The sequence below is a fragment of the Juglans microcarpa x Juglans regia genome, chromosome 1S (assembly GCF_004785595.1).
Source record: "Juglans microcarpa x Juglans regia isolate MS1-56 chromosome 1S, Jm3101_v1.0, whole genome shotgun sequence".
Lineage (NCBI taxonomy): Eukaryota > Viridiplantae > Streptophyta > Magnoliopsida > Fagales > Juglandaceae > Juglans > Juglans microcarpa x Juglans regia.
The window spans coordinates 22,498,942-22,642,375 of NC_054595.1; the positions used below are offsets into that span (position 1 = coordinate 22,498,942).

The 143,434-nt window shown below is 34.7% G+C and overlaps 14 protein-coding genes, 1 long non-coding RNA gene and 1 other non-coding gene across 20 annotated transcripts; 11 read left to right on the forward strand and 5 right to left on the reverse strand.

Moving 5' to 3' along the window:
• Window positions 1-5,599: 5,599 nt before the first annotated feature.
• Window positions 5,600-7,098, forward strand: LOC121244583 (RING-H2 finger protein ATL16-like). The gene has a single exon (XM_041142722.1). It carries the CDS (start codon window positions 5,932-5,934, stop codon window positions 6,997-6,999), a length of 1,068 nt encoding a protein of 355 aa, XP_040998656.1. The 5' UTR covers window positions 5,600-5,931; the 3' UTR covers window positions 7,000-7,098.
• A 3,347-nt stretch (window positions 7,099-10,445) lies between these two features.
• LOC121247515 (electron transfer flavoprotein subunit beta, mitochondrial) lies at window positions 10,446-14,472 on the forward strand. Its single transcript, XM_041145855.1, has 5 exons — window positions 10,446-10,608; window positions 10,701-10,985; window positions 11,555-11,635; window positions 11,942-12,036; window positions 14,057-14,472. The coding sequence occupies exons 1-5, from the start codon at window positions 10,540-10,542 to the stop codon at window positions 14,280-14,282; spliced, it is 756 nt and encodes a 251-aa protein (XP_041001789.1). The 5' UTR covers window positions 10,446-10,539; the 3' UTR covers window positions 14,283-14,472.
• Window positions 14,473-16,377: 1,905 nt separating this feature from the next.
• On the forward strand, window positions 16,378-20,043 carry LOC121247092 (transcription factor bHLH104-like). 2 transcript variants are annotated; one of them, XM_041145427.1, is made up of 5 exons: window positions 16,382-16,608; window positions 16,903-16,974; window positions 17,695-17,772; window positions 18,856-19,018; window positions 19,564-20,043. In XM_041145427.1, exons 1-5 carry the CDS (start codon window positions 16,511-16,513, stop codon window positions 19,810-19,812), a joined length of 660 nt encoding a protein of 219 aa, XP_041001361.1. In that variant the 5' UTR covers window positions 16,382-16,510; the 3' UTR covers window positions 19,813-20,043. The 2 variants fall into 2 exon arrangements, with proteins under 2 accessions (XP_041001362.1, XP_041001361.1); XM_041145428.1 differs by lacking the exon at window positions 16,903-16,974 and having other exon boundaries at window positions 16,378-16,608.
• A 557-nt stretch (window positions 20,044-20,600) lies between these two features.
• On the reverse strand, window positions 20,601-22,647 carry LOC121247430 (WAT1-related protein At1g43650-like). The gene is made up of 7 exons (XM_041145780.1): window positions 22,439-22,647; window positions 22,194-22,256; window positions 21,898-22,014; window positions 21,561-21,792; window positions 21,269-21,427; window positions 21,030-21,181; window positions 20,601-20,781 (listed from the first exon to the last, which is right to left on the reverse strand). The coding sequence occupies exons 1-7, from the start codon at window positions 22,645-22,647 to the stop codon at window positions 20,601-20,603; spliced, it is 1,113 nt and encodes a 370-aa protein (XP_041001714.1).
• Window positions 22,648-23,912: 1,265 nt separating this feature from the next.
• LOC121247644 (1-aminocyclopropane-1-carboxylate oxidase homolog 1-like) lies at window positions 23,913-26,642 on the reverse strand. Of its 2 annotated transcripts, XR_005937270.1 has the most exons (4): window positions 26,038-26,642; window positions 25,399-25,720; window positions 24,440-24,758; window positions 23,913-24,086 (listed from the first exon to the last, which is right to left on the reverse strand). XR_005937270.1 is itself a non-coding variant. In XM_041146040.1 (3 exons), exons 1-3 carry the CDS (start codon window positions 26,583-26,585, stop codon window positions 24,507-24,509), a joined length of 1,122 nt encoding a protein of 373 aa, XP_041001974.1. In that variant the 5' UTR covers window positions 26,586-26,642; the 3' UTR covers window positions 24,439-24,506. The 2 variants fall into 2 exon arrangements, 1 of the variants encoding a protein (XP_041001974.1); XM_041146040.1 differs by lacking the exon at window positions 23,913-24,086 and having other exon boundaries at window positions 24,439-24,758.
• Window positions 26,643-27,136: 494 nt separating this feature from the next.
• Window positions 27,137-29,958, reverse strand: LOC121247667. The gene is made up of 5 exons (XM_041146069.1): window positions 29,709-29,958; window positions 27,954-28,068; window positions 27,746-27,835; window positions 27,556-27,654; window positions 27,137-27,449 (listed from the first exon to the last, which is right to left on the reverse strand). Exons 1-5 carry the CDS (start codon window positions 29,774-29,776, stop codon window positions 27,348-27,350), a joined length of 474 nt encoding a protein of 157 aa, XP_041002003.1. The 5' UTR covers window positions 29,777-29,958; the 3' UTR covers window positions 27,137-27,347.
• A 5,327-nt stretch (window positions 29,959-35,285) lies between these two features.
• Window positions 35,286-38,205, forward strand: LOC121247432. Its single transcript, XM_041145781.1, has 5 exons — window positions 35,286-35,445; window positions 37,508-37,622; window positions 37,716-37,805; window positions 37,914-38,012; window positions 38,104-38,205. Exons 1-5 carry the CDS (start codon window positions 35,378-35,380, stop codon window positions 38,203-38,205), a joined length of 474 nt encoding a protein of 157 aa, XP_041001715.1. The 5' UTR covers window positions 35,286-35,377.
• Window positions 38,206-44,239: 6,034 nt separating this feature from the next.
• LOC121245853 (actin-related protein 9) lies at window positions 44,240-59,458 on the forward strand. Of its 3 annotated transcripts, none has more exons than XR_005937014.1 (21): window positions 44,240-44,346; window positions 44,435-44,507; window positions 44,672-44,781; window positions 44,872-44,931; window positions 45,023-45,088; window positions 46,288-46,390; window positions 47,554-47,762; window positions 48,400-48,520; window positions 52,101-52,165; window positions 52,915-53,004; window positions 53,212-53,262; window positions 54,616-54,747; window positions 54,845-54,934; window positions 55,030-55,100; window positions 55,188-55,387; window positions 55,460-55,503; window positions 55,593-55,642; window positions 56,599-56,644; window positions 57,102-57,152; window positions 58,764-58,964; window positions 59,270-59,458. XR_005937014.1 is itself a non-coding variant. In XM_041143742.1 (21 exons), exons 1-20 carry the CDS (start codon window positions 44,344-44,346, stop codon window positions 58,905-58,907), a joined length of 1,779 nt encoding a protein of 592 aa, XP_040999676.1. In that variant the 5' UTR covers window positions 44,240-44,343; the 3' UTR covers window positions 58,908-58,954; window positions 59,270-59,458. The 3 variants fall into 3 exon arrangements, 1 of the variants encoding a protein (XP_040999676.1); XM_041143742.1 differs by having other exon boundaries at window positions 58,764-58,954; XR_005937015.1 differs by lacking the exon at window positions 59,270-59,458 and having other exon boundaries at window positions 55,597-55,642; window positions 58,764-58,808.
• A 285-nt stretch (window positions 59,459-59,743) lies between these two features.
• LOC121247917 lies at window positions 59,744-59,871 on the forward strand. The gene has a single exon (XR_005937319.1). It is a non-coding gene; the product is annotated as a U11 spliceosomal RNA (small nuclear RNA).
• A 101-nt stretch (window positions 59,872-59,972) lies between these two features.
• LOC121245882 (enoyl-CoA delta isomerase 2, peroxisomal-like) lies at window positions 59,973-60,997 on the reverse strand. Its single transcript, XM_041143789.1, has one exon. The coding sequence runs from the start codon at window positions 60,848-60,850 to the stop codon at window positions 60,137-60,139; it is 714 nt and encodes a 237-aa protein (XP_040999723.1). The 5' UTR covers window positions 60,851-60,997; the 3' UTR covers window positions 59,973-60,136.
• A 5,929-nt stretch (window positions 60,998-66,926) lies between these two features.
• On the forward strand, window positions 66,927-76,289 carry LOC121245837 (DNA repair protein RAD5B). The gene is made up of 19 exons (XM_041143717.1): window positions 66,927-67,182; window positions 67,288-68,260; window positions 68,438-68,571; window positions 68,817-68,952; window positions 69,080-69,133; window positions 69,418-69,567; window positions 69,677-69,828; window positions 69,922-70,006; window positions 70,175-70,396; window positions 70,634-70,774; window positions 70,933-71,085; window positions 71,342-71,409; window positions 71,544-71,666; window positions 71,754-71,853; window positions 71,998-72,110; window positions 72,223-72,799; window positions 72,894-72,965; window positions 73,054-73,152; window positions 75,923-76,289. The coding sequence occupies exons 1-19, from the start codon at window positions 67,052-67,054 to the stop codon at window positions 76,043-76,045; spliced, it is 3,606 nt and encodes a 1,201-aa protein (XP_040999651.1). The 5' UTR covers window positions 66,927-67,051; the 3' UTR covers window positions 76,046-76,289.
• Window positions 76,290-77,681: 1,392 nt separating this feature from the next.
• Window positions 77,682-78,292, forward strand: LOC121245897 (uncharacterized protein At4g14450, chloroplastic-like). Its single transcript, XM_041143806.1, has one exon. The coding sequence runs from the start codon at window positions 77,755-77,757 to the stop codon at window positions 78,070-78,072; it is 318 nt and encodes a 105-aa protein (XP_040999740.1). The 5' UTR covers window positions 77,682-77,754; the 3' UTR covers window positions 78,073-78,292.
• An 11,146-nt stretch (window positions 78,293-89,438) lies between these two features.
• LOC121245855 (protein PSK SIMULATOR 1-like) lies at window positions 89,439-91,883 on the forward strand. The gene has a single exon (XM_041143744.1). The coding sequence runs from the start codon at window positions 89,866-89,868 to the stop codon at window positions 91,612-91,614; it is 1,749 nt and encodes a 582-aa protein (XP_040999678.1). The 5' UTR covers window positions 89,439-89,865; the 3' UTR covers window positions 91,615-91,883.
• Window positions 91,884-116,642: 24,759 nt separating this feature from the next.
• Window positions 116,643-118,246, forward strand: LOC121245875 (AT-hook motif nuclear-localized protein 20-like). Its single transcript, XM_041143782.1, has one exon. The coding sequence runs from the start codon at window positions 117,207-117,209 to the stop codon at window positions 118,059-118,061; it is 855 nt and encodes a 284-aa protein (XP_040999716.1). The 5' UTR covers window positions 116,643-117,206; the 3' UTR covers window positions 118,062-118,246.
• Window positions 118,247-126,522: 8,276 nt separating this feature from the next.
• On the forward strand, window positions 126,523-128,896 carry LOC121245900. Its single transcript, XR_005937017.1, has 3 exons — window positions 126,523-126,989; window positions 128,401-128,461; window positions 128,544-128,896. It is a non-coding gene; the product is annotated as an uncharacterized LOC121245900 (long non-coding RNA).
• A 6,684-nt stretch (window positions 128,897-135,580) lies between these two features.
• Window positions 135,581-141,547, reverse strand: LOC121245849 (ethylene receptor 2-like). The gene is given in 4 exon segments (XM_041143737.1): window positions 135,581-136,407; window positions 138,616-139,499; window positions 139,502-140,498; window positions 140,850-141,547. Coding segments are annotated over 3 exon segments (2,292 nt in total). The 5' UTR covers window positions 140,367-140,498; window positions 140,850-141,547; the 3' UTR covers window positions 135,581-135,864.
• Between the last annotated feature and the right edge of the window lie 1,887 nt (window positions 141,548-143,434).

Here is a 143,434-nt window from a genome sequence, read left to right on the forward strand (position 1 = left end):
TTCGTATCGATCCAATGATTTCAATTGGGGTGGCCTTTCATACGGGGGTGCAAGTATTTGACCCTAACTTCCAGTAGTCTTATATGACACATTTAAAAAGATAAAAAATAAAGATTCACATCAGCTAGTGTGTAGTGTAAGACTGCTTTCGTAGGCTTTATGTGACGGTTTCGTTTGGATTGAGAGATGAGATGAAATGAGTTGAGATGGTTTGTGAATAGTAGTAGGGGTGAAAACCGACACCTTCGGTGCAGTTTTTGGGCAACCGACGAGAGGAAATATGGAAGAGCAACCGACCATAACCGGTAGATGGAGAGGAGAAAACTGGTCATATTGACTCTGGCGGTTCTCTGGCAGTTCACGGTTGGTTTCTAGGTTTGAGCTAACGGCGATGGTGGTCTGAGAGATTTGAGAGAGTTGCAAAGGAGAGAGAGAGAGGATGAGAGAGACTGAAAATCGGTTGGGGAAGAAGAACAGAGGTTGAAGACGATATAATATCGAAACGACGCCGTTTGATTTAAAATAATCGACATCGTTCCACTTTTTTTTTATATGTTAAGGCTAAAAAATACCAAAAGCTGTCATTTCAGTTGTGTTTAAAACACAACTACAAGCATAAACAATGTCGTTCCACTTAAACTTAAGTGGAACAGCATCGTTTCATATATAAGACTGAAACATAATATACCATTTGCCGGTTTGGCGATATGATAGTGGTTCAAATCGGGATCGAATCGATCAACTTCGGTTTGAGCAAATAACCACCGCACCCTGGCTGGTTCCTGACATAGCCAGTCAGTTCGCATTGATGGTGGCCGATTTCGTCGGTTTCTATTTAGTTTTAAATAATAGTGAGATTTACAAATTGAAATTTATGAATAGTAGTTAAATGAGAAGCAAATTGACAAAGACCTAACATATATTAATTACTGCAACCTGCCCAATTAAACAATTCCATCATTTCCGGTGTTTGTATATATTTATTTCTCGTGTGTTCCATGGCCCTCATAATGGCATTGGCATGTACATTAACATCTGTACCCAAATTAATAATGCGTATTAAAAAGAAGTTGCAGTACGCCAACCAAATCCAGTACACCACTAAAGACACCAAATCTTTGCATATTTAAGATGGTAACATTCTGCAAATAAATAAACAAAAAGGGAGGGAGGTGTGGGCTCTCAGCTTTTGGATCCTTTAAAACGTTCGTTTCGGGGGTAATGTGATGTGAACGAAAACCTCAAAGCCCAGAGGTGTAGAGAAATCGAGAGAAAATAAAGGCAGGGGAGGAAGTGTCTGTGACAGAGCACTCAACGCTTGACTGCAGAGGAATGTCTAAATGAATAATTTTCTTATTAGTTACTATATTTATCGTACACATTTCATATTTTATGAAAAAATAAAAATAAATAAAAAGTTTTCAAGTATAGAATGTGAGAATGAATAGTGACTGATATATAGCAAAATCCAAAATAATATATATATTTGTCAATTTTTTGTGTCTAAAATGTTTTTTGGAAAACAAAAAAAAAAAAAAAAATCCAGGGGAGCGTCTGGTGCTGTTTTTTCTTACCTAAATGGTTTGTCTTTCTGCAAAATTGTCAACACACAAGTGTGGTTAGTGTCGGCTCCGCTTTTGTTGTGGTTTTCTTGTTGGATTGTGCTGACTTTTTCTGTGACTCATTTCATTGCAGCCCTTTGCTTTGTCCAAAATGTTTCTCTTTTTAAAAAAAAAATTGATATAACTTGATTTAATAAATTTAAAAATTAATTTTTTATAAAATATATTTATAAATCACTTTAATTTAAAAAATTTGTAAATTAATTTTATAAATATAAAACCCTCCCAACAATTTCTCCATACATACGTACATGTGTTGTGTTCTCAATCAGTTGGAGGAGTTAAAGAAATTCAAAAGTGGGTTTACATGTGATGTGGGCGTGTCACTTTTTTTGCTTTTTTTTTCGATTGATCATTAGTTGAGGGATCAATGAGTTGTCAAAAGTCCAAGTTCTTTTGACTCGATATATGTTTTTCAAAAATCTAACACTGTATCCTACTTTATTCACTATTCTGTTTAACTTTATCTGTCTTTTCATCACAAGCATAGCCATTAAGGTGGGCAATTTGCCATGATCTTAAAGACAAACTACTTTTGTTGGTTTTTGAAAAATAAAAATTTACTCTACTAGCCTGTCCAAAGGTATTTTTGTTTTTTTAAGAAAAAAAAATTAAAATTTACATTTTAAATGTCAAAATTTTCTATATTTTTATCATTCGTATCCTGAATTATTAAAACTGATAGTTGACACCTTAAAATATAAAATTAAGAAAATTTTGATACATTATATTGTTGATTAATATCTTACTGTTAAGATCGATCTCGTTTTATTTTTATAAATTATAACATTTTTATCGATCATTAAGGTTTGATTTTAAAGGAATGTATAAATTACCAAATTTGGATATTTTGAGGTGTCAATAATTCATGGCGTACACAATGTAACATCCCGTATTTTAGTGTATTTTTACTGAAGGAATTATTTTTATGTAATTAAAATAATTTCTCTTATTTTAAATTGGTTGGATTTTTAGTGAGTTTATTTCTACGATTTTTATTTGGTGAAAATTATTTTTATGTGCTTTCTTAATATTTATTTATTGTTATGCATTTAAATTGCTTTTAATATTTAAATTAATTACCGTGGGATTTAATTATTTCAATTTGACTTTACCATTACGTTTAAATTATTTTATTTAACTTGAGGTTTTGAAATCGTTTCCGTTGGATCATTTTTGTGACCCAAGTTATGAGGATTGGACCTCATTTCTTTTCCCTCTATTTTTCTTTTCCTTTTCTTTTTCTTTTCTTCTTTTCTTTTCTTTCTTTTCTTTTTCTTCTTCCTTATTTTTTTTCTTCCCGTGCGCACGTTTCTCTCTCCTTTTCTCTCTCCCCGCGTCCGTTTCTCCCCCACCAGCTGCGCCGCCGTCCGTCGGCGGTGGTCGACACCGCCCAGCCCATTAGACTCCCCAGCCGCCGGCGACCTCACCCCACCAATATCACCGCCGTTCGTGCCGCCGTTAGCCTCCACGAAGCCCACGAAACCCACGAAGCCGCGGCACACTTTCCGCCATTGCGCCGCCGTCGCACCGCCATTGGCCACCATCTTCCTACCACTTCATCCCCGGCCTCTTGGCAACCCATTGGACCCAACCCCAGCTCCGATCCGTCACCGATGAAGCCCCACCAAGTCCATCTCCGATTTGCACATTTTTGGCCTAAAACCACCCCTTGCGCCGCCACCCACGGCAAACCACCACCACCACTAGCTTCACCGACCTCCCGAGGCCCTACCCTATCAATCTTGGGTCTTCGTTTGTCCTCGTTGAAAAGTTGGTATTTGTGACCCACGGCCACAGTGTATTTTACACTGTGGTGTTGCTCAAACGTCGCCTTTTTCAACTTCGTGATCCTCGGAAAATTATTATATTGCACTGTAAGTATTTCTCCAAAGAACTTTCGTAATTTAAATGTATTTTTGCACTAACCCATTTCACTGTATTTTTGGCATGCCGGACTGAGTCCGAGGAGTTCGGGGGTCGGATGGATTTGTGATTGGAGTTGTTTGGTTGGATTTGATTGGATTGGTAATTGTTGGTTTGGACATTGTGTTGGTACATGTACATTTCATTATTTCATGCATGATCATGTTTGTAAAAGAAAACTGGGTTTTCGTGTATTGCATTCATGTTCATGTGATTTGAAAAGCTATGATTTTATGTGATAATATTTTTGGTGCGTGTGTATCACGACCCCAAGCCGAGATGGGGTATTAACTCGGTAGGGCTCCTCTGGTTACTCGGGAGCGGAATATACTGAGTAACGTCCCCTGGATTGTCGCCGGGCGACAATGGGATCGGACGAGATGGTCTCGTGCCGACTCCGTGGTCCTTCTGCTGGCGGGGACTAGAGGATGTCTGGCCACGTACGCGCTGGGCGCGGAACTGGACATCGCTCGTTGCGTAGTGTGGGTGCTTGGCCATGTACGCGCTGAGCGCGGAACTGAGCACCGCTGCGAAGCCAGGACGTGCGGATGGTCCATAGGGGAGACCATGGTGCATATGGAAATAATGCATGGTGCATTTGGAATTAATGCACTATTTTCTGGGAAAATAGTGCGAGTTGATTTTTGGGTAAATCATTTTCTGGGAAAATGTTTTACGGATAATTTGGACCAAAATGGGATTTTGGTGTGTGTTGAAAATTTATCATTTTCGGGGAAAATGATGTTTTGTGGAAAAATGCATGTTTTCATGTGCATGCATGTTAGTTGCATTTAATGCATTTTATATTACGTTGTTGTTTGGGTTATACTTACCTGCGAGACCATTTTGTGGTATCACAGATTTTGATGCTGATGAGGAGGAGGAGGGCGAGCCTGAGGAGACGGCTCCGCCTGAGGAGTGATCTGGGATCACTCGTTTGTATATCTAAAACTATTGTAAATTATTTTATGGATGACTGTATAACTGCTATTTAAATCTTTACTGATGTTTGATTGTAAATAAATTCTGGTACTTAGTTGACTATCCGCTGCGTTATTTTATTTGAACACTGTTGCATGTACACACACTGGCACTTCGTTGGAATGTGTGACCGTGTTGTCACCATCCTGGCGTCTCGATCCCTCCGTATTTATATAAGGAGGATTGGGGGCGCCACACACAATGCAAAAATCATAATGTCATAAGTGCAAATTAGGGTAATTTTTCTCCTTTTAGTTCTCAACAAAACAACATCATGAACCAATGTGCTACTTTAGGGTCTCCATAACAATGTTTTGAATATCGTACCGGACACCGTATCGATCAAGATACTGAAACGAAATATTTCTATACCGGTATCGTTTCAGGATAGCGTTTCGGGATAGTCGATCTATAAATAAATTATATATATAAATATATATAAAAATTATATTCTAAAATAATAATCTATATATAAATAAATTATATACAAATACATATATATATAAATTATAAATAGTCTAGTCTGAATTGAGGGTTAAAAAATAAGCTTGTAGTTTGAAAAAACAAAAAAAAAAAAAACACAGGCCGAAATATCGGCCGGTACCGGCCGAAATTTAAGCCAGTACAGGCCGAAATTTAGGCCGATATGACCGGTACCGGCCAGTATTTTAGCCGGTACGAAACAGTTATAGTACCTGTACCGGCAGGACGGCCGAAATGAAAAATTTTAGCCGTACCGGTCAGTACGGTACGAAATTTAAAACTTTAGTCTATAATGGTAAAAAGAGCATTTTTATATTATTACGAAAGATCCATCATAATCGACCACCATGTTGATATACATACATGTAAAGAACATATATGATAAGAGAAATCATGACCCCTATTATTTGTCCCGCATTTTTTTGGAATCGGGGTAGAAGATATTCATGATCACACGATATTCAATGCTATATGTTGTTATTATCAATGGAAAATGATTTATATAAATTTATTATAAAATAGATTTAACGTAAAATCCGTCGGTTTGAGATTTACTTTTACGTAATCAATAACGCTTCTCTTTAAAACGCTCAGCAAAATCCACCTTTGTTTATTTACTTCTACTTCTTTCTCTCTCCATGCTTTTCTCTCTCCATGCTACTGCTTCTGCATCAATGTCTCTTTTCTGCACAATTATTGTTCTTTCATTAACTGAAAGTGGGCTTTCTCACTTGTTGAGCTCTTCAATTGATCACCCATTTCTACTACATCTTCCCGAACGTACAACTTCTTCATTTACGTCAACTTTATTACCATGTTTCTCTTCTCTAAATAATTATTTGCCTCTTCGCCTCTTCTTTTTTAATATATCTAACATCCAAGCCAACAAATTTCCTTGCACTTCTTCTCTCTCTTTGTCATGGATCTTGTAATTAGCAAACGCTACCTGGTCCGTAGCTCCCAAGCTCTTTCTCCAATTACAAGTGCTACTCCCGGAAGCTCAATCTTTCGGTCCCCCATGCATTCTTCCGACGCCAGTTTCCCCATTATTGCTATTGCCGTTATAGGAATCATGGCCACGGCTTTCTTGCTTGTTAGCTACTACATATTTGTTATCAAATGCTGCCTCAGTTGGCATCGTATCGACATTCTAAGACGTTTTTCGCTGTCGAGACGCCGCGAGCAGCCTTCGACGGTCTACTCTCCGGGGATGGACACTCGAGGACTTGACGAGTCTGTGATCCGATCAATCCCAATCCTGCAGTTCAAGAAAGAAAGCAAAAGCAGGGGCTTTAGAGAGAGAAGCTTTTGTGAGTGTGCAGTTTGCTTGAATGAGTTTCAAGAGGATGAGAAGCTTAGAATAATACCCAACTGTAGCCATTTGTTTCATATCGATTGCATCGACGTCTGGCTTCAAAGCAATGCCAATTGCCCACTTTGCAGAACAAGTATTTCGGTCATGTCTCGGTTCCAAACCGATCTAGCTCTTGCTCCAAGCTCCACCCCTGAAGACCCAACTCCCTGTACAGATAATCCCTTTGGTGATGATGAAGACTTCCTGGTAATTGAATTGGGTAACGATTATTCTCCTCATCGAACATTGCTTGAAACGAAACAAAGACTGAACTCAAGTGAATTATCGACGAGTTGCATTAGTCCTACGCCGAGGAAGTTAGAGTACTGGAGAATTATGCAGAAGAAGGAACGGAAGTTTAATAAGGTTACAAGCATGGGGGATGAATGCATTGATACTAGAAGCAAAGATGAACAGTTTGCAATTCAACCCATCAGGAGGTCTTTCTCAATGGATTCGTCCAGTGATCGGCAGCTCTATTTAGCAATTCAAGAGGCTTTGCCACAAAACATGCAAGTCAGTGAGGTCAGTCCCATTGAAGGCTCCAGTAGCAGAATACGAAGATCCATTTTCTCTTTTGGGCATGGCAGTAGATCCAGAAGTTCCATTCTTCCCGTTTATTCAGAACCATAGAACTTCCTTTTGTTTTTTTTCCTTTCTTTCTTGGGGGAGACGTAGGAAATTGTTAAATAGGAACATTCAGTTGAAATTTGAAAGAATACCCTTGCTTAATTAATCACGTTCCCGAAGGCCTGCCTGGGGCTAGGGCGTGCTCTAATGTGTTCCAAATAGCTTACAGATGGATTATGAGCATAATTGCTGAAATCACCATTCTTTTTTTGTGTTCTTCAATTTATTTTCACACCTGGATACAATTTAGTCAGGTGTTTAGAGAAATTAACAAAGTGGCAGCACAAGAATAACGATGTTAGAGCCTTAGGCGGGTGGAAAATTGAATGGGAGAGACCTGCGAATGCCATTGAGTAACTAGCCAAAAGCATCCAAGGTTAGAAAAAGAAGTGCAGAGAGCAAGAGGTCCCCTCCCATTGATTGGGAAGAAGGCATACGAGGAGTCCTTTTCCATTGAAATAATCATACATCTACCAACTTCCTGTGCCAATAATGTTGTTGGTTGAGGGAGGAACAGTTTCGTCATAAATGGTTGGTAATGGTTCTTATTCCATAATCCATGACAACATATAATAATAATAATAATAATCTATTTGTCTCGAATAATGTTATAACAAATAGGAGAGAGTTCTGTTTTAGAAGAGATCATGCAAAGATCTTTTTAGGCCATGATTTACTTTTTCTAATCCTTTTATTTGGTCAAGTTTCATCTGCTCGATCCCCGAGGTTGAATTTTAGTCCATGAATTGAATGTAAAGTCTATTTATAGTGCATGAAGGTGGACAAGTTTCGTCACCCCCCTAGGCAAATGAAGCCTAGGATGGACCAAGATGCAGACATGTACACCCACCAAATACATGTCGCATGAGCAAAGATATCCAACGACATGTTATATTTAGATTAAACCTCTACCTATCAAGCACCATAGACTACAAAAATATAATCTTTTATCCAGATTTAATAGTAAGATTTGACGATTAAGATTATGTTATCTTATCTTATATTCTTATTGTCTCAACTGTCTAACTTGGACAGTTATTTATTAAAGAAAAATATTTTAATCATAAAAAGATCTACAAAATTAAACTTACAAATTGACATGATTTGATATTACGTTAGATCATGAAATTATTTTTATTGTAAAATAAATGTAATGTATCATATGAAACCTTTTCAGTTTGTAGGTTAACCTTTATATATATATATATATATATATATATATATATATATATTTGTACATCACTTCTCTTTATCAAATTGAGGGTAGTTGACCGTATAATATATTAACTTTAGATGTGGGAAAAATATTATATCATGTTTAGCTAACTTTGTACTTATTGATTTTAATCATTACGTTTACCAAAATATTGATTAACAAAATCATTTGCCCTTTTGAATTGTTAGGCCAACCCAAACTATGGAGAGCAGTCGAAGAGGTCAACCAACCTATGAGGCAGCCCATCCGGGATGAAATAGCCACGGCCCACGAGGCCTAACCCATTTGGCCCAAAGAAACTGAAGTTTTCAAGAAAGCGAGCATTGGGAGCAATTCTAAATTTCTAATCTAGCATGGGGATTGCTCTTCCATGAACTCCGATAACTTATTTCAGTATATTTCTGAAGTACTCCAACGGAAGATTGATTGATTTATTTATTTATGGAAGAGAACAAGGCCCCAATTTTACTAATAAAATCTCTTATGACATAGAAAAACTTTGATAACAAACCAGTATCTAGATTATACAAAAACCTAGCTACAACCCAAAATAAAGATTCGTTAGAAAAAATAAAACATGTATATAGACAATGTATATTCATCCCTATCAGTTACACCGTAGCATAGGCAAACCAACTCTCTCAATTCGACTGATTTGGTTATACAAAACCAAACTATATCATCTCATCTCATATAATCATTACAATTTTTTTAAATTTCTACATAAAATATAATAAACAATTCAACTTTTTCAAATTTTGTAATAAAAATTATATTAAAAAATTATATTATAATAATATTTTATTTAACTTTCAACGAAGCATTCAATCTTAAACTACTTAACTAAACAAGATCTCTGTCCCAATAATATCTCTAGTGGCTGAGCAGATCTCTCTTGTACTTCCTTTTGCACCCTATTCAGCTAATATGTCTGCATCTTGGTTTACTCTCTGAAATTGTACTTACTGTAAGAACCATATCTTTTGATAGGCACAAGACTCTCTCAATCCTCCCTTTACTTTGTTAAGACGGCTATGTCCATTCCACCAATTTACAAGAATTTGTTAATCGATCTCAACCTCAACTCTACTTAAACTCCACCTTATGCAAACTTTAAGACCATCTAGTAGAGCACGTACCTCATCCATTGTGTCTGTTCCCCATCCATAGCAGGCTGAAAAGCCTACAATCAAACCTCTTGAGTTTTTTATTACCCCTCCCCCACCACAAATACGTGGGTTGCCCAAACTACACCCATCTACATTCAGCTTGACGAAATCTAATACTAGGGGAGTCCATCACAGAACCAAAATTTTTGATATTTTCATACTTGAGAAGGTGACGCCTAGTTGGTGCATAATGGCAAGATCAGGATTACTAACTTTCTTAGAAGGAGATAATTTCGCCATCTATTCAATAAGTAAAGTTTAATATTATAGGAATCGTGTTCGTCGGCTCCTTTTTATCTTCCATGCGAGCAATGGAAGATTTATTAGATAATATGTTAGTAGAGATGAGGAAGTATTATCATGCTATCATATTATGAGATATGAGTAATGTTTAATACAATCATGAGTTGTGTAAATTTCGTATATTCTTTTTTAAAAAAAAATAGAATCTAATATTAAAAAATAAGTTTTTTATGACATAATTACTAAATATTAATAATATATCATCATTTAAAAAATAATAGAAGAAATATTGAGGTTTGGTTTGGATAGAGAGATGATTTCATCTCATCTCATATCATCTCAATACCACAAATACAAACACTTTATAATTTCAAATCTTCAACTTTTTTATCTAATCATTATCTAATTATTACTACTTTTTCAAACTTGCAAACAAAACAAAAAAAAAATAATTCAAATTTTTCAAAACTCAAAATAAAAATAATATTAAAAAATAATTTTATAATAATATTTTAATTTTATATTATTTTTATTCAATTTTTTTTCTACTTTATTTCAAGATTTCATTAAACATTTTAATTCAAACTATTTTTAATACATCTCATCTCAATTCAAATATTTTACTATTATTTATAAATTATTTTAAATTATTTTATCTCATCTCAATTCCCTATAAAAACCGAGCTTGAATTTCAAGAGGATAAAGATCATATATTTCCTAATTATTATCCTTGGATTGTGATGCGTGGCATGAATAGTTCCGTGTTTGGATGGTTAATTGGACACTGGAATAACAGATTTATCTTGATTGCATTATTCCGAGTTGGCGAGTTCTAGCATTTTTCAATTGCAATAGCTAGCGGTCTGGGTGTCCTTGGAGCTTCTCCAATACAACAGAACACAATCCCCCTCGAAATGAAGATAATGGTGGCCGTGAAGCGAGTCGTCGACTACGCCGTGAAAATCCGAGTCAAACCCGACAAAGTAAGCTGCGCTGAGAAAACATGGGTTTTTTGTCTTTCTTTTTAGCTGCGTGATCTGTAGAGTTCTAATCCGAAAAATATTGCATTTTGCAGACTGGCGTGGAGACCCATAACGTGAAGATGTCGATGAACCCCTTCTGCGAGATTGCGCTGGAGGAGGCTCTGCGAATCAAGGAGTCGGGCCTGGCCTCGGAGGTCGTGGCGGTCAGCATGGGCCCAGCGCAGTGCGTAGACACTCTCAGAACTGGGCTCGCCATGGGAGCTGATCGGGGCATTCATGTGGAGGACACAGGGGCTCTGTACCCGCTCTCTGTTGCCAAGCTTTTGAAGGCGCTTGTGGAGGTTGAAAATCCCGGTCTTCTCATTCTTGGCAAGCAGGTTTGTCTATTTTTGTTTTGGGTAAATGACTTTTTTTTTTTTTTCGAAATTATGAGGTTCTGCAAGTAATTGTTGTAGTATGGTATTGGTTTTTATTAGTGTTGCCAAAGAGGCTTTTTTATTAGTATATAAGAAATGGGTTTTTGATTTTGCTACAAGGTATGGATTTATAAGTTGTAAGGGACAGAATATTGTAGCTTAGGTCATTGAGGTTGTTTTTGGGGGATAAACAAGGTTTGGGGATTATATTCTTGTGCTGTTCTTTCTATTATTTTTTCGAGTTCTTTTGGCCGTTCAATCTCTATAACGAATAGAATGTCGTTTTGTATGGAAATTGAATTTAAATGATGGAATTTGTGATTGATGTCAAATATTGAGTTTCACGCTGAATTATAAATCAAATGAGAGGATTTTGGGATAGATATTGAAGCATTTTAACCATGCTGTTGAATTTGTCGAGTTTTGATATCAGTGAAGGCCCTTATTATCTCCTTAACTTTATTAGTTTCTTGGATGATTCTGGATATCATGTGGAAGAGTAACTCTGTCCTTTACAATTTCCTGTGAAGGCCATAGATGATGATTGCAATCAAACAGGGCAAATGGTGGCTGGGCTTCTTGGTTGGCCACAGGGGACCTTTGCTTCCAAGGTTAGTCATACTCTCTGGACGTTTTAGGTCAAGAATGGTTGATTATTTAATCTAGGGAAAGTATGTGCTTACTACACTAGAATAAACAAATTGTGGACTTATTATTTTGTTGTTTTCTCTCTTTGTTAACTGAACTATGTAGGAAAACAACATTGTTTTCGCACTGCTGTCTGAAAGTTCTTTATATGGCCTAATTTCCATGCCAATGATTTTTCTTATTTTTTTATTGTTCTTGCTGTGTCCCTTTTATTTTGTTTTTTTATTTTGAAATTTTATCTTACTTAAATTACTGCTGCTATCTAGTAGGTTGTACTGGACAAGGAGAACCAAGTAGCAACAGTGGATAGAGAAGTGGATGGCGGCCTTGAGACCTTGTCTTTAAATTTACCAGCTGTAATCACGTGAGTATGAGACCCTATAAGAATTTTCCGATCAAACTTGTAGCTTTCTCCTCACAACAGTGTGATTACTTCTACTTTGATTTGACATGATGCAGGTTTATAATATTTTTATGTCTATTTTTAAATTGAATATGCTAGGTAATATACAGTCTCTTTGTTGGCACTTTTTCTCCAGCTGGTTTGTAATAGAATTATAGTTTGTTCATCTCTCTGCACTTCCTCTTATACATGCCGTTCCTTTGCATACTTTTCTTTACCTTGTGGAATAAAAAAACTAAGATTTTTTAGTATTTCGACTTTTGAATTTTTTTCATTATTATTATTTGTTGTGGAGGGCATTACTATTTTAATCCTACTTTTTTTTTATGTTTTCAAGAATTCAACCCCCCCCCCCCCCCCCAAAAACATATACAACAACCTATCTATTGGTCCTTGTAGTGAGTGACTTACATTTTGCCTTGATGTACATTGTTGCTTCATCATCGTTCATATTTTCATGATGGCATTCTTTTCCAAGTAAAAAATCTTCATTAAAAAGTGTAAATGGCATATCCAAGTACACAGGGTATCACAGTGGTTGGTGTCATGATCATGTCATTCTCAATTCTCATGATTGTCATTATGACCATAATCATTAAAGCATGTGGGTGTATGTGCGTGTGTGAGTGCGTGTGCGAGTGCACTTAAATCATCACTTGTGTGTATGCATCTCCTATAGCTTTTTGTATTTGTTTTGGGATGAATATTCAATGTATCCATGTGATAAGATGGAAATGTTTCCATGTTGCATTGTTAGCCTCCCATTTTGCCAATAGTGAAACACAGAATAAGGTGACTTGGAGGTTTTGGTTATTACAAAATTTGGATTTTCATAACCAGGTGAAAAACTTAAATTTAAAGATGAGATATGGATGGAGGTTTCTTGTGTGCATATGAAATGTCTATATCTTTACTGTTTTTTAAACTGTAGTTGATGTCTACTAAATATAGGAAATGTGTTTACTATTGCCTGGAGTACCATTCTGCTAAACTGATCCCTTAGCAGTACGGATTGATACGGATTGATACAGACTGTCGAATTTGTTGTTTGCAATTTGCACTCTGGAGCTATCACCTCATGTTCTGATCCAGAAACTACTCATAAATATTTTTTAGAAAGAGGACGATATTCTGTAAATCTTATTCATATTACATTACTTGTGGCAGAGAAATACCATGATGACAGGTTAAAAGACCTTGGTGGTTACAGATAATCCAAAAACCATGGAATAAACAGTAAAACCATAACTTTCTATGTAACTGTACGGAATAAGGATAGTTATGCATATCGTAGCACTTGTATCCCCTGTTTATCAAGTCTCTGTAAGCCTTTAACCTCTTTCGGAAGATATGTGATCTCCATGCACACCCTATTAATCCATGTGCCCCTCGCTTCACTAGCGAGTCTGCAATTTGTTTTGTCTCTCTTTATGCATGATCTATGGAGACTTCCAATTCTTGCTTCAAGTATCTAATATGTTCCCCTGTCTCGTTAACTGTCCAAGGAATCTCCCCCTCATTTTTCCACCACCTTACAGCCGCCATAGATCAACTGCTAATCAGTTACCAGTCTCCTTAAACCATACTGTTAATGTTCTTTAAAAAGAAAATATTAGACCTTTTTTTCCTACTCCAAACGAGAACACACCTATAGTTGTAAGAGAAGTACTAGGTTTAGAAAGAGAATTAGAAAAAGGAAATTACAAATTGGTAAGGCTTGATGTGATATGTCATATCTATTTTACAATTGAAAGAAAAAAGTTTTACAATGTGGCATAGCATTTCAAGGTACACCAGTTTGTAAAATAGCTTTTTGTTATTCTTTTTGTGGACCATGCATTTCCCAAGTTATAAATTTTGCAAAAATGAAATGTTCAAAGCCAGCCTTTCATTTCAAACTTATGAGTGAGAGTGTGTGCATGCTCGTGCTCTGACCAGCTTTCCGGTGAGGTTGCTCATTTTATTTGTTCTTCTCATGCAGCACTGATTTGAGGTTGAATCAGCCGAGGTATGCAACACTTCCCAACATAATGAAAGCAAAGTCAAAGGTCATAAAGAAGCTGACTCCACAGGAACTAAAGGTGGAAATCAGATCGGATTTAGAGGTTGTTCAGGTCACCGAGCCTCCCAAAAGAAAAGCAGGGGTTATCGTTTCTTCCGTGGACGAGCTTATTGACAAGCTCAAGAATGAAGCTCATGTCATTTGATTATTTTATACCTTCTTAATCAAACTTCAACAACCATTTACTGATCTGTTGCTCCTATTCTTTTTGTTTTTTCCCTTTTTACTCTGGAGCTTGAGCAGTTGCTTCTGGCCACTGATATTGTAAGGTCAAAAATACGGAAATGAAACTGTAAAAGGAATCTGAATGCCAGTTAAAAAAAAGTTTTTCTTCTTCTTCTTCTTTCTTCTTCTTTTTAATATAATTGAAGTCCCTTTTTTTCATGTTCCTATTGAATGGAGATTTTCTTTACGTATCAGAATATATTGGATGGTCTAATTTAAGAGAGAGAACATATTATGTGTGTTCTATAGTATTTAATGCTGCCAATGTAGAATTTTAGGACAATGTGGACCTCGTTGAACATTTAGTACCCGTTTGGATAGATTAAAATATCTTAATATATTTGTGAATAGTAGTGAAATGGTTTGAGTTAATATGTTTTATTAGATTTAGGGAAAATGTAGAAAAACTGAATAAAAATATTATAATGTAAAAAAATTATTTGAATATTATTTTTTAATATTATTTTTATTTTGAAATTTGAAAAAGTAGTGTTGTTTTTTATGTTTTGTTTAGAAGTTTAGAAAAATAATAATGATTAGGTAATATGATTAGATGAACAAGTTGAAGATTTTAAATTGAAAAGTGTTTTGTGTTTGAGTGATGTTTAAGAATGAAATTGAGATTACATGAGAATAGTTGTGTTGCCAAACAGACTCTTGATGTTAATTTATCTCTCTATACATTAAGTCATCCAATTTTATCAAGTTATTGTGTGAATTTCATTTTTTTTTCTAATTATTTGACTGAATTGGATAGTCCAACTTTATTATATGAGTACCATAACATTTATTGATGCTGTTAATGGAAGATTTTTGGCAATGTACACTCCATATAATAAACATAGATCATCCAATTTGAGGATAAGTTTGACAGCCCCAAAAAAGGTGATACAAGTTGCCTTGACCAATTTAGAATCTTAGATGAGTATCGAGCATCACAATCTCTAAGAGAAGGGCAACAGAATGTTGAAGGTATGGACAGAAGAGAAATCAGATGGAGTCCACCGATAGAAGAGTTCACAAAAGTTAGACTCAACTTAAAATTAGACTGAATTAAATTGATTTTAATACAATCTAACAACCAAACAAATCCTTATAGAGAAGGAAATAGTGCGACTCATACATTGGCAAAGATGGCTCTACAAGTAGAAGGGGAGCATTGTCGGACTGAAGAAGTACAAAAAATCTCTTGTATTGAAAGATATTATTTGTACTAATTAATTTTGTTGATAATGAATGAGAAAAGGCGTGTCTTGGATTCAAACAAAAAATAGTGAGAATCTCTGCATTTATTTGACCAAATTCGATGGTCTAATTCTAGAGAAATAAAAAAGTAAACACTAATAAATATTCGCATATGATATATACTCTTCGAAAATCTAATATGAGTATTGATGTCAAAAAAAAAAAAAATCCCATATGAGTAGCAATAGAAATTCTTTAAGATTTCGTTTGTTTTCATAATTATTATCATCTCATTTCATTTAATTATTATAATTTTATTAAATTCTTATGCAAAATAAAATAAATAATTCAAATTTTTTAAATCACATAACAAAAATAATATTAAAAATATATATTATAATAATATTTTATTCAAATTTTAACTTTTATCTCAATTTATCTTATTTCATCTGTAAAATCAAATAAGGCTAAAACACATGATATATGGGCCGAAAAAAAAATATTACACTTCATCATAGTTTAAGTTTGTGTGATCTCTAAATAAAAAATTTGGATTCAAAACTCCGTCTTCTTTGTTAAAAATAAAAATAAAAAATCTCTCTTTCTGTTTTTTTTTATTATTATTATTTAAATTTTGTAATCTCTATTTAAAATGATTCACGTTTTACGTGATTTTTTATGTTATTTAAAACGTGACAAAATATTAGTTGAATGAGCTTTTTTTCCAAACCTAAAAATAAAAGTACGTATGGTAAGAGAGCAACGTGAGGCGGCATATAACCCCGGCTCCGACTGATTCCATCCACGTGGTGTCACTTTATTGGGCCACCTTTTATTTCGTTCCTTCCCCTCACCCACACTCTCCCTTTCTTCCATTCTCTGCGTAGAATTTTCCGATTCTCAATTCTCCAATACTTTCTCCATCAAATTCTAAACCCTAAAATTTCCCAAACTCCAAATGAAATGGATGCGTCGTTAGGGGACGGCAGCTCCTGGGATTTTCTTGATTATAGCTTCATTGACGACAACCCTTCCCCCGAATTCTGTTTGCCCAATCACGGGTAATCCAATTATCTCTCTCCTCCCTCGCGACTTTCTTTTCTTTATCTTTGAATTCGCTTTGATTTTTAGCCTCTTATCATTTTTGCTTCGGATTTAAATTATATAGTCGTAGAAATCCTGATTTATTTACGCCCCCCGAACAAAGAGATCTGAGAATATTCACCTCAAAATTTACAGTCTGTTATCGTATATGGTTGTAGCTACGAAATCCTGATTTATTTACGCCCCCCGAACAAAGAGATCTGAGAATATTCACCTCAAAATTTACAGTCTGTTATCGTATATGGTTGTAGTGCTAGCGTGGACATTGATTTATCGTCCGGGCCACAGAGAGACTGCCCGGAAAGAGGGTGTTCACGGAAGAGGTATTGCTGAGATGGTTTTATATATCAGTTCTTGTTTTATTGCCTTCTGAAAATTTTGACTTGGCAATTTTACCAGCTCCAGTTTACTTTTTGTTTTTTGTTCTTGCTCTTAGGGTGAATTTTAAGGCATAATCGTGTACAAATTAAATTGTCCTGTACTGTTCGTTGTCTTTTCTTCTACAATTATCTATACACTTCCCGCATTGTCAGTAATTCCCAGTTGATAAAACATAGCTCCGTGTTTATTATGTTCGTTAACCTCAATAGAGTTTTTATTCATGCTTTTATTCTTTTCACCTACTTTAATTTGTTAGGCTCATTAGCTGTTAATTTCGTTGGAACCAAATACTTCAGATACTTAATGCTTACATTCTGATCCAGTGGAATCTCTAGTTGTAGCTTTTTCATTTTTCTATTCCGCTTGTTTCTATCCATTTTCTGATGAATTTGCTAAATCACGGTGTTGCATTTGGGAAATTGCCTCTGAACTCTAGTTCTGCCACCTGAATCCCAGTTTCCCACAATGTGTCGTCACCAAAAAAGAAAAGGGTCTGATAGGGTATGGTTGGTTGATGATATCCCATATCCATGTAAATCTTGCATAACAGATTAGTCATCCATTTGCGATGCATAGTAGGTGAACTTTTTTATTTCTCTGTGAGGTAGTGATACTTGATCTCCTGTTATCACTTGCTCTTACATGGTACTAATTACTTTCAGGGCGCGCAATGATTCATGCAGCAGGCCAGTATCTAAAGCTTGTCGTGAGAGACTGCGAAGGGAAAAATTGAATTACAGGCATCAGTTTTTTCTTTTGTTTCTTGCAAAAAAGAATTTCATAATTCTCTGTTTGATTTGGGAACTATTAAAATTTTAGACTAAAGTACCTTTTACATTAGAAGTTGATATTTTCTATCAGAATCCATTTCCTTGCATAATTCATCCGAAAATCTCTTTTTACACCCCAAACTACCACTACAGCAATATGACTACCAAACTACCAAAGTTTTTATTTGGTCCCAATTTGATGTAAATTGCATACCTCCCTCGTTAAAATTAGGGGTGATAAACGGTCCGGTCGGACCGACGGACCATACCGAGACTCGGTCCACGTTTTAGAGGACCGAAAAATTTTGGTCCGGTCCACAGTCCAGAGTTTTTCCAGACCAGACCGGACCGAATGAAAAAATATATATATTTTATATATATTATTTATATAATAATTGTACAATTAACAATATAAAATTTTAAATATGTTATTAACACTTGTTAATATTCTATGAATTAACTAATATATAATATCATTTAGTTAATTATATAGTAATTATATAAATTAATAATGTAATTTTCATCTAATTTATTATCATTGACCATATAAAATATTTTTTTATTGAGTTTGTTACATAATCCACATTAATAAGTTACTTGGTTTAATTTAGTATTTTAAATAATTTTTTTTTATTAATTGATTTAAAAAAAGAAAAAAAAAAAGACCGGACCGAATGGACCAACCGGACCGGACCAGATCGATAGCTACCGGTCCAGTCCGGTCCCTATGGGTGTTCGGTCCGGTCCGGTCCGGAAAAATGATGGACAGAAAATGTTCGGTCCATCGACAAACCGGACCGGACTGACCGATTTGCACCCCTAGTTAAAATAGACAAAAACTAGGGGAAATGATACAATTTTAATTGTTGAATCTTAAAGGATAGGGTTAATAGCAAAAGGAGTGGTAATTTAAGAGAGTACATTATAATTCTGACCAAGAACAACAATCATCTGACTGTTCTGTTACTGTCATTCTTTTATTATCTCTCTCTCTCTCTCTCTCTCTCTCTAAGGAGATAATGAAAGGCCAGCTCTTGTTTATGACTCGTGCAGATTTATAGACTTGAGTTCTGTTTTGGATCCTGAGAGAACGGTCAAAATGGACAAGCATGCCATACTTGATGATGCAATCAGAATTTTGAACCAACTCAGATCTGAATCTCAAGAACTTAAAGCAACAAATGAAAAACTACTGGAAGAAATAAAAAATTTGAAGGTTAGTTGTGTCCATGCAATTATAGTTTTCCAGAAAATTTATGTTTTTGTCTCTTGTATGCATCCCATGTACTTGGGCTTTGCCTATTCTTTACTATCAATAAACGTTTTGCTTACCTATCAAAAATAAAATATATATTGATGAGCTCTGACACCTACTTGCATCTGAATGTGAGAAGAAGTGGTCAGTTGGCAGATGCTTTGCGTCTATGAAATGGAATGTTCACAACTGTTTGCCATGAATATACTCCATATACTCCAGGACTAGGAGCCATCGTTTCTTTTGCGAGAAGATAAACAGAACTTAGAAGGGAGAGATGGATGTTTGAAGGAAAAATATGGAATAAAAAGCATTTGGTCCCTGCTTTTGGAATATGTTGAAATGAATTATGTTTATTTTTTGCATTTTAAGTTAATTGAGTCATGTGAGGATATGTTTTAGCTTTTCTTCTGCATGTAGTTGATTAAGGTAGTGAAGTCTGTATGAAATTGCAATGTTGGATAGCTCAGTACTGGCATTTTTACGTTACTTTCCTCTGCAAACAGGCAGAGAAGAATGAACTACGTGAAGAGAAGCTTACGCTGAAAGCAGACAAGGAAAGGATGGAGCAGCAATTGAAAGCTATGGCTATTCCGCCTGCTGGGTTTATGCCAGGCCATCCAGCTGCATATCATTCTGGGCCAAACAAGATGGCGGTTTGGCCCAGCTATGGTTTAGTTCCAATGTGGCAATACTTGCCTCCAGCTGCCCGTGATACATCTCATGATCATGAGCTCAGGCCACCTGCTGCGTAGTTATTTAACATCGGTGTTAGATGCATTCTTTTACTGTCGTTCAACATTTTTGTTACCCGTTGACATGTATATAGCTGCTGTTTCAGTAGGCCTCCTGATTTTTAAATTCAGCTATTAACAATTACATGCAGCATTGGCGAGATGAGTGGGTTGGTGGCTTTCTCTTCTAAAATGTAACCGTTTTAGGCAACTGTCTGTGATTTTAAGTGCACACCAAGTAATTCTGTCCCAGAAAATCTTCAGTAGTATATTGCAAGCTTTCTATTTTTTCTTGCTAAATATGGAGATGTTTGAAGGTCTCTGAACCTCGTCAAAGAGATGCGAAGTTAGCTACCAAGAAAATATGAACTGTGGTGCCCTATAATACAAAAAGACTGAATTACATTAAGGTTTCAATTGGTGAACTTATCACTTATTTTTTAAGAACTGCCTTTTGGATTCGGAAGTTGATATTGTTGAGCTTACAATGGAGAATTTCAATATAATTTTGTTTGCGCTCGATAGATTAACCTCAATCTCCGTACTTTGAGATCCGGATATTATTGAATGTTAAATTCTTTGATCTGTGTAATGTAAATGTAGATGAACTCTATATCATACTTGCTTAATTTGCTGAATAGACTCACATGTAACGGGATTATTTCCTCAAACCTGCCTGTAATCTCTGAAGCAAAATTTGATGCAAATCAATCACCTTGATTGTTTCTCTCAATTTCGCCCATTTTTTCTTTTCCTATCGGTATTTCATCAAGATGACACCTCTCTCTACGCTTGTCTGAGGATGATCTTTAAGGTTCGCATTGTGATGCTTCCTTACGAGCTGAAGTAATTATCAGTGTTTTGTTTTCCTTTTGCTCGTTGGAAGTCGAATAAGTTTGCTCTTGGGAATCCCTGTGAACTTCTTGGTCACCATCTTTTCCCCACAGCAGCATATATAGGCCAATGATGGCGATAAATGCCCCTAGAATGCTGAACAAAACACGTGAAGAATAAGTTTAGATTATAAATCTCTCTCTCTCTCTCTCTCTCTCTCTCTCTCTCTCTCTCTCTCTCTCTCTCTCTCTCTCTCTCTCTCCCTTCTTCGTGTTCTCTCCTTTATTTTATGTACTTTTTTGCCAACTGTAGCAGCTAGACATCACTCAAAACCATGTGCAATTTCTGAAAACTGAAGCTATTATGGTGCTCGAGTGCTTGTAGATAGAACGATGGAAAATTACCATCCCATGTAGAGTCTTTCCCCGAGGACAAGGTATCCTACAATTGCTACTAATATTGTTGATAGGGGATTAAACATGGTCACAAAAACTGGTCCTCTTTCTTCCATGCACCATAGTTGAACGAAAATAATCAAGCCAGAGACCACCACTCCCTGCCATGTAAACTCCATGATCAAAATCTTTTCAATATTTCAAAACTTTGAATTTCTATGTAAGCAGACTACTGATCAGAAGCTTACACCATATATGATCGACCATAAATCAATGTTGAATCCTACGGTCCAAGCAGCTCGTTTATGTTCTATGATGACTGTGAAGACGGCTGATTGTGCTCCTCCGAAAAAGCTCATCCATGCAGTCAGTGACAATTGGGCAGGATATCTTTTTAATGTAAATGCCTACAATTTTCAGAAGATTATCCACAAATATCTTTTTCTATAATCTCTCTTGCTGGATGTCTAGAAAAAGGTAGAAAGTCTTCAAGAAAAGAGTAGTCCAATAAACTATAGTTCTTGAGTTGGGGGTAAAAACCTGCATAATGTACCATATAGACCATGTTAAGCAGCTCGCAAGAGTCAGAAGAGAACCCTTTAACCAGTTCTCGCGGGTGGCAGTGTTCCCTTGAATATGAATTGGAGGACGCCATACATTTCTCATTACAGGCCCCTTGTATAGTGTCATGGTCATAGCACCAGCTAAGGAGATCAAGGTACCGAGAACTTTTGCCATCCCTCGAGGATTTCGTAGATCAAGAACTTCCAAACTGCATGAAAATAATTCTAGATCTTAATCCACATGATGGAAATTGAGATGCATATATCTCTTGAAAAGAAAACAGGGATTCTGTCAATCAATCAGCATTTTTTACCCGAGTACAACGGCTATTACAAATGTTAGGGAAGCTATGGTATTGACCATCGATGCAAGGAATGTTGGGGAGGTGTACGACAAGCTTGCAAAGTACATGTTCAGAGTCAAACCCTCCCTGCAATAATTGAATTTTTTTTAGTCTGCCTTAACACATTTTAGAAATAATAGTAAAATCTCACTATTTCATTTGAAAATGATGATTCTACGCGGTAGAATGCCACAAGAATTCTGAAGGTTCTTGGTGCTTAATTTATTACCATGTAAATTAGAAACGTGAGCCTCTTTATTCCTTACCCAAGGAGAGAAAGGAAAAAAATTTCCAGTAGAAGAGCGAATGTCAGCTTTGGCCTCACTTTTCTGCAAGAGATGATTAAATATGATCAGTACCGGCTACAATATGGCATGGTTGAAAACCTTTGGAATGAAGAACGATTCATGATTTATAATTCTTCAGCATTAATAGAGCCAACGTAGTGTTTTTATACATGTAATCCGTTAGTGATTATGTCTATTATTTAAACTAGAAGAAATGAACGAACCTCTCAAGAAAATAGGCAAAAGGGAACATCGCAGTAGCAGCAACAATCTGTCTGTAAGTAATATAGACATGGGGATTCATTCCATGATTGAAGGAAGCTAGTGTGATAAAGTACAAAATAGTATAGCCCATCTGAGCCATAACCATGAGGAGGTGTGGCTTGAATTTCCTGCAAATGCTCCCAAGGGAACAGCCACTTGCTGGTGCCATATGGCTCCTTGTACTTTCTCCCTCTCGTGATTTTTCACAAGCTGAACAAGCACATAAGGCACATGCATATATATAGAAAGAAGGAATATTAAAGAAGTGGGGCTTGAATTGCATACTCTCTGATTGTTCTTAGTATCATGTTCTCCATTAAACCCCTTTCGATATATTGACAATTCCGTGACTTAACTTTCAGGGTCGATAAGAAAATTAGCTAGGCAGTCTTTACTGGCTTGGATCGCCCAGATTGCCGGGGTGCCAAATATTTTATGAGGCCAGAGGATATTCTTGTTTTCTAAGGGCATTTTTTGTTGTAATAATCGAAGTTGAGCTTCAGTACTGTTGTTAGTGATCAGAGAAGATGTATGCATATGCCCCTTCCCCGTCACAGCTCCCATATCCAAAAACAAAATAAGAAACAAGAAACGTACAAAAAATAAATTACAAAAGTGTGGTTCACTACCAATGGAACTGACTGGGATAGGCCTATGAATACTTAAAAAATAAAAAACAACTCAAAGAACAAAATAAAATAGTGTTATCAACAATGTGACTTTTGTGGAAAAATGTCAAAATGAAGTCTCTTCATTTGATTTGACAAAAACCAGACAATCATCGACTCCCTAAAGTCAACGTCCCTACATATAATAACGCAGAACTGTTTCTCATCACTTCTTGAAGCTCACTTACATCGAGGGGAACTAAATTTCATGATCATTTGCAAAAATGCATGGTTGTTCCTTACTTGCAAAGCTTGATTATTATGGATGGGTCTATTCCATACGAATTATAGAATCAAGTATTAATACCAATGGTATGGTGTTGTTTTGTGATGCATGCATGCAGTTTTCTAGACTTTTGAGCACTGTTTTGGATCCTGGGAGATCTGCCAGAACTGACAAGCATGCCATAATTGGAATATCGAAACAAATGAAAAACTGCTGGAAGAAATACGATGTTTGGAGGTTAGCCATATAATATGAAACATTAAACTTTATTATAATGGGTATTGCTTTTGACAGCTTGTGACTTGTGCTTTGCGTATGTATATACGTTTTTTGTTTTTACTTCATCCAAAGAACTCTTCTGGTTTGATATTACATACCATAGGTTTGTTGCTCTTGTTTATAACTTTTTGTGTGTTTGTTTAGTGAGGAATTGCTTTGTTCATTGATGTATTTTGATCGGGCTTATCAAATTATGATCTCTATAGAAACCGATTGTTTCAGTGATATTTTTTTATGAAAAATTACATAGTGGCTATCACATACTTGTTCATATATATATATATATATATAATACACATTTCATTCAGCAGACATATCTAGTTTGATCATGAATTTCTGATGAATTACTTAAATGGTTCTAACGTGCTTTGCATCATGGTGTGGGGTAAAAAGAGATCAGTTAAGAGACTCGAATTCTATTTGTGATGTTTATTCAGAGTACTGCACTGCCGTCATGATTTGGTGTGAGATTTCAACTTATACCCTTCACGGGAAGATCCATCCGCCTATTCTCAACCAATTTGAGTCCAGTAAAATAGACATCATTGCTCTTTAAGGTTTTTACACAGCCTTCATTACCATATGTTCGATAAGTTTCAGAAAAGTGACGCATTGTTTAGCTCAAAAGCAAGAAAGAGTAGTAATACGAGACAAATAAATGATAGTTGTAGTCGTAAATACACAGGCGCCATACAATTATTTTGTAAAAAACAAATATATATGAAATCCATATATAAAAAAATTAATTTTGTAATAATAGATCTTATTTTTTTTTAAAATAACAGCACGATACTTACGCACTTCTCAATTATATATAATTATATATTGCATTACTCGTCTGTTATATATCTGAGTTCAAAGCCTGAAATGCGTCAGCGCAGAAGTCCCATCAAGGCCCTTTCCCCTGTAATATGCAGAGTAGTCTCTCACTGTAGTTTCCCTATACTTTGGAGGAGTGTCTTCTGATAATAACTCCTTGATGGGTCCATAAATTCTTGTGGTTGGCCGAAGACCTGTGAAAAAAAAACTTGCCACTGACACTCTCGGACCTACCCGGTTCGCCAATACTCTGTGTTCAACGCTTTTGAACCTATCGTTTGTTATAAGCTGGAAAAACCAAAGGGAAAGTTGTAAATTAGCTACAGAAGATATGGGTCTTAGCATCAAAAAGAAATTTCGCTGCACCAAAACCAAGTAAAGAGAAGTATCCAGCGTTGTATCATTAAATACTTTGCATCACGTATTTCATTCGTTTCTACACTTGGTATCTTGTTTAACATTTGGTTCTGGATAGAAGATCCTTCCATGGTACATGCAAGTTTCGAATGCTTGTTCTTATCAATGTTGTATCTGATTGAGAAATAGAAGTTATTCTCATATTGGAGATCTTCTAGGTCCAGCTGAGAACTGTTTTGGTATTACCTCTGACCTTGAGGTCATTCGGAAGCGCCAACACCATGAATTAGAGCAGCATGTCTTCAACAAATTTTTGCTATATAATTATACAATGCATTGCACTTCCATACAACAATGTATTAGAGATGTAGGAGCATAATCCAAAGATCCCAGGAAAGACAAAAAACGGAGCAGTTTTTTAGGACAGTTGGGACCAATTTACATGTCAGTAAGATTACAGTACTACACTTTTAAGTATGTAATATAGTTACCTAAGTTAACGAAAATAAGGTGCCACAAGTATCTCCAACAACTGTATCCGAGAAAACACAAGAATAGTGTGAGGACTTACCTGTAGAAGATCTCCAATGTTGATCACAAGAGCCCCTGGCATGGGGGGGACGTCAATCCACTTGTCCTGATGAAAAATTTGGAAGCCACCAATATGGTCTTGTAGAAGCACACTGAGGAAGTCATTATCAGAGTGCTTGCTTGCGCCCAATGTTAACTCTGGTTGTGGGCAAGCCGGATAGCAATGGCACAGAAGTGCAAGCCCCTCAGTACAATCAATATCATTTAGGTGGTTTGGGTTAAGCCCAAGAGCCTCCGATAATAGCTCAAACAGTAAAATCCCCAACTTCATCACTTGCCTCGAGTACTCTTCCAGTATGTCTCTACACGTATGATTCAAGCATATGGTGATCAGTGCTTAAGTTAATAGTTTGAAGTTTGTTTTTCTGAGATTGAAAACAAAACTTACGTGGTTTCCATGATTGTTGAAAAGGGAAATATGCCGATTAGGTGTTACAGCTCTAAGCAAACTTTAAGGTTGTTTTTAAACTGAGTTATGCTAGTAGACGGTAACACCACTTAGTGTGTAACTCAAAACGATTATAAAAAGATTCAAAACACAAATACTTTTTTATGCTAGCTAATCTGACAAATTTTCATGTTAGTGATGTATTTGATGAATCAAATTTTCATATCATACCTGCAAGCGGCTGGAAGATCTTCTGACTTGGGTGGATTAGGAGCCATTTGACAAAGAAAAGTATCCCTCCAATTGGTGGCCGGGGCACTATACAGATCAAAGTTGGTGTTGTACACAACCGGTCTCATGGGGTCACGGGTATAAAATTCTTTCTTAATCTCTGTATCTTGTTCATAAAACCTACGCACACCTGCCTCCATCTCCTCCAGAACACTCACAGGAATCCCATGATTCACCACCTGAAAGAAACCCCATGTCTCTGATGCAGCTCCAACTCTTTCAACAATCTCCTTACGTTTTGCGACATCGTTGTCGATGACGCCTTGGAGGTCTATGACAGGAATAGTCCTGACCTGGGTGTCATCAGATACTGAGGCCTTTTCAAAGCTTTCCGGTGGGTGATGGAATATACGAGGAATCTCAGTAACCCCAGCATCCACTAGTCCTTTTACACCGGCTTTCGTGTTATCAAAAGCCTTCAACTCGCTTGCTCTGTCATACCCCGGCTTCTGCGTGGCTGCAACTTCATCTCTGCTAGTGATAACCATAGTTTCCTCCTTCTGCCACTAATTGCCAGGCAGAGTTCTGCACTTTGAACTATATAAAAGATAAACTCTAGAGTCAGTCGGCTACAAACAGCCAGCCACCGCAGACAAGCGAACAAACAAACAGCCAGCCACCAGGTTTTTATCTGGAGTTATGCATTATACATTAATTTAATTCATTATTGATTATTTTAATTTAAAATAAATAATTGTTGCACAAGAAAATTACAAATACGACCCATACCAATAATGGTCAAACGTCAACCTTCACGCTTCAGTCCAAATTGTTCTTTCAAACATACCGAATATTAGGGTTGGATCATACCAAAAAACTGATATGGACGAGTTGGATTTATTTTGACAGGATTGTTGTGTTTTTCTCTAAAAACCATGTTGGAGACGAATCAAGATTTGTTTACGTTTGTTGTATTAGGCGGAGTCAAGGATTCGAAAGTAAAAGTCGGAGCTTCCAATTTGAGCGAACATCATATCAGACCAAGATTAATCAACCACCCAAGTTCTGAGACACAAAATCCATTGATTGTAAATCTTTCTAAACCAAAATTGAATTGTCCATAAATAGGCTCCGTAGGAAACACCACCCACTCAAAACAAAGCTGATTTTTTTAAACACAAATCTGTTACCTTCAACTTGAAAAGGGAGGGACTAATAATACAAGCATTACAAAAGTAGTTCCTGAAAATATTCAGGCATGGTTGGAACGATCAACCAACTGAACCCTCTTCATATACCAAATGTTCCATTCACACTGTTTTGGTTTTGGGAGCCTTTCTCCTCATCTGTCTCCTTGGCATTGAGTTCTTCATGCCTATGAAGAATAGCAATGCTCCCAACAAAGCCAAATTCTGCAAAACAGAACGAGAGGGAAAGATTATTTTACAACTCACCACCCCCCCTCCATTCCCAGGCATGTCCTGGTGACAAACCAGATCTAATGGCAGTGATTCTAACCTGTGTAAACTTCAGAAAAAGTTGAGTGTACTCTTTCCTCTCAACATCGTAGTTATAGAAGTCATACAGTATTGGAGTAGCAATTGCTTGATGAAGAAGCTGTGCAGGACAAGAACAGAAGCTTAATACTTTTCCAATTTTCGTGGATTTGAATGTAGAAAGCAAGGAAGGCAATCCAAATATTACAAACCAAAAGATAAGCTCCAAGAGAGCTGCCAAAGATGAATAGAAGACCCCCAATGCCCTTTAATGCTATCGCACCAACCACTAAATGTTTAATCTGCCAATGACAACTCCAACAGTCACAACATGTGCAAACAAATGACAAAGCAGATGGATATTATTTGTTTGCTATCTCAATAAAAAGTTGATAAAGCAAAAATGAATGCAATTCTCACTTGAACTTCCGGCAGTTGCAACCCAGTCTCAGATGACACATGGTTCGACAGAACCTTGAATTTTGGTCCCAGATATTTTGCTGCTGGTCCACCGTCAACACCAAAATCGCTGAACCTGAAAGTGGAAACAACAAGTTGATTCAATGCCAAGTCCAACCATTCTATACCAAGCATTGATATATATATATATATATATATATATTGCAATTATATCAAAAAAAAATATCTTCTTACTAATCAAAAAAATATATATTGCAAGATGGAACAAGATGTACACCTTGGACACCAATTAACAATTTATAGCTAACTACCACTGCTATTTAGTCAAGTGATTAAATCCAATATGTCATTTCCTAGAATTCCCATCAACACAATATGTAGTAGACTGTAATTTAAAAGGAGGAGATTCAAAAGTTTCTTTTTACGTTTGATTGAAAGAGGAATTCACTGCACATCCTGTTCTTAGTGGACCAAGCACGAGCATTAAACAAGCTCTCCGTTTTCGGCAACTCCATCTTAAAATAAGGCTAATCACAAAGAAGCACTAGCAAATGCTGATTCAATCTCAAGTATCTTCTTGGAAAAACAAAATCAGATATCTACTTGTACAACTTTCAAAGGCAGCTTCAATCACACCACAAAAACTTGTGACACGAAACTCCCATTCGGCCCATCCAAAACCCCACCATTTCTATTGGAAAATTAATACATGATCAAGTGATCCAGAATGTTAAATACATCCAAATGGAATTGCTCTCTATAATGTCACATCTAGGATAGTGTATCTTTCCTTCAAACTCTTTATACACGAAAAGAGTTATTTCAGACTATAAAGCACAACAAATCAAATAAATAGCATACTTAACAAACAAAAGCACAGCAGCAGAAAGGCATATTGCACAACTGAAGAACAGGTTACCCTGATAGAGAGAAAATAATAGCTTTCACGACCATTTATGTGGTAAGTGGGAAAATATTTATAAAACTCCTCCCTCCCCCCTTCCCTAGTCCAGGCCTTTCAGGCAAACATTTAAAATCCTACCAAGCATGACCTTACAAGATCTTTGACAATTAATCTTAACAAAACATAGATCAATAATACAAACAGGTGCTTCTAAAAAAAAATAATACAAACAGGCTTCTTAGGATGAATTACAACCCAATCCTAATTAATCAAAAGTTTCAGAACCATAGATATTTCTCTAATATAACATTACTAGAACCGACACAAATTTCTCGATGAAACGGAATTTATACTCGTTCCTTTCTAAAGTTTTTCTTTAAAAAAAAAAAAACCCCTACGGTATAATGTGCGATTCTTAATGCATCGAAGTCTAGATTGATTTTCAAATCAGATCCAATTGCTCCAAAGCTCAAAGCAGCACAAGCAAGCATACATTAAAACCAGTAGCAAAAACCCTAGATTTTTCAACAGAATAACACCGGTGCAACAAGGAGTGTCCCAAACAACTTCGTTTTGTTCCTGAGAAAAACAGAGGAAGAAAGACGAAAACCCAAAGAAACACTTCTAGTATATATCCCACAGAAAATGCGTCTTTTTTTTTTTCAATTTCCCAGAAGCCGCTTCAGAGTCGGTTTCCCGACTGAAAACACCGGGAAACACAAGGATCCAAATTTTTAAAAAAATTCCGCCTCTTTCATTTCCCACGCTCTCAGAAGTGAAACATAGCATATCAAAGCTCCAAAACAGGAAAAGCAAAATTAGAGGAAGAAAAAGTAGATCTGAACACTTACTCTTGATAAGCAGAGAGAATGAACAGGGAGGCAAAGAGAACTCTCCCGACGAACGAAACGAAGGCCATGTCTATACGAAAAAGTAAGATAACAGAGACTGCAACACCGCTCGGTTTGTAAATCTCGAGTCACGGGAGAGATAATAGGAGAAGAACAAGGAACGGCGTCGTAATGAACACGGAGAAAAGAGGGGGGTCGCCTGCTCACTTTTTGCCGGCTGAATTGGGTCTGAAAATTTCGGCTATGCCGCTCTGCTGAGTTAAAAAATATAAATAAACTTGGGTGCCTAAAAAAGTCATGCTCTAGTTGGTTTACTCGCGGGTATGTGTAAATAAAGCAGACTCGCTTTACTTAGGTTGCAAGTGGTGGAATACGAAGGTTCCAAGAGTGAACAGCCAATGGATGGAATGTTAGTCCTAATAGAACATTAGTAGTGGTTTATGTATTTTCATATATAAAATCACATCTTTTAAAAATTAATTTTACATATGAAAAATTTGTCTTATATTAGATTATGCATCTTAAAATTAAATAATAATAAAATATTTATTATTTTATAATTTTTTTTCTTATAAATCTAGTTTGTGCATCTAGATGGTCTATTGTTAATGTGGATGGTCCAATAAATTCAAGGCAAATTACATTACCTGAAGGCAAAAAAACTCAATAGACCATCCAACTCAAATAAATTCAATTCTAAGTCCAATAAATTTCATACAAATTCACAACTTAATATAATGTAATTCCATACAAATTCAACTGTCCAAATAAATTACATATAAATTCAACTGCTCCAAAATAAATTCTATACACATTCAACTTCCAACTAAAATAAATTCCATACACATTTATCCTTAAACCTCATGTATCAAAATCAACTTAATAGAAAATTCACAAAGTTGATTTTAATACAACTTGAACTACTTCAAGTTGGACTTAGCAGCTCCATGTGTCAACCTACAGCTCCACAGCAGCAACTTCACAGCAGCCCAACTCCACAGCTCTATGTCTTCCCCTCTCCAAAGTAGCTCCACAAAAAAAGATATAATTTGGTGCAACCAGCAATACAAAAATTACCCAAAAGATGTCACCACAATCGAAACAATTAGAAAATACCATCGTACAAACACACAACTATGTACGAGATATAGCCTTATTAATTTGTTTCCCAATGATCTTCATTTGAAGATTATGGAAATATTCTTGTTACAAACCATTCATGGAATTAATATCCAAGTTTATCATTTTCATATCAATTTTTCTCATTTTAAGAGCTACCAAGTCAGATTTATCTCTTTCAGTCTTAATTTCCAACTCAAGTTTTCTCTTCTTAAGAAGTAGTAACTCAGATCTTTCATTCTCATACTTCAATTGTGATTCTCTTCTCTCCATCATAGAAGTCCTCCTATCATCTTTCATTTGATTTAAGGCCTCATTAATTACTATATTTTGTCTTTCGTTATATTTTATTTCTTTTTCTCTTGCTTTTTCAACCTTCTTGTCCATAGGTCTCTCACAATCGACTGACACATTTTCCATGTCTTCCACTAAAGGTATTGAGGTTGGAGTAACACCTGTACTTGTCCCATTTTTTTTTTCTTTTTACGAGGTCCATGTGTGTTTGCCATTTCGATTAGTGCCTCAATAAATTCCAACAATGATCCATGTTAAAGTTATGTTTTTGATTCTCTTTGTACAAGATTTTTGCTTTATCAATTTACAAAATAGTGGAACAAGATACAACTAAAAACATTGCAAATACATAATAAGTAGAACCACAAAACATAGGAAAAAATATTATATCTTATCTTGCTCGGTCGCACCGCTTGGATGCATTCCTTCAACTTGGGCTAAGCTACCACAGAATTTATTGATCCATTTTTGAATTATTGACCACCGATTGGTCAAGGAGGGTATAGACTGTTCTTGATAATTAGGTTTTTTAAATGTGTGATAGTAGTCATAAATTCTACTCCATATTTGTGTAGATGATTGATCAGTCCCCCGTATGCAGTCCATACTAATGTTAAGCCAAGCTGAAACGAGGAGAGTATCTTCCTATATAGTAAATGACACACCTCGCTGGGATTTTTGTTTTATTTTTTCTCGTTAGGGTTGTGTCGCTTGGACATCAACACTTGCACTGCCCATAGGGGTTGTTAATATCACCTTCAGCACTTTCCAACAGTGTGGTGAATAAGGGATTCTCATTAATTAAACAGTTCACCCTTCAACAAAATATTGAATGATAAAATGTTACTAAAACTGCATCAATAGAAACGTATGTATGCAACATAGAAGAACCAAAATAAATGGAAAAAACAGGGAACATACATATTACTAAAACTGCTGACTTAATGATTTAATACATATACACTCCAAATCAAGAAAAATGGCAGAGAACATATTAACTGTTTTAATGGTTTTTATTTGGAACATAGGCACTTAATGTTTACGACCTCTACACTTATGACAACCTCATTTTCAAGTTAATCCATGGATACCAAGAAAGAAAGGGTTGTACTGCTAAAGATCATTTAAAATATTATGAATAATTTAACTATTTTACAACCCATTTTATAACTAATTAATGTGATAGTTCATTTTAGTATTGCCTACATTCATAAGTTGTTTACACTTTCAAGTTTCAATATAAGACTAAAAGGAACAATCTAACTTTCGGGACATTCAGACTTATGCCTCCCCAAGCAGATACTTTAAGTTACCATCTTAGAACAATTAACATGAAGAGGATGGGGATTGAGATGGGTCTTTGTTTCACTCTTGTGTGGTTAGAAATGGGGAACAAGTTCCCTAAAAGTGAGCTGTCTGGTTCAAAACTTCAAATACTAACAGTCATAGCATGGAATAGTTTTGCAAGTCTATTTGCAAGAGTTGGACCGAGACATTTTTGTTAGATTTGGTATGAAAGAGCACTAAATATGGAAAATGAGCTTATTTTGGTGTGTTTCACATAGAACATTTGCATGAATCAATTGTTCAATTTCAAGTCAAAGATAACTCAGCAGCAGGGCAACCAAGTAGCAAGAAGCAAATCCCAAATTTGTGGAGACAACATATACAACACTTGCACTATTTTTCACGAGAAATAACAAGCATGTACAAAGGCATCTACAATCTAAAAAACCCAAGAACATCAATATATTGCTCTATGTATCCCTATTCTCGGTTCAATATCAGGGAAAATCACACAAAAAAATCATAAAAAAAAACTCTAATCAGGAGAAATCACGCATCTCATATGAGGTGAAATCACACATAGCGACTTGCACAAAATACCTTCTCTAGGGTTTCCAAGTAGTCGCACGAAATCGAGTACTAGGCGAGAGAAGAGATCGTCGTTGATGAAGGAAAAGTCCCGTCGTGCACTTGAGTTTTGCTTTGGGCAATGGTGTAGCAGAGCAGAGAGAAGAAAGAGGAAGGAGGAAGATTTTCGAGGGAAATGAGTTTATTGAAGAGAAGAGAAGAGAGAGAGCAACATATAGCAAGAGAGAGGAAGAAGTGAGACTTTTAGAGATAAATCCAGTTTCTCGAAGAGAAGAGAGCAGAGAGAAAAATGAGGAAGACGGGTTCGTGGAGGGAAATGGATTTGTCGAAGAGAAGAGAGCAAGAGAGACGATGGAGGGAGACTCTTCGCGCAAGAGAGATGAGTCGTTTTGATAGAGAGAGAAAAAAAAAATTATTTTTAATGTTTGAAGACTAAAACAGTGGATAAAAATGAAGATAGATAAACTAATGTAGATAATTTTAAAGATATATTCTTTAAATTTAAAGATAAAGATGAAGAAATTATTATCGGTGCTCTAATAGTTGGGCAGGTGGCAATATGGAGAAGCGACAATGGAGTGTGTTACGTTTTAATGGCGTGTTGTTGAAACCTCTTCTCCAACCATTTTTACCATCGTTTTTATGCCAATATTTACGGCGCACATGACATATACTTTTTTGAGCACAACAATAAATACGAGTTTCATATTAAAATATAATTTTTTAATAATTAATTCTATTTTTTTAAAAGGATTTGTACTGTATATTCTTCTAAATATGACCTATCAAATTTATTTTAAAATAGAATAAGCTAAGTTATATATTTTCACAAGTTAAATTATTATTTTTTTCTTTACCTTTTTCCTATCCAGACGATACATATATATTAAAGTAATGTTGTATGTAGTTATGAAGCATACAAATATCATGTAGTCATTTTAAAAAATACTAATTCACTATTAAAAAATATTTTTTATTATAAGTTCATATTTATTTTTTTTAAAAATAATTTTGTGGTACTTACGTACTCACAATTATAAATATTATTTTCCTATATATTATATACGTTATGAATATATGATCTAGATCAGAAGCCAGAAATGCAGAGCAAAATGCTCAAGATCTGATCACCAAGCATCCGAGGCAGCTGCACGTGGAGATAACGACTCTCTTAAACCTAGAACAACAGAAAATTAGAAGCACGAAGCTCGGAAGCTGGAATGCCACGCAACAATAGTTGTTCCTTATAATAAACTAGGACAGGTTGACATGGATGTAGTTATCGAGAAGTCTTTTATGTCTGAGAAAATTATTTTATTTTATTTAATTTTATTATTATAAATTTTTTAAATTTGTATATAAAATATAATAAATAATTTAATTTTTTTAAAATATTAAAATAATAATATTATTAAAAAATAATATTTTATTTCAGCTCACCATTTAAACCTCGCCCCATTCGACGGTCCAACCACATTCAAATGTTGTAATTGTTGGTTAAAGTGGGCGGCCCGTGGCTATTGGATGAATTTATTGACGAGCATAACAAGACGCCACTTAATAATGTCAAAAATTATATTTTTAATAATATAATAATTTGATTTACAAAATAAATTTTAAATTTTATAATACAATCTTATAATTTAAGTAATATAAATAATCTATTTTATACACCAACTTACAAATAGATTAATTCTAATAAATTATAAAATGCATGCCGTGGGAGACAATATTTTTCCATCGAGGTTAGTTGAAAATATATTTATTCAAAAACTAATAATTCGATATAAAAAATTTTATACATCATATTACATCTCATTTTATTTCTATTAAGTATGATAGAGCATATTTATCATAATTAAATTATTATTTTTATATAATATTAATAAATATATTATATACTATTTAATATGATCAAAATAAAATAAGAATGTGATGTATAATATTATTCTTAAAAAATAATTTTATTATTTCATTCTTAAGATTTTTTACTTTTTTAAAAAACACTGGATAAGACTTACACGCATTTTACAATTATAAATATTATTTTTTCCTGCTAAATCATTTTTCTGCTGAATCATGATATCGTCATTGAAAGAACGTGTATTGAGGAGGAGGACAAGGACACCCTCGAACTAACGTGGCATAATCTTATTGGATGCTTACGATGGGCTAACCAGGAACTGGTGGAGTGATGGAGTCGGCCTCTGACCGGGACCGGAATGCTATAAATTGGGTGTTGGTAGCTCCCAACCATTCCACTCCTCCGTTTGCTTTTAGCCTTTTTTTTTTTAGCAGCGAACACCCAGCGACTTCATTATCTGCTGGGTCTTTCTGTCCAGAAAACCCAGAAGCTAAAAAGAAAAGAAAGAAAAAAGTTAATGGGGTTCGTCTCTTTCTTGGGACGAGTGCTTTTCGCCTCGCTTTTCATTCTCGCCGCCTGGAAAATGTACGCGCGCTCTCTCTGCCTCATTTTCTCTATATTACCCTAAGATCTGCCAAATCAGGATTTGTTTATTGTTTATGATCTGCCTGCTTTACATTTCTTTTATGTGCGTGCATATTCTGTGCACATTATGAGCCGTTTAGGGCTTTAGTCACAAGCTAACTGCCTCCAAAACTTTACTACGATAGCGCTGTTTTTGAAATTGGAGTTCAGGGGAGTTCCGTGTTTTGAGAAGTCAGGGAGTTTCGGCAATAGAAAGTAGCGATGGATATGGAATGATGTAAATTTGGCTAAAGTTGTGACTTTAGTTTCTTAGTTTTGCTTTCGCTCTCTTCAACTTGGAAATCGAAGGGCAGGTTGGCTTATTACATAATTGTCATAAAGAGATTATAAGGCATTGGTTCCACCAATGGGTAGTTGCTGCGCTTTTTGTTAATCGAATTTAGATGTGGTTAATGGAAGAGAAATGCTTGTCCTACAAAGACTAAAATTATAAAGACTTATATGAATTGATGTTGCATGTGAGATTATAGAATTCTCTTTATTGTAAAGTAGTCTTGATGTATCACATCAAATCATATCAATGCATAATTTTTGTTTTTGTAGACCTGAAGTTTCTCTTCATGGAAAATTTCTTGCCGTCCTATGGTCACTGATTTTTTTCCCTCTTGAAAAACTCATTTTTGAGACTTCTATCTAAATTATAAAGATTTTGTTGTGTTCCGGGTTGCCTTATAAAACGTGGTTCAAAATCAAACATTTGGCAAAATTGGAGACAGAGCTCTATTTTGTACAGTGGAGACCAATGCAAAAGCATGGTATTAAGGCGGCCGTGAGTTGTGTCTTAATAAATTTGGAGAGCCGTATAAATGAATATACTAGAAAGTTATTAGCTTTTCTAAAATGTAAGAGGTCTTTAATGTTATTACCATAGTAATAAATAGGTGCTTAGTTTGTCTGTCTTCTTCTGTCTGTTTTTGCTTGTGGTATATATTCATGTATTACAGTGAACACTTTGACAAACTTAGATTATCTTGAAAGGTATGGTCCATGGAGTCTGTTTTTTCTTAGATGTGCTGCCTGCATGATGTCATCTGGGCTCCTGCAGACTCATAGGAAAATTTTGTTCTATCCTTTTTGGTTTGTATCTAGGTTTTAATTTATCTCCTTTTGTGTGCGTTGAAAAAAATTATAATTCAATTGACATATTTGTAAGAATAAAAAATGGAATTAAAAAGGCAACAAAAAGAAAAGCTTAGAAAACTGCTCACTTAGTTGTTAGACATCCTTTCCTCATTGCTATGGTTAATTCTACTGGCTCTGCAAAGTTACTTGGTATGGGTTTTTCTATTGTGAGAACTCTCTTTGCTTTTCCTCTTATGAGAATGAAGCCTTTGTTTTTGGGTGGGGTGAGGTTTGTGACATAATTTGCTTCATAGAATGAGAACTTAACTTGATGAAGTTTATCTCTAGAAACCAAGTTTTACACTAGGACTTGCTAATTTAATCTTTTCTATCATATCTATATTTAAAAAATCATGTTTTTTTTAATGAAGAAATAAAGAAGCCATCGCAATTGCCGGAAATAGTAGGCCCGGTAGTTTAAAAAAAGCTAATCCTTGGATAGACAATTTTCTCTCTATATTTTCAACTTGCATCAATGAAAAACATGGTTGTTAACTTGTTTTACTGATAAAAAAACAGGGCTGTTTTTAGACAATATGATATAGAGAGGATGGCATGAGCATGGTCATGCAGTGGTAAAGCAGTTTCTAACATTGTTCTGGGACTAAACAGATTTATCCTATACTAGTAATAGCTGAGCACCTTCTGCTGATTAGCAAGGTTTGAGTACTTGCTTTTGAAATTACATGGATTTGAAGTAACTGTTGGCAATATGGGGTTGTCATTTAACAAGTTTTGGTGCCATTTGTTGGACAAAATGCGTAAATAAGTCCTGATGATCGCTTATATTATTATTATTTACAAGAGGAAATTGGTTGTTTCTACTATGAAGCTGTTATACTGGGGTATGTCAAACACCTTTATATTAATTGGTACTTAGGTATAATGAATTTGGTACCGATGGTGGACCCGCTGCAAAGGAGTTGGCTATGAAATTTGCTGTCCTCCAGAAAAATCTATCCTCCAAATTGGGAGTCAGGGTGCCTGATGTTGATGTAAGAGCCTTTCGGTGTACTCACTCTCTCTGGATCAATTGTTTTTAGTCATCTAACTTGTGTTTTGTTTCTTTTTTATGAACTTCTAAACAGGTTAGACATTTAGTTGCAATCAATATTTTTATGAAAGTGATTGGGGGCGTTATGTTTGTATTTTACAGCTCCTATGCAGCTTTTCTCATGGTTAGAATTTCCTTTAATTTTGGGTTTATATTCTATACACTTACCACTGACTTTTGCGTTGCAATTTTTGCTGATTTTGCCATATGTTCTGTATTTTTTTGGCCGTAGCTCTTCAATTTGGCGCTCACCACTCCAATACTGTGTGATTTCTACAATTATACCCCTGACGAGCCTAATCATCATATACTTTTATATGAATTTTTGCAGGTTTGTTCACATTATTTGGTGTTCTTTTCTTCATCATCTATCTGTTTGCCACATAAGAATTATGATTAATCAGTTTGCAAACTTTTGGCAGAGCATGGCACTTTGTGGTGCATTGCTTTTCTTCTTGGGGATGAAGAACTCAATTCTGAAGAGGCAACGGAAGAAGAAGGCTCCCAAGACAAAGACAGTTTAGATATATTAAAGAAGTGACAGTTGCAAGATGGATTCTTTTTAGGCGTTGAATCTCAGGGTGTGAAGCTGATGCTGTGCAGCACCCAACAAATGTGGATGTTAAATCAACCTATTTAGCTGTTACTCATTGTTGTAAAAAATGTGGATGGTAATCAAGCTATTTTGCGATTACTAGTTGTAAAAAAATGTTTCACCTTTTCAATAATATATGGTTTGATTTTTCTTTTTAAGGGATAGAGTGTTTCCTCCTTTTTTCTAAGCAAGCATTCCATAGATTAACCAAGTGATTACAAGATACTAGATTCAATGGGGTAGAAGTCTCTAACAATCATCTCAAAACAAACAAATGTAACACAAGAGAAATAAAAAAGAGGGATCTTGAGCCAAAAATTTGGCTCCCACCCATTTCCCACTAAAGGGAAGCCGCTTGAAACAGTTTTTACATAGTCTGATAAACAAATAATAAAACTTCAACTAAAAGTCGCAATGAAATGTTGTGTGCTACATTTTGTTTGTCTAGACTGGTCGAATGAGACTTTCACGACCACTTTATCTTGACTTTGGTTAGAGAAAGCGAGAACATAGAGAAGTAGCAACCAGAATATGAGTCGATACACCAGCATACGACCGTCACTGGTTATGGAGGAGCGTGTGGTTCACGCACCACTCTTGGAAAGAATGTAATAATCAGATCTAAGAGATCTGAAGTCGCTGATCCCAGTGGTGCCGCACATGATGGTGGCAGACTCCCCTTAGCGTGGCGGCACGTGAGTTTCACACGCGGCGTGAACCACGCATGAGCCGTATGCGCCATTCTTTTGATCAGTTTTCTTCCACCTTTCGACAGATCAACAACTAGAGAGTCTGTTGGTGGGGTTGTGTAACTCCCCGTCCCCGAGGGTCCGGAGAGTTAACTCATGTCACTTAAAAACCATTTTTCCATCCACATAATACACACTCTAATTTTTCTTTATCATACAAAATATTTATTAATTCACATCAAATACTCCAGTATAATTATTCTAAGACAATACAAAGTCTCAATATAAACATCAACCACCCAACAAAACACATCATCAGAGCACAACAAGCTTATTGAATAAAAATCTTCAATACTCATATAAACATTCTATGCTTAATCTATCATTCTTAACTCCTCTCACGCATGCTCCATATTCTTGATCCTCAACTGGAACATTCAAATCATCTTAAAAAAATATTGTGGAGATAAGGGGTGAGTTATCAACAACTCAGTAAGCAAAGAACATATACTAGCATGTAAACATGAGCCTTTTCAGAAAGTTCGGTATGCATAAACAAAACATTTATTCTTTTTTTTATGCAGATCTCAAAAGTGTGTTATCAGAAATTTGGCCGACTTTTATACTCAAAAATCAACTGTTCATATTTAAAGACACTTTTCATATTCAGAGACCATTTTCATATAAAAAAAAAAAACTAACTATTCATATTCAAATATCCGTTTCATAATCAAAGACCCTTTTTATATTAAAAAAAACATTTTCATATTAAAAAACTATTTTCATATTCAAAATCTATTTTTATATTCAAAAACTATTTTCATATTCAAAAATGTTTTTCATATTCAAAAATGCATTGACATAACATAACTGAGCATCTTCATCTTATCATATCATATTGTATCCTATCATGCCATATCATATATCATATTTAACCCCCGTGGTAGGGTTATATTATCCCCGGTGGTCAAACCAGGTAGTATCATATTGTGAAACTTTTCATTTTTCAATCTCGGAGTCTCGAGTGTGCACACAGGAAATAACACATAAAATACCACTTTATTTCTAAAGTGGGTGCACTCATATCATATCATGTCATGTTGGTACTAACCATATTACGTGAACCAATATCATATCAGAACCATATTCAGAATCAGAATCAAAACAGATAAGTATGCTAAAGGTTTTCATATCCATATCATATCAAACAACGTGCTGAACATATTCATATAATTTTCAAATGATCAATAACAGTTCCAAAATATTTCATATCATATGTATAAAAATCTCAATTTTCATATTCGCTCTTTTGCACATTTCAGAAACATGTCAAATATTGCTCATGTTTACACTTTTCATGTCAAAAACATTTATTTAATCTTTCATACATATTTCATGAGTGAATGCAAAACATATACTGAGGTTGTTTTTCACCTTTTCTTTTTAAAATAACATGCACAATTTTACAAACCAACCTCAGTTCATTTCTTTTTATATAAATCTAGCATAGGAACCCCGCTTACCTGGGTTTATTAGCTTATTCAGAAAATTCTCCACAATAGTAATGAACAATTGTCAATCGTCACCTATAAAAAAATTCATGTAACTTAAATAAATCTCCAGTGAACAGATAAATCTCATATTACACCTGAAGTACCTATTTTAATTCCAAAAAAAAAAACTTAAAATTCTCTCAACTCTAAATATCATCCCTTTCTAAATTCATCAATATCCACCATAACCAACGTCAAATTCCAAAACACTAATATTTAAACCCGAAACAGTCAACAAATCCCAGCATAAACCAATCATACAAACAACTCCATCAACCAATCCAACCTACCCCTTACTCCTCAGACTCAATCCGGTATAACCAAACCAGTTCACATAAAAATGAATTACCAAAATATATATATATATATTTAAATCACGAATGTTCTTTGAGAAAATACTTACGGTGCTATAATATAATTTTCGAAAGGTCACGGAGGTGCTAGAAGTGGCGACACAGCAACGGAATAGTGCAAAATGCACTAGGCCGTGGGTCTCAAAAATCCACTTTTAAACTGGGACAAACGAAGACGTTAGATTACTAAGGAATGACTTAGAGGTGTCGGTGAAGCTAGTGGTGGTGGTCGTTGGCCGTGAGTAGTGGCGCACGGTGGAGATGGGCCAACTTGAGTAAAATAGGTCGTGGGAGAGTGAGGGAAGGTGGAGCCACTGTTGGGGGTGGGGAGGCTAGGGGAGACTCACCGGGGAGAGGGGAAGCTAATGGTGGTGGTGCGGTGGCCAGGCGACGGCGGCAGAAACAGGAGAAAACCGTAGGGCTTGGTGACCTTCGTGGGAGCAAACGACGGCAAGTTAGGAGCCGAGCTTGGTGGGATATGATGGTCGGCGGGAGGGGAAGCTGTGGTGGTGGTGGCGCTGTTGGGCGGCGCAAAAGTTACACAATCCGAATGGGTTCTGCACGGCCAAGAGAGAGAAAGTGGGAGTGTAGGGGGTGGTGGCTGGGGTCGGTGTGGACACCGGAGGGTGGGGAAGGTCGTGGGTTGGGCGGTGTTGTTGGAAGGTGGCGCACGGCGGAGGGTTGGGGGAAAGAGAGGCACGAAGAGAAAGGAGAGGGAGGGAGGGAGGTCGCACAGGCTGGAAGAGAAGCAGGGAAAAAAGAAGAAGGAAGAAAGGGAAAGAAAAATAAAAAGAGGAGAAAAATAAAAATAAAAAAAAAGTAAGGAAAAGAAACGAGGTCCAATCCTCACATCTTTGGTCACAAAAATAATCCAACGAAAAAGATTTCAAAACAACAAGCTAAATAAAATAATTTAAACGCAATGAATAGCTTAAATAAAATAATAATAAAATCCAACAATAAATTAATTTAAAATAAAGATAATTTTATATAATGAATAATAATTAATAACAATAATACACATTGAATTTAAATTTCACAGTTAAAAGTCATAAAATAATACTACGTAAATAATCTAAAATTTAAAACAATAAAGTCCATAATCATAAGAAATGTAATAATTATTTAATGAAAAATACACGTAAATACGGGGTATCACAGTGTGTGACGGTCGTATGAGGCCGGTAGACAACAGATCAGCGCATCTTGGTGCTATGGACGAAAAACTACAAAAAAATCATGGGGGGAAAGAGAGCTATGGATAGTTTTGGCGTTGACTGAACAGAATGAAGGAAAGGGGAGCAGAGGGGTGGGGAATTCTGCAGCATATATATTTCTTTGTTCTCCTTGACTTTATTTTTGAACTGGAAATTTGGGATTTTGGCAAGTTGTTTGGGAAGTTTTGGTTGAATCTTATCGTGGTTATCTATGGATGATCAAGTGTTCCAAGATGATTAGGGCTCTAAACAAGTCCTTAATCTCCATTAATCATTGAAACCTGGAACAAAAAAGAGTTGTGTTTCGAGATGATTATGGATAAAGAAAATACTTTAGTCACAGAGAGATTATAGATAATCAATTTCACAAAATGACGTAACTTGATGTATTTTTTAGATTGTAAAGTTAATTTTATTATAAAATAGATATAACGGATCAAATGAAACCATGTTACTTTACAATATTACTTTTATAATTTTTTTTAAATATAGTTATATAAAATATTGTACTAATATCTCATTCTTTTCGCATATTTTTAAAGGGGCCGTTTCTTAAAAAACAAAAAAGTGCAGATGTGACATTACAACGTTACGCGTAGTTATATATGTACATCTAGTTAGGTTTGGATTTAGAAACACTTTTAATTTATTTAATATTATCATGATAATTTTTACAAATTTTCACATAAAATATAATAAATAATTCAACTTTTTCAAATTTTAAAACAATAATAATATTAAAAATAATATTCTAATAATATTTTATTTAACTTTTAACTTTCATCTTAACTCATCTTATCTCAACTCATTATCCAAACCTAACCTAAATCCTCTCATTTTTATACCGAATTTTGCTATATATCAGACACTATTCACCCTCACATTTAACAGTTTTTTTTTATAGGGTGTGGGCCCTGGGGTATGGATAGTGAATAGTAACTTATGAGAAGAATTATTCAAATGTAAATAATTTTGCTACACATCAACCACTAAGACTGTTCATTCAAGTTTCGGCTTGGGCATATCAATGCCAAGTAAAACGTCAGTCTCCAAATTTCTTCTTGAAGCTTTAGGCATGGCAAGTAGAACATCTTGAATGCCATCTTGCACAGATGCAGTTCCAAATCAATGTGTTAAAGAATAAATTTTGAGAGCAATCACTGTGCAGCTGCATCCGACGCACACTTGACGTGTCTAAAATGGTGCGTTTCGTTAAGTGATTGATTGGTGTATACGATCCATTTGACATTTTGAATTCATTTCTTTTTTAGAAAGAGAGAGGGATGAGATAGATCTGATGAGAGAGAGAGGAAGAGAGAGGGGAATGTCTGGTGCGTTTTGCAAAAAAAAAACCAAAGTATCAGAAGCAATCACATAGTGTGTGTAATGTGTTTGCACAGCTATAGTGGTTGTTATGTAGCAATACTCTATATTAAAATATAGGATATTCCTCTGGAAAAGGCCCAAAAGGGTGTCTTTTGTTTTGGGCGTCTTTTGTGCTAGTGGCATCCTGATTCTTGAATCTGTTAAATATGCTGAATGGAAGATGCAGTTGCAAGCAATGAGATCTAACTGCGCGCTTCGACAGTGTCACGATACCTGTCGAAGCTGTTCTGTCCAATCGAAAAGTTCTCAGTCTTGACAAAGATTTTAAGTTTTAACTGATTCTCTTTGAAATTCAATGGACTCATACCTTTGGCGACAATGCATGTCTTCCTCCGACAACTGTAGCATGCCTCTCATGACATTAAGGCCGAGGCTGCTCTTAAACTGTTTTTCAACATCCAAATTAATAAAAAAATAAACAAAAGAGGCACCAGATTGTAAACTCAAGTTTCAGATTTAAAATTCGGTATGATTGGATTTATCTGAATTCCGGTTTGAATTTGTTCGAACCAGAACTCAAAACTGGAATCTGATTTTTTGGATTCAGATCGGACCGGAAAAAACTGACCAGATAAACAGTCCTATCAACCACTCGAAATAGTTGGAAAGCGAAAATAATCTGATACAGTTTGGATTCACAATCCACCTAAACTCGTATTATTACTGTTTATTACTATATATTAATTTTAATTTATAAATTTAATTATTATTTATAACTTATCTTATTAGTATTCATATTCATTTCAACTCTTCTTGAAATAAATGTGGCAGAAAAAAGAAAAGCCTGAAACGGAATAAAAGGAGCAGAAGCTGAAGCTACGTACGGCCAGTGGCAAATTTCAAGTCTGAGCAACTCTTTGCTTCTGACAATGGTAATAGGAACCACAACGAACGCTCTCATCTTTTCTTCCAACACTGATTCAACTAACTTGACTCTGATACGAGTTCTTATTTTCGCAGGATTACCTGAAAACCGTGGTCCCTTCACAACTCGTCGCCGAGCGAGGCTCCAATCTAGTCATCATCAACCCAGGTAACCTAACCCTAATTCTACCCTCACCCTCACCCTCTCTCATGCTCTCTCGGCCCCTTTTACGTTTACAATTTAGCACAAGAAATTCCATTACAACTCAAAAACCTTGCGGAGCCAATCTCTCTATTCGACGCCCTCACTGTTCTGGCTCATTTGATTGCCAGGTTCTGCAAATATCAGAATAGGCCTCGCTTCGCAGGACACTCCGGTCAATATTCCTCACTGCATTGCTCGGTATACCAACCAAGTCCCCAAGAGAACTGTTCAAGATCAGGTTTGTAGTTATATCTTCTGTTTGTAAGTTTTAATTTCATATTTTTCATTGATTATTGGAATTGGATTAAAATATTTTGGACCTTCTCAGATGCTCAATTCCCAGATTACTACTGCTCAGCACATGGAGCGGGAGAAGGCGTACGATATAGTGAGTCCATGAGCATTATCGCATATTAGAGAGTAAATTTTAATTTTTCAATATTAATCATGTTTTTATTTTCTTTCCATTTTTTTAAAAGATTGCGTCGCTGTTGAAGATACCTTTTCTGGATGAAGAGGTTGCCCACAACTCTTTCCCTCGTAAGGTATGCATGACGATAGGTAGAAAATGATTCTTATATGAAGTTATCAAAAGTAGCCACTGGTATTAGAATAACACAAGTTGATTCTTGTATTGTTTGTCGTGGTATTTGGTATTTCCTATAAGAGCTGTGGTTGTTTTTTATATCTCATCAAGGCTAGTTTGAAGAACATGATTTTTCTTTTGTTTTTGAAATCAATAAACCAGAACTCTCTCTAAAAGAAACAAGAAAATAGAATTGCTGCCAAACAACCCTTGGTCCACTTTCATTAATTTTTTGTAGCCTCCCAAGGGAGGCTCAAGCGACATCTTCCTACTCCAAAAGGATTAGTCAATGAGATAATTGGAGACACATTATAATCATTATAAAGAGCAAGAAATTCTCTCTCCCAAGCAATGTGAATCTCATACACCACCTACACTCATCATTCAGTTTAGGGTATCACAATCGCCCCCCTTTAATTCCTGACGTTGACGTCAGGCCATTCTATCATAAGTGGTACGGCTCAAGTCCTACACTTCTGGTTGGGATGGACTATGATACCATTTGTAATGTTTCGATGGAGGCCCAAGCTACATCTAGGCCCTACTCCAAAAGGACTAGGCAATGTTACAAATTGGAGCCCGATTTGAATAGTTATAAAAAGCAAAAACTTCTCCCTCCCAATTAATTTGGGATCTCATCCACCATCTACACTCATCATCCAATATGGTGTTTTGCATGTTTCAAACAAATTCAAGTACCAAACTATCCCAAGTCAATTTTCATTCATTTTATTTTAAATTCTAAATACTTAACTACAATAAGGAAAGAACAAAAATTTCAACATCTCAATTATAATATCTTGAAAGGAAAACATACTTAAAGTGATGAATTTGAAAATATCTTATGCTGTACCCATTGCCCAAAAGGTGTCAACTGTACATGGAAATTTATAATATGTCAGTTATGCCTTGCTTAAGAAGGAGATACATTGATCTACTGGCCTCTTGCCGCCTGACATAGTTCCTACATTAAGAAGTGATACAGGCACTTGTTGGTCCTTTGTTTTGGTGTAAAAAAGTACTAGAATTATTTATGGTTAAATTCTTTATATATGAATAAGTTTTCAATTTGTGGAGAATTATATGGGCCATATACAGGAGTCTGCTTATTGGTCTGTAAGTGCTAAGAATAATGAAATCAACTAATCTGTTATGCAGATGGGACGTGTTGATGGATATAATCCACAGAGTAGCAGGAAGGAAACAGCATTTTCTTGGACCGATTTATATGAGAAGGAACCAGCTTCATCTTTGCCATTAGGTACATGGAGATTTGGAACATACGTAATCAGAAAAAGTTTTCCAAATTCAAGTCCATTGAATTTTGCATCCTAACAAATTTATAAAGAATCAAAATCTCAATTGGCATTCCTGTAGCAAACTAAAAGCACTAATTGAAATATCATCTCCAATATTATGTAAGCTACGGTGCATACAAGGATTTTTTCTAATGTTTGGAAATTTGCACTTGGAGTCTTAGAGCTATGTCGTGTACATAGTATATATATTAACATCCACCTGGTTTTTTTTTCACGTTTTTTAATTGACCAATTGCAGTCATAAGTCTTTTTGTGTATTGCTTGGCGTTCTTTGGTTCTGATCCATCTTGACATGAGTGATTGCTGCATGCTTAAATTGGGAGGAACAGAATTGAACCACATCAGTTGCCCACAATTTGTGAATATTTTGCTCATAGGTCAGCCGTAGAATGTTTCACCCCATTATTCAATGTAACATGGGTGGTTCAGGGTGAGGGTCTATAATCATAAGTTATACAGACTTGCCTGATAAGTCCATACAACCTGCTCTAATTTGGACTGTAATGTCAATATATATAAGTCCACTCACAAGTGAACACATGTGAAACCTCATCTAGCAAGATTCTCATTATTTTTTATGCATTGCAGGTTTTATAGGTCATAATTTCCTGTTTTATCGCTGTTTTGTTTTGACTTGGTCAATATTTCCTTTGCTTGTTTTAGGGTAACTCTTCAGAAATTGGGCTGAAAAACCTTCTTCTTTTTTTTTTTTTTTTTTTTTTTTTGGGGGGGGGGGGGGGGGGGGGTGCGCTGAGAGGGTCTAGCTTTGTGCTAGTTTTCGATAAAGTCCAAGTGGTTAGACACCGTGAGATAAAATCTTGACGAGTTGTATGTCTTTTTGTCAAAATAGCCATGGTGGTTTTAAGGATTCCACAATCCTGTCAGTATAGTCTAACTTTATTTGAAACATGAGGCTTTGATGATATGTTAGTAAGATAGCCTTATTCTTAGCATTTTCGTTTATTTTACCTACTCTGCTTGCAAGGTTGTTGATTAATCATAATTAGTTGGATAGCATGACATTTAACGTGATGTGCTCCAACTAAATGTTGTATCAGCTTAGTCTCAGTGTTCATTTCATTATGTATGCAAATTGGTTATGCAGTAAGTTCAACAAATGAAGGTACGGCTAATGAGTCTTTGGACCAGCATGAAGGCGCTAATTCTATGGAGCTTATTTCAAGCAAACCTAAATTGAGACAGTTCATATGTGGTGAGGAAGCGCTTAAAATATCCCCCACAGAGCCATATTGCTTACGACGTCCTATTCGGAGAGGTCATTTGAATATTTCACTACACTATCCCATGCAGCAGGTACATGAAACATTTTTTTTTCTCTCTCATGCATAAGAAAAAGATTCCCAGTAATCATATATGTCAAATGCAGTTGTTGCTGGGGCAAACTTACATTTTCCACCTAGATTCTAATGCCTCATAAGCTGTCCCAATTTCATAGCACATTAGACCTGCAGATGCAATTTACACAATCCATACCGTGCTATAGCTTTATTCCAGATCACAAAACTTAGTGACCCGAATAGTTAATTCTTGTACCCCCTTATTATTGTTGCTGTTGTTGTCGTTCTTCTTCTTTAAACAAAACATTAGATAATTGGAACCTTTGTTCATGATGGGACAAATTAGGATAATGGTCACAGATAGCAAAAGATGAAGGGATTGAAATGGATGGATAGGAAACCAGTTTCTGCACACTAGTTTTCAATAAAGGAACTTGTTAGCTACATAAGCTTCCCCTAATCTTACCTTGTTCCGGGGTAAGTGATGTGCTGCGTGCATGTTCTGTACTGTGTACAATTATGATTTGTGATCCAGTTAACCCTAGTCACCATTTTTTGGTGTTATCACATCTGTTTTGATCCTGTAAAATAAATTGCTTTTTACTATTTTGGGAATTACTGTTCCTCTTAATTACCCCATTCTTGTTTTTCAGGTAATTGAGGATCTGCATGCTATTTGGGACTGGATATTGATGGAGAAATTGCATATCCCTCACATTGAACGAAACATGTACTCTGCTATTCTTGTTGTGCCAGAAACATTTGATAACCATGGTATTTATGCCGTAAATAGTTCTTTGTAGATTATGAGATCATTACATTGAGAAATCTCTTTCTAATTTGGCTTTTGTTGTCTTCTTGTATGTTGCAACTTGTCTGTGGCTTAATACTTATGATAAACATTAATAGTGGTCACTTCTCTCTGTAACCTGTACAGTTTTTAGAAGTGTGTTCCTACATTTTTTTTCTGCCAGCATATGCTTATTTGTGATAGGAATTTCTCAACAACTACCCGAATGGTTTATTGCTTATAGGCTTCTGAAAGTAGTGTAACATCAGCTGAAGAATGCTTTGAATTTGATCGGGTTTTTTGTGTTCAATGAAAAGGATGGTCAGATCTTTTTTTTTATATAAGTAAATGATTGTATTAATAATAATAGGCTTAGCCCAAGTACACATGAAGGTATACATGAGTTATCGCCTATCTAGGAAGAAGAAAAAGAAACAAGGAAGTCATGAAGGCCAAGGACATTAAACTCTACAGCTATAGCCCATAAAAAAGCTGCTTTAGGAGGCATCCTGTTTCGTCAAATCCTCTTCCAAGGGAATTGATTGTCTTGGAATAATGTGAGAGACTTACAGAAAGAGCGAACCGAGAATATGCCTTTACCTGTGGGTATCCTATCAACTCCTTGAAAGCTCGGTCTCATGGAGTATAGAAGACGAAAAAAATCCTCAAAGCTACCAATTTCCCAATCTTGGGCAGCCGTACTAAAGTTCACATCCACTGGACTTGATCATCACCTTAACATCAGCCACTAAAGATTCTTTTTCACAAGCAATCTTGAAAACTAAAGGGGATGAGTCTTTAAGGACGTTGTCACCACACCATAGGTTGCTCTAGAATTTAATTCTAGAACCATCTCCCAATATAAGTCTAGTATGACGGGTAAACCCCCCCCCCCCCCCCACCCTTGTTGAATATGCTTCCAAACTCCCACTCCACAAGCCCCACTCACCTCTCTAGTGCTTCAACCCCCATACACACCTCCATATTTAAGGTCAATCACCGACTTCCATAGAGTTTCCGGTTCCATGGTGTATCTCCACAATCATTTCCCAAGTAAATTCCTATTAAAGATCCGCAGATTTCTAATTCTCAACCCACCAGAAAAAATAGGAGAGCATACCTTATCCCACTTGACCAAGTGGAATTTGAATTCATCCCCCATACCACTCCAAAGAAAATCGCGGCGCAATTTCTCAATCCGAGTCGCGCCGCACTTGCAAGAATTGGGAAGAGTGATAAGAAATACATTGGTAAATTAGATAGTGTTTTTTATTAAGGTGATTCGATCACCTTTCGACAAGTACAATCTCTTCCAACCAGCTAGTCTACGTTCAATCTTTTCAATCACTATATCCCAAATTGATTTAGCCCGTGATACTGCCCCCAACGGAAGACCAAGGTAATTCATGGGAAGAAAGGAAACTTTACATCCAAGAATGTTAGCCAATTGTCAGATGTTGCAAACATTGCCAACTAGCACCGACTTTGATTTGTCTAAGCTCACTTTCAAACCATATGTCGCTTCAAAACAAAGTAAGAGAGCCCTCAATGCCTACATCTGGTTTTGTTCTGCCTCTCAAAAAATTAGTATATCATTTGCAAACAATAAGTGAGAAATGTTAAGAGTACCCCTATCAGGGTCACCAACCAAAATACTAGTCACAAAACCACAATTAACCAAGGCCGAGATCATTCTGCTAAACGCCTCCATAACTATGACAAATAAAAGTGGAGACAAATGATCCCCTTGTCTTAGGCCTCGCGAGCTGTTAAAGAAGCCAACTGGACTTCCATTTACTAACATTGAAAACTTCACCTTTGAGATGTACCATTTGATCCACGAACACCATCTCTCTCTAAGTCCACACCTCCCAAGCAACTAAATTAAGAACCCCCAATTCATATGGTCATAAGCTTTTTCCATATCTAATTTACATAAGATCCCCTTATTGCTAGGTTTTAATCTACTATATAGGCATTCATTAGCAATGAGAACTAAGTTTAGAATTTGCCTACCCCTTACAAAAGCGTTTTGGGGTTTCGAAATGATCTTTCCCAACACCTCCCCTAAACGATTTGCAAACACTTTGGATATGATCTTATACACCCCATTTATGAGGCTAATGGGTCGATGATCTTTCACTTCCGTTGCCCCAAGCTTCTTAGGGATAAGTGCAATAAAAGTGGCATTCAGGCTTTTTTCAAAATTTCCAACCGAAAAATATTCCTGAACCACCTTCATTAAATCATCATTCACCACATCTCAACATGTTTGGAAAAATCCCATAGAGAAATCATCAGGACCAGGTGCTTTATCATTAACCATTTTCCTCACCACACCATGAACCTCTGCCTCCTCAAGGGGTCTCTCCAACCACGAAACACTCTGTGGATCTATAGACTCAAAAGCTAGTCCATTGAGCTTTGGCCACCATCCCACATGTTCAGTAAGTATTCGAAAAAATCAGCAACATGCTCTCGAATCACAGGAGTCTTTGGATTAGCCACGCCGTCTATAGTCAGCATTTCAATGGTATTAGTTCTCCTATCAAAGGATGGTCAGATCTTAAAAGTCCATGTGTTTAGCCAGTCTGCTTGCAAGGACACTATTGACACAAGGACAATTTGGAATCTTGTATGTCTTTGGGTTGAGTTGATCATTTTTCTTAGTTTTAACTCAGTTGTCCTCTCTAATTCATACTTTACAACTTGCTTGCCAGATCTAGAACTAAGACACCCATAGCTCATGCTTCCGAAAAAGGTTGGTTCTGCATTCAGAAAGTGAGTCAATGAAAACTCATTACCGACCAGAAATGAGGTGTTTATACGGGATGCTCTTTGTACTAGAGCACTTAATATTCTCAAAGTTTAAGAAATTATGGGTCCTTAAACATTTTGACTTGCTTTTTATAAAAATAAAAAAACTAACTTGAGGACTGTTAAGCCTCTAAGCTTGAATTTTAAGAATCTTGAAAAGTACGTCTTGTTATGGTCGTCAGCATGCAATAGACTTAGCTTTCATCATATGATGTCATAATGAGGTCATTCTTTTTGTCGGCTGTATCAATTTCAATGATGCAAGCTACTTTATTGGGTTTAGGTCTGTTGAAGTTGCACCATAAATTTGAGTTTCAAACTGGTTGCAGCAATCCCCCACTTCTATTTGCCTGTCCACCAATGTAATGGATGTTTTTAAGCTGTGTTATGGCTGTTGCAACCTAGCTAACAACTTTTGGTGGGTTGTACATTCTGTATAAGTGAAAGGCAGCTGACAACCTTAGTTGTTTCTGGATGAAGCGTATTGGATATTTCTATCTAGCATGTGAGGTTCATCTCACTGCTTGGCGTGCGAAGAATAGTGTGTGAACTCTTGTAAAAACTGCTTTTCTAGTCATCACTTAAAATAAAGCTATCTTAATCATGCGCATCTCCAATTTTTTCTCCATCTGGATTGTAACAATGCAATCTTTGATTACTTCTCCATATTTGCTTATTGCTTCTTGAAGAGAAAACTGAAATGTGGGGAACTAATTTAATTTTGTGTATGCTCTTTATTATAAGCAGAAATTAAAGAAATGTTATCCATAGTGTTGCGAGACTTGCGTTTTAGCTCTGCAGTGGTACACCAGGTGAGACTTTCTGTTAATTATTAAAAGTTTCTGTTGAATTTATTTAACCATTCATACTGGCATTAAACTATGCCCTATACAAACCAGGTTTATATACTAGATATCTATCTATTTAGTTTGTTGTGATCTTCTTATCTGCTTATCAAAAAATAGTCCGTAGTGATCTTGCAGACTGATATTTTATCCTATGGACAAAGTTCGAGCTTGATTTATCTTGAACATCAAACATTTTGCTAGAGTGCGCGAATATTATATGAATTCAATTTCTATGTAGAAATAACCTGCGGAAGACGGATTTGGCGTGATAGATATACTGAAAGTTTTTTTTGTTTTTTTCTGTTTTTTGGTGTCCAATTTCCATCCACGTTACTTCTTTTTTTTTTTTATACGTACCATGTTACTTCTATGAGCATGTAACCACTTTTTCCTTTTTTTTCAAGATACATAATATCTTTTAATGTATGGAAAGCTTGCCTCAGTTAATGATTCAATATGCTCCTAAACAAAATGATATAACAATATAATATAACCCAGACAATTAGTATTAGAAACATGCACCATCACGAGTTTTTTTTCCAGTAGCCAATCTATGCTCCATTATTCCTGGTTGATTATGCCATCATTTGCATTATGCTTTACAAGTTCTATTTATTCATAAGTGTTGATGATTTTCTTGAAATTTGCATTCCCATGTGTACGCTAGAAATTTCCTCTTGTAGATGGTTATTTATTCCAATAATTTGATACAGGAAGGTCTAGCAGCTGTTTTTGGCAATGGGTTATCAACAGCTTGTGTTGTAAATATGGGTGCTCAGGTGACAACAGTGATTTGCATTGAGGTAACTACAGTACATTTATACTTCGTTTTTCTTTTTGCTGGATGTCCAGGTCTTTCTTCTTCACTTTTGAAATCAAATATTTGAAAAAAAAAAATGACATTAATTTCTTTCCTGCTTCTTGCTGGGTCTTAGTAGTAGCATGGTGAAGTATCTGTTTTTGGAAAGTAAGGCTTTCCTGCCCTTTGATAATCAACTTTTGGTGTTTAGGATGGAGTGGGGCTACCTACTACAGAGAAGACGTTACCTTTTGGTGGAGAGGTCCGATTCATCTTTAAACTTATTACTTCTGAATGAGCTATACCTATACGTGGAAAATGTCTGTGTTTATTAATTTTTTCATAAGGTGATACCATTGGGAGTAGATTTTTCACCCAGCCAAGTATACGAGGAAACTGTTTGTGCTGACTAGTCATTTCTTTAAAAAAGCAAACATCACATCTTTGCATTTAATGTATGGGAAATTGTTTCATTGTTGATTGGCAACCTTTCTTACTGGTTTGTTGTCCTCCCAGTACCTTGAATTTGAATCATTCTTGATGCTGCATTTCTTTGTTTTTGTGTGGGTGACAATCAGCATATCAACTTTCTTCTATTTCTTTTTGTCAAGGTGCAAGACATGATTTTTGGGATAAAGATGCTTTCACTCTTCAACTAACATATTTTATAAATTCAAAGCCTGAACTAATGAAACTGTCACATTGCACCCTTCAACTTCTACCAATTGTCAAATAAATAGACTATCATTAAGATCTTGTCAGCATCCAACTATCAAGATTGTTTCAAATTGTCCATTGTTTGTATTCTTAACTGGTAGACTTGGAAAAAGAGGTATTATTTGACAGTCGGTGGTAGTTTACGGATGCAATATGTCAGTTTTGATAGTTTGGGTTGCAAAGTGTATAATGCCAATTTTTTTTTAACCCCTTACATTTTTCAATTTCTTTTTGTCGACTCACTTTTTCTGATAGATTTCTTGTTCTTGAAGTGCATTTAACTTGAATCAAATTATGCCTTGTTGCTGCATTAATTTGTTCTTCACACGTGACCTAATCATCCTTGTTATCATTCTTTCTTATTCCCTTCTGTTTGTCACACTTCTCGGTTCTTTAATCATCTGTCTGCTTTTTCTTATATTTTTTATTGCTCCCACCTTTCCTAATCCACAGAGTTGAAAAAATCCATTTTATATTTTTCTTTGACCTTCTTTTTCTTCTGATGGTTCTGGCATACATACTTCTGCTGCAGTTTTTTTGTATTTGTTCTATGATAGCCCAGTCTGTTCCATATTACACAGGTGATCCATAGTTGTCCTTGATAATTTAGTCACATCAGGATAACCCCTCGGGGTTAGCTCAAGTGGTAAAGGCCTTGGTCTTGGAGGTATGCTCCCTCCAGGTCTAAGGTTCGAAACCCACTGCATGCAAACAATCTCTAGGGGCCATCGGGCTAGGGGATTTTCCCCTTGAATTACCTGAGGTGTACTTGCGGAAAACTCCTTGCCGAGGGTCTGTGCACCCCCAGGATTAGTCGAGACGTTGTTCCCAAACACCCTGTGCCAATAAATAAAAAATAAAAAAATTTAGTCACATCAGGATGTGTTAACATTTTCAGGATATCGCAAGATGCCTCCTCTGGACTCAGAGGCATCATCAGACATGGCCACAAATTCGTACTGACATTTTGACAAAGCCTATAGATCTGTTGATGCTAAACCGACTGAAAGAGACATATTGTGAAATTAAAGTGAGTTATTTTTTCTCTTTATTTTGATTATACTTTTCAAAAGTGTTCTTGCTTCTCTGATTGTCCTCTTTTCAAAGTATTTCTTTCTTGTGCATAGGAAGGGGAACTTGATGCCGCTGCTATAGTTCATTCCTATGAAGATGGCATGCCAGCTGGGTCTCACAAGACAAGGCTAACTGCCCTTAATGTTCGTCTCTTATTACAAAATCTTTTTTCGCTAATTCTGTCCTTTTGAATGTACCTTGTTTGGCTGAACAATATCGCTCATAGTTACTTTAATAGGTTCCTCCTATGGGTCTGTTCTACCCAATGCTTTTGGTTCCAGATGTGTATCCTCCACCACCACGTTCTTGGTTAGTAATGTATAGCAGTACTATAGGCTTGCACATGAAGAAACCAGTAGTAACTTCTGCTACTGTTTATGTTCTTTACTTCACTAGGTTTCATGACTATGAGGATATGCTGGAAGATACATGGCACATGGAATTTCCCAGAAGATCTGACATATCAGATGGTTTATATCCTAGCATGAATATTGGATTACCAATGTGGGATAGCTACCCAATTTTTGCGGCTAGACCAAAGAAAGAAGAGAAGGTTGGCCTGGCAGAGGCTATCACAAGCAGCATTCTTTCAACAGGTAGTTTGGTCACATTTATCCTACTACATCCTGTAAGTGATGCTGATTAAATATACGGTGTTCATTTCACAGGGCGTATAGACCTCCAGAGAAAGTTGTTTTGTAGCATACAATTGGTGAGTTTTGGTAGCCTGATGGACTGTGTGAGATTATATTTCTGAATAACAATTGAGGCAGGAAGAAATAACATTGTTTTGTGCTTTAGATAGGTGGAGTGGCGTTGACGGGTGGCCTTATTCCTGCAGTGGAGGAGAGGTTTGTTCAGATTTTGCTTTTAGAAATAAATCGTGATTGTTTTAGTACTAATAGTGGGTACAAGATTTCCTTTCCATCGACCAACAAAGGAAACAAAAAAAAAAATTCCTTTTTTTAACTCTACAGAAATCTTAGTCCTGACAAAAACCCATCAGAAAAGAGTATGGATATTCATTCCACTGCAAATATACAAGGTTGGGAGGCTACACCTCTTAGGTTAGGCAGTCCACCACTGTTAATTTATAGGTCTTCAATTATAAATAACGCTTTAAGAGGCTGATCCTTGTAGGAGTACTCTAGAATCTTATTGTTAGAGAAACTAGGTGCTCTCTCTGTTACAGAATTTGTGAAGGATGCATTCACTTCCAAGGCATTTTTCATCACTTAGCCCTGGTTAAGTCATGTTTTTTCAGTTGATTCATTATATTAGTTAAATTTTGGAGGTCTTCACCTATAAAGAAGGTTTCAACTGGCTGATTTTGTTTGGGTTGTTGTGCTACAATCTGTTCCTTTTAGGGTAACTATATAAGGCAGATGTTACAATTTGCTGGCTGCTTTTGCCGTTTAAAGGCACATGATCATCATTTCCTTGTGCTTTTAAGTTGATTCACTACATTAGGTTACTGATACCAAATGTTCTATTGCCTTTTGTGCCACATTCACTCTGTTGTCCTGTTTACCAAGCTTTTAAAAGTATTGATAGTTTCTAGTTTTATCTTATACCTTATTTGATAAACCACTCTGAATTTCTTACTTGTGTAATCGCTTTTAAAAACACCAGGGGGACTATTTCTGTCCAATGTAGAAGGATAATAAACATGAAGTCAGGCATTGATGTCACGAGCTGCTAATCAAAATTAAATGCTTTTGAAATGTATTGGACTGACTTAGTTTCTATGGGAGATTCCAACACCTCTGTAATGCTTCCACATCTTATTTGCCCTTTCTTGTTGCAGAGTTTTGCATGCAATTCCTTCAAATGAGGCAATTGATACTGTCGAGGTTAGCTTGAACATACTATTTCCTTGTTTATATGACATATAATCTACTTGCATAGCATTATATTCTGGACCTTGGAAATTGTTTTCTTCATTCATAAATGAGCTCCTTATTGCCATGTATAAGTGCTTGTGTTAATGCTAAGACAAGATTTTATCCATATCCACATTTCACAGCAAATGGTTATACCTTTGATGGTTGTACCTTTGATTAATTTTTCTGGAGGAAAAGAAGAGATCGATTTTATGTGAAAAAAAACCTGTAAGGGTCATAAAAGTGATAAGAGTAATATTTTCATTTGAATCTACAACTGCATACAGGGATATAGTCCTTGGTTTTATGGGCATCAATTTTTTTACCTTCTGAGATTCCTCTTGTACCTTCTATATCATCTTTTGTTTAACTTTCGTTCAAGTGATTATGGATGATAGATTTTCTGACCTTAACGTATCTTAAACAGGTTCTGCAATCAAGAACGGATCCGAATTTTGTGTCATGGAAAGGTGGAGTAGTAAGTCAAGCACTCAAAACCGTTCTCCTTTATTTTGTATTCCATTTTACCTGTAGTTGGTCCTTTTAAAGATAATTCTGATTAACTTGTGTGTTTGTTTTCTTCATATGTTGGCTGCCTATCGTTGTTGTCATTGTTGGTTGATGACAATTTGATTATCTGAATTGCTTCTGGTGTGCTTTGGTAGAGTACATGCCACCATAGAATATGAGGAGAGTTTCCCTAAGAATTTGACTTCGATAAGAAATGAGATAAATGTTTTTAACTGCCAGAGGGGGAAGACATTGTACATCTTAGAAACTTCAGTAAATGTTAAGGGAAAATACGTATCTCAAACTAATGAAGTTGGTGAAGTGGGCTTGGAGGGTATGCATATTTGTGTCGTCTACCCTCTCGTTCCCCTAATTACATAGATGAAAAAAATAATGAAAGTTAATAGTTATGTGCAGGTCCTCTCATTAAAAAGAAAGAAAATGTGCAGGTGAAAGGGTTGCGTTGTTCACATATTTGCATTGATGATGAAAAAGATACGGATTAAGTGGATTTTCATTTTTTTTCCTCCCTTTTTTGTTCAATTCTAAGATAAATGCAATATAATTTGAACAATGTAGCTAGGGATCAAATGGAACCCAACTTGGCATACCTTAAAAAGAAAAAGCAAATTGCAGAAAGAAGTCTGCAAATTCTCTCATCACCGTGAAATATGTAACTATTCATATACACTGATAAAAAAAGATTTCATATTTATCAGTAGTGGGGTTTAGATGAGAAAATGTATAAAAAAAACATCATATTCAAGCCATCAAGTTGATCAAGGGAAGCAGTAAATGGTACAAAAGTCATGACCATAAACAGTTGCAAATGCTCATCGAGTCATCTGTTCACGAAGACTCTTCACTTCTTTTATTCAAGATTGAATTCCGAAACAGACAACTGCTACTAAACAAGCTGAGTGTCGCATTTAGAGGCCATACTCAACCCATCCAATCCCTTGAACTTGCTATCTAACAAATAAAATAGACCATTCCAGACCTTTTGCTCATGTCACTACCAGCTACAGATCAAATATAACCGGTTGAATAAAGAAGAAAAGATCGATGGAATGATGAGCAAGGCTTTGCCTTAGAGACCAAGAAATGCAACCGAGAAGCCTTATTAGGCAAAAGTTCTTTGAAAATACCTCTTCTGCTTTTGGTGCTTACTTTTGCTATGACCTCAACTGCTCTTTTCTACATGCATACTTTGCTGCATACTTAGAAGGAAGACCATGAGCAGAAAAGTATATCGTTGCACGGGTCTACTTATTAGTGGTCTATTGTAATTGCTTATATTTTTTGTGATTGTGCTAGTGGATGATTATATATCTAGTTTCACCTTATAATGTTTTAATCTGTAAAGGTCAAATAGTGAACTTTTTAAAAGGGGAGTTAATTATTAAGGATTTAATTTGACGTGAATGGTTTGATGTGAAATCGTGAAGAGATTCTGGTCAAACACCCTGCTTTGCAACTGGTAACCTATATGGGGGGAGATTGCATCTGCACTATTTGACATAGGAGTCTAATGACTCAGACTTTAAGAACTCACTTATGTGCCACATCTCCATAACAGATTCTTGGAATTCTTGATTTTGGCCGGGATGCTTGGATACATCGAGAAGACTGGATTCGCAATGGGATTCACATTGGAAGTGGCAGAAAATACAAGGACTCTTATTTTCTTCAAGCACAAGCAATGTGTTACATAAACTCCTAAAAGTTCGCAGGCCCTCCCGCACTCTTGATGTTTGTTCAAGCTGGCAGGTGCTTTTCTTTAAGAAAGAAAGTTTAACTAATAGTTTTTGAAATTTCTCAATTTCATACAATTTTAAACTTTAAACGGTTACACTTTTTGAGCAAGTTTTAGAGACCTAGCATTTATGATCAGAATAACGCGTGGTTGTCCTTTTATCTTAATATCATCTGTAATTGAATCTTAGAAATTGATCTAGAGCTGTTCATAAATTCACCAAACTTCGTGTCAAAGGCTGTTCTATAAGTGCATCATGCGTAACATAATCAGCAACAAATGTGTACATTTCAAGGCATTATTTACCGGTTTTATTTTTGGACTTGCAGCTTCGACTGGCGTACTACACCAGGGTTTGAACTGGCTTGTTGGACAGCTTTTCCATATCAGTTTTTTTTTCACAAGTCAAATTATTTTTGCCTTGCATTCAAGAATTCGAAATATGCTCTGTAAGAACCAAATCTCTTATCATAACTCACAAATATTCCTAGTTAATATATGTGTAAGTCTTTTCTCCACTTGCTTGCATGATAAATGTTATAATATTTTGGCTTTCGGCTACCAGATCTCGTCTCTGTTTGGAAAATAGGCTTGTGTATGCTTTATGGATTGTTGTGCGCAGGGTTTCTGAGCGTAAGCGGTTGCCAGCACGAGTTTTGGCAGAGAGTCTCGCCAAGGTCCTCGTGTTCAAAAGTAGCTGATGCGATGTTTGGTACCCTGCCTACATCCCACATCGAAAAGAGACCTAAGCGAGATGAGAAAGGGTCTCATATAAATATGGGTCGTGATGCTCGAGGGAAATTTAAAAGGGTCGGTTGGCTAATTATGCCACGCTCGCCCTTGACTGGTGAGTGCTGTATGGCTATCAAGACATATGGCCGACATAATTTGTGGAACCTTACAGGGTTGGCTCGTTTTGGCCGACCCTCCTATCCCCTAGTTCCAAAACCTTCACACAAATTTGAATAAAAGGAAAACGTAGCACGTCAAAGCAACCCTAAAAAGAAAAATATGCGTTTTCCGACAATGAGATTGATTCGAAGTTCTAACTTTGTTTGGTGGGTGATTTTATGCATCACTTATAATCCAAAACCCAACCCCAACTTTGAAAATCCCCAAAACACACAGATTATTAATCCCGAGACATTTCTTATTTGATAACACGGGCAGACAGAACGGCCATGACATTAATCTCTCTAAAGCTTAGAAGAGGCTATTACGGTTTTGGGAGCCAATCCCAGCACCCCACACACCTCGGGATACAGGCTCTTCCTTATCTCGGCGTACACCTCACCGTTCCACTTCCTCTGCCCCAACTGTTCTCCCAGGTGCACCGCCGCCTCTCCCACGCTCTCGTGCGCCGCGTCCACGATCCCCATCCTCACCGCCTCCTCCCCCTTTATCTTCATCCCCCTGAGTAAGATGTCCCGCCTGGCCGAAACCGAGCCGATCTTTGACCTCATCATGGCCGTGAAGTAATCGGGGAAGGTCAGCCCGAGGTCGACCTCGCTCATGTACAGCACGCCTCTGTCGTGCCGCATGAGGACGTAGTCGTGGCTGAGCGCGAAGAGGAATCCGGCGGCGGCAGCGTGGCCGTTTATGGCGGCTATGGTGGGCATAGGGAGCGAGAGGAGCGCGGAGGCAACCGGTCTGAAGGACTCAACCATGTGGTGGAGCCGCTCGCGGGCGCCGGAGGAGGATCCGGCGGCTTGGGCCCAGGATAGGTCGAACCCATTGGAGAAGAACTTGCCGTGGGCGGTGGTGATCAGAGCGGAGCCGCGGACGGCTTGGGATTTGACTTGGGAGAGAACCAAGATGAGGGAGTCGATGACTGTCGGGCTGAAGCGGTGCTCGCCGTCGCCGGTGAGGGTTAGGAAGAAGAGGTCGCCACGCTTTTCTAAGGTGCACATGGTTGTGGATGGGTGGCTGTTGATAATGATAGGCGGGGCTTGGTACGGGTCTTTCTCCCTGTGCGTGTCCTTATAAGATAGGTGCGGTGTGAAGTGAAAGAGTAACAGATCACGGATCAAAATGCGAGGCCAAGGTGGAACACATGTTTTAGGAGATTTTTGGATTCTTAGAAGTTTTGTGAATAATAGATTAAAAGTTATATTATTTATTATAATTTATATAAAATTTTAAAAAAATTATAAGATTTAGAAAAGTTGAATTATTTATTATATTTTATGTAAAAATTTAAGAAAATAATAATGATAAAATAAGATGAATTAATGTGAATTTTGAATACAAATAATGCACTATTAACCATACATTAGCCTGCTCATCTCTATTGGTTCTATAAATAATTTTGTATCAACTCGTCATTTATTTATTTTCTTGAGTAAACGTTGAGGCCATTAATTTCTCATCAGCTAATCAACAAATGCCACGTAACATCCGAAAAGAATTGAAATGGATCTGCATACACCTGAAAACGTTTGGGCGAAAAGTCACGGAATGAAAGATTTTCTTTCTTATATATCAGATAGAGCATTTAATGCAGTGTGGATCTGATTAAATATTGAAATAAATGTTTCGTCAACCGATCTTATAAAAAAAATTGGCCCGTTTCGATACACTGAAATTTGTAAAATTCGATTTATTGTAAATTGTATCTAACCAGTGGCAGAACTAGGATTTAGTGATAGTATATATTTTTTTCTTGTGATTATATAAAAAGGTAATAATCATACGTCATATAATTATATATAAAAAATCTATGTCTATAAATTATCTTATAAGTAATAAGATAATTTTTTTTTTTGAAATACAAAAAGTTTCCTATTTTGCTAGAGATCTTTACATAAAGAAAATAAACTGAAATATGAACTTAGTATTTTCCCTCCAAATTAAGCTCGATAATGATTTTTCATGGGCCCAGTATCATATTTGAAGTAAAATTCTTGACAATTTATCCATTATCATATTTGCATAATACGAGCTTAAATTTCACTACATTGGATTATGTATCTTCAAATATTTGCATAATTATGAACAGTAACTATACAAATTTGGAGATCTATGATCAATCATTTTACTAATTATTTCTCTCTCCTCCCACTCTCTCTCGACATTTCATCCCGAACGTATCCATTTCTTCTCCACACGAATTATTCTTCTCCATTCCTTTCTCGACTCGAACAATCCCATTGGAATCAAACCCGTGCACCTCTCTCTCACAACAAAATCAAGGGTTCTGGACTCATCAGTTGCTTGGTTTTCTTTTTCTGTTGGCTCTCTCTTTTTCAGATATGATTTTCTCCCTCTGTTTCCCCCGTTCATTCCAATCAAGAAAGCCCTAACTCTTATGCTTCCATCCACCATTTGATTCCCTAACTCTTGTAAAGATCCTATAGTCACAGGCTATATATAACCCCAAACGTCTTTTAAATCTAAATCTTTTGTTGTTGCAAACACTGCTCATTGAGTTGAGAGAAGAAACAGGAGATGAGAGGTACGTTTCATTTGTTTGTTTGAAATTTTGTTTTAGTTTCAATTTACGTTCTAATTTGGTGCTCTTTCATATTTTTCTAAACTTCTGGGTTGTCTCCTTATCGTTCTCTTTTGAATTCCTTAAGAGTTAGGGTTTTGAATCAAGAAGGCACGTGTTTGATTTTTGGTCGTATGATCTCATAATATTACTGATTTGAATGTCTTTTGGATCGTTCTTTTGTGATGTAGTTGATTATTCTTAAATGACCTACCATGGTTTCTGTAAGGGTCATGCTACAGCCCCCGCTGGGGTGTAGTATTATTTTACATGTGTTTTTTAAAGTTATTTTTATATAGATTTTTTAATATTTTAAAAAAATAAAATAGATTTAGAATATCATTAAGAAAACACTTTCTTAATCAGAAAGTAAAAAAAAAAACCCATAAAAATAAAATAAATTTTTTATTTTACTTCGTTATTAAGAAAATATTTGTTAATAATATTATGATTTTTTATTTTTTTAAAATATTAAAAATTATTAAAAAAATTTATATAAAAAAAAAACTTAATAAAACACATCAAAATACACTGTTAGTCTCCAGCAGGAGATATAGCATTTTTCTTTCTATAAAACTTGGTGAACCAGGTTGCTTGCGGCTAAGTATCCTTCATCCATGAGAAAGTTTTGTATGCATTGTTTTGTGCACTTTTTGATTTTTTTTATTTTTTTTTTAATTTTTATTGTGGTGACATATTTTGGGTATTGTTGTACTGCTAGTTGCTATGAAATCTATATCATTTTTTGTACCTCTATATGGAACCGTATTTTATTGGTGGTTGATGGTGGATGGGTACCAATCAATTGGATGAATTTTGTTATTGGTGAAATTTGGTTTTTCTTACTGCTTGCTGGTGGTGGAGCTACTGGAGGAGTTGTTGGTGGTTGCTAGTTTTTCTTGTTGCTTGTTGGTGATGGAGTCGCTGAAGGAGTTATTGGTGGTTGCTGGTTTTTCTTGCTGCTTGTTGGTGATGGAGCCGCCGGAGGACCTAATGCTAATGCTGGTGATGGGGCCGCTGGAGGACTTGTTGGTGGTTGCTGGATATTGCTGTTGCTTTACTCCTTGGTGGCCTCATCTTTAAGTCAAAGGTCCTTAATTGCTGCTTTAGTGTATTCTAAACTGTTTTCATTCTATATTGTTGCTGGAAATTTGTATTGTAATGGTCTTAAATAAATTTGTATTGTAATGAATTTGTATCAAAATCAACTTTTTGGAACTTGTATCAAGTTGATTTTGATACAAAGAATTTGTATTAAGTTGACATTACAAACTGGCTTTGAGTACATAATTATGAAGTTGATATTAGTCACGTGTAAGTTTTGAGTACGAGTTAATATGTGTTGTTTATGAGCCCATGTGATTCATTTTTTGTGTATATAAATTTGATGTATTTTATTATATATAGAATTGCTAAATGTACTAATACATGTACTGGGTGCTAATACATGTACAGGTTATGAGTACAGGTTAATACATGTATTGGATGCTAATTGCATGTGTTAAAATAGTTCATGTTAACCTAGTACATGTTAATTGCAAACTCTATAAAAAAAAGGCACAAAATTAATAATAATAAAATAATAATATTTTACTTCAAATATTTATAAGCCAATGTGAGAGTTTTGCTTGAATAGCAGAGTGGATCTTTAAAATATGTGATTTTACATATGCATATGCATAAACCAATGTGAGTGCTCTTAAGAGTTAATACTAAACAAATTAACCTATGCTTACTCGATAGTAGCAGTGGAAACATAAAGAGTTAATATTAGATGAATTAACCTATCAATCAACTAATAAGTTTTTTATTAACCTGAAATTGCTAGTTCTCTACATAACTCAAATAGTCTGATCTTACCTAAAAACTTAAAAGTGACTTCTTGACCGTGGGTAATGAGAAAATATAATATATCTTTCTAGTTTTAGACTTTTATATTAAATAATTTATTTGTTCATACTATTTTGAAATTGCCAGTATCTAGTGAATGGAAAAGTTGTACATGATTGATTGTGAACAACTGCAATTTAGGTGATGATTTTGAGAACTTTTCATATTTTTACAAGTTTTAAATTTGTTTTTATAACATTTTTGTGTAGATTTAACATTTTTATAATCTTTCATGTTTCTCATCATCCTCTCATCATTTTATAATGTGTTATTAGATGATTATAAATTATTTATTATATTTTACTTGTGAATCTATCATCTAATGTCATATCATGAAATGATGAGGGGATAATAAAAAATAGATGATGAATATATGTTTTCCTTCTCTAAATACTTTTGAGTTTGAAATTTGAATTGTGCTTTCAACTTGTGCTAAATTACTAATCTGTTTGGTTATTACTAAATATGTTTTTGTTTTTGTTTAATTTTTTTGAGAAAATCAGCCGGTCACTTCTAACAATATTTTAAGAGAATTGATACAAATATAAAAGGATTATATAAAAATAAATCTATAAATTGACGTGCCTTTATAAGATACGTTAAATTTATTTTATAATAAAAATAACTCTATAATCTAACGCATCATATCAAGTTACGTCAATTTATAAATTTATTTTTATATAATATTTTGATGGTTAAAGTATTTCTTGTATTTCTAATAGAGAAACACTACTCTTACATAAATTTTCTATCGATTTTTTCTACCGAATTTTGTTTTTTAAAAATTGTTACTTAATAATTAAGAAAATATTTTATAATAATTTTATAATTTTAATTATTTTTAAAAAAAATTTTTAAAATGATTAAAAATGTGTGAAAGTAAAATAAGAGAAAAATGAAAAAATGATTTAGACTATTTGGTACCGAAGTTTCGGTGGGCATAACAGCGCTCTTTCTAATATATCAAGAGCATTTCTATTAAATTAATTCTTCTTCCAATTATCTATATTTTCTCTCATACTCATATTTATTGTAGTTTTAAATAATAGTTTTAAAAATAATTTAAATAACTACAAAAATATAAAAAAATATATTTTAAATTTTTTATTTAAAATATTCACTAGAGTAATAGTTCAAAACATAAAAAAAATATTAATTTATATTTGTAAATGAAAGCGAGAGAAAAAAATAATAAAGAAAGAATAAAAAAATATTATTTTAATAGAATAGGAAATGGATAGGGAATGAGATGTAGAAGATTTTTGAAAGATGAGTAAAATTTAAGAAAAAATTTTAGAAAATGTACTTTTTAGCTAAATTATAAGGAATTTTATAGGGATTCCAATGTGAATGCTCTAATAGCCCAACTCTTTTTTCATCATTTTGCTTTCTTAGAACATCTAAATTTATTGAGTATTTAATTATTAGAGAGTAAAATATGTTTACAATAGATTAACTAAATTCTAAATAATTTGAATTTAGCTACAATGACTTTAAATTTTTTTTCTAAATTTAAAAGTTACTGTACATATATCAAATACATATTATCAATTATTTATCTCTTCATTTATTTCTATCACATATTTTATCATAATTGATATATTAATTTGAGTTAGTGATATATTAATTTAATTAGAATATAATTATTAATTAATATATAATAGGTAGAATAGTAAAATATGATAAAATTAAAAAAAAAATAATTAAAAAAATTAAATATTTTTGAAATTAGTAGTTACTCATTACTATATAATGAATAAATAGATAATATAATGTGGAGATTTGATATGAATAATCAAAACTAAATTCATTTTATATTATTTTATTGTAATATAATAAAAAAATAACTATTTTAATGTAGAGATTTATGTAAATAAAATAGTTAAAAGTTAAATTTTTTCTATATTTATAAAAAATGTTCTTTAACTTTGACTAACCTATTGAAGATTCTGTAAAGCTTTTCACCACCTTAGATAACTCTGAAGGCGACACCATTCTTCCGATTTCTTAGAATACTTATATTCAAATAGTGAAACTATTATCTTTTTATTACAGATTATCATTAAGATTTTACTATTTTTTCAAAAAATATAAAATATTTTTTTAAAAGAATCTAATCATCTAATACTTATACCTATACGTTGCTATATATCTTTACAAAATAAAAATATTAATTTAAAACAAATGATATTTATAATCATACAGTGTATAAAAATCACACAATTTTTTTAAAAAAAATGAGTAAATAAGAAATTAAAAAAAATTAATTTTTTAATAATAAACTTTACTTTTTATCAAAATGCTGTATGTAACATTATTTTTAATTTAATTTCTTTTGTGTATCAATGTTGGCAATATACCAAGATAGGCTAAAAAGTGATGCTCCTTTCCAAAAAACCGAAACGACAGTAGTTTAAACTTTCCGTGCAACCTCTGCTCCCCTCTTAAAACGCCACTTGGCCAAAGTCATACATTTATTTACCTCTCTTTTCTTTTTTTACCCCCGCACTTGCGCGCCAACATCGTGAAGATGGAATTTTAACTCCGTAAAAACCTTTCGCGCCAACTTTTTTATTTATATTCCAAAATCCCTCCGCTTCTCTTTCCCGTTCACAATCACTTCCCTCTGTTTCCTCTCTCTCTCTCTCTCTCTGAGCACAAATTCTGCATTTTCTCTTTCACTATTTCGCCTTTTCACAAACCTTACTCTCCATTTCTCGTCTTCTAAATCATGGCGGCTCAACCCGTGGATGACACCGATGGTGCCCTCCAAAATCCCGTCTTCTTCCCCCAGCCCCTCACCGTGATACGCACCGTTACCAGTACAGGCGCTCGGATCTCCACCCAGATCAAGGCGGAGGACTCTGAGGATCCCGAAGAAGTGAAACCGAGATCGCTTCCGGGTCCCGACCCGGAGAGCAAAGTGAAGGAGCGACCTGGTGACGGGATCTCCAAGACCTCGGAGAAAATGACTTTTGACAAGTTCCTTAAGGCGACGAATACGAAGGTGATATCCGAGGAGTGTCTGAGAACCCAGATGAAGGAAGAGCAACCTAGAGAGCTAGGAGTAGTAAGAGTCAAGGAGGAACCCGGTATGGATTTTCTGAGTACGGGTTTTGAAAATAAACCCGAGGTGTCTAATAGTACTCTTGCATTGGTTCCGTTAGAAAGGGTCAAAGGCAAGTCCTTCCAAGAGTGGCTCTGGCTTAGGTACAACACTCGCGTTAAGTCTAGTGGTGAGTATTCCATTTCCCAAGAGAAAGAAGCGGGTCCTAAAGATCTAGAGAATGATCAATCACTAAATGAGTCTAGTCCTAAAGTAGAAGTGAAGGAGGAACCTTATCTGGGTTCTGAGGATGAGGTAGATAAGGTACAAGTGAAAGAAGGATCACCAAATGAGTCTAGGCCTAAAGGTGAAGTCAAAGAGGTACCTGATTTGAGGGCTGAGAATGAGATACACGTTAAGGAAGGATTACCAAATGATTCCAGGACTAAAGTTGAATTGACAGAAGAACCTGATTTGGGGCCTGATAATAAGGTACACGTAAAAGAAGAATTACCTATTGAATCGACGCCTGAAGTTAAAGTGATAAAGGAATCTGATTTGTGGTATGAGAACAGGGTATATGTGAAAGGACCGGTTGGGGCTGAGAACAAGGTATCTGCGAAAGAACCAATTGGTTCTAACTTTTGTTCGAAACCTCAGAAGGTGAAAACGGAAATAGTTGAGGAAAGGGTCGTTTCTGGTTTGGTGGAGGATGGTGATTTTCCGGAGGATCCAGAATGGTTTCTGGTGGGAAGGACAATAGTCACCGCACTTTCGACCTCAAAAGGAAGGAAATTGGTTGACAATGAGGTTGTCCATTTTGCTTTTTCTTCCACAAATTGGAGACATAATGCACAGTGGATTGTTCGTTTCTCAACTAAACGGTCTGGAGAGGTATACTTCATGGACATTTACATCATGTATAGTTCATAACTTGCAGTTTCCTTATGCTGTACAAACCTTCCATTTTCCTCTCCTTGGAAATATTAGATGTGATTTTTTTTATTTGCTTGGAGCTAGATGTTTATTTACGTTGCATGAACCGTTCTTTTTTTCCCAACTTTTGTTTAGATTGGTCGGCTTCCGATGGAGTGGGGAAAATGTGTTGTTCCGCTTGTAAATTCCTCTAAGGTTAAAGTTCTTGGACGATGCGTAGCTGCACCATCAAACCTTTCCATTATGCAAGAAATCATGCTATGTGTAAGGTAAGGCTTTAAAATTTGTGCTGTCCGCTTGTTTTCTCATGTCACAAACCAAAATTTAAAGTTTAATCTAGTAGCAGGATCTTATAGTGGTGAAACAAATTGTTGGTATTTTTAAATTGATTGTATTTATCAGTCTAAGTTGGTTTTGTTTGAATTTTTATTTCATTGTAATTTTTATTTTATTATTGTATATTTCCTAACACAAATATAGTCTCAACGAATTTGACCGATTACATGCCTGGCAGCTTTTACATTCACCATTCAATTTTCACGAAGGACGACGCGTCTTCATGGAGGCTAGATGCTCCCTATAACATTGACTCTACGCTTCATCCTCTTCTCAGTCTGTTTAAATTGTTGAAAATTAAACCATATCAGAAGGTATGCTCTAAATCTTTGCCTTTCCTGTTTATTTTACTATTCTCGGTAAGTGAACACACCTTGTGGTGACTGATATTTCTCTTAGTACTTTTTAAGTTTCAATCTTGCTTTTTTGGTGTGTCATCAGGCTGAATTTACCCCCGAAGAACTTCATTCTCGGAAACGTGTGCTAAATCTAGATGTATGTATGATGCCTCATCCCTTTTTTTTTTTTTAATGCTGTTTGTTTGGTTATTTGACCCGACAAGCATTAGCATTTGGATTTTTATTTTACTTTTCATGGGTCAGCCACTTTATGCTATTGGACACCCCCGCCCCCCGCGGATGCCAATGAAAATGACCTTTGTTATTTGCACCCAGAGGACCAATAGCAGAAGGCAAAGTGGCATACCAGAGGCTAATATGTAAAGTCTCAGGAGTGTAGCACAGGTCACAAAAAATAATACTTGCTGTTAATCTGAACAGGATGATTCAGAAGAAGCTGCATCAATGTTGCCCATTGTGAAGCGAAGAAAGGGTTGTCAGCAGTATCCAGAACAAAGCAAAGATGAACAAGCTCTCTCAGAGTCATCTCTGAACAAACTTGTGGGGGCAGAAGAAATGTATAACTTGGAGGTGGAGCAATTTGACCGGTTATCTGTTACATTCACTATTTGGTGCAAATTATGATGATATGAAAAGTCACCAAGTGGTTTCTTTTTTTATTCCTCCTGTAATTCTTTAGGAGATGGAACCCCCATATACACTCATGTGTGATCTTAGGCCGTACCAGAAACAAGCTCTCTACTGGATGTTAGAATTAGAGAAGGGAATACATGCTGAGAAAGCAGCGAAAACACTTCATCCATGCTGGGCAGCATATCAAATAAGTGATGAGTATGTAGTTTTGTGTCTGTACACACATATGCTCATGTGCGGTTAGATCAAATATCTATAAAGTAATTACTTCAGCTAACATGCTATTTGCAGGCGGGCTTCCTCAATATATGTGAACACTTTCTCAGGGGAATCAACTACAAAATTTCCAACTGCAACACAGATGGCAAGAGGAGGAGTGAGTTCTACCCCTTAATTTACACTTTCACGTGGATTGCTTTCTTATATTGAATTAACCAACCATTTCTTTCTTTGTGCGTGTTAGATGTTGTGGGTTGGATGGTAAGGTTGTTATATATCTATGGTCCATGAGGTTTATTTCTAACCAATAATGTATTATCTTCAGATATTGGCAGATGCCATGGGGCTTGGGAAGACTGTGATGACAATCGCTCTAATACTTGCAAGGCCAGGTAGGGGATGCCACGTTAACCACGAGTGTAGCACTGCAACCGCTGATGGTACTGAAATTACAAAGAGTAATAAAGATAGCCATATCAAAGCCTCTTCTAAAGCAAATGGTGGAACTCTCATTGTTTGTCCCATGGCATTGCTGGGACAATGGAAGGTGAGTATCCTTTCTCATATGTTAATAAGTAAAAGATAATCGGTGATGTTATGAAACCCAAGTAATAACCTTTTGATTTATGTTATGGGTCGATCAATGATGCCATTAGGCTACAGAGAACAGAAAATGCTAATGGTTCTTTCGTTACTGATTAGTGAGAGAAAAGTAACTGAGAAATGTTACCACAATTTTATCTACTTGACTAGAGTGTCTTATTAATTCTGTTAAAAATCCCAGGATGAGCTTGAAACCCATTCAAAGCCTGAAAGTATATCCATTTTCGTTCACTATGGTGGGAGCAGAGCCAGTCCAAAGGTGATCGCAGAACACAATGTGGTCTTGACAACATACGGAGTATTAACTGCAGCTTATAAAAATGTAAGGAAATACTATAAATACTATATCTTCAGATGGACAATTGCTTCATTTTCCCAACTAAAAAATTCATTTACTGGAATTCTTGAAACACTGATAGTCATTTAGGTTTCCACTTTTAACTGTTGTCTTTTAAAGGAAACTTTGTAACGCTGTTACAGGATTCAGAGAACAGCATCTTTCACAGGGTCAGTTGGTATAGGGTGGTTCTAGATGAAGCTCACACCATAAAATCCTGGAAGACTCAAGGTGCTCAGGCCGCCTTTTCATTGTCCTCACACTGCCGGTGGTGTCTAACAGGAACCCCTATTCAGGTTTTCATTGTTTATATACCTTGTTTGCGAGATAATATCATAATTGCACGGGCAAATAGTCCCTGAAATATATGGTACCGAAGTATATAGTACCTTTTTCTTTAGTTCTACTCATTGCATGCATTTTTAGCCGTCTTTAAACCAATACCCTTCATCTAAATGATTAATCTGTTGGCTTTAAAAGTCAGGAAAAGGAAATACTCTAGCACATCATATTCGTAACTTTTTGAAATCTTCTTTTTATCACTTGCCGCAGAATAACTTGGAAGATCTCTACAGCCTCTTATGCTTCTTACACGTCGAACCATGGTGCAATTGGGCTTGGTAGGATAAAACTTGTTCAACACTAGCTTTCTAGGCATCACTCTTCTGTTACTGCCTGGGAATACAAACTTACAGAATTTAAGCTTTGCTAGAATTCATAATTAGCAGGTTATTAATTCTAATCCATAATGTAGGTGGAACAAATTGATTCAAAAGCCCTATGAGAATGGTGATCCAAGAGGGATGAAACTGATCAAAGCTATTTTGAGGCCATTGATGTTGAGAAGAACAAAGGAGTCGAAGGATAAAGAAGGAAGGTGATCATGCTTGCTTTCGTTTTTGACCCTATTAATAGTCAGTTTGTGCAACTGTCAGCATCGTAACTTTTGGTGCTTTTGTTTTAGGCCCATACTCGTTCTCCCTCCAACGGACATTCAGATCATTGAATGTGAACAGTCAGAAGCTGAACATGACTTTTATGATGCACTTTTTAAGAGATCTAAAGTGAGAATTATCTTAGTTACTTAATTATCATTAACTTCATTATTTTGCACTCAAGCACTTGGAATTGCTTTTAGTGGATTCGTAGCCTGTTAAGCAGGCATGTCTTTATCAAATGAAGAAGCTTACATTCATTTACGAAAACAGGTCCAATTTGACCAGTTTGTTGCTCAAGGCAAGGTTCTTCACAACTATGCAAATATCCTTGAGCTACTGCTTCGATTGAGGCAGTGTTGCAACCATCCATTTCTTGTTATGAGGTGTGAAAATGATCACAAAGGCCATGAGCTAATCTGTTGTAATGGATTTCATCTTACCACATTTTTTCTTTCTATTTTTGTCTATAATAATTCTTGATTTGAACATATGCAGTCGAGCTGATTCACAAAAGTATACAGACCTGAGCAAGCTTGCAAGAAGGTTCCTTGAAACTAATTCTAACTCTACCACTACAAAGCAGACTGTGCCAACCCATGCATATGTTGAGGAGGTTGTTGAAGGCATTCGGAGGGGTGAAAACACAGAATGCCCCATATGCTTGGAGTATGCAGATGACCCTGTGCTCACTCCATGTGCACATAAAATGTGCAGGGAGTGTCTCCTCTCAAGCTGGCGGACTCCAACATCTGGGCTATGCCCAATTTGTCGACAATTGCTAAAAAAGATTGATCTCATAGCATGTCCGTCAGAAAACCAGTTCTGGGTTGATGTTGAGAAGAACTGGAAGGAGTCTTCAAAGGTTTCAGGACTCTTGGAGTGCCTGGAACGTATTAAGCGGACAGGTTCTGGTGAAAAGAGCATTGTTTTTAGCCAATGGACTTCATTTTTTGATTTGCTGGAGATCCCATTAAAGAGGAGGGGAATTGGGTTCTTGAGATTTGATGGAAAGCTGGTTCAGAAGCAGAGGGAGTGGGTCCTGAAGGAGTTTAGTGAGACCAAAGAGAAGATGGTAAAGCACTTTTTTCTCCACCAGAATTCTTCCACTCTGCTACCTTAACATTTCTTTCCATTTGCTTGTTAATAAAAATTGTTTGACATTTCAGGTATTGCTAATGTCTTTGAGAGCTGGCGGTGTAGGCTTGAATTTAACCGCAGCCTCCAATGTCTTCTTAATGGTACATTTTTCACCCCTTTTCTTCTCGTAGTTACTTTTTTCCCCATGTATGCTTGCTCCCTTCCCTCTCACACGCATTCAATATATAGGATCCATGGTGGAATCCTGCCGTTGAAGAGCAAGCAATAATGCGGATTCATCGTATAGGACAAAAGCGAACAGTTTGTGTTAGAAGATTTATTGTGAAGGTAAATATATAACTCTTCGTTTTTTTTAACCCTTCAAGATGACAAGAATTGAGCCAAGCTTTCATGGTGAGAGGTCAAAAAAAAAAAAAAAAAAAACCCTTCTGTAGTTGATGGCGCCTTGAGGATCCCTAGTGCAACAAAGTTCACTCTTCTATTGCACAGTAATACACCAAATTAAGGTAGGCCTTAAGTATAGCCTAGGCTGTCTAAGCCCTTAAGGTATTGGCTTGGTTAGGCCGAGGATGTCAAGGGAGGTCAGCCTGTTAGGGATTCCGGTCTTGTTCTTAACACTAAGGTCTATTAGTTTGCCTTGGTGAAGATGACGACTGAGTGACCTTGCCAACTTGTTTGGCCTTCCACAAAATGGTGGTGTTTTAGTGATGAAATGATGATGTATTTGAGTAGGCTAAGTGTTTAGGCTAAGACAATTCAATGTGGGTGACTAGACTTGTTCTTGAGTGAAGTGTCGAGATGATGGAGGCTAGAGTTGAATGGATGAAATGAGGTTAGGGTTTGGGTTGGAAGCAACTAGGGTTGTTGTGAATTATGAAGAAGATTGGCTTAGGATTATGGGTGTGTGATGCAATGGGAATGGCCTAAGGGTTGCCCTTGATGTTTGGGTCACTTGGATGGTGTTTTGGTTAGGTATGGTGTAGTGTAGCTAGGGTTTTGTGGGGTGGCTAAGATGGATTTCGAGATTAGCAAGAGATGGCTTAGGGTTTGAGCTTAGGATGATGCTAGGGTTTGGTTGGTTTAGGAATGGATAAGGTAAGTTGGAAAGATGGAAGGAATCTTTGAGTGATGAGGAAATTTTGAATTTGAATTTGAATTGGATGAAGTCAAGTCTTCTAAAAGGAAGGAATCACCTTAGGGAGCCTTGAGAGATTTTAAGGATTGGATGAGTGATTGGAGGGATACAGTGATTCTAGGGAAGTTTCTAGAATTATGGGATTGGATTGGATTTTGAATTTGAATTGGAATTTGAATTTGAATTTTGAATATAGTAAGAGTTGTATAGGGCTAGGGTTTGATGGATGGCTGACTTTGGTGTGGTTGGATTTGGGTCAACTAGGATTCCTAAATTATAGGAACACAAGTTTGGCAAGTGGAATGGGCGGCTAGGTCACTTTCAATATGGTAAGTAGTTGTCGAAATTGAGTGGGACTTGGCAAGGGTTATGTGTTTCGGCTAGGGCAAGTTTGATGGAGGGAACAATTTATGGAAGGTTTGACAAATGTATGGAAAGGATGACAAACACTAAGGTGGTCGAAATTTGTATTTGGTTTGGATTGAATGGATGTAATGGAATGGATGACACCAATGAACAATGGATGAACACTATGAATGAATGGACTTAACAAAGAATATGAAGACTCTTTTTATGATTTAAGGATATTTTGATATGCAAGAAAATATATGAACAAGATGAAGAACATATATGGATAATGATAGATAATGGATGAACAAGATAATACTTCAACTATTGATTTAAGGATTGCACAATAATTGAAATAAACCTCATATATTGATAAACACAATTTGGATTCACTAATTGTACCAAGTTGCAAGAACAAGATAGATGGAATGAACCACACTTATTTACGAATTGCAAGGTGTAATTCTCTCTTTGGGATTCACGAATTGTACCCAAAAAGTTCAAGTGCTCTAGCACCGAAATATGATCTCAAGAACAAAAAGTCTATCCATTAGGGAATTTGCCAAAAGATGTGAATGCAAAGACTAAGGGTCTTATTTATAAGGATAACAAGTTGGAAACTCCCAATAGGTCTCTTAAAAAATAAATAATTAAATAAAAATTAATAATAAAAATTAACATAGTTAGCATGGGCCAAGTTGACCCATGGCATGCATGAGCTCATGGGTGGGTTAGGCTGGCTGACAGGGCCTTAGGTTGGTCTAGGCGCTGGGGTGCTGGGTGTTGGGGCGTTGGGGGTGCTAGGGCGCGCGCACGGGCGAGGCGTGCGTGCGGGGTATAGGTGAGTCGTGCGCGCTCGGGTGTTGGGGCGTTGCGCGCGGGTGAGACGTGAACGCACGGGGCGCGCTAGGCGTGCTGGGCGCGCTGTGTGCACTGGGCTGAATGGGCTGGTTTGATCACCAACCTCCTTGGGCACTCTGGGCATGTCAAGGCAGGCTCCATGGCATACTCATGGGCCTGTTCCTGCACGCGCTAGGCGTGCTGGGCGCTGGGCTGAATGGGCTGGTTTGATCACCAACCTTCTTGGGCACTCTGGGCATGTCAAGGCAGGCTCCATGACATGCCCATGGGCCTGTTTTGGGACTGTCCAACCTTATCTTGACTTGGCTAGTAACTTGACTATGGTCACAAGATATAGGTTCCTATCACAGCCACCGACATTGCCAAGGAGCACACCGATGTGAAGATTTTCTTGGGTTAATTAATGCACAACCATTGTACAAACTTTTTAAACAACACTTGATAGACCGTAGTAGTTCATAGGCCAAAAGCAAAAACATAAAAAAGTAGGGGTAGTAGGTCTAGTTCGATCTCGATAACATAAAATTAGGCCATGCCGACTTGTTTACAACTTAACCTAACCTAACCTAACCTAACAAAACTCATTCATTAGCTTAATGGAACAGTTGTATATTTTAGTAGAAGAGAATGGGGTTACTTTTATTACTCTACTTTTGTCATGTCAAGAAGTGGTTGCAGAAAAGCTGCGTGACGTACACTATTCATGTTTCAATTTTTAAAGGTTTTGGTATTAGTTACTGTGTGTGTGTGTAGGACACGGTGGAGGAACGAATGCAGCAAGTCCAGGCACGCAAGCAGCGCATGATTGCTGGGGCCCTGACCGACCAGGAGGTTCGAACGGCCAGGCTTGAGGAGCTCAAAATGCTTTTCCGATGAACGTTAACAATTTTTATTTTGAGGGCCTTGTATATATATATATATGTATAGTCCAGAAATGCCCAATTTTGGAAAGTTCATTTACCTTCGTATCGCAATGTGATTGACATTTATAGGCCCACAGTATGATATTTAAATGACGCTTATTACATCCTCGGCCAGTCCAAAAGGGTCACAGCGGGTACAAAATTCTTAGCTAGCACGACAATATGTAGACATAGCAGATAAACGTGTCGACAGCTATTATCTTCGTCATCAAGGTTTAGGATTGACCACGTTGTTGGATACATGTGGGCTGCTCCACCTGATCCAGACCGTGTTAACTTCGTAGGTTTGTTCAATAATCGGATTCGGCAATACAAAGCTGGTTACTTGCAACGTCGGTTAGATCTTCGAGGGAAAGCGAAGGGGGTTTGTGTCAAAGCGCCTCGCCAACAAGTTTTGGTGGGGTCCGTTAAAGGAACCGCACCCAACTCTTTTGTTGACCTTATTATATTCTATTTGCTATTCTATTTTATTTATATCTCCATTATGTTGTAGGGTTTAATTTATTAGTGATATTAATAGATTTGAAGAAAAAGATTAAAATAATATAATTAATATTAGTTATATTAATATAGTATAGGTAGTGTTTATTTTATATAAAATATTATATCAATTTTATGTTATAAAATTAATAGATTTAAATAATAAGATTAAAGTTTTATATTATATTAACTAAAAATTTAGCATGTAATATATATATATATATATAATGTAATATACAAAATTTAAAATATATATATATATATATATATATATACTGATTTGATTCAATTCAAATTGATTTTTAAAATGTGAAAATCAAATACTAAATCAGAGGATCAGTTTCAATTCTATCCATACTAGATTGGACCCGTTACGAATTAAATCGAATCTATCCAATTTGTTTTGGCTCAACTAGTTTTCTCAATTTTTCAGAGGGTGTAGCACGAGAGATGTCATCGTCATGGTGCTCGGTTTGGATAAAAAAGACTTAAAATTTATTTTAACTCATCTTATTTTAAATTTTTTTATGAAATATAATAAATAATTCAAATTTTTTAAATTTTAAAACAATAATAATATTAAAAAATATTATTTTAATAATATTTATTTAACTTTTAATTTTTATCTCAACTCATCTCATCTCAATTCATTATTCAAATTTCATATAAATGATTTTTTTTTCATCATTTGTTTTCATACATTTTTTTTTATATTTTTAAATATTATATTTTTAAAATTCACAATATCTTTGAAAAGTATTTTCTTAATTATTAAATAAAAAAAAGAAATCGGCGACCATGCTTGAGGCATTTTATCGGTGGCTTCAGCATTATTGAATTTTTATACACCCAGCCACTTCGACATGAATGAATAATAATATACATGATCCTTAAATGTATAAATATTATACAATTATTTTAAAAATGAGTAAGATTTACTGTTAAAAATATGACCGAAAAGTGAGAAATATCGGCCGGAAAGCGGAGCCCTGGCCCAAGCTACCACACATCAAATATAATAATATATTAATCCATTTTGACTCTTTATGGACCCCACAAACACAACGTGTGTGTAGTGCTTCTCCTATATATACATCCCCGCAGACATCCACCTCTCTTCCACAAGCGAAATCTGCAAAACCACATAGACAAGAGGAAATTGATTACTCACCTCGAACATCCATGACCGACTCACTTAGAAGTAAATCCTGCATCCAGGGGAACCGGCAGCAGACCAGCCGGCTACAACGGCGCGCCCCGGCGTCCTTGCAAATAAGCGCTCCCTCTTCCAATTGGAACGTGGCCATTCCGCTCCTGTCCCCGCTTGACGCTTCGCCCTCGTCTTCGAAGTTGGTGACCGATCGGACGGTGGCTTTGAATTCCAGGGAGGAGCAGAGGCAGCAGGTCGCGGAGCCGGAGAAGGTGGTGCTCAAGAAGTGGCAGCACCCGCCCTTCAGCTACGATCCTGCTCCGAGGGTCCGACCCTTTGTGCCCGTATAACTGGAATATGGACTCTCTTTCGTCCGAAAAAGATGCTCAATAGGAAAATTAAGATTGTATGATTGACAAATAGTATTTACATCTTACGTACGGTATGTGCTGTGAAAGCCTCTTTTTTGTTTTTTTTTTTGGATCAACATGACATGTGCTTGTACAATACTATACTAAATAGAATTAATGCAATTTAGCTCGCCAGTTTATATGATACAAAATCTAGTTACAGTTACAAAACCCTTAATACGTGCTCATGTCGCCATGACGTTTGACGAGTTCAGTTCCAATTAAAACTGATTTTGCTGTAGTCCAAATATATCCCAAATCATTCAATGTATTTGAATTATAATCTTTTTTTCTTTCTAAGTGAAAGAAAATGATCAAAGATGTTGCAAATTTGTCGAATTTAACTAAATTGCATGTTGTTAAAGGAAAAGAAAAACTATGTTGTAGATTTATGATTCTATTATTGATCGTAACGAAATTCTCAATATTACGTTCTATAATTTGATTTAGAAGATAAATTTTAAATTTTATAAATTAAATCTTACTATTTAAGTAATATAGATAGTGTCTTCTACATACCGAATTGAAAATAGAATAATTCATACCATAAAGATTTACACCGGTTGCTCTTTTGGTTTTAAATATAAGTTGGTGCTTGTATTCTTTATAGTAAGTTGTGCATGAACCGACTATTACTTAAAAAAAATGATTTGTATAATTTTATAGTGTAAAATCTTATTTTTTAATGTGTACCCTTTTTTTCAAAAGAAATAGTGAAGTTTACATATTTTAAAATTATAAATAATATTAGATACAGTCGTAGAGTGCATGAGTACTACATAATCCTTTTAAAAAGAGTAGAGTTTATTATTAAAAAATTAATTTTTTTATGTAAATTTTATATTTACTCACTTTTTTCAAAAGAATCATATAACGACACACCTCGATTACATATATCATTTTTCATCTATCATCCCTCCTTGTATCAATGAGTGACTGTGGGTCCAAAAAATAAAATTTGAATGGCCTTACTCAGATGAACTGAAAAGCTAATTGAAAAGGACAAGAATCCATCGTGTTATGCAAAAAAACTAGTTCTATATTGTGGATGGATGGATACTCTCTAATGAACCAATCTATTGGAACAAGTTAAAAAGAACCAAGTTTAATTTCTTCTCTCCATCTTGAAAAGTAGAAAAAAATAATAGTAAGTGTTCCAAGTTTATACAGCCAGCCAATTTGGTACGAGATCGAGCTATGTCAGCCCATTAAAAACGAATAATAAAAGAAATAAATAAACATACTTCAATCAAGAGCTGGCAATCAATGGAACACACATGATATAGGAATTCATAGGTAGTTCAGAATCTTAAAGAAAGTTGGTCGGAACCAATCTTCAAGATCATGTGTAGATCCTATTTCAATTTACACCGTTGGTGTGACAAAACGACGTAAGTTGTTCGGTACTGATTCATGCTGACAAAATAATATAAATCCATAAAATTAAAAAAAATAATAATAATAATAGGGAGGCAATCAAAATGATATGATTCTGAAGGATATTGAATCAACGGACAGGGAACAAATTCTATATCTCACCATTCATGAATGGTCTTAAAGTGATCTTAACATAATAATAATAATATTCCTGAAACCCGACAATATGGTCAAATATTCTTCATGGAGTACTGTGTTTCTTCTTTAAGTCGGAGAGGCCAAAATTGAGTGAACAAAAGGTACAAATATAGAATATGCATACATAGTGCATATAATCGCTGTCACGTTGTTCTTCTTTTTGACCAACTTTTGTACGTGTGATTGGTGAGGAATCACAGGCGAAGAATATTAGGTTAGCAATCTTTATCATCTCCAACCAATGATGTCACTCGTGAGTAGATCAGAAGGTCTGCCAGCACAGATGGATATAAAATTGCTGTGATTTTTGTTAGGAATAATTTTATATTTATTTTAAGTATATTTATAAGAAATAGATAATTTTCTTTTATAGAACTCATTTTATAAAATGAGTTAGGTTTATGAATTTCTTTAATTTTAAATTTTATTCTCTTATTTTTCTTCATTTATTTTTCAAAACCAGTGCGAGTGAGCATGCATGGGAGCTCGATCGCTGGATTTGCAAATTGAATTTGATGAGTCATTCATCTTTAGAAACTAAGCAAAGAAAAGATAATTTTCGCATTGGTGTTCAACCCAAATGAAAAACATCGACCGACGAGTCAACGTTCTTCTTGTTTCCTTTAATTGATTTAATTGAAGTGCTTAAAACCGGGCCTATCTCAATTTATTTTGTTAATGGACAAATTGGGCCTTGCCCAATCTTTCCAACAAGAAAGAGACCGAACTCATGACTACACAGAAGGACGAAGTTCCTCAATGAAAATGTTACATCCTTAGATCAGAACAATCATTTTGGTCCATTCTTAGTTTGTTTTAATTTAATATATTGTTAATTGAGATCGTATTTTTTCTTTCTTGACAGCTTGGGATATTCTATTGTTAATTGTCCCTACCTAGCATTACTCTAATCCTATCAGGCTGATTGTAAACTATTTAATTTGTTTGTTTTAATACAATCTTATATTTTAAAAGATGGAAAATGAAATAAATAAATAAATAATCCATAAAAAAAATTTAAATAAAGGAAAGATAATATTTCTTGGAAATTAGAGCTTAAACTCTACATGGCAATAGTATTATAGTATCCTTTGAGTTGAGGGATATCCCACGAAATTATTATTTTTTTTTTGTCTGGGTTAAATAATAAAGTTGCGAGAAGAATCATAAAGAAATAATTGGTATAAATCTTAAATAGATAAAGTTCTTGTAAAAAAAAGATCCCGTCTTAAAAAAAGTATAAAAAAAAATTATTTTTTATTAATATGACTATTTTTTTACAAAATATTTATATAAAACTTGTCTATATAAAATTTATTAATAACATTACTCATACATTTGAATCATTCAGAGATATTGACAAGTGAAGACTGAAGAGAGGAGTGTGGGTATCATCGCCCGTATTTAAAAATGTGGGCCTCAGGAAAGCATGTCTCTCGTGGGCCCACAAAGCCATTTAAAATTTATGGGGGAGTTTTAATCCAAATTTAATCAAGATATTGGTTGCCGCACTATGTTGAAATCTTATGGTGTTGAGAAAAACATCAAATAAACAATATTTAATAGATGAAATATGCAATTGCCCAAACGAATAAGCATCCTCTCCATTCAAATCAAATGAATAGTATCTATTTAATATAAAATATGAGATATTTTAATCTTTCACTTACCAAACACGATGTGTAATGATCGAAATACCCATCATTTATCAATTTCGAGTAAAATGAAGGTAATTTTATTCCATAGTAGACCACTACAAAGAGTTTCGTGTGTGTATTAGAAAACATCAATAAAAAGATTTTATTATAGAAAAATTATATTTACAAATCGGTGCGCGAAGATACATCATCCACGCCATTAACATAATATAATAAAAATTTATAATTAAATTCTCTTACAAATATATCATTAGAATAAATCAGTTGATAAGTAGCATTGTCTTTTATTATATCAAGAGAATAGGGTGGTCAAATGAGCGTCAAAAAGGCTAAAGGCATTGAGACAAAAAGATAGACCCACCGGCAGCGGCACCACCTCCACGAGAGTGACATCCCTCCCATTCAGGGTTAGTATATAGAATGTGCAGCAACAAAGTGATTTGTGGGGGCAAAAGTGCAAACTTCAACAGCCCAATTCCCATATTCTTATCAACCATTTTAAGTCGCTCCAAACACTAACTAACATGCCATCGCCCACATGCCTTTGGAGTCGTAAGCATCAACCACTCCTTCCTAATAGTTTACACTTTACATCCGCATCCATCCACACCGTTCAATCCTTTTCTTTGCACTAGAATGAGTTTAGGGGTCCCCCATGATTTGTCACATCTTGTAGATGCCAAGTGTCGTTTACTACACCAATTGCTAAATCACAAGTGTCGTTTCCAATTACACAAATCAAATGCAATCTTACCCTTTTTTTTTTCCCTTAATGATAATATCTTGGAATAGGATGATTACATTTTTACCTTCCTAGTTACTCAAAACCAACTTTCTAATTGTTCTTTATTTTTTGGTTAAATTACATCACAAAGTTATGAGTATACTTTATCCCAATGATTTTAACTTTTTTTTTTTTTGGTTAAGTATGTAACCACCGAATCATCAAAGTTGTCCCTTGATAGTCTCATTGGAAAAACAAATCATAACATGTATCATACGTTAAGATTTAACTATTAAGATTATGTCGCATAATCTATTTTAAATAGAAAAATTATATTTACAAGTTAGTGCAGATGACACACAATTCACATTTCTGACATGGAAAGATTTGAATTATATATATATAAAAAATGAAGTCTTAAATCTTACAAGTCAAGAACAATGACTTTTAAATATTAGATTTTAACAATTGCATATAATATTTCAAAATAGAATACAAAATAAGAAGTTAGATTACAAAAGATGTGATGGATAGGAAAATACTATTTCCACACAACCGAAATCTTTTACGGAATTGCATTTTATTTATTTTTTTAAATTTTATTTTACTTAATGATTAAAAAAGTGTTTTTAAATGAATTTGTGATTTTTTTGTATTTTTTAAAAATGTTTCAAGTGTTTAAAAAAATGATTGAAAAAAAGCCAAAAAAAAAAAAAAAAATTGCCTTTCGGTGAGAATCTTCTGTGGGTGTAGCAGTTTCCGTGATGGATAAGGGTTGTAATTTTCCTAAATATTGTGAGAACAGAAAAATTGGGACTCTTTACGCAGACAAACCTGACTTGGAAATGGTATCGACAAGCTGTCCTTGAAAGCCAGCTTGCATATGGTGGATTCAGAATGTCTTTGACATTCTCTATTAGCCACATGCTAAGATCCGAGTGGCTTTAGCAGCTGTTGATACACGTTACTCTGTCTTCTTGCAAATGGGATGGAGGTGCCTCCCACATTATTTTATCGTTAAGAGGACTCAAAAGCAACTTTGAAGAAGGCATTCAAGGACTTCTTCTGCCCACTTCATGCGAGAAGGTTTCATCGAAGTTCCTAATTATCTTTCATGTTTGACAATTGATATGCTATCAGGTAATATAAAAAATACTGTTCTTCACGCTAAATTTGGTTATCTTTTTCAGTACGAAGCTATTTCAAATGTGACATGTTAAATAGTCATTCTTACATTTTTTATTTATTTTAATTTTTGGCTCCAAACTACAAATGGTACTCAACACAGTGGACTTACCTCACAGTCAAATCCCAGAAACTTGAGCAAAATTGGGAGATGAATTGATTCATATAAGTCTTTATTTTTGTCATCATTTGCTTGCTCTTTTGTAAGTCGAATCCCCATCATGTGGGTGGTCTTTGCCCTCAAGTAAGCTCTGTCTCAATAAAAACAAGCTACCAACTCCCACTCAGTTAACTTTTGACAATTTCCCTTCCTTGTCTGATCTCATCCATAAACATCCTTTTCTGGACATCCTAAATTCACTACACTAATCCAAATTAAGTCTTATATAGGAAGCAAGAGATTTAAAAGGGACTTTAGATATGGGCATTTTATATATTATCTCTGTCTATACCCATATCACCTTAATTGGTTCTTTTCTTACCCTTTTTCTTTACGTGTGGGGAAAAGTTAAAAAAAAAAAAAAAAGAAAAAAAAGAAAAGAAAAGGAACCATCATGAATTGGTAGTAGTAGAAGTTCAACTTCCAACAAAAGCATGACTATTGCATTATAAGCCAAAAAGCATTATCAAACTGGAAGAGGAGCGGGTAACACCTAAAGCAAATTTACTGAGACTATTATTGCAAAATTGTATCTGAATTATCACAAATAATGTCCTAAACCACTGGCAAATTAGACCCACAACAACTTTCCTCTCGATCCTCTTGTATCTCATAGGACTCGGATTGAACTGGATAGATGATATCCAGATATGCAGGATCGGCACACACCACAATATTCAACTTGACCCGAATGAAGAATGAAAATTAAATCAAGTTGCTTCCCCACTGCCAAATATGTTCACTTGATAGAGAAACTCTGAGCTTCAAAAGCAGTTTGCCCGAGAGAGTAAATACTATTGTTTGTCATAAATCTTACTGAAGAATTTTATACATCAGCTACTATTCACTTTCACAATCCACATCTATACCAAGTGAAACCCAAACTAAAGTTTGATATCTTTCCTTTAGGATGGGTCTAAATCCAAGCATGACTGTAAATGTGCTTCCCATCATCTGGGTATGTGAAGGTATATGCTTCTTGATTCCTTAGCTCAGAAAGATGTAATTTAAGTTACGTTTGGTTACAAGACTCAGTTGAACTTAATTTAATTTTAAAGTGAGTCTAACATTCAAACACTCAACTCTCAAATTATTAAACTCATCTAAACTCAAAACCTTCTTATACGTAGAATTTATAAACATTTTCAACTTAACACATCTTTATACGTGGAACCCACAACTTTTTTCAATTTTCCATAAAAGTAATAAACTTATCTTAATATCTAAATATACTTTAAACTTAATTTAGATGGACCTCACATAACTTTATCCAATATTCAACTCATTACTATTTATAAAGAATTGAATTCCGCTCAACTGACAAGTTCCTGTCACCTTAGGAGTGGGGGTCGGCTGTAGAATTTTGAGCCAACAACAACCAATAACTGAGTCACTGATCTTATAAAATCATTCATTCATTCTGATGGAAAAAAAACAATAACGGGTCTCTCTCAAATTTGTCCCATCCAATATGAAAACCCAGAAAATTATATCCAACAGAATCATTTATGTTTGAATTCAGTAACAATTTAACTCATTTTTAAACAAATCACTTGACTCTCCCCCCTTTTCTTATAACTGGACAAAGAAGGAAAAAAAGTTGATGGAACCGTCCCATTGTTTTTTCAAAAAAATAAAATCTGTCAAACATATGAATTTATTTTATTTCTTCTTAAATATGGATATAAATTGGAGAGAGTTTTTAGGTAATTCTTCTTCTTCTTTTTTTATTTTTTATTTTTTTTATTAAACAATGGACAACTTTCTCGTACTAATAAATCTTACAAACTAATTTACTATGTGATATTCATCTTTTGAAAATTTAAACTTGTTATTAGAATAGTAATAAATAACAAGATTCACCTATTCCCACTGATTAGAAACCAAAGAGTTTTTCTCACCTTGCTAGCTATTTAAATAGGTTTATCTTAAGAACTTATCAAAAATATTAAGGGAAACATGATAGGATCGCATTACATTTATATATACACAGAAAACAAACAATATATTTTCAAAAAAGAAACCTAAACCTTTTGTTTTTCTTATTTAGAATACTTTAAATAAGAACAGTATATGTATTTCTTATTGGGCAAGCCATTAATCTAAAATCTTATAAAAAAGTGCTCCACATCAGGCTAGTTAAAATATAAAAGCAAAAAAAGGCATTGCCAAGTCTAAAATTTGATTAAAAGTTGAAGTTTTGATTAAAGTCAAAGTCATTAGAGATATTAATCCATATTGGACTATCCATTCAAAAGTCAGAATAAGAATATAATATTATATATTTTAATAATATTTTTTTATATTTTACAAATACACTCTATATATTAATTAATAATTTAATTTTTACTTAAAATTATTATTTCCCAACTATTTTTGATATCAATATAATTATCCACCATAATATAGCTTTGATTACAAAAAAATATTTCCTAGAAAATCTGGACATAATATAGCCTTGTTTACTGATAAAAGTTTTAAAAAGAATTTAATAAAACATTGTTGATTATTTATGAATAAAATATTAGTTTGGTGGGTGAATAGTGACTCCAACTTTAGAAATTCCTTTAGGGTTATTGTATCTCAAAGTCTAAGTTAAATGTATTTAGCTCCTCCAATGCAAGTTATTTATACAAAACTTAACTATATTTTGGATTTCATTGACATTTGGCTAGTTCAATATCAGTACTCTTATAATGGCTAGCTAAAATTTGCTAATCACAGTAGTGATGGCTATTCTTGTGTTTTTTAAAAGTGCGTGGAATATGTGGTATTTTTTAGCATCCAAGTTTGGGAAAACAAGTGTGTGGAATATGTGATATTTTTTAAGAAAAATTCTACTCATCATTGTTGCACCGCACACTACACATAATTTTTTAATTTTTTATCTTGCCAAATATATGGTATATGAATGATTAGTAGAAAAACTCAATTAATTTAAGAAGAATAAAACTAAAAAAAAATTTGGTATGTGGTGTATGTGGATAATGAATAGTAAAACTCATTTTTTAAAAGAGAAATGCTACTTATCATCCTTACACCACACATCAACATGTGATTTGTCTCTTTTATCTTTCTATTTAAACACACATATTTACACATCAATATGTGTGCGTTTAAATAGAAGTGTAAAAATAATAAATCACATGTTGGTATTTGGTGTAAGGGATGATAAGAAGAATTTTTTTTTTAAAATATAATTAAAAACAATAAACTTTGTATAAAAATATTGTTCAAACAGAATAGATATATATTTAGAATTCTAGAAAGTACATATTGTGTTGATGTATTTTTTCGACGGAGTCGGAGTCCAACAATATTATTGAATGATCCATAATAATGGTTTGGGCGTTAATAAGGTGCTCGGATGCTCATTCATAAAATAAATGATATATAAAGTATATAAAATGTAAATAAAGAGATATACAAAAATTTATATGATTCGACATAAAAATCTATGTTCACATGTTGTTCAGAATGAAATCCATCATTTTAAATAATTTTATAATTTCTCATGATCTCCTATTGCTCTCAATGCTACGAAGGAAATATGATTTCAGAGATATTGAAGAAGATGCCCCTTATGTAGAGAAGTCTTTCCTTGTAGGGACATATTTGTAGTGATCTATTTCTTTTATAGAGATCTTTCTTCTTTAGAGTAGTGAGTCCTATTTGATTTATGTCATTTTCGTAAGTCAACATTTTTTTTTAATCCCTGATAATGAATTCCTAATGGACTAGACCTAATTCTTTTGATATCTAATATATTGTATTTTTAGAAGACTGATGCTATTGTGCCGTCCAGCTTTTATCGTTGCGCGTACACATTACTAGTGCAATTAGCCTTTTTTTAAATAATTTTTTAATATTTTTCAAACATTTTTTTTATAAAAAAAAAATACACAAATCTATAGTGATTATTATTTTAAAAAATTTAGAAAAAAATATACTAGCAATCAAATTTAGAGGACAAATACAACGGTAATCTAGCATTTTCCTTTTTAAAAACTTGTTAGATAAAATGAAAAAAAAAATCTTAATTGAAACTTCTAGCCTTTTATGGATGAGTAGTATTATATACCACACTCTCATCTTATTTTGATCATACTAAGTAGTATGTGACATATTCATCACCATTAAATAATAAAGAAACATGCAATAAATGATCATTTAATGGTGATAAATATGCCACATCATATTTAGTGAGATGATAATATGGTGTATAAAATTTTCTTTTATGAATGCTTATATGTGTAAATATTTGTTGAGCGGCTCTACAGCCACAAATTGGGGCTTCTGACAATACATTTTTTTTAACTTTTTTTCCATGTATTTTTCTAATATTTTTTTAAAAAATTCATAACATCGTTACAAAAATTAAGTGTGGGCAACGGGGGTGGGCCCACCCAGTCCCCCTCCTATTTTTAATATAAAAAATTATAATTTTTAATATTTATATAAATAATTTATATAAATATATTATATATAGATATATACAATTTGTTAAAAACTTGAAGTTGAATTCAAGTTAATGGATTGCCTTAGCTTCCTAGGCCAACCATTATATAGGAAGCCAAGCTAATATAATAGTCATACTTAAGCAATGTCAGGCTTATCCAAAATATAAATCTAATGAGTTTATATTTTTTTGAATGTATAAATTTCAATTTATAATTTAAATTATATTATAATTTGGATTTAAAAAAAATTTAGACCCAAAAAAAGTTTTAGACCTGATGTGTCATGGGGTTGAGTGGGGGGCGGGGTAAGAAACTCTCCCCCGCATGGTGTGGGGGGGAGGGAGGGGGGTGCCTCCGCCCCTCACCATGCGGGTAGCACCCTTAAAAAAAAAAACTTATTTAATCATTTAATAAAAAAAAAGAATAATGATAAGGTTACTATTCTCCTACCATCTATTTATTACTCTTTTATATTTGATTTTCTTAATTTTTAATTTTATTTAATGGTTAAGGAAATGACTATTAGTAAAATTATATATATTCTTAATTTTTTCTTAATGATTAAAGACAAAAAATACTTAAAAGAAAATGATAAAAAAATAAAAAATTTCAAATACCCTATAAAATAATAAATGGATAGTAACCCTGTCACTATATAAAAAAAAAAAACACTGTGGGTGCTCGAGCAGTATCTCTCATATTTGTTTAAAATTGGAAGGCATTTTATGTTTTAAGAAGAATAAAATCTAAAAAATATTTAAAAATAAAAGAAATTATGATATGTAGTATATGAGACTTATAAATAGCAAAACTCTTTCAAATCTGGCAGAATTTTTGGTAAATGAATTTATTAAAAGAGAGAGAGAAAGTAATAGAGGTGCTACCCACATGATGCGGGGGGAGGGTTTTCAACCCCGCCCCGGTAGTGAGGAGTGGGGTTGAAACCGCACCTCGCTCAACCCAGTGATTCACTAGGTCTATAATTTTTTTTAGGTCTAATTTTTTTAGACTCAAATTATAATATAATATAATTATAAATTTTATTCAAAAAAATATAAACTCATTATAGTTGTATTTTATATTGTCTTGACGTAGGAGACCAAGATAATCTATTAACTTGAATTCAAGTTTTTAACAAATTGTACGGTCCCGTCCCGCACTATGAGGGGAGGGGTTGAAAACCCTCCCCGGGAGGTGGGGTTGAAACCATCCTTCGCTCAATCTAATAATTTATTGGGTCTATAATTTTTTTCAATTCAAATTATAATATAATATAATTATAAATTTTATTTAAAAAAATATAAAATTATTAGAGTCATATTTTAGATTACCTTAATCTAATAGGTCAAGACAATCTGTTAAATTGAATTTACATTTTTAATAAATTTTTAATAAATTGTATATATTTATATAAATAAAATAATATTTTTTATTATAAATTTAGGAAGGCCAACCCGCCCCGCTGCCCACCCGTAGAAGGTAAAAGGTGCAGAGTGCAGGCGTAATATCGTTCGTACTTTCGTAAGCGAAAACCCTCGGACCACTTTCAAATCAAATACCATCCCCCTTCTCTCTCTCTCTCTCTCTCTCCTAAGTCCTACCTCTCTTTTTTGAATTAAATCATTTCATTCACTGCTTCTCAAGTCGTCCCAAGTGCGCGGCTCTCTCAACCACTTCACTTCCTCCATCGCCATTGATAACCCCAATCCATCTTTTTTTCCATCCGCTCTCGCTTCTCTCTCTCCCCCTTTTTCTTTGTTTCGAAGTCGCACTCCTATTGTCTCCTCCACGCCTACTCAAATGAACAGCCACGCCAATCTTCTTCATCTTCACTGAGTCCTCAGCACGCGGATTGTGGTGTATCAAGATTAATGTAACAGATCGGGCTTTTTTGGGTTTGAATTCTGCTGCTTAGAATATTTCGTTTTTTGTTTTCCCGGTGGTGGGGAGTTTCTGGGTTTGGAGACAGCAATGGTTGCGGAGCCCTGGATTGTGAAGATGGGCAGCCAGATGAGCTCGAATCTCAAGCACGCGCTACTCCTCGAATCATCCAAGAAGAAGAGTTTAAAAAACAACCAAGTTCCAAATCAAACAATTGGCATCCTTTCCTTCGAAGTCGCCACCGTGATGTCAAAGACCGTTCACCTCCACAAATCCCTTACAGATTCCGAGATCTCCAAGCTCATGACCGAGATCTTGAAATCGGAGGGAGTGTTGAACCTGGTGTCCTCCGACGAGTCCTACCTTCTGGAACTCGCTCTGGGGGAGAAGCTCGACGACTTGAACAGCGTCGCCGGCGTGGTCTCTAGGCTGGGCAAGAAATGCTCCGAGCCGGCCTTGCAAGGGTTCGAGCACGTGTACGGGGACGTTGTGAGTGGGGTTATTGAGGTGAGGGAATTGGGTTTTTTGGTGAGGGATATGGAAGGAATGGTGAGGAAGATGGAGAGGCTCGTGAATGCGACTGCGAACCTGTACAGCGAAATGGAGGTGTTGAATGAGCTGGAGCAGGCGACAAAGAAGTTCCAGCACAATCAGCACGAGGAGAGTAAGCGGACGTTTGAGCAGAAACTGATGTGGCAGAGGCAGGACGTGAGGCATCTCCAGGAGATTTCGCTTTGGAACCTTACGTACGATAAGGTTGTGGAGCTCTTGGCCAGGACAGCGTGCACAATATACTCTAGGATTTGTACAGTGTTTGGAGACCCTGCAATGAAAAAGAAGAACAATCAATGCGGGCCATTCTCGGGACAGATTGATTTGCATCGTCCTCTTCATACGGGTCCGGGCTCGGAGCCGTTGAAACGGGTTCTTAGCAGGAGTAATGGGTGCCATTCGGGCAAGAAAAGGGTGACGAGCTTTAATCCTCAAATTGATTCGCGGAGGGGAGAGATATCGCTGTTCCGACCTGAAGATCTTAATTTCCCGTGTGGAACGAGCCCAGGGAGGCTTTTCATGGATTGCCTTAGCTTAAGCAGCTCGGTTTCCAAGTTTGAGGATGATGAAGATGATGCTGTTGATCGTGAGGACCAAAGTAGCCAAGTTTCAGGAGTTTATAGCACTGGTAATCCTGCTTTGAAAAGATCCGAGCACACGAATCACTCTAATCTTCTCAATCGATCCCGAAGTCGTGTTGCATACAAATCCGGTGAGATGCAAAGTGCTCGGTTCGGCGCCAAGAGCCGGTTGACGGTCTATGCTCCTCCCAACACGGTTGGAGGCTCTGCTTTAGCCTTACATTATGCAAATATTATAATTGTCATAGAAAAGTTACTTCGCTACCCCCATCTCGTGGGTGAAGAAGCCAGGGACGATTTGTATCAGATGTTGCCGACGAGCTTAAGAATGTCTCTGAGGACTAATCTCAAGTCATACGAGAATCTTGCAATATATGATGCTCCTCTTGCACATGATTGGAAGGACAACCTTGATGGCATTCTGAAGTGGCTTGCGCCACTTGCTCATAACATGATCAGGTGGCAAAGCGAGCGTAATTTCGAGCAACATCAAATCGTTACGCGGTCAAATGTTCTGCTACTTCAGACGCTCTATTTCGCCGACAGGAAGGGCACCGAGGCAGCAATATGCAAGCTTCTAGTGGGGTTAAATTACATATGTCGCTACGAGCATCAGCAAAATGCCTTACTGGACTGTGCCAGCAGTTTTGATTTTGAGGACTGCATGCAATGGCAATTGCAATGTGGAGCTGCTTATCTTCATTGACCACATAATTGGATTTTGAATACATGAAGTGGGTGAGCTTTCGCACATTTGTCTTGGTTCCCGATACTTGTATGAACACACAGATGATAGTTCAACACGATTTGAATATCTGAGCTTTCGCACATTGAAGACAATATCATGTTACAAGGTATGTGAATATGAATTCTCAAATACATAGTTCCAATTATTTATGCAACAAAAAAATGTATCATTTTCTTTCTATGTCGAAGTTGTATATATATGTTCGAAGTTGTTTTTCCATCTCAAAATCCCTGTGCGTTGCTTGCAATTTGTTACTTTTTGCATTGAGTCAGTATAATATAATGGCAGAGTAAACGACTTGCACCAAGTCTCAATGGTGCCTCTATTAAGAACCATGACATGTTACGTGTTAAGATAATCTTGGAATCCTGGCATCCTTACTTATGTTAAAATTGGTAGATCAAACTTTCACTTGGCATGCATAAAGATGGTTCTAGGAACACCTGGAAACCTGAACTTTTTTACCCGGGGCTGACTTACATACTGTGGTATAATCTCTAGTCTCTGCGTGTCCTGTTGTAGCATTTCTAGTGTAAATGCCTTTTGAGGCTGATCTGAGAAACCAAAATTTCTGATGCCGCTATTTGCCATCTGATCTGCTAAGAATGCCTTCCCTCCTCCTCTACCACCCGCTAAGAATGATCTTGCTTAGAAACGTTTTACATAATGTTAATTAGACTGATCTCATATCCTTCATGTATTAATTTTTAAGGGGCTCATCTCGAAGGAACGAATCTCTACTTATGCATAGCAAACTCTCCATCAATTTTGGTGTTTATCCATTTTTTTCCCCCAAATTCTTCTGTGCTAAACGATTGAAAATATTGCCTGCAAAATGGGTTATTTTCTTTTTTGATCTTATACAATGACAAATTGACAGTGACTCTTCTATATATTATATGAAGGTTAGAAATGATTTGATTCCTAGTGATGTTATTTTAGGACCTGGTATCTAAAATGCTCGACAGCAAAACTGATACTGGTAAGGCAACAAACATGCATAAATTAAAAATAAAAAACAAAAAACAAAAAGACTGTCCATGAAGTATGGTTGAACCTGTGTTCTAAACAAAGGAATTTAGAAATTTAAAGCGTCATCGAACAAGGGAAGCAGGTGTGATCATTTGGGATTAGGCAGGTGGCAGAAGAGGGCATTAACTATGATAATAAAAGAGCCTTCAGTGGTGTTGTTGGATATCAATTAATTTTGAATGTGAAGTCTGCCACAAGCAGAGTGAGAGCCCAGCCTGTTCGTCCCTCGTCTGTTTTATATAGCCGCAATTTAGCGGGGGACTACAGGGGACGTCAATTCATACTTAAGATCATGGTCCGTCGAAGGAAGACGACCGACATTGTCAATGGACAAAGAAAAATTCTAAACGCAAGCCACTTTTGCGCACCCATTGCGCACCCATCAGGCATGGGACCCACAAAATGAAAACACATTTCTTCTTTTCGCGCTTGACAGATCTAAAGCCTGGACTTCTTCGTCGATTATCTCACACTTTACAACAATATTTGAGGAAATCTGAAGTCAGAGAAGCTCAGAAATTGTGATCCCCAAATATCAGAGAACCTGGATTCATCTATTTATCCTGTACCGGAGGCATTACAGACCAAAAGCTTAATCAACAACCGCTATGGCAGGGTCCATCTTCTTCTTCTTCTCGCTAAAGCTACGGCATGAGATCAAACTTGGAAGACAACGCTGCACATGCCTATAATAAATAAAGTAAATTGTAGATTTAAGTTAAAAATTGTATATATAAAAGTATATCTATTTAGAAGGGGATGCTTGAGGGGAAATTTTCCCTTAAACATCGTTTCTGGCCTAAGCCAATATCGATCTTTCTCCTATCTTTGGAATGACTTGTTGGAGAGCGACTAGAAGTGCAGAGCATTTTGTTCAAAAAAAAAAAAAAAAAGCATAGCATTATATTCTGTTTTCAGTTTAAGAAAAACACGCATTTTTAAAAATGAAGCAGTTCTCAATGGACTCTTACAAAAATGCCATTGAAAATCCTTTTCATGAAATTACATAAGGGATGATAGACCACAACATAATTTTATTTTCAATTTCATCTTAATGGGGCGTCAAGTAACCAAATGGTTCTTACTGAGCAGAAAAAAATGCTTTTTCGAGGAGAAAAAAATGGATACCAGTTTCATTCCATCCCCTTTGGGTCTCTTCTTTCTACTATCTATGACTTTCTTCTTGGACGATACTTCAAGATCTGTTAGTTTAAGTTTCTTTAGTTCTGTAATTTTCTTTTCGAGAAGCTTGCTTTTCTTTTCCTCAATGGATTGGAATCATTTGCCTTAGGAGCTTCTGGGAACAGGTGCAAATAGGCCTAAAAAATCAAAGGCAGCTTACTGATCCTTGTCATTTTTTTTTCCACTAAAAGACTTAGCTTGCCTGGATGGAGTCAAGGACTTAAGTTGCTATTAATTCTTAAAGATTTTCTATTAGATGCGAGTTGAGAATAGGGAAGATGAAAATCGGTTAGAAATTTTTAAAGAACAATTGTTGTAACCCTTGGCTTCCATGTTGGTGATTGAAAAAAAATAGAGACTGCAGTTTTGAATTTTAACTTGGATTTCTTCTGCGAAGAGCTCCGGTCTTGCTGTGCATGTCTTCTTCTCTTCCGGTTTCGTGTTTTGTTTTTATTTTTGTTTTGTTTTTTTTAAATATAATAAGAGCCACGTCAGGCATCGGTACACAACTGGTACCTAAAACTGCTTGTACGTAGAAGAACTGATGGACAAAACCTCGTAATTGGATTGCATCTTTTAAAAGAACAGTAATAATCGTTGCAGTCATGAATGTTCAAGTATCATATAATCATTTTAAAAAAAAAAATATGAGACTCACGAGAAAAAAAATTAATTTTTTAGTAATGGATCTTATTCTTTTTTAAATCGAGTGCATGACTTTGCGCACTCTACGATTATATGTAACATTACTCTTAAAAGAATCGCAAAAATTTCAAATACGATTCATTCTCAAATTTTGTTTTTTGATTAGTAACCATTCATGACCATGAACTTTGATTTATCACACTAATTACACAGGACTAGATTGATGATGATTGATTGTTTTTAATTTCCAGTCATATCAATTTTTTTTAGGAGAAATTATCATCATTCATTAATCAGAGAAATTTACATCCATGACTGTATACATTCTGAGATGTTTCCATATCAAACATGACATCATAAACCATAATAATGTATTTGGAGTTCCACAAGTACACTATTTTCTTTTGTGATTAGTTTGGTCTTCGCTATTACTGATACTCTCTACAGACGAATATCTAAGAGACAACACTCTCTACCTAAACAGAGACTCAACCTCACCCTTCATAGAAATAGATGACTCAACCTCTACAGACAAACGTTCGAGAGACGAACTTTTTTTTTTTTTAAAAATTTTAATTAACATTAAGGAAATCAAAAAAGAAAGCAGTAAGATAGATGCGAAAAAAGATGGATTACAATTTGGACAAACTCTGATAGACTTTGAAATTTGTGATGATCCTTGAAGGCAACATACTTGTTTCTTTTCAGCCATAAAAGTCATATCTGAAAGGTCTGATGGTGGTTAGTCTAGTGATTTAGCACGTGTGTCGAGAAGAGTTGCCGAAAGGGGTGGCGCGTGGGGACCACGCGGAGATGTGAGTGGCGCGTGAGAACCACATGGTGATTTTCATAATACCACAACTTTCCTCCGAATGATTTTCAACTTGTGAATTTGCTCATGTCGCCTGTCTCTTGGGAGTTGTTGGAAAGATATAGATCTGTCTTTTTTGGCCTTGAAGAAAGTAAAATAAAACTAAGCAAATCAAACAAGGTGAGTAAATGGAGAAATGCGGGAAGAAGAGGGAGGAGGAGGCCTCCTCCCCCTTTGGCGAAAATCAGATATGGAATCCTTAATTTTCTACAAGAGAGAGAGTGGGGGAATGAGGCGCATTCTCTAGGGTTTTCGTCCACAAGCAGGAGTCTTTGAGTACCCAGTCATGTCAATTAGTTGACTCATAAAGTCACTCAAAATTTGTTATATAAACTTAGGAAAATGATTAACCCACAATATTTTATACAACATATTGTACAACAATGTGTTAAATGAGGGATATTTTTGTAAAATATATTATAAAGTAACATAATTTTATAAAAATACCCCTCATTTAACATATTGTTGTATAATATGTTGTACAAAATATTGTAGATATATCATTACTCATAAACTTATACGTTAGTTTATAAAAAAAAATTTATTAGTAGATTGACTCGTTTTATGAATATAATGGATTTCATACTAAGTGGAATGTACTTGCAAGATCTGTAAATAGTATAACTTTTAAAAATGATAAAGGTCTCCATCATGAACTTGAGGATCAATAGCAGAAGATACCTAAACTCATTATGGCTGCTCGAATAAATATTTTGGATAGATTTAAATGAACAATAAATATAGTAGAAGCCACTTGATATTCTCCCAATTGAAATAACAACTTGAGGTATTTTTTCCTAAAAATAATATAATTAAAGACGAAACTTGCTCAGTTTGCAATGGGCTTGAAATCGGGATGGGCCTGCAACTTAAATGGGCCTAGAAACAGAAACAACATCAGCCCTAATAGAAATCAAGATTCCAATTTTCTTTTTCCTTTGTTTCCATGGCAACCAAACGGAGCACCTGACATTCAGAACCTCCATTGTTTCTCTTCGTTTCCCTTGTTTAAAACTTCTGATTCGAAGTTTGAAATTTTGGAGTTGGAGCCAGGAACAAACGCGCACCCCCAGTGAATCCCGCTAATAATGAGTTACAAAAGGTTCGCCTGCGAATCCTTTAATGGGCCACTTTGAACCTTCTTTTTCACCCTAATATTTAACTCAATTTCATGCAAATTAACCTCGCAATCAATTGATTTGATTTTTATTTTTTAAGTTTCGTAACTCCTTGATAACGAAGATCCGGATTTGAATTCTCTGTAAAAGTATATTCAGTCAGAAAAGTAATATGATTCCCGATATAATTGCTTTATTTTTATAGTGATCTCTTTCTTTACAGGGAGCACTGAGCCTCTAGATCAGCGTCTCTCTTTGATGGTTGTGGGGAGGTGATCTTAGGTTGTCCTCCTCATACTCCATGAAACTACTGCTTTCACGACAGTGAGAGAGACGTTTTGCAAGACAGTTATTTTCTTTAAAAAGTTTAAGTTCTAGGAAAATGGATCACCATGCAGTGTAAATGGATGTTTTTATATGGCATCACAGCAGGTTAACCTATGACCGATGATGGACTCTTGCGACCTACCCACGATAATGGTACCGGAAATACCGGTCCACACGTGAGGTAGCGTGTTGAGAAGTCCTACATAGTTTAGGAACAAACTCATCCTGATCTTTATAAGAAATTACCCCACTTCTCCAATTAGACATTTTATGAGGAGAAATGAGTGTTTCTATAAGTACTACTGTTGGAGATTCTTTATTTCTTTTGGCAATGAATTTCATCTGATGAACATGGTTACCCACACCGTCATTTTCTTCCATGTGTGTGAGATCGAAAGAGAGAGAGTACTGTGTATGATGAGTTCTTTTAATTTGCAGTCTGATATCATCTTAATTTGATGCAATGAACGATAGAATTGCTTGCTATAATTCATGCCTTGTCTTCCTTAATATAGTTATTTTCTAATTAAGATGAATTAATTGTTGCCTTATATTATCTTGGAGAAAAATTCTATCCCCAACTGGTACGTAAAGCACATCTAGTAATATTTGACAAGTGTGAGCTGGATGGGATCCATGCATCTCGAATGATCTTCTCGATCGCCAAACCGTGCGTGCGCTGGAGAGTTGACAGTACTATTTGCAACATATATAGATCAGAGAGTTCCAATCAACATAACTTGATTTCGGAGCCCTAATTTTTGGCCTTCAAAATAACTGTTAAGAAGAACTGCAACTACTACTGCTTAATTCACATGATGAGGATATATAGCTATAATCTGCCTTTTTTTTTAGGTCCAAGAATGAAAAGCAGAGTATATAGATGATCATTTGGAACTCAAACACAAGCAGCAACGATCGATGATGAAATCAAAATCATCTTTTCCATCGGATTATTTAGATGATGATAAAGAAAAATGAACTACTGTCTTTTATTTAGGCTTGCTTTGTTGTTGATTTATTTGTGCCCCTTGGATATTTGTCTGTTGTAGCGTTATTTTAGATTTTTTGGATGCCTGAGTTTTGGTCCTTTATGATTTATCTATAACCTCTAGGTGTCTGCCTGTAACCACGGTTTTATCCGCCACAAGTGAGGGCTATCAATAAACTTGAGATACTTTTTTTAAAAAAAAAAAAAAAGAACTACTGTCTTTTACAGACCATCCTATCGAAAGAGCTTGCCGTTAAGCATAGTGGCTTCGACTACTTTGTCTAAGATTTTACGGACTACAAATTTTCATTAGGTAGAATATTATAAATTAAATAATTAAATTTATCTATATTTCTCGTAATTAATTTACACTTCTAGCATAAGTAGTAATTTAACGTGATATTAGATTAATAGAGATGCTGCATTCAAATATATATATTATGTGTTCAACAATCTTACTGCCAAGATTTTTTAAAATAAATCGCAATTTAATGTCTTCATGAATTAGTTCCATCAAATACGCGCGCAACCGATCCATCTCCATGATCCATCTCTGTATCATGTCGTGCATGCTCTTTCAACGCATCCAAAACAGAACTATCATCTTTGACATCAATGGATCGAGGGTCTGGGAGCTGGTACAACGTACGGGCCGATCGATACTATTTGCAGGTGCCTAGCTAGCTAGTGTACTGTCAAATTGAGCTAGCTATATATGCAGGAAACTATAAATGTATGAGATAATAATGCACGTAAATTCGTTCTTACGTACGTACAGCGCAGGAAGTTGGATACATGAGAACTACACAACATGATTTTAAGGTATATGTTTCTACAGTAATTTAGTTGCGCTCACTTCGCCTTCTCTTCATGATCTGCATGGATATGCGAATCTTAATTTTGAACTCATGTTTTGGAAAAAAAAAAAAAAAATCAGCATATATATATATATATATGTCTGTGTCAAAGCAACATGTACAAGGGCCGGGATATTAACGATCGAAAAACCTTATTAATTTACTGCAAAAGCTAGCCGTGGCTTGCAAATCCAATCAAGTAATTGGCTTAAATTGCTACCATATTATATATAAATTAAACGGGAAACCGACCTTGGAATCTCGAATCTATATACCAGTACTAGTGCTGCTACTACTGCTGACTCTGATGATTTCTACAATATTATTAAATTGTTCGTCCACTTTTGCCACCAAACCAACACTTTGTATGAAAAGAATAACGGACATCTCTTTTTATAATGATGTCATTTTCATTCATAAGTCGCATATGCATGGGGTACTACTACTACTACCTATCGCATGCAGGGGTTTCCCCGGCCGGTACATTTCGGACTATCAATGACTATTATTCTATACCATTATTTTTTAGTTGATCACTACTGTTATCTTCCTAGCATTCACATTTTTTAAATGAAAAATGATATGATCATCTGAATGCAGCCCATATAAATGGCAGCTTTCACATTCTTTTGATCAGTCCAAAAATATGCATGTATATAACTTTTATTGTAATTTACAGCTAGCTACGTGATGATTATTAAAATCAGTTTTTTATATATAATTTATGTTATGAAAAACGATGCAAGAAAGTAAAGTAAAACAAGAAAACAATCACACAACACAAAAATTTATATGGTTCGGCAACATGTCTATATTCACGGAGCTGCAGAAGATTTTATTATCTTGAGCAATGACAAAATACTCTTTGTGATGAAATACAGTGTTCCAGAACTGACTATACTGTTCGTAATAAGAAAAAATCAATTTATTATACATTTTTTCATGACCCTCTCATCATCCTATAATATGGCATTAGATGATAAGTTTATAAGTGAAATATAATAAATTGTCTCCAATCATCTACTGCCATATCATGGGATAATGAGTAACATTCCTCTCATAACTAATAAACATATGTATAGGATTGTACAGCGGAAATCATAATTTCACAATTATCGCGTTATTCTCGAACAAACTCTCTGTCTAATATTTACTCGAGCGACATGTTGAGCGAGTGTGGAGCGAACTCTTTGCCTGAGTTTTGCTTGAGTGGTTTGTCGCCTGAACTTTTTGTCTGGCATTTCTCGAGACACAAACCGGGTCCAAAATATTTCCTAAGGGCTTTGCCCCCAAACCCCCATTAGGCTTGGCTATGTTCGCTTTGGCTTCAGCCGATAGGCCCAAGCTTGTGCTCCATGGCCTAAACCTCATTGAAACTCCACCAAAAAAATTGTGACAAATCTTTGTCGATCAGACCATTAAATCAGACCATTAAATCGGGCCAACATAAGAATAAACCAAGCTCCATAAACTCACAATTTATGTACCGTAAATTAGTTATTACAACGTAGTTACTTCAACTTTTGTACATAAGACAAAAAAATACAAACCACATGATCAAGTACGTGAGGCTCCATGGATGTTTACATTAATTTCCTTCCAATAATTTCTCTGTGATTAGTTTTACTCTATTTTGTGTGTGTGTATACTAGTAGTGGGGCAATGTGCGAGACACGTTTGCCAGGCTCGTGCATTGCCCAGTTGAAAGAAAAACAAGTTGTTGTAAAACATATATGGATCATATATATGAATTTCTTCATTACTTCATTTGGTGATAAATATTTCCAAACCAAAACCATATCTAGAGTTAGTTTAGTGACAATAAGCCTAATGGGCCAACATATAGCCACCACTAGCTATTTCTAATGAACAATCAAATCATATACGCTGGGGTGCCACATGCACCAATAACATTATAGAAAACGTCATAGGAAGGTAATTAAGTAGGCCACAATTTATTTGTTAGCCAATGAAAAAAAGAGAACAGAATAATGATAGCAGTGAAACACAAATACATAAGACATTCAGTAGCTTTGATTGTTACGCTGTTGATAAAAAGTATTTTTGAAGCCACCGCAGTAATCAACTGCACATAAGTTAACGAGGAAATCACTTATATATTGTTATGATAATAATCTAGTCTATATGGTTTTGGTGTTCCATAAGTTTAATTATCATTATTACTATTTTAGATTTCTCAAAAAAAGGATGAATAATATAATCTTTCCATACCTTAAAAGATGAAAGTAAAGCACATGAAGAGCATAATAAATGAGAAATGCCGAGAAACAAATTTAGAGGCTAACTACATCTAGATATTTCTTATCTAAATTGGCCGTCATGACTCGGTTTTTTTCTCATATCATGGTCTCTTAATGCGACCACATTAAGGTTGTGCAGTAAAAAGAGGCTAATATATGAGAACCTGCTGTCATTATTCATATTTTTTGCTGCCAACCTCATAATTCCAAATCTTGTAGTTTTGGGTTCAATTTTTTGGGGGTTCTTTAACACTTGATTTTGAACACACATTTCCAAATAATGTGATTTAGAATATATGTCACAAAGATTAAGCTTGCACTCTATTGATTGCGAGAGTGTTCTCTAGGAAAGTACATGAATGGGATCATTCATATGTTTTTTCATATCTACTCCACACAATTCAAAAATATGCTATACACATAATTGAAACTGATTCCATCCATGCAAAGTTAACAGAAGCATGCCCATCACAAAGTCAACATAACACCATCTATATTTTTAAGGTATATTTAACACAAGTTTAACAAAACACCATTCATAATTGAACAGTTGATTGGTCAAATTGTTTTACGCAACACCATTCATAGTTATTATAACCAATTGTATGTAAGACACACAATTGTAAGTTTAACACAATATATGACTATGATTAAACTTATTGTAAAGCATCTATCGATGTTATTGCATTGAACTTATTGGATTAGTGAAACAGACTCCATCTTAGATTAAACCACACAATAAGCATGTTAGGATTAGCCAAATTGACTCCATTTATATGCTGTATAAACCTAACACAATATTAGACACATATTTTGTATAGATTCCATCTATTCATACTCATTACAAAATGATCAGCAACATACTCACTTAATACAAAATGAAACGTATAATTCATAATTACCTATATGTAGTGGACTGTCCCTTAAACAACAAAAAAGTGATCATCAAATGAGAAGAGAATGCCTGCTGAACAAAGTAAACATGAAACAAAATAAATAAGGAAAAGAATGATGCCAAAAGATAATCAAGCACAGTACAAATCTTTGAATTTATAAATTTGTTAATAAGGATACCCTTGAATCTAGGGACCCATGAATTGCTCAAACTCCAACAGATTCTTGACAAATTGATATTACTATACATAGATATGGACATCTAAGAGAGGAAAGACAACAAAATAAAGTTTGAGATGACAGACTGTATTAGGTATAATATATATATATATATATATTTTACAATCAATCCTTAGCATCCTTTTCCCACAATAAAAAGTGGGCATTCTGTACTAATATATTTCCCATTTCGTGACACCACTTCGGTGTTGCCATGTCTTATGAGCCTAAGATGAGATTCTATGCCTATATTATGCTACGTTTGACCAGTAGGAACCAATTAAAAATTTGAGAATTAAATAAAATGTTATATTTGATAATATATTCAACAATTATTTAGAGACTGGATAACCATCTTAAACTTGTAACCATATAAAGCAAGTCTCTATGCCATTGTTTTCAAGAATTACATTAAGCAGATCATTATGCATCTAACAACATATAAAGGTCAATTGGCAAAAATCTGGAGGGTAATACTCTTAATAACCTACCTAGTTTTAAAGTAGTACTTTAATCTCCAAGTAATTATCCCAGCCACAACAAATAGGTTAATTCATAATTACCTACATGCAGTGGACTGGTTTTTAAGCAATAGAAAAGTGATCCTAGAAATGATTTGCACTGAAAGATTCAAACCCAAAATCTATTTCCCAGTCACAACACCAAAAACTATTACCAGTTAAGCTAGATTATAACGCCTTCAAGAGTATAGTATATTATAAAGATTCTAAACTGTCTAATAAGCAATAGTTTATCCAACCTCAGATTTGTTTCCTATTTCCTAATGCTTTGAACTACAATCTATATAGAATCAAATTGGTCCAACTGTCAAACTTTTTTGACCATGGAAATATATTAGTCTCATCAACTTATGAATGTAGATAGATGTTCTTTTCCTTAACTCCAGTTTAGAGAAAACCTATGTTTCTATTCCAAAAACAAAGAAATACAACATGCAATGAAGTTTTTCCTTCAATCATTTACTTTGGAGTAGCATAGTCCAACAATAATTTTTACTTTATAGCATTAAATTAAGAGTAGATACACTTTTTTTTTTTAATAAGTAGTAGTGATACGCTTACAACCCAATTACAATTAATTTACAATTCTTAATAAAATAGTATTTTTTTTAAATATTTAGAAACATCAAATCAAAATAAAAGTCAAACATAAATTTTAAAAAATATATTATTTTTATTCATAATTGTAAAGAAATTGTTAACAAGTAGTAGGTCTATCATTTTTGTTAAATTAACATAACCAAAGATACTTTTCTTACTATTTTGCACTAATATCAACTATAGTCATAATAAGACCAATTATAGCATGAATAATAGAAAAATAGAATCCAAAATTTGTTTTATATATTATTTTATAAACAACTCTAACACATGCAACGACACTATTATGACACATCTACCATTACAAACAGATTTAGATGTATACATAGGGAAATGCATGTACAAAGAAAGATACAAGCTATGAAATGCCTAAAGCTTACACAACTAACAGAGGCCGAAGCGATAGTCGTATATTGTAAGCCCCAAGGGCAATAATGCATACTCATTGCTAAAAAACAAATTAAACAGAATGGAAGCATATAATTCATTGTAATGTCATAAGATAATGTAGTTCAATACTTACCTATTTGTGGCTCACAAGAATAGCATTGAGACTTTGCATGACAAGTGATGTTGATAATGTCGATGAAGGAGTAGTAGTAGGAGCAAAAGCCGACGAGGAAGAAGATGGTGCATCTGATTGAGTAGTTTGCCTAAAAAACAAGACCAAAGATAGTATCTCAATTTCAAACAAGCTGAAAACAACTACTAAACCATAGAAGCGTCTGAATTTCAGACAAAACTACGAAATAAACTCCCTCACCGCAAAACCCACCACTTGGTAGCTGAGGGGAAAAATAAATTTTAATGGTTTTATGGTTTCATTTCTTATTGTTTTTCATAATTGAATTGTTAACCTTCTTACACTAACAAGTCACAAAAAGAATCAAGGGTTTTATATTGGAATTAGCTTCATTTTGTAAAGTTCCTACTTTTCTCTGGTAAGAAGCAACATAAACACCAATATCTCTAATGTTTTGCGTCCTCCCTAAGAACAATGCATGCAATATTTTTAGTCGTTAACTATTAATATGGGTGTAATTTTAAACTGGAAAACCGGTCCGGACCGAACCGGTTGGCCTGGTTTTGAACCGGTCCAGTCTGTGACCGATTCTTGTATTATGTAAATCAGCCGGAACCGGTCCGATTTTGTTTCTACGATTTTTTGGACCAGACTGGACCGGTTGGGAAAAAAATTATATAAAAATTAATATTTTATATATATTATGCAAAATTAATATTACACAAAATATTTTATATATAAGTTTTATATATAATGTATAATTATATGTGAAATTTTTATGTATAATATATATAATTGTATATCATATATGAAATAATTTCATATTATAATTTATAAATTATAACATAAGATGTTAATCTTAATGTAATTTGTTTGATCATATGTTATTAATATAATTATATATAAGATAATGTTATTATAATTTATAAAATAAATGTTTAATCTTAAAGATAAAAATTTAATTTTTAACCATAATATATATATATATTAAATTAAATTATATATAGTCATATATATATATATAATATTAGACTGTATATAACTATACTAATATATAACTATACTAATAGTATAGTATTAATACTATTATATAGTCTAATATATTATATAGCTATACTAATATATAAGTTTATAACTAACACCAATAGTCTAATATAAACTATAGTTATGCTTATATTAATATAGTTATACTAAATCACTAAAAGTTTATAACTAATACTAATATATAGCTATACTAATAGTCTAATATTAATATTATTATATAGTCTAATATATTATTTAGTCGACTACAGTTATACTTATACTAATATAGTTATACTAAATCATTATAACTAATACTAATATCATTATAATATATTAGAGATATAGCATGATATATGTATAATAGACTAATAGTATTAAGTTCACTATAAGTCTACTATATATAATATGGATGTCACTATTAATATTTGTATAGTCTATAGTTATTTAGTATAAAGCAATTACAAATATTAATGTAATTAACTAAATGTAATCATATACAAAATGTGAAAACTAAAAAGCTTAATGTATTGACAATTAACATAAATTCATAATATTAATACACTGACATTCTCTAACTCTAAGTTAGTAACAAATTAGCAATTAACATCATAAATATAAATATAATTAATTACCTTTTTAATCACTTAATTAAATAATCCACATTGAATAGTTTACTTAATTTTAATTTTAGTAATTTAAATAATTTTTTTAATTAAATTATGTGCAAAAAAGATAAAAGAATAACACTATACCTCATTTGCCAAACACAAAACGTTGCCGTTTAGTATAAAACAAGACCTAAATGACGCCGTTTAAGTCTAGGGGGAGAATTTTGAAACTAAGTTGCGTGAAACGGCGTCGTTTCACGCAACTCAGTTTTTTTTGTTTTTTTTTATATATTTAAAATAAACCGTTTGTTGAACGGCGTCGTTTGGGTTCAATTTCAATCCAAATGGCGTTGTTTCAACGTTAGTTTTCAGCCCCCATCCAAAATCCCTCGGTTTTTAGTTTTCACTTTCACTTCCCCCGCTCCCCCGAAAGGTGAAAACCCTAGCGCTCCCTCCGTTGCATCCCCCTCCAACCATTTCGACACCTTCGTGACTCCGTCGAGGTTCTCTTCATCCCTCCGTCGCGCCTTTTTGCTGATTTTTGATTGGTATTGTCTCTCTCTCAGGTTTTTAGTCTTTTGATAGTGTTGATTTTAGTTTTGAATCGTTGTTGTTTGTTGGTCCTTTTGTGGTTTCTGATGTATTTTGGAAGTGGGATGTGGGTATGCTCTTGCCTCTTGTAGATTTAATTGATTTTCTTGATTTTATTGATCAAAAATTTCATGTGTATCTAGCACAAAGTATGTATTATCATTGATTTTATTGATCTGTAGTGCTCCTGCAAATGAATGTGTATATTGTCATCTTTTGTTGATCTCATAAGGAACCTATCATGTGTCCAAATTCATCATCAGACAACACAAAGTATTGGTATAAAATAACCATATAAATCTATCGGTACATAGTACAATTATAAAATTGCATAAAGGGGAAATGAATAGCTTGACAAGTGAAGAGTACTAGTAGGTTAGACAAACCCAAATGTATTTTTCACTGCAACCAAACAAAAGTATTCCATGTCTTGCATGCATTGCGTCCCTTGTTTTCTGTGCATGCAAAAAACAGATGTTAGCCTTGAAAACATCTTAGATGATTTAGGAACAAAAAATCCATAGGAGACCTAATTTATCATATATTAGACTGTTATTGTGAAGCTCTTACTCTCTAATACATATAATCTCAATTATTGCAAAGCTGTTATATTTTTTAGACATATAAGAAAATCAATGGCCTATTGCAGACTTTGGGCATTATTTTTCACTTATAGAATTTGTTGGTCATCTCAGAGCACTTTCATTGGATTAGCTAAAAGTTAAATCTAATGAAAATTTAGCTATTGAACCATAAAATGTGATCACATTGGAATAACTAAATTTCAAATATTTGGAATTTAGCTACAGTAACTTCTAAAGTAATTTTCAAATTTGAAAGACAATATTTATTCATCAAATACATTTTATATCATTTGTTTCTCTCCCAAGATCTCCATTAACGTCTTTCCCCTTCCCCTTCCCACGGTTTTCTCATTTCCCTCTCAAAAACTAGATGCCATTCCCACAAAAATCTGAGTATTTCATATTCGACCAAAGAGACCCACCACCCCACGTATCATCGGCAACAACGACATCGCACCACCGCGCAATCGAACTCCTACTCTCGTCGGAAATGATCAAAACCCCTTTTTCTCTCACCGATCTGCTTCTCCTAAGCTCATGTAATCTCTTTCTTTCTATAAGATTCGATTCTCTTGATGATCCCTAACCTTATTCCGCACCTCGTCGTCCCTCGCATTCTTCTTCTCCAAACCCTAATATTTGATTGTGGATGGGTTTAGCTGTTTGTGGATTTATTTTCTGTCTCTGTTTATGATTAATAGGTTGCATGTAAGTAAAAGAAAAAGCAAGAATTTATACAAATCTATTTGTGTATATTTCTCTACTCTGTTTCTGTGAGGTTACACATAATTTATACAAGACCTGTTGTAATAGAATATCAAGAATTTAAATTTCAAGTTTACATTTGAATAAACTACAACTATGGTAACTTTGAAATTTGAAGTTCGTGATATTTCTCTACGGTAACTTGCTTGTTTGGTTGCTATTGCATTGCATAACATGCTACCTCTAGGTTAGGAAAAAAAAAAAAAACAGATTCTTCCAACCATTCATATATGAAAATAAGAACTTGTCAAAGAAAGTTTGGTAAAAGAAGATGGTTGGATGGAAAATTTAGTAGATATGATTATTAGATAGAAGAAAGTTTGGCAAAAAAAACTATATGGTAGAAGAAAATTTGGTAAAAAAAAAAATATATATATATATATATATATATATATATATATATATATATATATAGTTGGATGGGAAATATTGGATGGGTTTGTAAATTAAGACATTTATATAGAATTTTAGATAAGTTTAATTAGACGTTTGTGGTAATAGCATTAAATGACAATTGAAAAAATATAATTTTTTTAACCTATAATTTAATTAGAATATGATTACTAATTAATATATAATATCATGAAAAGTGAAGTATGATTAAATAAAATAAATTCATAATTAAAAAGATTAAAATATTTTTGAAATTATTAATTACTCATTACTATATAATGAATAAATGGATAATCTAATGTAGAAATTTGATGTGAATAGCCAAAGTCAAATTCATCTTTTATTATTTTATTATCATATAATGAAAAAATGGTTATTCCAATGTGGAGACTTATGTAAATGGAATAACTAAAAGCTAAATTCATCTTATATTTATTAAAAATGTACTTTAGCTTTAGCTAATCCAATGAGAGTGCTCTAAGCTATTATATGATATCTTACTTGACTTATAGAATCTGTTAGGGCATGCACTGGCATCTTCTATTTTGTTCTATTTTTTATAAAACAGATTTTTTATAGCAGTTTTTTTTTTTTTACTTAGCAGATTTTTTTTTATAAAGCAGATTTTTTATAGCAGATTTTTTTTAGCAGATTTTTTTAATAAAGCAGATTTTTGTAAATAGTAACAGATTTTTAATAAAACAGTAAATCAGTTTTTTTTTTAATTTTTATAAACAAATTTTATGATAAATTGGCATTTTATTAAAACTGGAAAACCGACTGAACCAGACCAGAAACCTGTAAAACCGAAAGTACCGGTTTAGGAGGGTAACTGGTGCGTAATTGATTTTGAAAAATACAAAATCGGTGCATACCAGTTCGGTCCTAAATTTTTTCTAAAACTAGACCGGACCGGACCGGTTACACCCTAACTATTGGGTATCCAACAAAACAATAGTCCATATTCACCATAGACAAGCACAACCAAATTTTCTAAAATAATTTCTCTTACAAACAAAGCCAACAAAATCCACAAGCCCCCAATTCATTTTCCCATCTTTCTTTTTATTCTCAAATCGATTAAAATAAAGCAAACATTCATAGCTTCTCCCAAAAAATCAAATTTCCTCAAAACACGAAAATAACCCAAAATGCTCAACCCCTCCCACCCCCCCCCCTCCCGGAAAAAAAAAAAGAGAATAACTCTAATCAAACATAAAAAGAAGAGAACTTTAACGACATAATACATACATATTGCGGGTTTAAATTGAATGGCGCAAATAGAGTACTTTGGACCTGTTCCATCCGAGGCCTGAACCGGCTGTGAAAAGGAAGATAATGAGGTGCTAGAGAGTGGAGGAGGAGGAATGTAGAACTCATAGGATAAGTGGGGGCTAGCCATGAGGTTTGGACTATCCTTGGTGGCTGGTGGAGTGGGTGGCAGCCGAGAAATCAGAGAAATAGAGAGCGAGAGAGAATGGCGTTGAAGGCTGGATCTCACAGTGAAGCATGTTGTGTGGGTGACGTCGACACTGTCTGTGGTGGTTTGAGGCTGAACTAGAGGTTGGATCTACTGCATACGATAGTTGGCAGCTCAATGGGTCTTCATTAAGGTGACTAAATGGCGGCTGCGAGAGGGACACGTAGGAGAGATCCATAGAGAGCTGTTGTTCGGCATGCTCTGCCGCTATTGGTGGCAACAAGTGCTGTGAGGTAGAGAGAGAAAAGAGAGGGGTATTAGTTGAGAGAGAGAACTCAGGGAAGAAGAGGGAGCCAAGAATGATAGAGATGAGTTTCTACGTGTGGTCTAAAAAGACTCAAAGGGCCAAAATAGAGTTCATTGGTCAAATAGGGGTAAAAATATAAATCCGTGAAGTGAAAAGCCAATTAGAAGGACAAAAGCGAAAAATGAGGAATGCAGAGGGACACAATTGTAAATGAAATTTGGAGAAAACTACTGTTCATAAGCGGATGGACCATAGGCTACCGCCAACCAAATAAGGGCAAAGACGTAAATTTTTCAATAAAACAAAGGGACAAAAATATGTGAATAAAACAAAACCAACAACAAGGACAGAATGGGAAAAGTAGAAATAAAGAGGGACAAAATTGAAAAACGAAATTTGGAGAAAATCTCCTGATTATAAACCGATAGCCTCTTTTATAATACGACGGAAGTAAAAAAAAAAAAAAAAAAAAAAAATAGTGTGGGGCTACCATCTTGAAAGTTGATGATGGAACACTTGTCCATTACCCTTGTTGGCTCCGCTGGTGGTTGGTGGGAAAAAATAAAAATAACATGAAAAAGTCATGATTGTTGATCTCAGCCGCTAACAGTGGTCTTGGACAAAATTAACGGACACTCGATTCCGTAAGACGTGTCTTGCCACTTGGGGAATTTTATATTGTTTTCACCACTTGTTTCGTGACTTCGTCTACATGCCGACCACGTGGTACCCCGAACGTGGACACAGATCTAGGGGTAGTTAATATAAATCATTTCATGTTATTTAATAATTATAATTTTTTTATATCTTTATATAAAATATAATAAATAATTTATCTTTTTAAATTTTAAAATAAAAATAATATTAAAAAAATAAATATTATAATAATATTTTATTTAACTTTCATCTCATCTTATCTCATCTTTGTAACTAAATAAAATCTTAATTATGTTTATTCCTCTAGTGGTGGGACCATCAAATTTTTTTTGGGACCAACTTTTTTATCACGTGAGATATTTATGTAAAATAAAAAAAAAATTAAAACATCATAAAGCATGACTATATATAAAATCAAATCTTGATAATTTGTTATATATACGTAGAAATAAAATTCAAAAAACATAATTTAATGTCTATTTCAGATTTTTGATGAAAATATTTAATGGAATAATATTCATTCATTATTATTTTTGTAATGAAATATTTAGGAATTGTTTTATAGAAATTATCAAATGACCTTTTAGAATGTTATCTTTTATTCTAGTATCTAAGTCAGTTTATCAAGTTTCATATAAAATCTAGATATTTTCGTATCATATTAAGCGTAAAATATTACAATTGAGACCTTAAATAAATTTCTCCTTAATCAATGAAGTCTAGAGGATAAAACATCTCAACTATTTTTCACATAGATCATCAATTTTAAATGATTTTTCTTATATTTTCATTTTAGATTCCATATTAATTCCATATTAAGAAATCTAAACTTAGGTTGGGATTCATGTTATAAATAGTTTATTATTTCTCCTAAACTTAGTTTTAATTTAATTTTTATGGGTCATACTCTTGAGATTAGATAATATATAGAAATTATAGAAAATTAAAGAGTTATAAGAAAAAAATTAGATGCGCATTTATATGTATATTGAAAATTTAAAACATTTTACAAAGCATATATATATAGAAATTATAATTTTTTTGGAGGCGAATTTCTTTTTTTTTTTTTGTAAGAAATAAATTTCATTTCATATATATGGGCTATATATACACACGTATGGATATGCTTGATGGTGTGTGGGGTTTTTAACAGTGCATATAGATTCGCATCTCTACCGTTATATTTAGGTGCTATATTATTGTGTACGTACTACTCTTCCTCTTTTTTTTCCCGAAAAAGTATCTAAAAGTTATGGTTTGAACTTTGAACCGTACGTACGTACGTGCGTGCAAGATGTCTGGTTTGTTTTGATTTCTAAGGATAGTTTTTATGTGAAAAATTGAAACAGAAACATGTGTAGATTTCTTAAAACGTACTTTAAATTGTTTTCAACTGTATGAGATCTTGGACATAAAAGATTAAGGAAGGAGATCATCGAGTTTCTAAAATTTATATTAATATGCAATGTTTTCAGTTTAGAAAAATAAAAGTATTTAAAAACAACATTTATGTTTGTATGGAAGACGTACGCCCGCCATACCGCGGCCATTAATTCATGTATTTAACATCATATAATGTTTTTAGACCTCTTCATTTTGTTCTTCTTTTTAACCGTTTATGTATTTAATTTTTTTAAAATTTTTTTCTTTTACTTACTGATTAAGGAAATGACTAGCTAGTATTGGTATTTTTTTTATATATATTTTTAAAAAATGTTTAGAAATGTTAAAAAAAATATGAATAAGATAGATTAAAAAATTACAAAAATGAATTTTGCCTAGTAGCAGTCGCTGCTGGATAGCACCTTAGCAGCACTCTTTGACACCTATTTTTCACTATATTTCTTTGTTTAAACTATTTGTAAAAGTTAAAAATTTTATGAATTAATACTCACATTTAATTACGTACTACGTACTGGACAAATGTACGTATATGGCTACTATATATATATATAATATTAATTCATATACATAACTGTGCTTATAATTGGATAGTAGAAATATTCATACATACATGATATGACATGACATGTGTATTTATGTATGTGTAATATTAATATTGGAGGTCATGATCGTGATGTTTTAATTCAAGTCCCTCTATGGATATATATGGTATATACCATTGATCTTATTCAAGCTATACAATAAGCTGGCCGTACCAATACTTATTTTCACAAAGTTCAAGGCGTATTATATAATTATTTTATTTAGTTAATTTTCTATCAGTAGTTTTGATCGTGATCTACGTATAAATGCATGTGTATATATTTTTTGGGTATGTTACTTATGCAAGTTCTTGCATTCTTAGCTTTAATTATCAATGAATTATAAACTCATTTTAAATTTTGTATTGGCCCTTTCAATTAAAATGAACTTATATATTGCAGCTCAAGGTTGATAAAGTGGGTCGATCAATAATTAAACAGTACCATCAATAGGATTCCAACTATATATTATAAATTAAACTAGCTACTAGACTGATCAGTACGCTACAATAAATTTGACTTTTAAGAACGAGAGTTTTTTGAGACAAAACTTTTCTCGTCCCTCGGATGAAATTCAAATTTCATAAAAAGAAAACAATCCAAGACGTTGTAAATACCGTTTGTTCGAATGATAGTACAATTTAGAGATGAAAATCATCCGTTCAAATGGTTTATTATATCGGTTCGAACGATGTCAATTCCATTCAAATGGTACCAAATCTATTCAAATGGTAAGAAATATATATGTTCAAACAGTGACAAAATTTTGAGACGAAATAGCAACAAGAATTTTTATCTCAAAAAACCGAATTTCTTATAGTGGTACTAGTTGAAAATATCTCTTAATTAATTTTTCTACATTAATTTCTCATGGCATGGGAGTCAGAACCAAGCCCAATTAGCTAGGATTGATCCCACTATACATATATTGTCTACACTTTGCTGATCTCGCCTTGATCAGCTGCTCTACCTTGACAGACCATCATGTTAAGCTATTTAATTACCGATTGACATTATAAGCTTCCGCACAAGATGCATGGTCTCTAGATAATTACGCGTTCGAGCTAAGAACTAATGTCATGACTAGAATTACAGGCCGCATTATTAGAAGCCAACTCCATATAATATAACCATATACAGATCAAAAAACATGACGGCTCGGTTTAGATACACAAAATTTCTCATCTCATCATTACAATTTTTTCAAACTTTCACATAAAATATAATAAACAATTCAATTTTTTCAAATTTCAAACTAAAAATATTATTAAAAAAATTATATTTTAACAATATTTTATTTAACTTTTAACAAAATATCTCGTCTCACTTCATTTGAACTGCGTAACCAAACGTATCCTAAATGATCTATGGAAAACAAATAATAAATGCATTTTAGGTCAAAGAATAATGGGCTATAAATCTTGAAAAAAAAAATGATCTTGCTAATTAACTTCGGCGTCAGAAAGTCCACCATCGAAAACGACGAGTACTGATCGATCATGTGGAGGTCTTCGAAGATTTCATTTCCTCAGTTTTAAGATCTCCCCGGCCAGGTCTTCCATTGGCTCGAATATATCGATCATTCAACAAGAATGAGCCGTGTGATCATGAAATGCATCAACATTAATTATTAAAAGCCTTTTATTATAATAAAAAATTAAATAAAATATTTCTTAAGTTGACCCATGTAATAATATATAAGACTGTTCATCCAGGCTGATTTTTATCTGGCTCGATCCGAAACCTAGATAACTGGGTTCTGGTTAAGGGTTTCAACCCGGATACAATCCGTGTATTCGGGCTGAAACCCGCATCACTCCTAACTTGCCCAACCCGGGCTAGTTACGGTATTACATCCGGGTACCGGATTTTAACCTCGATACCCGATTTTAATTTTAAAAAAAAAAGAAGCCTAACTCTAAAGCCCCCATCCACCCGTTGGCTGAATCCTATCTCACTACTCTCCTCTCTCTCTCTCTCTCCCTCTCGAGCCATGAAACCCTAGCTTTCTCCTTCAAGTTTTGCTGTCGTCTCTCTCTCTCTCGCTGTCACCGCTGGCTGGACTTCTGATCAGTAAGTCTCTCTTCTCTCTCTCACTTCGGTAACTCTCTCTCTCTCTCTCTCTCTCTCTCTCTCTATGAGCAATGTCTTTGGAAAAATCTTATGTGGGTATAGAGTACATTCAGTTATTTTTCTAGATCTGTTCTTTTTTGTTAAACATGGATTTTTTTTGTTAAGTTTTTGAGGGTTTACGTTTTGGTTCTTCTAACTCTCTCTCTCTCTCTCTCTCTCTCTCTCTCTCTCTCTCTCTCTCCCTTCTCCTTTCTCTCATATGCCGAAACCCACTTTCTCTCTCTTGCTCTCACGTCGAAACCCTAGCCTCCTCTGCCGATCAAAGCGTCATCTTCATCCTCGTGCCGTCGTCTTCATCCTTGGGTATGTTTTATTGTCTCTGTTTTTTTTGTTCTCTCTTTGTTGATTTTGAGTTTATTTTTATGGGTTAGATCCTCGTGTCGTCGTCTTCATCCGTGTGTATGTTTTTTTCTCTATGTATGTTTTGTTCTCTGTTTGTTGATTTTGAGTTTATTTTGTTGATTTCGACGAAGGTCTTGTGAGATTCAGTGCTTTCTCTTTAGCTTTGTTTTTAGAAGATTTGCTGTTGTCAGTAAAAATTTTGAAGTTGAATTTAATAGACAAGAAGTAGCTACACCATATATATTATAAACATGATTACTTTTAAAAAATATATATATTATAAACATGATCATTCGGTTGTGATGGGTTTTAGACTTTGGGGTGAAAGTGATGGATTAATGTTTTCTTAGATCTCCTCTTTTTTCTTTAACATGGGTCGTTTTTCACTACTGATTTGCCCAGATCTTATGTTTCTTCAGCCAAAGATCTAGGAAGAAGCAAAGAAGCAGATGCTGCACATGACCTCGTAGACCCTTACCCCGTTCTAGCATGTCTGGGTATGGAACTCACTCTCTTTCGTGTGTGTGTGTGTCTTGGTATGGGTTGTTTTCTTGAGAGCCAAACATAATGTCTTCTACCTGTATTTTTGAAAAGTTTGATTTGTTATGCAGCAGTACTGAGAGAAAAAAAGTAGACTTTTCTTGTCTGAAAAGTCTTTACAAGGGGTACAACTTTCCATTATTGATTTAAAAATGGAACTCAGTGATCAACATCTTTTTTTAGTCCATCACTAAACAAATCTTCAAATATATTGTATCTCAGTACAATTTTCTACTGGAATCTATACTTAGCATTGTCACAATTTTCTTTTACATGTATCTATCTTGCAGAGAAAGAGATAGAAGATAATCCAGCTAGAATGAAGCAATTTGTGTTAGGCAAACTTGGAAAAGTTCCTGATGAAATGTATGCAAAGGCTTCTTTGGGGAGCTTTTCTTTTGTGAGATTAAATTACTGATGGGAAGACTGTGCTACTGATTTTGTAACTCATTTCTTGTAATTTTGTGTTTGGTAATGTAATTTATAAATACTAATAGTGTAATATGTGCTTGATTGCATTGTGATGTATGCATAGATGAATATTGGATTTTTTTTTTTTTATGTGCATTTAGTATTTTTAGAACACAAATAAAATAAAGGCTTTCAAGAACTTGACTTCTTAGAAATTGTTTTTAATAAAATAAAGGCTTTTACTAAAAAAAAAAAAATCTGAGTACAACCGAGAACCCAAATTTCCTGTTTTCAAAACCCCAGATCCATCCGGGTTCCGGCCCAGATTTGAATCCTAGGTCCCCGTCCGGATAGTCCTGGATTTTCGGGTTGGAACCCGGATGAACACCCCTAATAATATATATATATATATATATATATATAAATACGGGGATTAGTACTCTTGCTTATACAAGCTAGTCGATACAACAAAATTATCCACGTTCCATCTGACTTGCAAGTGTAAGTTGGCCTAATGCCAGCTACTGCATGCCATATTAAGAAGAAAATACAGGCAGGAAACCAACATATATATATATATATATATATATATATATATATGACATTATAAACGTCAATAATTTGCGCGCACAACTAGCTAGCAAATTAAAGAGCCGATCAAAACCTTTTATTATATATTATTATTAATGGATGGATGGGGATGAACTTGAGGCCAAACCAAAACTACTGTAGCGCAAAAATTCAAAGACATGTTCAAAATGTACTCAGGGGATGTGTTTATGATATTCTTCTGTCATAAATAATGGTTTTATTAATAAAAATAGGAAGAGATCACTTTGTATATGTGGCCTCAGCTGTTTATTAAGAAAAAAAATAAAAAAAAAGGAAGAAAAGAAAGAAAGAAAGACGTTCAAAGGTAGGCATGTACGTAAAAGGCAATTGGGAGCAAGAAGTAGCAGTATTAATACTAGGTCCTCCAACCATTACTCTCTCTCTCTCTCTCTCTCATATATTCGTTTCCTATGTCGGGCCCCTAGAAAACGACGTGCTCCCACCTGCCGACGCGCACGCGACCCCACGAAACCCTAATTTCCAAGAGCCCTAAAAGCAGAGCTTACTAGGGAAGGGATAAAAATAAAGATAAAAATAAAATTTTGACTCCCCAAATCACAACTGGGAGCTGATCAAAACAATAGGGAAAACAGTTTTTCTTATTAGTTGTTTGTTTGTGGTTCTTTTTTTAAAATTTTCTTATGTGTAATACAAATGTCTCGGTGCTTAATTATTTTATTCTCTCGCTTTGTGATTGATTCTACCCAGGGTTTTGCATCTGTTCCATGTTCTCTCACCTGAGAGCACTTCTGAGTTCTAGATCTTATTAATTCAGCTTGATCACTTGTTAAAGGGCTTCTTTCTTTCCTTCTCTTTGCTTGATTCTTCGCTCAAATTGAATCTAATTCTCTCTTCTTATCCGCTTTCCTCTCTCTTTCTTTTATCTCTCATAGCGAGCACTTTAGGTTATAGAAGATCAGCCCTTAGCTAGAGTTTCTTGTTGAACCATCTGTGGGTCTGACCTCTTGATCTCAAAATTCTCAAAGAAGCCAAGAGGACAATTGAGAGAAACCAATCTTCATCACCTGTTACAAGACGAGCAATTTAATTGTTTGGTCATTTTATTTTCCACTTTCTGTTGCCTCAATTTGCAGCTCTGGCTAATCCGTGGTGGACCGGGCAAGTGGGGTTGCCGGGCATGGACCCGGCGGCAAATTCTTCTATGCTAAACAAACGCCACAGAGATCAGATTTCCATGAACGACAGCAACGACAGAAGTAACGGCAAAAGAGAAGATGAAGACGAAGATAGAGACGACGTAGACGAGCCTAAAGAGGGTGCGGTTGAGGTTGGCCCTCGTAGACCAAGAGGACGGCCTCCTGGGTCTAAAAACAAACCGAAACCACCCATCTTTGTGACTCGAGACAGCCCAAACGTGCTCAAGAGCCATGTCATGGAGGTGGCTGGTAATGCTGACATAGCAGAAAGCATAGCCCAATTCGCTAGGAGGCGTCAACGAGGGGTTTGTGTGCTTAGCGGGAGTGGCTCCGTGGCTAACGTCACCCTGAGACAACCTGCGGCACCTGGCGCTATGGTAGCACTTCAAGGCAGGTTTGAGATCCTGTCTCTGACCGGGGCCTTCCTTCCCGGACCATCCCCTCCGGGCTCGACCGGGCTCACTGTGTATTTAGCCGGAGGTCAAGGGCAGATAGTGGGAGGAAGTGTGGTTGGCTCATTGGTTGCGGCAGGGCCAGTCATGGTCATTGCCGCAACCTTTTCTAATGCAACCTATGAGAGATTGCCTCTTGATCATCAGGATGAAGATGAGGCTGCAGGCAACGCAGTGCGTCAGGGAACTGCAGCTGGAGGCTCCCCACCCGCAATTGGGAGTAGCGGAAGCGGGGCGGGACAGCTGCACCATGCCTCTGGGCTGCAGCCTGCAGATCCCAGCTCATCGCTGCCTGTTTATCATTTGACACCAAATCTACTCCCCAACAGCGCGCAGATGGGGCACGATGCTTATGCCTGGGCTCACGCACGGCCTCCTTACTAAAAACTGCAGTAGTTTCTATCAATCTTCAAATCTGTTGTATTTGGATGTTAGAAAATGGAGATAGCTAGAAAATATGTGAAGAAAATAAACCACACGGTGTTGATCTCAATGTAAATTAGGCTTCTTATATAATTTGTCTAGTACCCTGGATCCTCTCTCTGTTTGCAATAAAAAGATGTTCAGTACTGGTGTCTTTTTAGTTTTTTAACCCCACTAACTGAATATTAAAATCTTTGTAGAGCTTCGTTTCTGATAAATTTTGTTTGGATTTCGTAGTTTATGTTTCTTTAATATTATTATTGAATCCTAATGAACATGGTAGATTAATCTGATATGATGGATAAGACTAATATATATAATTGGGAGATAAGGAGAATTCTGGTATTTGGAGAGGCGTCTTATAAGATTCATGTTTTCTGTTTATGCTAATCAGGAAACTTTCATATCTGTTTTAAGCTTGCGTCTCCTTTACTCACAAGAAGCTCACCAACTGGTGCGTGCTCATGTGTGCATATTATTAGATGTAAAGACCTGATCAGTTGTTACTCAGTTTTCAGTGTTGTTGTTCGGAGGATTAACGCATATATATGACAGCTAGGGTTTGTGAATGATTGTTCTATATACACTTGCAGCTAGCTTGTTTGTAGTAGTGCTTCATGTACTCATCAGAATTAATTAAAGAGTAGTAAAAGGGATGAATATATAGATGAAGAAAGATGGTTTCCAATTGGGAAACCTTCCGCTAATTAAGGCTCTCTAATTTTAAGATGGAGTTAATTAATGGGTATGCATGATAATAAATAAAACATTTCTATATATCCAGCTTGATAAATAATTTGGTATTCTTATATATATATATATATATATATGTCAAAAGGGTTCCCGGCCAGTCGGAGATATCTGCATGCACTAGTCTTTGTTGTTTTATTAAGCGTATCAATTAATGGCGTAATATTTTATTACATGTGTTTAATATTTATATAATTATGTTACATTAATTCATGCTTTGTATGCAACTGATGATTTTAAATTCAGGGTGCATGCAGTACTCTCAGCTCTTTACAGACAAACATGTAATAATGTACGTACTGCTGCTTAAATTAAAGAACTTGAGAGCAAGTACGTACACATACATTTTAACCAGTTTCTTGAATTTGTGACTGGATCGAGCATTCGCAGTACTGATCTTCTATATATATATATATGGCTTATATATAACGTATTAATTTAGTTCTGCCAAGGCAATTTACAGCAGCCATGCTGGCACCACCTCTGTCTTCCGAACGACATATATGGTACAGTACTGGTGGACAGCTAGTCTCCGTTACTGATCAGTGGTGATGATCACATCCATATATATAAAATAATAACAGTAATAATAGAAGAACAAATAATAAATTGGAATTAGAGAACCTTTCGGTAGAATATATGCAACCCATTCTTGTGTACGAATTAATTTGTTGTTTATTGCTTACCAAATTAAAGGAAAAACACAATTAGATTACGAATTATTTCCGGTTTAATCTTCACATGATTATGCATCTTTTTCGTGACATGCGACGATGAATATACATATATATATATATATATATATATATATATATATATATATATATAGATCACATGCACTCGATCGAAGTAGTAGTACTACTAGTAGTACTAGCTAGCTAGCTAGGAGTCGATCCCTTTCATAACAAATCATAATTTTATAAATTGGGTTTGATATATGTTTGAGATTTTTTAAACTGCAATATGTTTTTAGAATTGATTGACTAGCGTGCAGTGTATTCCTCAAGTAGTGAAAGAATGGTTAAATGCATCTAAAGTTATTCGTGTATTGCCAGGCTTTGGTAGATTTGGTAGGTTAAATCTGAAAGTGTACATTGATTGTGCATGCTATTTTTAAGGATATATAGTGTTTTTCAGATTACTTTTGGTAATTTTGCAAAACTAACAGCTAGGGGTCTGAATTAAGCTTAATTTGAAGCATCAGTTTTCTAGCTGTTGGTTTTTATCAATAAAAAGGTTTAAGAAATTGGTTTTTAATTATCAATCCCAAAATTGGCCTTGAGAAATTTCCTTTCAAACACTCGCATGAAGCTGCAATGTAACTCCTTCGAGTTAAGCAACGAAGGAAATTAAGCAAAGGAAGAATAAAAAAGCTGGCGGGTGGTCTCTGGTGGAAGTGGAACAACGAAGGAAATTAAGCAAATTAAGGATTCAATCTAACTGAGGGTACAATATCGGTACTCATGTCCGATATCATTTCATAAGTACTAGAAGTAATGATCAGTTGTTTTGCATAATAAATATATATATATATATATATATATATGTTTATCAGAGATCATCAGAAGAAAACATTTTTACTCATGGAAATCGCGTGAATTAGTTTCAACAAATTAAGTTTCAAAATTCAAGAAAATTAATGAATACCAAATGAAGTCCCACAGATTAATAAAATAGAAGTGCACTCAGCAAACCCCTGCCTAGAGCCAGTAGTAAATTAAGATCTAAAGTTGATAAAGTTAAGAAAAACTTTGATTTGGATCCTAATTAATATATAGTAGTTTAATCAACTTCTACCTAAAGGATCCTAAAGGTGTAGCAACATGGAGGACCCTCTTCACATGGATTCACGTGGCAAAGTTAATAAACCTTATTATAAAATTGTTAGCAACTTAATTGGATACACCATTCCAATGCTAAAGTCGCTGTATGTATGCGCCAATATCAATGGCATGGACACTTTTTCTTTAGATATATAATGGATTAGCTCGTTCATTAATATAATCATTATCTAACACCATTAAAAACAAATATAATTCTGCCTTTTGTTCCTTATAATGATCACGATCCCTAGCTTTCTGAGTATTTGCGAGTACGTCGCTATCAGCTATGAGATAGTGAGATCAATTTATAACTTAATTCATTAGTTTAGGGGATGAATCCATCAAGGCTCTACTTTAATAAAATGTAAGCCACGCAATAATAATATTAATATTAGAGCCCGCTTTTACATTAGACAAGGGAGCAATTAATTAACTAAGTTTTATTAATGGGTGGGGCAACGGCAAACATCACCCAAGTGAAACCTTTGGCTTTTCTTAATTTCAAGCCGACGTGTCGTTGATGCTGAAATTCAATCTTGCCGTGTCGGCCTTGACGTCGTGGAGTACACGCCATCTTCGATCCACTGAGCAATATAGCTTTTAACCTAATGTTTGAAAATTGATGATGATCAATATCACTATAAGAAAAATGAGCATTTGTAACGGATTATTTGTAACGAGAATGACTATTTGTAACAAAACAGACTCATTTTGATTGAAAATAATCATTTTCGCAAGAAATAACTGGATACAAGTAAGCAATTTTCTTGTAATAAATGTCATTCAGCTCTATTCTTGGATATAATAGGGTTTTTACTATTGGGAGCTAATAATTAATTGTCAACACATGATCAAAAAACCCTAAAATGTGGTCTGAAGATTAATATCTTCATGTTCTTGATTAAGAATGGCGAGCATATGATTTCAATAAGTTTAAGAACCCGGCCTTATATATATACATATATATATATATATATATATATATTTATGCTTGCGATTGAACTACTACACACACAAGTGAGCTCAACAAATAATTAGTTAGTGAACTATCTTACAGTTTTTTAATTTATTTTTTTAACATGGGTATTTATAATTAAGCTGTTTTGTACGTCTAACCCCTGCATGCAGCTTCTTGCCAATTGGTACTGCACCTCGTGCTAAATTAAAGAGAATTCACCGGGGTAGAGAAACAAAAATGCCATCTATATGGGGATTAATACTGATCACTGTTCCGGTGAAAGGCCTAACTAGGGAATTTGACCATATCATCATGATCATATAGCCCTACTTTTTCATTGAATGATTATATATCGTGTCTTCTCTAATATTTTTTAATGCGAAGTTATATATATATGCCTGATTATTTTTTAACTGAGTTGCCCATATTAGAGGGTACGTAATATATATATATATATATATATATATATATATATATATATATATAATGCCACATCATGAGATATGGGAGGATGATGAGAAAGAGGATGATGAATGGATTTGTTGATATAATTATATGCATGCTGTTGATAAGCCTAATTAACTCTTTCCAAGTAACTTTGATTGATTAGCTAGTTACTATATTTTTAATTGATATGATCTGATCAGGATCATCTGTAACTCACTGTAATTGATCGATCGCTGCTCTTATTATAGATCAATCAATCTTATAACAATGAAGCTACAAATAATGGCTTCCCTAAATGTCCTTTTGTCGACGAATCTTTATAATTAATTAACTACGTGCATCAAAATCATGGTAATATTAAGTACTCCAACATACGTTTTATATCTCTTTTTTTTTTTTTTTGTTATAATATGAAGTACTATATTTTATTTACTCGTCTGATACGTATTATAGTAGTACTAGTGCAATTGTAATATATATATAAATATATATGTATATATATATATATATAATATATAACTTAGTACCCAAAATATCTGAAATGCATGCAATTAAATCAAAACCAAGATTTTAACGCTGATTCCAACGGGTACTGACGGCCACGTAGCCTGAAATAATATTAGTGTTTTGCATATAATTAATGTATATGTAACGCAATAAATTAAAGAAAGAAACTTTAAAAAAAAAAAAAAAAAGCTTTGGGCTGCATGCATGCATGCAGTATTATTTCCCGTTGAACAAGTAAATAATTAGATTTTCCCAACTCTTGTATAAATCAATTGAATTCTATGTCGTCTGATCATCGATCAAATGATCAGTGTATGGCTGCCTACAACTGTTGCAAATTTCAGTGGTAGATCTTAATAACGTCGTCCTATATATATATATATATATATATATATATATATATATATATAATAGCCAGAGAGGTACGTACTAGATCATGATGATCAGTACTACGTACGTACGTACGTATTTGATCAACATTCCTCTTAATCATGATTTGATTAGCCCTAATCGATCTAGTCGTATTAATATATATATATATATATATATATATATATAAGCAATTAGTTTATACGTACGTTCTAGCTATATATATATATATCTGTTACTTTGTGAGTAGGCCAGAAAACTGTGGTAGCTGCACATGATGATCCTCTTTCTAATGCAGGAAAGGTCACAAAATCCTTCTAAACAAGCAAATATATACGCACTAATTATAAGCAATCACGCGCGAGATTTGATCTCTTGAGGAATTCAAAACTTTAAAAGAAAAACCAGCTCATGTCTCAATGCTAGTACTTAATTAGACACCACCCCTAAAACTCCACTCAATTATAAGAAGATATTACAATATGTTTAACAATATCACACAACTTTTGTAAAATCAAACATTAGACTATAGAACTCTCACGACCGACCTACTAAATCTATGTTCCGTATATAATATATAGATCCAGATCAACTCTAAACTCCATGATCTATATATATATCACATGTCTCCATGAAAAAACTTGTCCACTCCCCCAAACTCCAGGAATACCGATGAATCCACGGATGGTCATCCAAGCAATCAAATCACAAGACAATCAAGGCCGGGAACATACATATATATACATATATATATAGTAATTGAGTTTATAATAAGATCAGAAATGTTATAGCCATAAAGAGATTTTATAAAAGTAAATAATCTACAAACTGATATAGTTTTATATGATATGCTAGATTTACTTTACAATAAGAATAGATTTACAATTTAAAGTACTATATCAACCCATGTTAATTTATAAATTTATTTTTATAGGATCTTGTAATTCATGCATTTCTCTTATAATATTAATGAGAGATGCGGACTAAGATTTTAATACTCAATATGTGTATGCAAGGTTATCTCTCAAATAAGGTACGTAACTACGATTTCTTTTGTGGCCTCTCAAATTGAAAAGTTTGTATAGGTAGCGATTAAGTTGGGTTAAACGAAGATTTCAAAATTATTTAGAAGTCTAATCATGATTTGAAGTTCGCTCGAGCACGAGATTGCATACATTTCTCAAGCTCTCTACCTGGGATTTTATTGAATAGTTGACCGAGCAGTCGACGATCGTCCCACGGGTGTCAAGTGAAATCTTAGTTCATTCCACTTGATCATTTCATTAGCATAATCTAGTCACACTAATAAAAAACGTTATATGTAACTTTGTCACTAGGGAAAAGATGCCATACATTATTCTCTTTCTAACGAAAAGGTCACAAAACTCTTCTAAACAAACAAAGAAATTAAGATGCTATTTTCAGAAGGGTCTGTAGAGCGCTAGCACACCTAGTAAACTACTTGTATGCATGACACAATTTGATTTAGGAGATCAATTTTAAAATCTCCATCTTACAAACCAAATTTCACTATTTAAGTAATGTGAGTGTATATATATATATATATATATATATATATATATATATATATATATAAGTGTGTTCTACTATAACACCCATTTCTCGCAAGCTTAGGAATGTCATGTACATACGTAATTGAAATCAAGTAAGAGACTTGCATAATTTTTCACAAATAAACATTGTTTATTCCAACGGAAAACTTTAAGTCAAACCGTTGTCTAAAACATAGTCATATCCAAGTTTCTAAACTAACTGAAGTAGAAAAGACAGTAATAAAATCAATAAGTTCATAGTCTGCTCCTTCTAAGCCTAGCATGCTTGCTCGTACTGATCATTATCACTTGGGTGGTAAAAAATATGAAATAAAACTAAAATGAGTCAAAGACTCAGTAAGAAATCCATCACAACATAAACATAATAAGCATAAGGTTTTCATAAAATTTTCATGCTGAGAGTTTAAGATCATGACTGATCATACTGATACTTATACTATGCATGATTTGTCATGATTTATCTAACTGTATGATTTAACTGATCTGACTGATTTATCTGATTAACTGATTAATCTAGCCTACATACTTAACTCTGTGTGTAAGATTGTGCACCGACCCCACATCCCACTATAGTAAGGGAGCCGTTAAGTAGTATTTTGGTATACTACGGTGGACCACGCTTGAGTCCATGGCTTGCACGTCCACCCCAAATACTGAACTGAATGACCATCTGATTAATTGATCTAATATTATCTTACACTTTGACTTAAGATAGCTTATGTGTCTTATGCGACATGAGATGCATGATATATATACTGATATAAATAACTGTAATTTCTGAATCTGAACATGATGCTGAATGACATGATCGTATGCTATACCTGGTGACATGTTTGCATATGACATGATTGGTGCATAAATAATGATTGCCAATGAATTGGCTTGAATAATACTTATATATAAGTTAAATTATGATGATCCTAATTTATGATCAAATTACTTACCTTTTAGCACTGCTTTTTGAATCTCACTTCGTAGCTCGTCACCTATACGAAGTATTAACGTCACTAAATCTGTCTAGAAAAACGTGTCCTACTATCCCACTTAATTAAATTCATATCGTAGAACATAATCAAGTAAATATTCTATTTATCACGAAAATCAATGAATGCTAATATCTTAAAATATTTAAGATACTAATAACATATTTTTACTTCCAAGATATAATTTAGTATAATACTTGGGATATATTTAATTCTATTAAAAAGAAGTCATAAAAACCTCAATTCTTAAAATAGGTTTCCTTTCTTAATATAATTATTCAATCTTACAATAAATCTAATAAATATTAATATCATTTAAATATTATTAACATATTTCTTTATTTTCAATTCACAACTTAATAACATAATTATGACAACATCTATCAAAGTAAACACTAAAATTTCGTTTAATAAATTAGACTTAATCATATTAATATTAAAATTCTAGTACACTATTACTAAGTTTACTCATAATTTAATACTTAGTAATTTAATTTAAAAATCCTTAACTAATTTCTATAAAGATAAAGTTTTTAGACTAACATATTTATTTAATAAAATTAAACTCAGATTAAAATATTAGGCCCAATCCAACTTTGAATAAAATAATCAAGCCCATCGAAACCCAATTAAAACAAAATATTAGTTTATGAAATCAACCCTCTCAGAAAATAGGAAGGCCAAGGCCCATGTGAGAAGACAGCCCATGTGCAGAACGAGTTAAGACACAAATCTGACGTAGACCAGAGATGTAATTTAACCCTGGTTCTCCAAGGTGCTTCAATCTTTACCTATCATATTTTTTAAAATTTTTAAAATATTTTTTGAGTTTATTATTTTTAAAATAATTTAATTATTTTTATTTATTATTTATATATTAAATATTTGATAAAAGAAAAATAATAATAAAAATTAAAAAAAATGTGATGTACAGAAGTGTGAATGTTGCGTAGATTTTTGCTTTTTTTTAAAAAAAAAAAAAGCCATAAAACATGAGCAAAGGAACGAAATATTTGCTGAAGATGAAAAGGCCATGCGAGAGAAACAGAGTGCTCGGGAGAGAGAGTCGTGCGATACTCATCGAGAGAAGGAGGCTGAGGCGACGGCAGCTCTGGGGTGGCTGGAAGTGACCGGCGACGCTACTGGGTTCTCTGGACAGTGGTGCGACGCACGAGAGAGAGAGAGTTAGAGAGTTAGACCGAAACTGGAATTTATGGGGAGAGAGGAGGGATCCCGTCGGGGACTTACCGGAAAGGAGTGGATTCGACGGGGTTGGGATGCTCGGAGATTTCTGTGGCCGAGGAGAGGTGGTCCGACTTCCTTGAGGTGGCTGGCGACGGCAGCACAAATACACGGCCAAAAGCCACTACCGATAAAGATGGAGAGAGAAAACGACGGGGAAGAGAAGGGGTTTACCGTCGGCGTGTTCTGGGCAGCGTGGTGGTGCTCCGATGTCCTCTGTGGAGGATTCCGGCGGGGTAAGTGGCTCGGTTTTGCAGAGGCTGTTAAGGTTTTCTGGGTTTGTTTTCCCTTCTCTGCGTTTTTGTGTTGTGTTTAATACAGAGGTTTCGTGGGATTTTTATAGGGAGGGAAAGGTGAGGATTGAGGATAGGATTACTGAGCTGGTGGAGATAAGATTAGGAATACTGAGCTGGTGGAGATAAACACTGAGGCTAAACAAATGAAAACAACTCCAATTGAAATGAAAGGATGGCTATTGAAAAACTGGAGCCAACGTAAAATAATCTAGTTGTTTGAAAAAATATCTTGGATGTTACATCTACTGATCTAGAGAAGAGAAACTCATAAACAAATACTAAGAAACCACAATAAATAAATAAAAAATCAATAAAAGGTAAACAAAACAATAAGATTTTTGGTGACTATGTCGAAAACTTAATAAGATCTCTTCAAAATGAAAATCACTCCATAGATGCTTAAAAACTACCTTAAGTCCACTCAAATTCCCATCAAAACACAAAATCAACCCGTGAGATCAGTTCAACAATATTATATATAGTCAGCAACTATGTAATATATGAACTCCCTACATAATAATTGATTTCCAAGTTTTATATAAACATTACCATCCACGGAATTAAGTTTCTTGGGACATCACGATGATAGTACTGTTTATTTGAGGAAATAAAATTTTCTTATATGACTATTTTTGTTTATTCGAGCAAATAAAAGACGAGTCTCTTTGTTCTTAATCTCACGTTTTAGGAGATGACCAATTAGGATTAACAAGTTACAACGTACTTGGTTTTTGTTGTGCCTTAAACAGGTTTGTTTATTCAGGAAATGTGTAGATTTAGGTTATAGTGTCTTGATTTTGACGCTGGGTTATGGAATTTATGTATTCTCTGGGTGTTGGCTTGTAACCACGGTTTTTATCCGTCACAAGTGAGGGCAATTAATAAATTTGGAATCCTGTCCACTTTTTTTTAAAAAAAAAGATTAACAAGTTACAAAACCATTGCTAGGGTGTCAAATATTGTTTAATATAATTGTATGTGTTTGAATTTTTTTTTACAAAGCCGTTGCAGCATGGTCGGGCTATTAAAGATAAAAGAGCAGCCCTCTATTCAAACGTTAACACGTAGGAAAAAACACAATAAGCTAGTTAGATCTCACCACACAGAATCATCACACGCAAGAGGCAAAAATCGTTGTTCTCCAAGCTCTCAAGCTCGTCTCTTTGCACCTCCACCAAGAAGGAATCATCTGTGCTCAGATTGGATGATAATTACGACAATGCGAAAATGAAAAAAGCGTGAGTATTTTAGATTTTTATTTTTGAACTTTTCTGTCCAGAGCTTGTAAAGCTGTAAACTGATACCTTTTTTTTTTTTTTTACTCTTTTTTGTGGGTGGGGATGTTATGCAGGAATTCAACGATCTCTGTGGCTGAGAATCACAAAAAAGAAAAGTACAAGATAGATCTTATGGTGATGAGATCATAAAGACCCCCTTTCTTCATCGAAATCTTCATCTGAAATTTAACCTTTTTTCTTTCGTTTGGTTTTGCAGGCTCCTCCTCCTGCCTTGAGATCATCGCCAAAAAGAGATGGTGATGTTGAATATGTGACCGTAGATTTTATGGGTAGATTTTCATATATTAGCTTGTAATGAGTTATGGGTAGATTTTTATATATTAGCATTGTGTTTTGATTGTATGTGCAAGAAATTAAGCTTGCAGTGAAGGAAGATGAAAATGAAGTTAAAATAGGCAAGGTAGAGGCAGTGAATGTTGAAAACGAGAGAACAAAAATTGTGGCAGTTGAAGAAACCGTATCTCAGAAACTGGTTCTTGTGCACAGGGAGAGAAAATGCAGGGCTCAATTGTGGAGTCTCTGATCGAGTGTATGCAAATGCAAAATAAACACAATAAATAGCTTGCGTGGCGCAAGGCTTTTGGAGGCCTGTTTAATGAGGGGGAGCAGTCGGACTGCTCCCTAAGTTTACTTCTCTTTTTTTTTTTTTTTTTTTTTTTTTTTTTTTTTTTTTTTTATCTATCTTCTAAACGCACGAGGTAATTCAACATTGACACTCTTATCTTCTTACTTATATATATAGTTGCGTCCCTGACCATCATATATATATATAAACTTCTAACTTGATTAAGTTGGAGTTGAATTATAATTGGTTGGACCATATCAGTATTTTTCTTCCCTTGTGGCTCATGTTAGTCATCCATGGCCAGTTGAGAATTAAAACCCTATTTTTCAAAGGAAAACTCATTATATTATGTGAATATGTTAAATAAATTAATGATCAATACTTTTGAGGGCTCGTGATTATAATTAGTTTCAATTGGGACTGTTAATGCTAAAAATTACATAACAGACCAGAAAAGAAGAAATAGTCATTTCTGACTCACGAGATGATTCAGACTTCGATGCGTCGCGTTCATCCATAACATAAATAATAAATAAGCAAATAAAAGTAAATAAAAGAGAGACATGAATTTACGTGGCTCGACATAAAAACTTACATCCACGGGTTGTTGGGGGCAAAATTCACTATATCAAGTGGTGATTTTACAATGTCTCATAGCCTCACATATCGCTCAATACAATATGAGAATTTAGTCTCAAAAGAGTTGGTGGAGAGTGCATGGAGAGAGCCAGTCCAAAGCCCTTTATTTGTGGGGGAGCTGCTTCTTATATAGAGGTTATTTTCTTTGAGTGATAGAGTCCAACTTGACTTGTGATATCTTTTCCTTTTAGGAGTTTGAGTCAATTTCTTTGCTTTATCTATTTACTGTCTTATCTCTTCGCTTTATTTTTTCCCTTAGTAATATGTTTCCAAAGGGTTTGACCCAGTCAATTTAGTTCCTAACAGATACCCTCAATTCTTAAGGTCAACTTGTTTAATGTCAAAAATTGCACAACAGACCGAAAATGAAGAAAGAGTCATCACTGACCCACGAGATGATTCGGGATTCGATACGGTGCTAGTCTCGTTCATCCATAGCATAAATAATAAATAAACAAATAAAAGTAAATAAAAGAGACATATGAATTTATGTGGTTCGGTATAAAAGTCTACGTCTATAGGTTGTAGGAGGAAAAATCCACTATATCAGGTGGTGATTTTATAATGTCTCATGGCCTCACATATCGCTCAATACAATGAGAGAATTTAATCTCAGGAGAGTTGATGAAGAGTGTATGGAGAGAGCCGTTCTAGAGTCCCCTATTTGTGGGGAGTTGCTCCTTATATAGAGGTTATTTCCTTGAAATGATAGAGTCCAACTTGATTTGTGATATCTTTTCCTTTTAGGAGTCTGGGCCAACTTCTTTACCTTATCTCTTTTATGTCTTATCTTTTGATTTTATCTCTTCCCTTAGTGATAGATTTCTAGAGGGTTTGACCAAGTCAATTTAGTCCCTAACAGATGCCCTCAATTCTTAAGGTCAACTTGTTTAATGTCAAAAATTGCACAACAGACCGAAAAGGAAGAAAGAGTCATCACTGACCCACGAGATGATTCGGGATTCGATACGGTGCTAGTCGCGTTCATCCATAGCATAAATAATAAATAAACAAATCAAAGTAAATAAAAGAGACATGAATTTATGTGGTTCGGCATAAAAGTCTACGTCTATAGGTTGTTGGGAAAAAAATCCACTATATCAGGTGGTGATTTTATAATGTTTCATGGCCTCACATATCGCTCAATATAATGAGAGAATTTAATCTCAGGAGAGTTGGTGAAGAGTGTATGGAGAGAGCCATTCTAGAGTTCCCTATTTGTGGGGGAGTTGCTCCTTATATAGAGGTTATTTCATTGGAGTGATAGAGTCCAACTTGATTTGTGATATCTTTTCCTTTTAGGAGTCTGCCAACTTCTTTGCCTTATCTCTTTCTTGTCTTATCTTTTGATTTTATCTCTTCCCTTAGTGATAGGTTTCCAGAGGGTTTGACCAAGTCAATTTAGTCCCTAACAAATGCCCTCGATTCTTAAGGTCAACTTATTTAATGTCAAAAATTTCACAACAGACCAAAAAGGAAGAAAGAGTCATCCTCGACTCACGAGATGATTCGGGCTTCGATACGGTGCTCATTGTGTTCATCTATAATACAAATAATAAATAAGCGAATAAAAGTAAATAAAAGAGAGACACAGGATTTTACCTAGTTCGACATAAAAGCTTACATCTAAAGTTGTTGGAGGCAAAATCCAATATATTAGGTGGTGATTTTATAATGTCTCATGGCCTCACATATAGCTTAATATAATGAGAGAATTTAGTCTCAAAATAGTCGATGAAGAGTGCATGGAGAGAGAGGGTCTAGAGCCCCCTATTTGTGGGGAGCTGCTCCTTATATAGAGATTATTTCCTTGAAATGATAGAGTTTAACTTGACTTGTGATATTTTTTTATTTTAAGAGTTTGAGCCAACTTCTTTATCATATCTCTTGACTTTATCTCTTCTCTTAATGATAGATTTCTAGAGGTTTGACCCGTTCAATTTAGTCCAGACCATATATAATCTAAAGTTTTTATAAGGGAAATCGTTCATTAAACAAAATTATAGAGATGATTTACTTGTCATTGTAGACCAAAAAAAAAAAAAAGATATCGATGGAGATGAAATTGAGGTTGGGCTAAGCTTGCTAGGTTAATGCTGTAAGTCCATAGACGTGCTCAATAAAGTAAATCCTTGGGCCCATTTAGGTAATTAGAACTTAGGAGAAAAACCCGCAAAGTATCAGCCACAAACGCTTTCAATTGGGCCAACCAACCTATGTTAGAGAGCCCATATATCAGCCTTATGGAGTTATTTGAAAGCCCAATAATGCTGATTTTACCTTTAAAAAAATGATTGGTATAAATCTAAAACGTACGTGTAATCATTTAGGACCACCATAAAAATGATATTAATGGTATTTTGGCCCAATTATTTTTTTAATTCAACAATATTGAGAATGAAGAATTTTGAGTAGGGATCTCATAGAGTCATAGGCTATATATGATCGATTGGAATAAAACGTCGAAATTGATCTAATTGAATGCACTGAAATATTTTAATACATATGAGTAATGTTACACATCATTTTAACTTTCATCATCATTCTATCATTATATGATATATCATTAGATGATTAGAGATTATTTATTATATTTGACTTATAAACCTATCATTTAATGTCACATCATAAAATGATGAGATGATAATATAAGTTAAGATGCTGAATAGATTTTTTCATATATATATATATATATTAAGTTTTGCCATGTTTTGTGAAAAGAATAAAAACAAAGACACAGATGGGGCTAGTCATAATCAAACAGTATTTTAATAATAAATTAATAATGTTATATGCAGTGGTAAAGTTCGTAAATGCTATGCAATGCTGTGTAGTCGCAAAATGCGCAAATACTATGCAATAGCTTTAAAAAAGAGTGAGTTCTATTATTAAAAAATTAATTTTTTTTTCATGTAAATTTCGTATTTACTTATATTTTTTAAAAGTAATTACATAATACTTACACACTCGATTGCAACTATTATTTATCTTAATAAATTGATTAAGAAGGCATTTAAGACAGCAAAGTCCAAATTACTCAAGTTAGCAACCTTGCTGTTTTTAAAATTAAGATCATTGCTAAGCTACTTCAGAATCTCTGTACATTGGGACGAGTGGCTTTCTACATTGGGAGGACGCTTGGACCTGCCTCAGCCTCCCTTTATTTTCAACATTATTTATGTAAACTACACTCTTAGCTTTATTAACTTCTCGAGATGCTCAAAATTCCACAATACCTGTTGGACTTTCACAGTGGAAAAGATCCACCTTGAGCATTTATCTGTAATAGCTAGTTTACTGCTTTCAGTTTCTTTTAAATCTGTAATAGCTAGTTTATGCTTTGAACGTTTGGATATTTTCAGTAATACAAGTATCTTAGTTTGGAAGGGAAAAAAAAAAAAAAAAAATTTCTCGAGATGCTGACCAATCTTTCCACGCAACCCAATGCATTTTTAGACATTCTCAACATGCAAACTTGTGCAACTCGATCCAATAAGGTTTTATTAACTTTACTCAGATATATTTTATAATAGATGTAAATACATAATATAATATTAGAGTTCATACTATTTATCGATTAATATTTAATGTTGTTACAGATTATATCTATTTTTATTTAGATTATAAAAAATTCGAATAAAAAAATATTGTTATATATATATATATATAAATTTGAGGGTGTGCAAATTTAAGAAAAAGAAGTTAAAATCTATTATAAAATTTACAATTCTTGTATAGTCTTCCACGTATTTCATTTGAAAAAAAAATTTAAAATTTATATAAAAAAATTAATTTTTAATAATAACTTCTATTTTTTTAAAAAGAGATTAGGCCGGGAGGTACACTTCTCTAGTAAGTCTCACTTTTATCGATAAGATTTTACAAAACTTAGGATACTTAAACTACCCATATCATTTTTCATACAATATATCCAATATCATCGCGTTCCTAATCATCCACAAAATTATGCACGAGGGCTTGATCAATAATGGAAGACCCATGATCTCTTCGTCTCTTTCCCGCAAGTTGCTGTAGATTAAGCTAAAAAGACAATAAAAAATAAAAAAAGAAAGATAAACGACGGACTTCTTTACGAAATAAATGAAGTACTGATATTGGGAAAGGTAGAGCAGCAGAGGACTCTGCTAGCTAGGTTCACTTCATGCAACCCAACTGATTTAGAAGTCCATGCTTTATTCTAATATTATATTAGGATACATAGCCCCTGGCACAACACTCCATTCCTAGATAAAAACAAATCCAGGAGATGTTTATGCAAGAAAAGTTGATGTTTACTAGCATATATATATATATATATATATATATATATAGGCAAATCAGATTGTTGGACAAGTTCCATGATAAGATCGAGGCCCCTAAATATCCCTAGCTAATCTATGGAACACGCATAACATTCATTGTTTTCCCCTCCCCCTTCAATAATAACCTTGATGATTTTGACCAAGTCGTTGCTAATTCCCATCCCAAGAGATGCTTATCTTTTTGGTTTCGATTATTACGCATAACTTGAACGTGATCATGATGTACCTTAGATTTGGTTTATTTGAATTAAAATCGAAAATCTCGGTTGTTAGGATGGATCATAAACATTTTACAGCTCACTGGATTGATCAGGCTGGAATAAAAAAGATCAAGATGGCGGGTGGTGGGCAGGAATATCGATCGAGAATGATATGCCCAAGATCTATATATGGCATAATGTTGACAAGGGTTTCACCAACCTCATGATTCATGATGAGCAACCACCTAATCTATACCACTTTTCAAGAAAACCAATATAGCTAGCAGCTGCAATCAATCGATGGCCAAAAGTATCGATTTAATTGTTATCCTGATTTAATTTTTGCTATTGATGATAATCATATTTCAAAATATTTAACTTTAAATATTTTGACCTCTGGTTATGACATACTTGAAGGGAGTAAACCTCTCACTTTGATTTTAATAAAATAATAAAAGAGAATTAATATAGAATTATAATTTCTTTACTGTGATATGGAAAAAGAAGTTCATGTCCTGACCATTTTCATAAAGCCAAGTTGGGTTGAGTGCTGTGTGGAATAAGTAAAGGGACACGCGCGGGATATCATGATCATAAGGAAACGAAAAAAAGGCAATAAGAGAGGCCATGTACATGCATGTACGTACGTACTGAGGAGATTCATGCGTGGTTTCGATCGGAACAAGTAACCCCAACGATTAATAATTGACCCGTACGTCACCCACTGCTCTCCCAATCCATTTCTTCATGAGTATTGACGTACACATGATACAATATATTTTCACAACACATTTTAAGATAATATTGTAAGATAAAGATATTTTTATAAAATAATATTATTTTATAAAATATTTTATAAAATCATCTCTCATTTAACACATTATTGTAAAATATGTTACCTGAAATATTGTGTATAAATCATTTTCTTTCTTTAAAAAGAGAAATAATGGACATCTTCTAGTTGTAAAGAGAAGCTTATGCTACGTAAGCTGATACAATGTTTAGAGGAAATAAAAATTAAAAAAAATGTGTGAATTGTAATATGTGTAATGATGAATAACAAACTCTTTAGATATTCATTCATACTAAATATATTATAAAGTTATGTATAAACTTTATTATTATTATTTTTAAATTTTTTTTATGACTGATGTAACTCCAGAACAAGCTAAGCTGTGGTTATACGTTAAGTTGTAAGTTGGAAAACTCAAATCTTTGTAATTTATGTTGTCAAAAACAGATTGTCCCTGTGATTTTTTTTTTTTTTTTTTCAAGTAAAGCATCGCAATCCATTTTCACAAATTCAACTTACAAATTTACCAATTACCATGAATAAATTGGTTAATAAAGGGGGAAAACATTTAAAGATACTATACATTTCAGTTCATTTTTAGATGCCCGTCAACAAACATCCTTAAATTTCCCGAAGTTGCAGCATTGCTCAAATCATTGTTCCATATTGCCTCCCAGCAACCCATCAAACAACTTGCACCACGTTGTTTTTTTTTTTCATTAGAAGGGTGCGCTGGAAATAATTTTAATTAACTAAGATTAGATATAAGCTATCTATGCAATACAACTAAGCCCAAACACACTGACACAGATTCATAAAAGAAAGTGACCTAATTTTGTATGTAGCATTTTGAGTGTGAATGTTGTGTATAACATCTCTGTGCTGGAAGTTTGGAGGATTATTGAGGGAGCCAAATAATGTTGTTCACTTTCTTGAGGCCGAAAAGATCTGAAGGAATCATGATCGCTGCAATTTTCTAACTTACAGCCTGTGATTCATCATACAGCTCTGTTTGCCTGCATCAGGACCCTTCTAAGTTCGTTGGCAATACCAGGCAACAGAACTGGTTTCCGAATGATTCCATTCATTCCAACATGCATACATTTTTCCCACACATCTTCATCGGCACTTGCTGTCAAGGCAATGATCAGTGGCCAACTCTGGCTACGAAATTTCCGAATTCTCATTGCAACTTCATAACCATCTAACTCAGGCATCTGAAGATCCAAAAGAACGATTTGGATAGAAGAACCTGCTGGACTAATAACACTAAGGCATTCAAATCCAGAAGAAACAGCAGTGACAACACAACCAAGCTTTTCAAGCAGCTTTCGTGTCACAGTCCTGTTCACATTGTCATCATCAGCTAGTAGAACTTGTAAGCCTCTTAAAAGGGAGTTAGAATGTGGGTGCTCTGAAGATTCTCCAGGTTCTGAGATGGATACTGCAATGGATGGTTGGAGTCGAAACCGAAGAACAAGTGCCATGCTTTGAGCAAACCCTTGAGGGTGAGGATTGACCCATATATTGCCTTGCATCAACTGCAACAATAGATGAGTGGTCGGATATTTGAAAAAGAGTTGGTAAAAAATAAAGACTTTGTCAGAGCTATACAGTTGCGTCAACAGGTTGTAAAGTTAAAAATGGATATAGCCTGAAACCAACTAAAACAGCACTAGCAGTAGCCCTTTCTCATTCCGTGAGATACTTGCATAAGAAAAACAAAATATGAAAACAAATCCTATATTACAATGGTTCCATCTTGTAATAATGCAAATATATATTTGGACCCTTTACAAGGGACGATCGTGACAATGGCATCCAAAGTTCTGGATTTTAAAATTTCAAAAAACATTGAGAGCAACTTTGTAATACATGATCTAGGCCACTATCACGTCTTCTTGGACTAAGTCTCGTCTTATAGCTCTACCTTCATAAGTATTATGAAGGTGGTTTAAAAACATTAAAAAAACTAAAATGAGTCGATGATTCAGTAAGAAACTCATAATAACGTAAACATACTTAACAAGGTTTTCATAAAATATTTCATGTTGAGTTTAAAATCATGTTGATCAGACTGATGCTTATGCTATGCATGATTGATTTATAATTAACTAACTGATTTGATTTATCTGACACACTTAACCACGTGTATAAGGTTGTGCACCGGACCCACGTCCCGTGACCGCAAGGGGAGCCACTGATAGTATTCTGGCATATACTATGGTGGACCACGCTTGAGTCCGTGGCTTGCACATCCACCCTGAAACTGCATTGGTACCATGCATCTAAATAACCATCTGATTAACTATTCTGAGTTTATCATACACTTGATCTTATAAAACTTATATGTTTTATGCAGTGTGAGATACATATAATACATATATAACTATAATATGTAGAATGAAACATGATGAATTGTGTGCTGGCAAATATTATGACATGCATGATACGTAAACACTGGCTTCCAAAAAACTAGCTTTAATAATAATATCTATAACTAGCTAACATATGCTAATCTTACACTTGATCTTGTGAAAGCTTATGTGTTTTATGCAGTGTAAAATACATATAATACATATATAACTATAATATGCAGAATGAAACATGATGAATGACGTGCTTGCAAATATTATGACATGCATGATACATAAACACTAGCTTCCAAAAAACTAGCTTTAATAATAATATCTATAACAAGCTAATATATGCTAATCTTGGGTATCTTAGGTTCGGCCGCTGCACTTATGAAGGTTTATGGTTTTTTTTAAATAATACACAGAAGAGAGATATTTATAGAGATTTGGGAGAGGGTGCCGATGAGTTTGAGTTGAACTCAGTTAATACATGTAGTGACACTAATCTACTGAACACTCAATCGTGATCATCTAAGTAGAGAATTTGAATTTATAAAATGATCTAACAGTTCATTCAATATAGGATTGGCAGTGACTGAGACTGTGTAGGAGACTTCAATCAGTGCTGATTTAAAGTTGAAATAAATTTCTAATGGCCAATTTTTAAATTCTAAAACGAGTCCAACTCATTCAATACTAAGTGGGATTTAACCTAGTTATTGAGCCTAATTAAAACTTTTAATCAACCTTAATAATTTATTATTCGTGAATTTATCCAATATGACCCATTAAATATAATTTAGGCCTAATAAAAATTATCAATATTTTGACCTGAGAATTATCGGGCCGGGTCGTTACAAGCTCAAACTGAGCCATACATTAAGGCACACTAAGTTCTTCACACAAAACATGCAGAAAGTGTGTAGTGTGGGCAATCAAACCCAGATAAAGCTCAAACAAACCAAACAAGAAATCCGTGTACAATGACAGTACATGTTAATTGGAAATAGCATAGTAAACAAAATAGCGTTAGTTCTTATGCTTCCCAAGTGGTCAACCAAAGAAGCATTCTACTGCATAAGAGGGGTTAATTTATTTGGTTTTAAGAACTACTTGTTTCAGTTTTTATAACCAATCAGGGCCATTTTTCAAGGAAAAAACAAAAGTACCATTTACACGCGCCATCAGCTTTGTGTAATAATAGTTATTTCCCACGGAACCCTTCTTCACAATTATTTTCTGTTTCAAGTCTTCCATTACTCAGAAAAAGAAAAGTATAGCATCAAAATTCTAGTGTTTCTGAGTCTTATATTACTCAAAAATCACAGCTATGCAAGCACTCAGTAATAATTTTTTTTATGAATATGCATGCACTCAATCTATCATTCTCACCTGCACTAGCCTTTTGCAAATGCTGAAGCTCAAGCTCTCCTCAAGTCCATCACTGGCATACCTCCTACCGCCAGTCTGTGCTGTTGAAACTGATCCCTCCGACTGAGAACTGCAATTTTTTATCGCAATTTCAAATCTAATATATACATACCCATCAGATGAACTATGTCTCCAGGTCGACCAGATATGATCATTCCTTCCTTGACTTCGACTCTCAGAAAAAACCCTGAGTATGACAAATTCCCCTCCATTGTTTACATCCAACAGGTTCCCAACCATATGCAAAATCACCTGGAAAACTCTTTTTTCGTCACCCGTTACATGATCTGGCAGTGACTTCTCTACCTCGATTGCAAAGCCAAAGCCATTATAGACAGACAAGCACTTCGCTAAGCAAGCTGCTTCTCTAATCATGGAATGCAAGTGAAATGATCTCATCTCTAACGGGAATCTTCCACTATCTTTCCTAGCATTGTCCATCGCATCATTTACCAAGGTTGATAGAACACTGCTAGTCCTCACCATTGTGTTAACAATAGTTCGTTGCTCACTACTCATGTTCTCATCCAGCATCATTGAAAGCAAACCCAAAATTGAGTGCATTGGCCTCCTCATCCCATCACTCATTACCTTTTGAAACGAATTTCTCGCCTGGCTTGCCATCATAGCATTCATCTTTTCCTGTTGCAATGCTCGATTTCGCTCCACCAATTTATGTCCCATGAGGTGGGACTCTTCAAGGAGTGCAGCATGGGAAAGAGCCACAGCAACCTGATCAGCAACAACCTTAATTATCTCAAGTTCCTGGCTGCTCCAAGATCTAGGTTGTCCACTTGGAAGAACCAAAACCAATATTGCATAACAAGCCTGCCTCATCTCAGGGTTCCCCCTTTGAAATTGGAAACCCGAAGCATTGGCATTCGAATTGCAGCCACGGGACCCGGTTCACCTGACTCTCCACTGCTTGAAGCAGCAAGTGCTGAGTCGGGGCTAAGGATATTTACTTCATCACTCGCCTTGATCATTGCAACATCTGGATCAGTAATTGGTATGGAAAAATTATAGGTACCTGGATATTTCCTTCCATAAGCCTCATGGGTCAGGTTCATCTCTGTTTTCTTCTCATCAGGCATCCAAACTGCACAGTTCTGCAAACCCAAAGTTTCAGATAGTTCGACCAGAGTCGTGTACAGAATTGTATGCCTATCAAGTGATTTCCGAATCTCTTGTGTAAGCATTCGAACATGCAAACCAGCTTCTTTCTGTTTCATTATTATTCCAACCTCTCGTCCAAGATCCCAAGTCTTCTTCTTCAACATGAATTCCCTCACCTTCACTTTGAGAAGCAAAGGGATGAGAGTGATGAGCGTTATAGCTGTGGCACAAGAGACCAAAGCAGTGAGAATCTTGAAGACAGTGAGAGCCAGCATTAGCTGAAATGGGTGTGGACCATAAGTCCATCCATTGAGCAAATGGGTCAATCCACACAGAACAATGAAGGCAATGAATTGAAATAGAACCCATTTGAAAGGGACGTTCGAGCAGCTGACAAAGTAAAGAAGCTCAATGGGGATCGAGAAGTAGGCCACGGCAATCAAGAAATCACTCACTTTCTGGCACTGTAGAATGCTCTCAATGCTCCATAAGCTACCCTCGTCTTCGCAATTACATCGGGGATATCCATTATCGGCAGCAGATACCGATAAAATAAACAGTGAAATCAACAGCGCAGATGCCAATGCCTTTAACATTGCACCCAAACAACTGTTTCTTCAATCCATCTAACAATAAAGTTTGAATCTTCCAATTTTAGTACGGACTATACTTCTGCAACAAAATGTCCTCAACTAGAATCTCAGAATCCCATCTTCAATACTCATTTCCTGTCGAAGAACATGTTCAGAAAAACTGGGAAGCTTAATCAAAATCTGCAGAATTTAATTGGAATGCCTTAGGATCTAACACACCAACAAGCCTGCTTTAAAAACTATTTTTTAAAATATAACAATTTAGCTTTGTTCTCTTTCTCTATAATTTTTCCTTAATCGGTTCAGTATAGCTTCTCGATACTACAGTAAATTCATGAATAGTACAGCGGTGAAGATGACGACATTTTTCTCAACCGATATAATATTCTAAAAGAAGAAGTGTAGCCAAAGAACTTCCAAGAAAGACATAAAAACAAAAACCATAAATAAGAAAACCATTAAAGTATCGGAGAAGTACGCACCAACCTTCACAAAGCAAAGGAAACAAAAAATAAAACGGAGAAAAAGATCCAGACATGTAGACCAAAAGTAGAAACGGTAGCTGAGAGCTACAGCCTCGGCTCTGGATTTTGCAATCAAGCGCAGCTTCAGATCTTCACACCCACATGCAGAGCCTTTTAGACGCCCATCAATCCAATCGGTTTTTCGTTTGCTATCTGTTCATCAGGAGGAAAAACCAAATCCACACTGACACCGTCCATTGATACATATCAGCAACTCCCCGCCCCACCACCACTACCTCCTCTTCCTCCATTGGACTAAAACGTGATAGAAGCCTGTCAATAAATCCCGATGCGCATATCAAAATCCAGCTCTCCCAGAACAAAACCGGCCGGCCCACCGTGTAAATCGCTCGTACACTATCCGCCAAACCACGTACAAAAAGCAAACCCGAAACGGACGTTCTTTTTCTCCCTTTTTTCTCCCAACTCTTGAGCTACCACCTTTATGGCAATAAAAGAAAGTAAATTATGACTCCTCCGTATTCTCCTTCTCCAACGTTCCTTCCCTTCTCTCTTTTCTCTGCATCTCTCGCTCTCACTGTTTTCTAAATTCCCAAACGAACCCGAAAATAAAAGTCGAAAGAAAAAACGCTCTGCAGAGAAATCCACAGAGAGAGAGAGAGAGAGAGAGGAAGAAGAAGGGGGGGTCGGGGTTCCGCGCCGTTGTTTCGTTGGGGGTGGGGGAGGAAATAAAGGGAAGAAAGGAAGGGGAAAAGGTTGGGGAGAGGATGTGGGTCCCCCTGAGTGGTTTTTAACATGAAGAGTACTTGGACGCTCTTTTGAAACTTTAGCGTCCTCGTCAGATAAAACTTTCAAAAAGTTTAGAGAAAAAAAGAGAGGATATTTTTCAAGGTATATTTTCTTTTTTATTGGCATCGGATTTTTCATAATAGCGTCCTATGTGCACAGGATCTCGATAAAACAAATTTCGTACTTATACATATAATATTATACATATTAAGTAGCAATTTTATTTTTTTTAAAAAAAATTAATTTTAAATTTTAAATTTTTAAATTTTTATTATTTTTAATAACTGATATAGCTAATAGCACGTATGGTTATATAAATAAAATAAACTATCTATATATATAGTATTTTTCTCAAAAATATATATATATAGTATTTTATATATTTTAAGTATTTTTTATTCAAAAAACACTTTGGATATTTTTTATAAACTAATTCTTTTGCAAATATTATTTTTTATTTTAAAAATGATCATCTCATATTTTAAATGAATATTTATAATCGGTAAAAATGGTGCTATGGATAAAATTAAGACCAAATCTAATATTATTCTTAAATAGAAGTCATAAAATAAATGATAACATTTTCAGACTAAAAACGTATAATTGAAAGTTTATTTATTTATTTTTGTCTGGAACGTTTCTATCCTTTGCTTGTAACCTTTTTGAAACCAAACCCGCTAGTGGTAATAGCATTATTTTATTTCGTCACACCTGCCTTCTACAGAACTGGTTTTAGATATATGGATCCAGAAAAAGGTCGCGTCAGTATGTCCAGATCGGTAGTCGAGACCGGTTTCTGGATTTTCACTTTTGAAATTCGATTTTAATATGTTTTTTATTATAAAAATTATACTTTTTTATTTTCTTAATTTAATTTCATTATAAAATTGATATTTTCACGTGAAAACTTTTAGGTGTTTCATTTTATAAAATTCTATTCACCGTCTTTATACATTATATTTTTTTTTTTTACTAAATATGTGATACAGGAATAATAAGTAGAAGCATTCAATTAGTTTAAAAATAAAAAAATAAAAAAAATATGATGTAATATGTGAAAATAATAAATAATAAAATTCTTTCATCTTACACATAACATTGGAGATGTTGGACTACTTTTTTTTTTTTTTTTTAGATTATGCAGTCCGACTGGTGTCTTTAATGTTTGGATAGCCAAAATATTGAGATGTTCATGCCCTATTTGGATACAATAAGTATTTCATCTCATGTCATTATTATAATTTTTTTAAATTTTAACTTATAATATAATAAAAATTTTAATTTTTTTAAATATCAAAACAATAATAATATTAAAAATAGTATTCTAATAATATTTTATTTAACTCATCTCATTATCCAAGAGGTACCTAATATACATTTTGTAAGAAAAATTATATTTACAGCCATACAATGTACAAGCATAGTGCACTAATTTTTTTTTTATAAAAAAGTAAATAAATATGGAATCTAATTGTGGATCCCATGTTTTTTTAATTGGAGTGTGTTCTGCTTGTACAACTCATAAATGTATCTAACATTATTATTTTGTTAGAGCATATGTGGGACATTAGGAGCAGAATTTCTAAAATATTTGAAAATAAATAGGACATCGTGCACTTTTTTAAGAAAATGAGTAATATAAGATTAATATAAAAAATTTAATTTTTTAATAATAGATTTCATTTTTTATTTTTTAAAAAAGAATATGCAGTACATGAATAATTTATAATTGTATGTAATATTATTTTATGTCAATGACCTAATCTACAGTCCCACACCGCATATGGGAAGACTTGC

Excerpts from the sequence above, each read along its gene's own strand:
- LOC121247515 (XM_041145855.1), top strand. The coding sequence starts at position 10,540 with ATGAAGATAATGGTGGCCGTGAAGCGAGTCGTCGACTACGCCGTGAAA. Across the intron at positions 10,986-11,554 it reads TTCTCATTCTTGGCAAGCAG|GCCATAGATGATGATTGCAA; the intron begins GTTTGTCTATTT and ends TTTCCTGTGAAG. Across the intron at positions 12,037-14,056 it reads AATTTACCAGCTGTAATCAC|CACTGATTTGAGGTTGAATC; the intron begins GTGAGTATGAGA and ends CTTCTCATGCAG.
- LOC121247432 (XM_041145781.1), top strand. The coding sequence starts at position 35,378 with ATGGGGTTCGTCTCTTTCTTGGGACGAGTGCTTTTCGCCTCGCTTTTC. Across the intron at positions 37,623-37,715 it reads TCAGGGTGCCTGATGTTGAT|GTTAGACATTTAGTTGCAAT; the intron begins GTAAGAGCCTTT and ends ACTTCTAAACAG. Across the intron at positions 38,013-38,103 it reads TTTTATATGAATTTTTGCAG|AGCATGGCACTTTGTGGTGC; the intron begins GTTTGTTCACAT and ends AACTTTTGGCAG.
- LOC121245875 (XM_041143782.1), top strand. The coding sequence starts at position 117,207 with ATGGACCCGGCGGCAAATTCTTCTATGCTAAACAAACGCCACAGAGAT.
- LOC121245837 (XM_041143717.1), top strand. The coding sequence starts at position 67,052 with ATGGCGGCTCAACCCGTGGATGACACCGATGGTGCCCTCCAAAATCCC. Across the intron at positions 67,183-67,287 it reads ACCCAGATCAAGGCGGAGGA|AATGACTTTTGACAAGTTCC; the intron begins CTCTGAGGATCC and ends GACCTCGGAGAA. Across the intron at positions 71,086-71,341 it reads TAACAGGAACCCCTATTCAG|AATAACTTGGAAGATCTCTA; the intron begins GTTTTCATTGTT and ends CACTTGCCGCAG.
- LOC121247430 (XM_041145780.1), bottom strand. The coding sequence starts at position 22,647 with ATGGCACCAGCAAGTGGCTGTTCCCTTGGGAGCATTTGCAGGAAATTC. Across the intron at positions 22,015-22,193 it reads TTTTTCCTTTCTCTCCTTGG|GGAGGGTTTGACTCTGAACA; the intron begins GTAAGGAATAAA and ends CAATTATTGCAG. Across the intron at positions 21,793-21,897 it reads GTAATAGCCGTTGTACTCGG|TTTGGAAGTTCTTGATCTAC; the intron begins GTAAAAAATGCT and ends ATTTTCATGCAG.
- LOC121245897 (XM_041143806.1), top strand. The coding sequence starts at position 77,755 with ATGACCGACTCACTTAGAAGTAAATCCTGCATCCAGGGGAACCGGCAG.
- LOC121247667 (XM_041146069.1), bottom strand. The coding sequence starts at position 29,776 with ATGGCCTTCGTTTCGTTCGTCGGGAGAGTTCTCTTTGCCTCCCTGTTC. Across the intron at positions 27,836-27,953 it reads TGCAACTGCCGGAAGTTCAA|ATTAAACATTTAGTGGTTGG; the intron begins GTGAGAATTGCA and ends TGTCATTGGCAG. Across the intron at positions 27,655-27,745 it reads CTCTTGGAGCTTATCTTTTG|CTTCTTCATCAAGCAATTGC; the intron begins GTTTGTAATATT and ends TGTCCTGCACAG.
- LOC121247092 (XM_041145427.1), top strand. The coding sequence starts at position 16,511 with ATGGATGCGTCGTTAGGGGACGGCAGCTCCTGGGATTTTCTTGATTAT. Across the intron at positions 16,609-16,902 it reads TTCTGTTTGCCCAATCACGG|TGCTAGCGTGGACATTGATT; the intron begins GTAATCCAATTA and ends ATATGGTTGTAG. Across the intron at positions 19,019-19,563 it reads AAGAAATAAAAAATTTGAAG|GCAGAGAAGAATGAACTACG; the intron begins GTTAGTTGTGTC and ends CTCTGCAAACAG.
- LOC121244583 (XM_041142722.1), top strand. The coding sequence starts at position 5,932 with ATGGATCTTGTAATTAGCAAACGCTACCTGGTCCGTAGCTCCCAAGCT.
- LOC121245853 (XM_041143742.1), top strand. Across the intron at positions 44,782-44,871 it reads AGAGAACTGTTCAAGATCAG|ATGCTCAATTCCCAGATTAC; the intron begins GTTTGTAGTTAT and ends GGACCTTCTCAG. Across the intron at positions 52,166-52,914 it reads GCTCTGCAGTGGTACACCAG|GAAGGTCTAGCAGCTGTTTT; the intron begins GTGAGACTTTCT and ends AATTTGATACAG.
- LOC121245882 (XM_041143789.1), bottom strand. The coding sequence starts at position 60,850 with ATGTGCACCTTAGAAAAGCGTGGCGACCTCTTCTTCCTAACCCTCACC.
- LOC121245855 (XM_041143744.1), top strand. The coding sequence starts at position 89,866 with ATGGTTGCGGAGCCCTGGATTGTGAAGATGGGCAGCCAGATGAGCTCG.
- LOC121247644 (XM_041146040.1), bottom strand. The coding sequence starts at position 26,585 with ATGGTTATCACTAGCAGAGATGAAGTTGCAGCCACGCAGAAGCCGGGG. Across the intron at positions 25,721-26,037 it reads GATCTTCCAGCCGCTTGCAG|AGACATACTGGAAGAGTACT; the intron begins GTATGATATGAA and ends TCATACGTGTAG. Across the intron at positions 24,759-25,398 it reads ACATTGGAGATCTTCTACAG|CTTATAACAAACGATAGGTT; the intron begins GTAAGTCCTCAC and ends TGGTTTTTCCAG.